Here is a 144,179-nt window from a genome sequence, read left to right on the forward strand (position 1 = left end):
ACATGCATGGGTAAACCTATACATTTTAAATAATACATTCATAGGTACACCATTTATCTAGGATCCTAGTGTGTGAGAAAATAGAAAAACAGGCCCTCACCGGACACTGAACCTGCTGGTACCATGATCTTGAACTTTTTAGTCTCCAGAACTGTGAGCAATAAATTTCTCTTAGTCTTAAAAGAAAAGAAAGAAAGAAAAACAAAGGAAAAGAAAATAGCATTATATTATAGTAATCCAAACCTCAGGCTGCCTCACAGTCTACCATTATCCTTAATTATGCCTACAATTAATAGGAAACATCTTTTATTTGCAATATGACATGTTTCTGGGAAACTCATAAAGCTAAAAGAGACATACATGGAGTAACAGCCCTACTCACAACTCACAGAATTATAAATGATGCTGAATTTTATTACATGCTTGATATTTAATAAAGAACAGAATTATTATCCATTTCCTTTGCATTAAAATCTTCCAAAGGAGAAAAAAGTTGATATTTTACTCCAGCTGGAGATCCGTTTTCCAAACAATTAGCTTTTTAAAAACAACTAATTAAAGCACAAAATGATGGTATTGAATTTTTACTTACATCTTGTTTTTCTTTTTGTGCAATAATTAATGATAACAAAATGTTTTGGTCTTACCCAAAAATAATTTTGTTTGAAAAGTAGAAGAATATTTTTTTAACATGGTCAAAATGAAGTCATACTTTTAATTCCTGATCTAGTAAGATAAAATTGGGATAGCAGATTATGACATTAAAACATTACTAAATATTACATTTTGACCTTGCGATGAGGATCATTGGTATATGCTGGTAGTTGCTAGTAACACTACATGAAATATTATTGTTATGCTTTTGCTCTCTCTTAGGACTCCACTGATGGGTAATTGGTATTCTTTATCATACCTACACTTCAGCACTGTTGGAACTTTGGTAACATTATTTGTGGGGACACTTATCAGTTTACCAACAGGTAACTATCTAAACATTAATATTGTTCTATTTACCTGTATACCAGTTTTTTACTATATCTGTTTTATAGCTATTTATATAATTTTACTGTGATACTGTTAACAACAAGTTTAATTATTTCTTTCATTTTACTAATGGGAAATTTGAGGGCCTGGACTTGAAGGCAGAAGATCCATCTCTATTTGAATCTTGGTTCTGCCATTTAGTAGCTGCATGAACTTGGGCCAGTCACATAGCTACTTGGAGCCTTAGCTTTCTGATGTGTAAAATGAGGACAATAATAATCAACCTCCCTACTTCACAGGTGGCTGTAAGATAAAAATAAGATGGTTTAGAAAACTGAGCTACTACATGCTCAGGATTTTACACAAGTTATCAACCAAGCACAAGAAATTCTTTTTCAGATGTGTGAAATTTCCAAAACCTCTTCCCTTGTCTACCCTTTCTCAAGAATGTGCTATAGGACATGCTCTATTCAATGAAGGAAGTAAACAAGAATGAGGGGAACCCAACACAAGAAGGACACAGAGTGAGGACAAAATGAAGTCTCAGGATAACAGTTCTGTAGCAATCTCAGAAAACAAGTTATACTATGTGTATCCAATTTGATTTTTTAAAACACACTTTTTAAAAAATTTATGAACATCAAAAAAGGCTTCACGCTATTTAGATATAAAAATTATTATTCCTTACGTGCATATACTTCTTTACAGTTTATGAAGAATCAGCACAGAACAACAGCATGATCAAGGCACAGAGATGTTTTAAAGATATGTGTAAATTCCTGAGCAAAAGAATGTTTATTTCAATTAAGTAATAACTGTATTAGAGCTAGGTTGGGTGAGGATTTTAATACATAACATTTTTTTCCAACACATGAGGGTATACACAACTAAGAAAATAGAAGTCAGAGATATTTTCAATGGTACATTGGGCTTGGTGCAGCTGTTGAAAGATAACAGATATCTAGAAATGGAATCTCTAATATTCATTGTGATATGGCCTGGGAGTATCTGCTGAGCATGGCATGGCCCACTGCCTTTAGATCTGGCTTTCACTATTAGCAGTGCAGAAAAGAAAGGAAAATACTGGTATAGAATTGAGCTAAGTGGGCAAAACTGACCTACTATGCTAGCCAAAGGCCAATGTCAAAATATTTGACAATATATAGAATTGTTCAGGCAAAGAGTTACCAAGTAGGTGAAGTTCCATGATAAAGTAAGAGAAGATTCCAACAGGTGGCAGGGAACAGTGAGGGCAACTATGGGTCAGGGGACACTTAGGCAACCATGTCAGCAGCAAAGTCCCTGGACCACTAGCCCACTCACTATTGAGTTCACTGCATACCTGTCTATGGTCATGGGTATGAGGAAAGTTACCAGAATGCAAACATGGGAAACGAAGCACAGATCAAGCATAGCTATGTGATCTGAGACACCAGATGTGACCTCTGCTATGGAACCAGGAAGAAATACAATTGATCTGACTATGCAAAGGTGATAGAACCTTCGAATATATTCTGTACTTCCCTATGACAAACCAAACAATGCTTTTTACAAGGTCGTGACTTCATCTTGAACTATCATCAATTCCCTTTTTCTCCTCCCTTCTAAACATCTCAACTCATTGCAATATGACTCTAATTTGTACTCTTCAGTATTACCAATGACCTGCTAATTCTCATATCTAATGGCTTATTTCAATCTTCACCCCAAAGCATTAATCATTGTAGAATACTTCCACTTTTTGCAATCAGATCCCACCTCTTCTCCTTTCTCTCCCTTCAATCTTCGTGGAGGGCAGGAAGGAAGAAAGGAATCATGAGATGGATGAATTTAAGAAATTCATCCCAATGTAGGGGAGAGGAGTAGCTCTGAACTTACACGGAAGCCAGAGTTTGAGAATTATCCAGACTAGTCATTGCATTCTGTGTACTGAAACTATTCTTAAAAATAAAAAACGAACAAACACCTTTTTCATTTTCAAAGAATGATATAGAGAGGGATCTGCTGGTGATTTTATCCAAGGGTTGGGAAAATAGCTCCTTGTGAAAGATTTAAGAGGGAGTGAGAAGAGAAATAAAGTTATTTTCTGCTTGTAAACCATGAAGTCTGCCATTTTGACATGAATAACCCACTAATGACTCCCAACACATTATCTTCAGCTCCCATCTCTCTTAAGACTCAAACTTCCAGCTTTCTATTGAATATCTTCACCTGTTTTTCAGGTACCAGGTTATTTTCAGGCACCTTAACCTAGCACATTCAAAATCAGACTTTTCTTTGTCAAGTATGTTTATATTCCTATGTGCTTTCTTAGCAACACTAACATCATAATTTATCCAGCCTAACATGTCCGCCATCTCAAATCAACTCAGACTCCTTTTTCTCCCATGTGCCTGACATTCAGTTCATCAAGTATTTTTTTCCTGCCTCCTGAACAAATTCTACTTCTAACCCTTGTCCTTCTCCATGTCCAACCCATTGACTAAATTCTAACCATCAACATCTTCTGTCTAGACTTTTGAAATACTCTCTTATCTGTCCCTTTGTCTTCAGTCTTGGCATATTTTAATTTATCTTCCTAACTACCTCCAGTTCCTCTTTTCTGAAACAAATATGATTCTTGCATTATCTTTTGCCTATGCATATTGCACACAATCTTCCCTCAACTAGAATTATTTCTTTTCCCAGAGAGCTCTTCTAATCATTCAAGAAGTCCTCCTCAGTTTCTGTGTCTTGAGCAGGATAAGTCCCCAACTCTTTCTCTTGATCACATCACTTTGTATGAACAGCTACTACAATATGAATCACTCTGAACTGTGATTCTGTGTTATCACCACCCCTCCTCTCTCCAAAGAGTGAGCACTTTAGGTGCAGGGGTCATTTTTCAGTCATTTTCATTGTCCCAATGACTGGTTGTTGGATGAATGACTCCAATGATAGGCTACTCTATGTGGTGCTAGACTTTCTTCCTCCACTTTTGGCTCTAAGTAGGGGTAAACCTAGAAATCAAAGGTAAAGCAGAGCCTTTATATTGGGGCAGTTAATCCCTGGTTAAGAATGGGCACATGAGGAAGATGAGGTAGGAAAGGGCTGAAAACCAGACTAATCTTGAGAGGTATTGGGATTGAGCAAAACTAAAAGCCATTCATTCATTTCAAGTTTGTTTTTCTTCTTCTAATATTTTATCTCTTGGGTACTTAACACTAGAGTTATTTGTTTAACACGTTGTTATAAAATCATTATAATTCACCATCATTCATTTGATTGTTCAAACATCCTTGCAGCTTGTTAATAGAAACCATTTGCATTATAACTTTGTTGCTTTGCTTTAATATTTATTCAGTTCTTTAGAATGCAGAGGAATGAAGTGTTACATAAAAGCTCAATAAGATTAAACAGCCAGCAAGAACTGGGAGGCTGGGCACAGCTATGTCTCAAAATTGAATGAGGACTGCCGCAAGAGAAGATTGACTACAAAATGCAATGTTTCTGCTTATGAACCAAACACAAATGTAATTGCTCTTTATAATAACTTTTATAGCTTTTATTTGCAATGTCTACATAAAAGCTAACTTGCTAGAGCTGGTATCTAGGAATGAAATATTGTATTTAGTGAGAGAGAGAGAGAGAAAAAAGCAAGAAAAAGAGTGTGATTATCTGTGTGTCTGTATCTATTTATGTATCTCACAGGTAAGGAGCTTTAGTGATAGATTTCTGATTAAGCAACTAGGCCCAAAACTAAGGAGTATATAGCAACATAATTTCTAAATGCATTATTTAGATTATCTCTATGAATTTTTGTCAGAATTAGAAATTCCTTATTTTTTGGTAAAAATTTAATATCTATTTGTGATTTTAAAACAATCTCTCAGTAAATTAAGAATTAAAGGGAAATTCCTTTTTTAAAGATTTTTAATTAATGTTTTAATTAAAAAATAAAACTGTATGTATTTACTGTGTACACCATATTGTTTTACAGTACATATCCATTGTGGAATGACTAAATCTAGCTAATAATAACATATGCATTACCTCACATAGTGATCTTTTTTTGTCATGCTCTTGATCAAATCCAAGAATGTTGATCAATATTCTCTGAGCAGAATTGAGTCTGCAGCACCAGATAAGAGGAATAAACGTATACTCATTAATGTTTCTCTGCACTGGAAATTATTTTAAGATGTGGAGTGATCTGTGTATGTGGATGTGTGTCTCTTGATATATGATGGTATAGTCAATATGTCCTACTGAAGACAAAATCCTAATGCTAAATGGTTTTAGCTGGACTATGAAGTTAAGCAAGTGACAGTACCATCATTCTGGGAAAAATATATGTGATCTGGTATAAATGACAATGATCTGCACTGTACTACCATTTCTAGATGAAACCTCAACAGATTAGTTTCATATAAAGCTTCATCTTTATTTATATACTTAGAAGAGGGTGAGGTGAGTACTGTGGTCCTCAAACCCCAGGCTGTGTACTGGTACCAGTCTGTGGCCTGTTAGGATCCAGGCCACACAGCAAGAGTTGAGCAGCAATGGGCTAGCAAGTGCAGAAGCTTCGTCTGGATTTATAGCCACTCCCCATGGCTGGCATCACTGCCTAAGCTCTGCCTCCTGTCAGATCAGCAGGGGCATTAGATTCTCATAGGAATGTGAACCCTACTGTAAACTATGCATGTGAGGGATCTAGGTTGTGTGCTCCTTATGAGAATCTAATGCCTGATGATCTGAGGTGGAGCTCAGGCAGTGATGCTAGTGCTGGGGAGAGGCTGCAAACACAGATAATCATCAGAAAGGTTTGACTGCACCTCATGCTCTTGAATCATCCCCAAACCACCCCGCCCCTCAACTAGTCCATGGAAAAATTGTCTTCCATGAAACCAGTCCCTGATGCCAAAAAGGTTGGGACCACTGGGGGAGCAGATCTGTGTGGCTTGCTAGAAAGGAACTACTCTGAGATTCTTTATTTTATGGATCTTTTTTTCTAGGATTGCCTCACTTGTTGAGTTCCATAGTTTATATTTAAGCATAAATGTCAGGAACAGGGAAAGCTAATCTAGATTCAAAGAAACTAGTAAGGAATAAGATTAAAAAAAAAAACAGAAATTGGAGATGAAATGTAAATGATGCCACATGAAATTAAGAGCATCACTGATTATTTTTTCAAAAACTTGAAAGGAATTTTCTCTTTGTTAAAATCCATAGATACAGCTCCTGGACTAGGACAGTGGGGAGGAATAGACATTTTCTTGGTATCCTCCATCTCAGCCAAGACAAACATCTTACTGTAGAAAATTAATGAAAGAATGGTTAGATTAAAAACTTTTTTTTCCTGAGAATTTTTAATATCACCAGAGTGAATTTTCCTTCTGTATAAAATTCAAATGAAATTAATGCAGGACTATCACTTCAACATACATAAGAGATAGAAAATAATGTAGTTTGATCTTAGTTTTTTCAAATGTGAGGTGTTCTTTCCTCATTTAGTTCCTGCACAAAACATTTGAATGAATACTAGATGTATTCAGATGGATGAAATCATTTTTCCACCAACCTATCCCTGAAGCAATCAAGGACTACTGGTTAAAAAAATCAAATCTGTACATTTCTATTCTTTTAGTTTCTTCATCCTAAAATTTATACTCCATTCCAACATTTATAGCTTTATAGCTGTGCATTTTCATTTGGACAATATTACTTATGGATGAGAGACTAGAAGTATAAGAACTTTGAATATTGATTGTTCAAATTTTAAAATGCAAGTTGCATTGTAAACAGACCTCAAACAGCTTTGTGATGTGGGTTGGAGTCATGAGTATTACTGTTAAAATTGTGAATACCCTGATGCTGCAGCTGCAGTAGAAACTTGGACAAGCAATTGTGAATGTGACATAAAATGAGACTGAATGCCCAACAGTCACAGAGTCATTGTTTTAAGTTCAAGGTCAAAGTCACTTTAGACATGTGGCACTTTCTTTTTTAATAGAATTGAGTGTGTAGCACATGATAAATGGAATCAATGTTAACCTATTAATTAATCTCTGCAATGAAACATATTTTAAGGTAAGGAATGATTCTTGAGAATTTTTGTGTTCTCTTGGAATATGATAGAATAACCTATTCATCCTGATGGAAATCAAGTGCTAAAGCTACATAATTTCAGGTAGGAATGAAAGAAAGAAAGAGGCCATTGCATCATTCTTAGGTGAATGAGTTGTACTGAGTAATAATGGTTTGTACTCTATCAACAATTTTAAATGAAACCTCTGTGACCCTGTGTCTCCACAAATAAGCAAGTGTCTTGAAAAAAGTGAGATGAAAAAACTGAATGATCTGCTAGGAAAGCTCTATTCCAAGGTCTTTTATTTTATTAATATTTACCTATTATCATAGGCACTTGTCATACTAATAGAACTGCAAGTATATATTTATACATAAGGTGTCAGACATAGGAGTTCATATCTTTGGTCTGAATCTTGGATTTGAATAGTATATCTAATACAATCAGCATTTTCTTAAAGTTAAGTTCTTTCAGTATATAAAAAACCTTTGAAGAAGAAAAAATGACATATGGAGAAATTATTCTTTCTTCCTCTCATTTCTAAGAATTGCCATTTCTTACTGCACTATTTATGAAAAAAAAATCTTTTCAGTTCTATAATCTATGTTACATAAATAGCATTTACTCACTTTATAATTCATAAATAGCATTTTATTACTTGATAAAATCCATAATGATGGATATTGTGGCCAAATAATTGGGACCAAGTTCTTAAAGTCTGCTGTTCCTTAAATTCTACAACCTTCTTTTATTTATTGACTCTGGGAGTATCTCTTCCTTACTCCAAGAGTTACCTCCTAATTCTAATATTCAAGATCTAGGTAAACAAATGAATGTTAATTATGTTATATCTTTGGTCATTTTATAAGCTTTGATTCCTCCAACCCCACCTCCACTTTTATCCCCAAGTTTCTGTCTCTTTAACGTATCTTATTGAAAAAACCCACACATCTTTGTCTTCTTACTGTTCTTCTCTGAATGTGTTTCCACTCTGTTATTTCTTTCTTAGGGTATGGAATACAGAACTTCATTCAATAAATTAATGTCAATGAATTATATTTTAGTCAAGAGTGAAAACAAATTTACTGGCTAATTTTCCCTTTGACTGACTTCCCACTGATTCTCATAGCTCTGTTGCTCATGTTCCTCAGACAATATTTTTAGGAATGATTCTACAAGAGGAATGCAGTATCTTCACAGTGTAGTATGTATTGTGTGTGTGTATATATAATTCTTATTTGTTAAATGTGTTATTATACTAGTTCACTCGGATGCTTAGCTTCCATTCTACTGCCATTTGGTATGTGAGATTCAGTTGTAGTTTATACTCCTTCACTGGACATTTCATTTCCTTTAAATATTTAATGCTGTTTGAAAGTTTTGAGGTTTCCCTAAGACTTTTTTTCAAGACATTGTAAAGATGTTCAGGTGGGTCCTGGCAAATCACCTCGTAGGTTATACTTTGTGTATTAGTCAGGGTTCTCTAGAGAAACAGAACAAAATGCATATATTGAGAGAAGTAGAAAGATTTATGATAAGGAATTGGCTCATGTGATTATAGAGGTTGGCAAGTCCAAAATCTGCAGAGCTGATGTGCCAGTTTCAGCCTGAAACACTGAAGCTGCTGTAAAGCCAGGAAGAGCTGATGTTCCAGTTTTAGGTCCATAAGGCAGGAGAATTCTCTCTTACTCATGGAATTTTCAGCCTTTTGTTCCATTTGGGCCTTCAAGTGATTGGATGAGGCCCACCCACATTATGGACGGGCAATCTACTTTACTCAGTCTAAGAACTTATAAATGTTAATCTCATTTCAAAATACTCTCACAGGAACACCCAGAACTTGTTTGAACAACTATCTGAGCACCCTGTAGCCACCCTATATCATCACCTTGGCATCTGTTCCTTATTGTGGGAAAGATCCTATCTTTCTTAAGCCTGCGTTTTTTGCTTACTAGTCATTCTGTCTTCCAAAAAATTTCATCTTCCCACTCCATATTGATCATTTATAATATATTTAATTACATATTTTGGTATAATTTAAATTCTGAATAAATTACAGTAACTGCTTCTTTCTTGTATAAATAAACTGTCAAATAACCATAATAATCAATAGAGGCAATTTCCCTTTAAAGAATACCAAATGATAATACCAAGATGGCTGACAAAGACATGAGTTGCCACTTGTCCCCAGAAAGAAGAAAAAAATTGCAGGTGAATAAGCACGAACCAAGTAGAAAACTGAGGGAAGGTGCCGAAACCTACTGTAGAACCCACAGAACAAGTGGGAACACTGAACAAGAAGGAAGAAGATTTTGGCAGAGGTTGATCCCTGAGTAATTTGGAGTCCCTTAGAAAAGGTAGATAGACAAAGGTGTTTCTTTTCGCTCTCCTTGTCCCTGCGGCAGACTGCCAGCTCCTGACTGTCAGAGAGCCACTCTACCCTCACAAGCTCAAGCACTGCTGCGATTGGCAATTTGAGAACTTCTTAAGAGCAGAGCACCAGTGGATGGTCATTTCAGGGCATATAGAAGCATCTACACCCCTACTGATGGTGTGCCCACCACCCCTGGGCTTGCATGAAGGGCGTAACCCACATCTTTGGCTTTAAGGATCTGCAGCTTCCCGTAGTGGAGCAGAGTTGAGCTGCAAAGCTGCTTGTTTTGGGGTGAAAGGAGTTTTGCTCACCCCAAGGCCATCTACGCAGAAAGCTATGGGACAGACATTTTCAGAGGCCCACTGCTACATAATGGTCTGGAGGAAAATGACAGTGACTATCTGAACTTAAAGTCATGAGCCCTGGGACAGCGGTGTGATGGTAAGGCAGTTCATATCTTTACCTCCCCAGGTAGGGAAGCTGGTTCGGTCCCCTCCCTCCCACAAAGACCCAGGACCAATTCAACACAAGCTCCCCACCACCATCCTCAGGAATGGTCCTCCCACTCATCACTGGGGTGTGTGAAGGTACGCTTGACCGCCTGGCTTTGTCCAGTTTTGTCCCCCCAGCCCCAGCCTAGGGCTGAGCAGAAAACGTAGGGCTTCCGCATTCCACAGGTCACCCCACCTCCTGAGCAAACTGAGTTCAAGCACACATCCATCAGCTCCCCCTGCAGCTGGCTCTTACACATAGGCGCCACCTACTGGCCTGGTGGTTGAACTTCAACCCAGTACTTCCCTAAGACAACCAGCATCTGACAAAGCCAGCACACAAAGGTTATCTATTATTATAACCAAGCAACACATACAAGACCTTAGTCCCCCTGAAAGCCCTAAATATTGGAGCTAAAGGAACAAACACAATGTCAGGGTGAGACAGCAACATACAATACAGGCACACCTTTACGTGTGAAAATAAAATAATCAAAAAAATTATAAAGTCCCACCCAAATGAAAGTAAATTCAAAAATAAGAAGTAACAGCTTATCCAAATGAGAAGGAACCAGTGTAAGAACTCTGGCAGGGTGAACAAACATACTGTATTGACAGCCCCCAAGGATCACACTAGCTCTCTAATGATGGATCCTAACCAAAAGAAAAATTCTGAAATGATATATTGCAAGGAAACTCAATGAGATCCAACAGAAAGGTCTCAACAAACACAAGCTGGAAACAAACACAAAGAAACTGAAAAAATAATTTAGGACATGAGTGAAAAATCTGCTAATGAGACAAATATTTAAAAATGAAAAAAACAAACAAACAGAACTTTTGAAAATGAAAGACACCTAAAAAGGACTACAAAATGTAGTTGAAAACTCAAACAATAGAATAGGCCAAACCAAAGAAAGAATTTCAGGGCTTGAAGACAGATCTTTTTTATTCAAAGCAATGATGTACTTGAGGCAAAAAGAAAAAAAGAATAATAAAAAAAAGAAGACAGATCTTTTGAATTAACTCAGCCAGACAAAAATAAATAAAAAAGAATTATAAAAAATGAACAGTCTTCAAGAAATATAGGATTACATGAAACATCCTACCTATAAATTAGAGGTATTCTCAAGAGAGAAGGAGAAAAGGTAAAAAGTGTGGAAAATCTATTTGAGGGAATAATTCAGTCTGGCAAGAGACTTAGAGATCCAGATAGAAGAGGCTCACTGAATACCAGTGAGATATATTGCAAGGTCTAAAACAAGGCATGTAGTGTTAGGGACAGGTTCACATTGACAGTTATTAACCACAACAGTAGTCATAACACAATCTAAAGTAAACATAAAAGAAAAAGTTTAAAAGCAGCAACATAAAAATGTCTAATTACCTATAAAGGGAAGACAACAGACTAACAGCAGAAAGACCTTACAAGCCAGGAGACATTGGGATCCTATTTGCAATATTCTCAAAAGAAAGAAATATAAACCATGAATTTTGTACTATGCTAAATTAAGCTTCATAAGTGAAGGATTAAAAAAATGTCTTTCCCAGACAAGCAAATATTAAGGGAATTCGTCACCACTAGATGAGCCCTACAAGAAATATTCAAGGCAATTCTAAATATGGAAATGAAAGGTAGATGTTCACCAGGATAAAAACACATGAAACCTTAAAACTCACAGGTACAATGAAAACAATTTCACAATTGAGAATACGAAGCAATTACACAATTAACATTATGACAGAAACAGAAACTCACATATTAATATTAATGTTGAATGTAAATAGGCTAAATGTCCCACTTAAAAGATATGGATTGGTGGAATGGATAAAAAAACAGAATCCAAATATCTGCTGCCATCAAGAGACTCACTTAACTGGTAAAGATCTTTATAGACTCAAGGTAAAGGTGTGGAAAAATATTCCATACAAATGGAAATCAAAAGTAAGCAAGAGTAGCTATACATATATGAGATGAAAAAGACTTTACATTACCAATAGAAAAAAAGACAAAGAAGGACATTATATGATGAAAAAGGGATCAATTCCACAGGAATATATAACAATCCTAAATATATATTCACCTAACACTAGATCACCCAGGTTCATTAAACAAATAATAGTAGACCCCCCCAAAAAAGAGAAACAAGAATACATTAATAGTGGGGTATTTCAACATGTCACTGACAGAACTAGACAGATTATTGGGGCAAAAAATCAATAAAGAAACACTGGACTTAAACTGAAATATAGAACAAATGAACACAACAGACATTTGCAGAATATTTTACTCAACAAATTGGTATACATTCTTCTTATCAACATACGTAACATTTTCAAAGACTATATGTTAGGCTCCAAAACAAGTCTCAGTAAATTTTAAAAAGTCAAAATCATATCAACTATCTCAGCCATAGTGAAATAAAACTAGAAATTAATTCCAAGAGAAATTATGAAAACTATACAAATGCATGGACATCAACATTTTCCTGAATGACCTTTGTGTCAATGGTAAAACCAGGATAAAAATTAATTTTTTTAATTAATGATGATAGTGACACAAACTGTATCAAAATCTCTGAGATACAGCAAAAGCAATGCTAGGAAGGAAATTTATCTAAATGCCTACATCAAAAAGACAGAAAGATCACAAATTAACAACATAACATCACACCTCACACGACTAGAAAAATAAAAAAAAAAAACCCAAAGCTAGCAGAAGAAAAGAAATAACAAAGATCAGAGCACACATAAACAAAATTGAAATAAAAACCCCACAAAGTATCAATGAACTAAAATGTTGGGTTTTTTGAAAATATAAACAAAATTAATAGACCACTAGCTAGATTAACCAATAAAAGAAGAGAGAGTATTAAGAAAAGCTCAATAAGAAATGAAAAAGGAGACTTTACAACTGATGCCATAGAAATAAAAAAGTTTATCCAACACTACTATGAGCGCCTCTATGCACACAAACTAGAAAATATAGGGAAAATGGATAAATTCCTGGAAATATACAACCTCTCAAGCTTGAATCAGGAAGAAATAGAAATGCTGAACAGACCAATAATTAGTAGTGAGACTGATTCAGTAACAAAAAAAATCTCTCAAAGAACAAAATACCCAGAACCAGACAGATTCACAGCTTAATTCTACTGTAATACAAAGAAAAACTGGTACCAATCCTACTGAAACAGTTCCAAAAGATTGAGAAGAAGGAATCCTCCCTAACTCATTCTATGAAGCCAGTATCACCCTGATACAAAAACCAGGAAAAAAAACACAATAACAAAAAAAGAAAACTACAATTCAATAACTCTAATGAATATAGATGCAAAAATGCTCAACAAAATGCTAACAAAACAAAGCAAAAGCACATCAAAAAGATAATTCACCATGATCATGGATAAATATTCACCATACCAGGGATGAAAGGATAGTTCAACAAACTCAAGTCAATAAATTTGATTCAACATATAAACAGAATTAAAAGCAAAAACCATATAATCATCTCAATAGATAAAGAAAAAGGATTCAATAAAAGCTGGCATTGCTTACTAATAAAAACACTCAACAAATTAGGTATAGAAGGACAAACCTCAAAATAATAAAAGCTATATATGATAAACACACAGTCCACATCATACTGAATGGAGAAAAGCTGAAAGAATTCCCCCTTAGAGCTGGAACAGGACTAGGATGCCCACTTTTGCCACTTCTATTCAACATAGTCCTAGAAGTCCTAGCCAGAGTAATCAGGCAAGAGAAAGAAATGAAGGGCATTGAAATTGGAAAAAAGAACATCAAATTATCTCTGTTTGCTGATAATATGATCCCATACCTAGAAAACCCTAAAGTGTCCTCCAAAATACTCCTACATTTGATAAATGAATTCAGTAAAGTTTCAGGTTACAAAATCAATGTACCAAATTAGTAACATTTCTATACACCAGTGACAACCAAGCTGAGAAACAAATCAAGAAGTGAATACCATTTACAATAACTATAAAAGAAAACGAAATACCTAGGAATGTACATAATCAAGGAGGTGAAAGATCTCTAAAAGGAGAATTATAAAACACTAATAAAAAAAATCCTAGATGACAGAAATAAATGGGAAAACATCCCGTGCTCATGGATTGGAAGAATCAATATTGTTATGATGACCATACTTCCCAAAGCAATCTACAGATTCAATGCAATTCCTACCAAAATACCAATGTGTTTTCTCACAGAATTAGAGAACACAATCCTAAAATTCATTTAGAATCAAAAAGACCCTGAATAGACAAAACGATCCTAAGGGGAAAAAAAAAGAAAACAAAAACAAAAACAATACTGTAGGCATCACATTATCTGACTTCCAATTATACTATAAGGCTATAGTAACCAAAATAGAATGATGCTGGTATAAAAATAGACACATAGGTCAATGGAACAAAATGGAGAACCCAGAAATAAAGTCATATACCTACAATCAACTGATCTTCAACAAAGCAGGCAATAACATGCACTGAGGAAAGGACACACTATTAAATGAATGGTGTCAAGAAAATTGGATAGCCATATGCAGAAGAATGAAGCTGGATCCCTAGCTCTCCCTATATACAAAAATTAACTCAATATGCATTAAAGACTTAAACGTTAAGACCTGAAACCATAAAAATTCTAAAAGAAAACAGAGAAAATACTTTGTGACGTTGGCCTCGGCAAAGCATTTATGACTAAGATCACAAAAGCAACTGAAACAAAACCAAAAATAAAGAAATAAGATCTAATTAAACTAAAAAGCTTCTTCACAGCAAAGGAAACAATCAACAGAGTAAACAGATGACCTACAGAATGGGAGAAAATATTTGTAAATTATATATCCAGCAAAGGACTAATATGTCTCTTGAGTGGAGAATAAATTGCCATATTTAAGTGTAGAATAATCTTGCCTTCTGTTATAGTTCCAGATGAATATGGAGGTGCAATTTATCAGTTTGTACTTTTCAGGGTCTTCTCTGGGTAATAAGCACTTTGACTTCTAGCTTGTACCAGCCATCTGGCAAAGTATGGATTTGGGCAATGTTTCTTGAAAAATGATCTGAATAATGAGTTACTTTAGCTATAATATTTATATTTAAATTCTAGATTCCTAATTAGATCTAGAACAGTGGTTTCTAAACAAGCCAATTATCAAAATTATGTGGGAAGTTGTTAGAAATACAATCAAAGGCCTTGAAATAAAAAAATTAAAAAAAACGAATAAATAAATAAACAAATCCATAATTTTAAATATCACTTCTCTAAATCTAAGTCATTGACATGGATTGTATTTGAATTTATAATATTTTTTAAAATTCCCTGGTCTTCTTTTATTTTTCACGATTATTTGAAGCTAGACATTCAGGTCACTTTTTCATAATAAAAACTGAAATAAAGAATCCATTGAATCCATTTGCTGGATCCTTTCTATTCCAAAGGTCAGCTTTTCCACCAATTGTATAGTTCTAGTGATCTTGAAGCTGGCATCCTATTGCTGACTTATTTTTTTAAAAGCTTTTATTATTTTCTTTGGTATATAAAGCATGAATTCCTTAAAGCCTTTTTTAAAGCTGATCTTATGTTTGTTTATACCTGATTTGTCTTACTTTGTGGATTTTCTTGTTTTGTTCCTTTGACAAATTATACCTTTTAAAAATGCCATCCTCCTCTTCTCACCCACAGTGACCTCTTTTGCTTTGCCAGTTAGCCATACAAGGTTTTTGTTTAAGCACCTGGGTTTCTTGATCCTTGGCACACATTTTGCCTGGGCTTCTAATAAAGTGTTTTAAACAGTCTCCAGGCTTCTGGTAGATTATTTGCTTTTTTTTTTCTTTGAACTCTTTTGCATTGTTTTCTAATATCCACATTTTGATGTAGGTCTCTTTTCTAAAAGTGAGTTACCATGTGTTCTGTTTCTTGGCTTTTTCACTCTCAGCAGAAAGTGAAACTTAATCATATACTGATCACTAATATATAATGGTTTGTATAATTTCTGATTTACTTCCTGTCTTTCATGCAGAACTTAGTGTATTTCCTTTCCATATGGTTTCTAAAATTACTTGATCTAAGAAGCAGTTATTTATTTCCCAAGAATGTATCCTTCATATCTTTTTTCAATGAGAAAAATCCATGAACCCAGATGTGAATAATTAAAATTCAATTTGATTACCATCTGTACTGATTTTGAATATTCACACTTAGGGTTAATATTTTTAGCACCATATATATTTGGACATCCATCAAAGAGGACTGAAGTAATAATAAATCTCTGTTCATATCACATTATCTTCTTTGGCCTCTCTCTTGATTGACTGATTAATTGATCATTTCTCTTCCTGTCATAGTTCTCGTTTTTTCTCCTTCTAGACAGGCAATAATGCTATAAGGCTTAACACTTATTTTTCAGTTTGCATTCTTGTAAAATGCACATTGTTGTTTTTTGTGTACTTTGTTGCTTATGGTACTTGCTATATTTTAAGGAGCATTTATGATACATATTTATCCCTCTGCTCTCTACTTTTTAATCCATGCTCTGTTTTTGAATAATGCCATGTGTATATCTAACATGTTGCTTCTAACTGCTGTGTAGTACTCCATGGTGAACATCCATCATGTTCCCCTATCCTCTCTCTTAGTGATAATCATTCAAAGTGCTTCTAATTCTACTGTATTATTTAGCCTTGGTTTACGGCATGGCACCATCCACTACTGATTTCTTGATTGCAATTGATTTAGAAAAGAATAATTCTCCTCCAAGTGGTTTCATAGTAAAATCTTCATTTAAAACAGTGGTGTGTTTCTCAGTTGAGCACTATTAACATTTTGGACTGGATAAATCTTTGTTGTGTGCTGTCATGTGTATTGTGGGACAGTTAGCAGCATCCCTGGCTGTACTCACCAGATGTCAATAGCACCCCCAGTAGTATGAATAAAAATAAGTCTCCAGACTTAGCCAAAAATATCCTGGGGGAAAAACATTGGTCACTGAAGAGAACAACTAATCTAGAGTTTCTAAATCTTTTTTTAGATGTTACTTTTAAAAAAAAACTCTGATATATTCTTAGTTGTCTAATACTGCCAGTGACACTATATCCTGACTGCTTTTTCCACTCATTTATTTATGCTCTTGTAAGAGTCGATTATGCTACATAAGGTTACTCATTTCTTGACGAGCACTCCTCCTATCTGTTTGATTGGATTTTTACATAATCCTCATGGAAGAAAATTTTGCCTTGTCTGCCAAGACACTTTTCAGTGGACTGGATTCTTGTATGTACTTTATATGTAACAATGTTTTTTTTTTTTTTAATACACATAAGTCAGGTCTGTGGTTAAACAGAAACTGTGGCACTTATCTTTATTTCATTTTAGGTTTGCAAATAGCAAGAAAACAAATCTATGATTTTAGTCATACTTTAATTTTAATTATAACCTGAGTTAGCCAATTATTTCACAGATTTGGCTGTAAGTGCTTCTGTCTACATTAAAAATGAAGCCTCACCAAGAGGTCCAAGATATCATCACTCAACTAAGTGGCAGATTCATTACCAAAAGAACCCAACTATTAACAGATACGTTCTCTTTAAATACTGTCAAACATGAATAAGATAAATGCATATTTAGAGTGTGAATAAATATTTTATTTCAGTGACTCCTAAAATATATACGAAATGTTATGTTAAACTTTGAATTCAAATGGTCTGAACTCATGCAAGCGGCATATTTTGAAAGTTTAAATCAGTGACAAAGTCGCTGGATTTGAGTTTAGTAACTGATTTTTCCCTTACGCATTTTGGCTTCAATTCTCTTTGGTTTCCTCAATTTAGAAATGGAATGATTATTTTAATATAAAATGAAATTAAAGTTGATGAAACTCAAAGATGCTATCAAATAGATGGTATTGTTTAATTATTTGCCAAAATTTTAACAAAAGTTTGACTCCCCTCATGTTCAAGGCTTTACTTGTAGTGGCAGGCAGTGATCTGGAGAAATTCATGTGGACCCCATGAAGCTACTGGCAATATCTGGTGTGGCTGGTAACATTTACCTTTGATCCCAGGTTTATGCCTTTCTGCCCGCCTCCACCCCTCTACTGCTACTATGGTATTCTAACTCCCCACTTCCAGTTTGCCGCTTGGCTTTCCTCCCTATCTTATCCATCTATTCTTGGTCAGCAGAAAAGACTTGCCTATTTCTGATTTTTGGTACAGCATCTCTCCAACCTGCCCTCTGCCCAAATCTGGCTCACAGATCTTTCTCATTAAATGTTCCATTAATGACCTAGTCAAAATCTTTAAATTCATGCTTTTTATACATGGAACTCAAGAATGTATATTGCCTATAAAGATCCAGCTCACAGGTAAAAGGCATTCGTCAAAATAGAAGAAGCAAGTGTAGATAGTATTAGATTCTGAGATCATATAATGCCTCTAGTGAATATTCTCCATCAGCTTTCCATTTCACTCAGAATAAAATCTCAGTGTCCTTACGATGGCATTTAACACATTAACTGCCATGTGAATTGTATTTAGCATGACGCTAGTTTTGAGCCAGGGCCTCATGAAGGATCTGTAACTCACACATCTCTTCACCTTGTGAGCTGTGAGAACTATTTTTCAAGTTGCATATAATTCATGCACAGAAAACAATAAAAAATAACACATTTTTTACTAAGTTAGAAAGGATCATTTTATTTTTAAAGTTTTTGTTCTATTTTTGTAATAAGACACGGTGGACCCAAGGAAATTTTTTTCCTAGTATGGCAGTCAGTGTGCTAAACATGATTTGATATGTCTATGCCACCTGTGTTTATCTCTTACAACTAGTCCCCAGCACATTCCATTTCAGCCACACTGATCTTGTTGCTCACCTGTGAATAATCCAAAATAGACTTCACTGAGTTGCTCTTCTTTCTGCTTGGGATACACTCCTTTTGTAGTAAATGTTTAATAAATATTTGTTAAAAAAATGAATATAGTCTCCTCCACTTGCACACCCCTTTCTTACCTCTATTGCCATTTGCGAGGGCTAAGGATGAAGGCCAGTCCTCTATTATGTGACTTACAAAGCCATCCCAACTCAATGCTGTGTCTGTTCCCAGTCGCTCATTGGTGGTTATCCATTGAATAAATGTATAACTATGTATCAAATGAATGTAATATTTAAGCCTAAGAGGAGGTCAGTATGCAATAATATATCTTACAATATTTTGAAATAGATCATGAGAACCTAAAATACTCATTTCATTTTATACCTAATCTATTTTATCATTATATGAATCACAAAAAGTAAAGGAACTACTGAGATAATAATATCAAGAATCTGTGACCAGCTTATTTTTCTATTAGTTTTGTGGAAGTTTATTAACCTCTGTGTTTATTAATTACTGAAATATAAATGAATTTTGAAAATATAATTATAGAAAATGGGTAAAGAGAAATGGGGACATGTATAATATTCAAAATTGAATTCTGTGACATAAACAAGGCTTTTTTCTCTTTAATAATTACAGGAAACTGGCAGACCCGTGTAAAGCAAGTTCAATTATTGCTTTGATTTATTCTCTTTATTCATGCTGAACTTTGCTAATACTATCTAAAATATGAGGAAGCTGTGAGCTTAATCTTTGCCAAGATCAGAAAGTATAATACTGCTAATGCGTTGCAGGCTCCCACAGTGCCGTGTAATGCTTCCAGCCAGCTGCAGTCTCTCTCTGGCAACCAGATATGCAGAGCCACATCTCCTGTGGGATGAAAGAGAGAGAATACATTTATATATTCCAAATATGTGTGCATCCAATATGAACATTCACATCAATGAGAAAGATCCATACTTCACGATCATTTTGCCTTGTGTTTCCATTACTGCATAAAGTGGCTCTCAAGCAATGGGGGTAGGAGGAGGTTGTTAGCCATAGGTTCAAACGTATCAGTTATATAAACCACCTTAAATGAAGAACACCAACATCTCCACGTTAACAGGCCATTGGCTTTGCGCCATAAAAACACCTAAATCTCAGTTCTGTCATTTATAAGTGACCTCGGGCAAGTTTCTCCACTGTTCGAAGTCTGGTTCATGTCAGTGAAATGGTGGTAAATGATATTTAATTTACAGTAGTAATTGAGAGGATTACAATTAGGAAACAAATTTAAAGTGCCTAGTAGAACTGTTGACATATATTTAGCACCCACAAAACTTAGGCCTTGAAAGATAATACCACCCATTATCCAACTAATGATAGACTCAAAACCAAAGAGACAGCACTACCTTGAGGAATTTTTGTGTGTGCTATAGTTCAGAAGTGTGTCTTTGTTTGTGTGATTAGAATCTTGCTCTGTGCTCCTCTCACAATTCATGCTCATTAAATGCTGATTGCTGTCGAATGATACTAAACTGTTAGAAGGAAATACGGAGGGAAGAGGGTAGAGGAGAAAGGAGAGAGTGTGTCATCTCCCTTTATTTACCTTTCCATCAGAGTTTGTTGAGTCTTTTCACCTTAATGACTGGAGAGTTCTCCCATTAACACTTCTCAGTTTCTCAGCAGCTTTGCATTTAGCAATCTGAACTTCCCCTGTCATCTGTCATCTTCTACTGGCCAAATTCAGGCTATTTCCCCAATTCTCTGGGTTATATCTTGGATGATTACCACAGCACCCCTTTCCTCCAGATTTTAGTGCTAGACAAAGCCCTACAGAGTCCTTTAGATATGGAAACATGGGGGAAATGGTTGCATAATAATTTATTTGTAACAGAATTCTGCTATCTGCTTCTCTGAGATCCCCTCACTAAGGAAACAGCATTCAAATTTCTTTGCAAATCTCTGCGTGAGACACAAGGTGAGAGGCTCAGAACATATTGAACAAATTCAAATGGAAAAATCCTCTCCTAGAGCTATGTGTCTCTCTCCTCCCCTAACTTCTATTCTTTCTCGTAAGAGAAGGAAAAGAAAGAGGAAAGGAGATCCGCCCTAAACACATTTTACCATATCAGATACCTTTAAAACAGAGTTTTCAGTACTTCTGTGGGGGACATATTGCACTGTAGGATTTAATCACAGGTGCCCATCCATTGCTGTCACCAGGGCAGCTGTTGTTCTGCCCTCAGTCAATACAGTGGTCATAAAGCTTCAGTTAAGCCAGATGAATAAGCTCTAGAGATCTACAATATTGTACCTACAGTCAACAATAATGTATTGTACACCTAAAAATGTGTAGGAGGATAGATTTCATGCTAAGCATTCTTACCACAATAACATACAATTTTTAAAAATAAATAAAATGCATAAGTTTTTAAAAATAATTTTAAAAAATAGTGCCTTCTTTCCTACCAGTATGTGAAGAAAGGAAGCTAGACCCTTAGCAGCAACAAAGGCAGACATGGAGTAAGATAAAATTACATTTTAATGGAGTGAAGTACAAGAGCAAATTTTTTTTGGCAGGAAGAGGCTGGTGCAAGAGGGAAGAAGATGATTTACTGTTCTCTGTCACTCTGGGGTTGAAATTGGTTTCAGCGATTCACTTGTTATTACTGTGCACTCTGAAGCCATTATTTAGCTTCCCATTTGGGGATTTAAGTCTTTTTTTCATTTAAAACTGACAAGGAGACAATATTAGTTCATGAAAGAATAATATCCTTCATATCATCTCTCAAGGACTTTTTTTTTCTCTCTTTTCCAGAAACCTCGGGTTTTGCATCGATTTGGTTTTCTATCCACAGGAAAGTAGAAAGCTTTAGGAGAGCAGTGCTTATGGTATCATAAATGACTTTCCCTCATTTTCCAGTGTTGACAATCAGAATGTCCAGTTCTAAACAGGTTGTCATGGCTGTGTATGTCTCTCTTCCAAGTTGGGTTTCAAAGTGAGTCTGCTTTATAATTTGTCTCTGAAAATGCCCATTGACTTGAATGCCAGTTGGATTAAAGGGGGAAAAAACCTTATTTTATGATTTGTACAGCTGTTTCTGAGCCCAGATTCTTATAAAAGGTACCCTGGTGGCATTTCCTTACCACAAGATTGACAGACAGGGGAAAGCTAAACATTTTCTTTTCTAACAAACTAGTGGAAAACAGACCTATTTTCAGGATTGGCTTGTCTTTGGTAAAAAGTTTGAAACCACTGAGTTGCATCATTGCCGTAAAGCAGAGAAGTTGTTCCAATATCTTAATTTCTAGCCAGTGTTTAAGCAGCTGCAACAGAAAAAAAAAAAAAAAATCTGTTCTGACCTTCCAAGTCACTCCCAGTGAACTGATTTTGCTGAGAAAGTTCACAACGGTCATTTCTTCTTCATTTGGAAACAGATGTTCGGTGTCTTTAAGACCCTTTCTCTAAACGTCATATGGTACTAACAGGATGATTTAGGTGTGTACATACAGTATGCCTTGGTGGTATTCTTTTCTTGGAGAGAATGTGAAAAAGTATCAGAGAGTAGGCGAATAGGAACTTTAGGTAGGATTTCTCAGGGGAAACCACATATGCGCATGTTTCTCAAGGATCTGACATCATTGAGATTTAGCAGTTGGAGTATCATTTAACCTGGCTCTTTCTTTTTTCATGATTTTTCTTGCATTCCTCAGTGGGTTTCATTACCATGTTAAGGCAAGTTCTGGGAGCGCTGAAGAGGCATCCTCTGCTCCCCAGAGAGGGAGAGAGGTGGGGTGTGAGCAAGAGTGCAGACACACAAGCCTCCTGTGGATTATGGGAAACCAGAGAGCTTTTCTTTTGATATTATTCAAACTCCAAATCTACGGGAAGAAACATCATAAAACTACATGTTACAATCCAAAAATAATCTTCCTTTCCAGTAGAAAAAAGCTGTGTTATGGTTCTAATTGATAACATACTTGTACTTTTTCCCACAAACAAATCTTCTTACTTCTAAACCTGCTGGCTGTAGATTATTTTATTCTTGATGGTTTGAGAACCCACAATTTCTTTGCATGTCTACTCAACTGAAGAATTTTTTAATAAAAATTAAGTAAAGAATCCTTAATTTCTTAAAATGTTTTAAATATATTTTGGTTTCTTCTTTCTGCTATTCCTATAGATGAAGTACATAGTGATCTAGAATAATCACCTTAGTTTTTTATGATTTAACTTTCCTGTCTGTGCAATAGAAATTGTAAAGAGCCGAATATAAATCTCTCAACAGAAATAATTTTTTTCTCTTGCTCTCACTCCTAATGAGTGGTAAATTCAGATGGATCAGAGATGAAAAACAGTGAGAAAAACTTGAAGTTAACTTTATTGGACATTTAGAACATTGTTGATCTAAGGCAGATTAGAAATTGAGGCGGGCATATAGAACATTAAAAGAAAGAGAATTTACAGCTGAGAACAGGGGAAAGGGCGGGAAGTGGTTGTAAAATAATGAGAGCTGCTTTCCATAAACCACATAAAAACCCCATCTCATTACCATATAGACATGGGTATACACACAGTAAAACCTTTGTAATCTGGCATTTGAGAGGAAATGAGGTGCCAGCTAATGTCAAGTTATGGTTAATGAAGACTTAGTAGTTATGTTGTCTCAGGTGGTATCCTTTTCATACCTCCCTATCCTCTCCTTAAAGTCTTAGACCTAAGGCATGAAAGGGCAGTGGTTTATAGATGTAAATCATCAATCATTATTTGCTTAAAAAGAAAAGACTTTAGTATAGCAGGGATCTACCTTCCCACTCTTCACTAGAATGATTACCTGGAAAGCCTTCAGCATCCTCATTGATGAATCCTTTGAAAATAGCTACATTCACCTATTCTTAATTTTAGGGGAAAGTGATCAATACATATATGATGTGTGTGTGTGTGTGTGTGTGTGTGTGTGTATTGTGTGTGTATGATTCCTTAGCCTCAAAACAGAAATGTGACAATCTGAAGGAAGACGAGGTATAAATACTAGACCCACTCACCGGTATGTTAAAGTAGAACAAAATACAGCTCCCCAAATTCTATGTCCTTGATCTTTAAATTTTAGTTCAAACCCCATGCAGTATGAAAGTAGATAATAAATATTTAATATAATATGCCTGTCCTAGTTCTTTTTACTTTCTTGTCTTCTCCTCTTAGTTGCATAGACATTATAAAATGTCTATAATCCACTGTCCCCAACTAGTATGCTATTCTCATTGAAACATTTTTTCAGAATCAAGCTTCGTGCTAGAAGCTGGGGATGAGAAAATGGACACAACTGCTGCCTTTGAGGAGTCTGACGTACTAGCTTGGGGAACTGACTCTCAATACCCCTTACCAGACGTTTGAGCTTGACACTGGTCCTGTGGAATGTCTACCTTCTCATAGGACTTCAGAGCTTTGGTTTGTCTGAACAGTTCTCATGTTCAAGCTTGAGAAGTTGGGCTTTATGTCTAGGATTTACATTAAAGGCAAGTGATGATTCTGTAAGTCAGAGGTTCTAAAAGTTAAATATATGACAAATCATGGCTTTCTATAGGTTTTTAAAAACATACATTCCTACCCCCAGTTGCATCCTATTGAATCAGAGTCTGCATATGTGAGGACTAGGGGATTCTGATGAGAATTAAATGAGAAACTTTACCTAAGTGAAATTTTCATCAGCCAGGTTGGAATCAGGCAAAGACCTGATCCAGTAGGTGAATCCTACTCAATCTATATTTGTATTTCAATCTATTTACGAATTGTACATAAAATATATCAAAAGCCTGGACTAGAGAATCACTGTCCAAGTATGGAACGTATTTTCACATCAGCTTTTCTTTTTCTGCTCTCAGGTGTAGTCACAAAGCTCCATCATGCATAATAAATAGCAAAAGCATTTCTTCTGTCAGTATATTGCCATAGGTATTGCTGGGAGATGCCTACAGATAGAAATGATTTTTTTTTACTGAATAAGCATATATAATATATACGTTTCTATAGAATCACCCTGATTGTATTTTATGCAAATGTATGCTGAATGTGTTTAGTCAGAGGGTCCTTGGAAGATATCCACAGGTAACTGAAAAATTTTAGTTCATAAACAAACATTTTTACCACCAGTTCCAGTGAAACGCTCCAAAAGGATCCTTACCACCATGTGGCCTCAGAAAGCTCATCAGTGCTTCGTGGAAGCCTGGGGATGCTGTTCAGGCATTGCAGGTAGAGGGCCAGAGCCACCTGTCCCCGCTGCGTGCCAATGCTCTGGCTCTCCCACCCTGCAGGGCAGAGAGTACCAAGGTTGTAGACTGGCATCACCAGCCTGAATCACTCTCTACCCTCTCTGTGCTGTGCTCTGTGAGCCTTGACTGTAGTGGCTTTGGCAAACCCCGTCACGTCTGATTCTGTGGTTTTGACCATCAGCATTTTTTTCCCCTTTTTCACCTTTTCCCTAGTTCTCCAGACATTTTCACACAGTGGCCTCTCACATTAGACTACATGAATCAGCATAAGCCCCTCAAATCAAAAATGGAATAAAACCAGTGATTCAGTCATCTGTTTGGTAACAGTAATCCCCCTGTGGGCTTGTATGTCTGTGTCCTTTGTTCAGATCTGTTTTAAAAGAATACAATCTCCCAGACTGCTGAGGTGTAATGTACTGGCAGCAACCTCCAGCGAGGCATCCTATGGAGAGAGGCTTCCCAGTGAAGTGGAATAACCACTAGATTCAGAGCTGGCTTCAACTCACATAGCCCAGTGACCTTGTTTAAAAAAAAACATTCTCTTTGGGGCTTTTTTCCATCATCATTGAACTAAGGAAGTGGAATCAGTTTGTCTTTAAAGTTCTTTTTATTTTATAATTCTATGACTCCTTCTAGGAAATCTGCTTTCCTTATTTTGACTTTGCATCCCATATGTTTTATTTAGTCATCATATTATTTTTCTCACATTTTTGTATATTTTTTTCTATATCTTTATTAGTCTGTGTGAGGATGAATGTCATCCTTTCCCAAGGCTGGGTAGTTTCTACTCAAATCTGTGTAGACTGTCTACAAAAGTATCCCGAAGTGAACATAAGCATTGACCTGCATTTAGATGCTTAAATAAATAAGATGCAGTATCTCATAGGCTTAGCTAATCTCAAAGCTCTGGACCATCTCTGGATATGAGGGCTTAATATGGAGGTAGATAAAGTAGACAAAAATAAAAACATATTTTGGTCTGGTTCCTCTTTTTTCAATAACTTGATATGCAAACCTACATTCTTTATGAATAACTACATATAACCTCTCTTTTCTAATACACTATAAATATTAATTACAATTTCTAAGGATTGAACATTTAATAATAACTTTTCTTTCCAAAATGATAAACCAAGCATATAATCCTATTCTTTTTTTATTGTAGTAAATTTAGAAAGTAGGTTACTGAAGAAATTAAATTGTTCTTCATTTTGAACACTGGATTAAGAAATTTTTCTCATGGTAGAAAAAAATCTTGGAAAAATAAGTGATAGTTATATCAAGAACTAGATAAATGTTAGTAGGAAAAATACTCACTAGTGCCTCTCTTTTTTTTAGCAGAACAGGTTGGGCTATATGATGTTGCAGGAGTGAGAGAAAGACATCCCCAGGGGTGAGTACTGGAACCTCTCGGAAGTTTGCAGATTCTCTGGTTACAGTGGCCTTTGCTAACATTCTCCTTTGAATTTGATTAGTCTGAGCCCATTCCTGATTCTGTAGCCATTTGAGTGGGAAAGGAAATGGGGATCTGTGCTGCCAAATCGCTCAGTTATCAAGTCTAGATTTACGAAGTCTCGGATATGCACTGGGCCCAGATCACTCACGGATGTTTTCCATATTCAATGATTAGCTTCTTGCGTGCAATTTAAAAGCATCTAGGATTGCAACACTTCTCAGGTTTTGTACTTACAATTTATATCTAACTATTTTATTTGTTATTTCTATGTGTCTAAATAGGAAAGACAATGCCACAATTCCAAATCTAGGCTAGAATACTATGGCAACCAGCTTCCAAATGGCCCTCAATGATCTCCACCTCCCAAAACTCATATATTTGGATAGTCTCCTCGCATATTGTTCCAGGAGACTACAGAGCTGTGTGACCAATAGAATATGACAGAAGTGACGGTATGTCACTTCCAAGATTAGGTTATAAAAGATTCCCTGCCGCATGCTTCTGTCGTCCCCTGCACTTTTCCTTCAGCACGCTTACCACATAAGTACCATTCTGTGTCTGTCTTCGAAGCTTGACATTAGGCTCATCGAGGACAGAAGCCCTGACTTTCTGAATTTGGTGCATATCATAGCATCTGGCAGACACTCAGTGCTTAATAAATATCAGGAGAGTAAAAGGGGAAAAAAATTAATGAATAAATTTAAATAGCTACCATTTTTAAGAAATGCAAAATAGTTTCCTCATTTTTCACTGATCACTTATAGATTACTCTGAAAGTGGGAAGAGGCAAAAATTAGAATGTTTTATAATAGTGTATGATAAAGTATTCCATTTTAATACTGAAACATGCAGCAATGGATACATTTAAAATTTCCAAATTTGAAAATTTTCTTTTATTCTTAAAAGTGATAAAATAGCTGAAATAAAAAAAAAGAAAAGTGATAAAATTGCATGCCTATATGTTTGTTGTTTTTGTTTAATTTGGTGACATATTTTTAAAGCATTTTCACATTAACTTTTTTTTAATTTTGTCATTACACATATTCTGAAAAGTAACTTTTTCTATAAATGAGGAAGCAGATTCCTAGAGGGTAAGCAAATTTGCTTTAGGTTCCAAAGCTTACTTTTGGTAAGACTAGGGCTAGAACATAGTAATACTGATTGCACATCCAGAGCTCTTCCAACCAGTGCATATTGCCTCAGGCATATAATAACCAAAACACTGGAGGATCCAATTCCAGGATGTAGGTTCCTGTCCTGTCTTTGAATCTTCTTAGCACCTTTCATTCTTTTTGTGACACATATTATTATTTTCTTTAGTGAGGCGACTTACTTATATCCTATTCTCCTCTCCTTCCTGAACTCTAAACATTTTGATGGGGCAGATCAGGGCTTATCTATGGTTATTTCTGCTGCAACCTATAGTATAATTTCTTATGCAAATTAGAAGATCAATAATTATTGAACTAAACTGGAATAAACTTTATAAAGAATTATCATCAAAATTATTGAATACTTAATTATTGTTGATAACATCAATATAATAAAAGTACATTTGAGGTTACATTTGGCTTTACATTGGCAACATTATATAGTTATTCTTTAGTTGAATTCCACAGTTAGTGCTTTCACAAAGAGTATATGTACCAGTTGAGGTTGCTTATTTTCTTGGGTTTCCCTTAACATTGTTACATTTTGGTACTATGTGATTTGGCTAATATAATAATAATAGTTAATTAATAAAACATAACATTATTCAGTGTTTACAACTTAATCTTCATAACACTAGAAAATAGGTACTATAATTATGCTTGTATTACAAGGAATTTCCCCAAATCACACAACTAATAAATGGCTGAAGCACAATTCCATTCCAAATTGTCAAAACACAATGGCCATGCACTTAATCTCAATAATCAAGAAAAATAATACCTGTAGGATAGTTTCTCCTTAAAAGTTTCATCTAATGATTTAATGTATGAAAAGGGAATTCTATATTCAATTGAATTCAATTCAAAATCTATAGGGAAAGGAAATAGATGATTATTATCTAAATCAGTATTTTGACAGAGACCTGTAATGAATTCACAAATTTTTACCAAAATTTTTAGAAGATACTGACTTTGAAGAGTCACATGTTTTCATGATTTAGAACACAGATTTCTTGCAGAAGACAAAGATTCTCAAACTGCTATTGCCTTAAAAAATTCACATATGTCGGTGATCATTTGTTATTAAACTAGACTATGGGCTCCTCCAAGATGAGGATTATGGGGTTTTTATCATTGCATCCATTTTGTGTTTAATGTTTTTTGACATGTAGGAGCTCAATAAATGTCTAATGAATTAATAACCTAATTAATGTATGAATAAATACATGAATGGATTTTTACAGCTTGTCTTGGGATTTTCCCCCATTATTTGGTGTCCATGAATCCCAGGCAAGTCATTAGAAGGTGCAGTTGATATAAGACCCACACTAAAGCTTTTCCTTTTTGATAGAAGTGTCTTCTACTCCCCCTGCATATTTGAGATAGCACAGCCATTCCAAACAAGACAGCTAGCTACCAGGAAAAAAAAAAAAAAAAGCATCACTGCATTTTTACTTTATTACTTTCCACTTATATATAATGTCAGTAGTTATTTTAGAAAGCTGCATTTTGTACCATTAGAGTTGTCATTCAGTGCACCTTAGGTTAGGGGAAAGCAGCATGGAAGTGGCATGACGCTTGAGTAAGTGGCTCTTCCACATAAATGAGCATCATTCCTATGCAGCTCAACTCTCTGATTTTTAATTTCTTCCTCTATAATGTAGTGTTTTAAGAAGCTCACTTCCTACAGTGAATTACTGTGCAGAATGTGTGTAAAGCCTTTTGTTCAGTGCTGCAACATGGAGATCTTAATAATTATGATGATGAACACCTGCCAGTGTCCACCTATTGGGCTCAGTCTTTATATGTGCTATGGTTTCAATGTTCCCTCCAAAACTCATGTTGGAAATTAACTGCCATTGTAACAGGACTGAGAAGTGGGGCCTTTAAAAAGTCATTAGGTCATGAAAGCTCCACTCTTATGAGTGGATGAATGCCATTATCATGGAAGTGGCTTAGTTATTGCATGAGTAGTTTTGTTATAAAAGCAATCTTTCTCTTGCCTTTCACACTTCCATCATGGGATTACCCTCTCAAGATGGTAGAACCAGGCTCTTGAACTTCCCAGCTTCCAGAGCTATAAGCCAAATAAACTTCTTTTCTTTATAAATTACCCAGTCTATAGTATTTTGTTAAAGCAGAGAAAATGGACTAAGACAACTTGCATCATCACACTTAATCCTTTTCATATAACTTGAATTAGATTGTACTCTGATTTCCCCTCAGTACACACAGACATTAAGTTACCAGACCAAAGTCACAAAAGTTCCTAAATGGCAGCACTGGACTCAGAACCAGGTCTGTTAAAGCCCCAACTCTGGGCTCTTACCGCCACACAGAACCAGCTTCATAGTAGTTCTCAAAAAAGGTAAAGTTACTTATTATAGTCTTGTGTTGCTTAATGATGGGGATACATTCTAAGAAATGCATCATTAGGTGAATTCGTCATTGTGCAGACATCACAGAGTACACCTAAATAAACCTAGAAACTGTAATCTGTGTAGCCTACTACACACCTAGGCTAGCCTATTGTTCCTAGGGTATAAAACTAGCATGTTACTGTACTGCATACTATAGGCAATTGTAACAAATGATAGTATTCGTGTCTCTAAACATATCTAAACATACAAGAAGTACAGTAAAAATATGATTAAAAAAGATAAAAAATGGTACACCTGTATTGGGCACTTATGAATAGAGCTTGCAGGACTGGAAGTTGCTCTGGGTGAGTTAGTAAGTGAGTGGTGAGAGAATGTAAAAGCCTAGGACATTACTGTACACTACTATAGGCTTTATACAAATCTTTCGCTTAGGCTATATGGATAAAAATCATTTTCTTTCTTTAATAGTCCATTAACCTGGGTTTACTATAACATTTTTACTTTATAAACTTTTCAAATTTTTTAAAATTTTGGACTCTTTTTTGATAAAATTTAGCACAAAACACAAACACATTATATATCTGTACAAAAATATTTTCTTTCTTTATATCCTTATTCTATAAACATTTTTCTATTTAGTGTTTTTTTTTTTTGCTTTTTAAACTTTTTTGTTAAAAATTAAGACACAGATACTCACATTAGTCTAGGCCTACACAGGGTCAGGATCATCAATATCACTGTCTTCTACCTCCACATCTTGTCTGACTAGAAGGTTTTTAAGGGGCAATAACATGAATAGAGCTGTCATCTCCTATGATAACAATGTCTTCTTCTGGAATACTTCCTGAAGGACCTACCTGAGGCTGATTACAGTAATATTATTTTTATAAGTAGAAGGAGTATAATCTAAAATAACAATAAAAAATAATTACAGTAAATAAACCAGTAACAGTGAATTATCCTAATCAAGTATTATGTACTATACATAATTGTATGTGCTAGATTTTTATACAACTGGCAGTGCAGTAGGTTTGTTTACACCAGCATCACCACAAGCATTTATGTGTGCATTGTGTTACATTACAATGGCTACAACATCACTAGGTGACAGGAAATTCTCATCTCAATTGTAATATTACAGGGCCACCATCGTATATGTGGTCCATTATTGCCCAATGCATCATTATGCTGTGCATGACTGTATTTACCATTGCCATGTTATAAAAATAATAATAGATTTAGTGAACACAGAGATTCAAGCAAGTAAAAGGGGGGAAATTAAACACATATCCAAATAACATGTTCCTCAGTCATCATTCATTTACCAAATGAGCTCTCAAATGGGAAGATTACGGGTTTTCCAAACTTAATGAAAGTGGGCAAACTGAAAACAGATCTCTTTCATGTGCATGTTAATGCATATTCTCTCATGTGGTTAGAATTGGAAGGAATTCAGAGCCTGGCTTAAGCACAATGTAAACTGGGCATAAGAATCCACATGGATGTAGCTATTTATTGCTGACAGGGTGTTGACCAAATTGTCATATATACTGACTGCCTTATTCAGAGGCCTGGGGAAAACCACTCCATATGGCCTGTATTACAAAGTGGTACTACTTCCCAGGGTGACTATAGTGAGTTTTTTTAGCAAATCCTAAAGTCTGCATGGTTTGGAAGAACTGTCTCAGAAAATCAAAGCAAACTTGAAGTGAGATACAATGATCACTAAAACACATAGGGTCTATAATTGGACCCTTTAAATAGATATAACCTCCAGATTTAAGAACTTGCACTTACAGTTTAGAATATTAATCATAAGGTCCATGCTGGGTTCATTTGCTTCTAGCCCACTTAACTTAAACTATTTCTGCTCTTATCCATTGTTTCTCTCTGATTATTGCTGCTGTCTCCATCTGTAGACAGCCCATGATCTAGTGCATCCTGCCTCTTAAATAGTCAGTAGTTATTGATAATATTTGTTAAAGGCATATAAGAGCTGAAGGTTTCTTCCTAATGTAAACAAGATTGAAAGAATATGAAAAACTGCAAACACATGGACACCTGATATGTATATACATATAAAATATATTATATATATTTTTTCTTACATATGAAAAGCTTTCTCAAAGAATAGCCAATTAAAAAGTGGTCCAAATAGATAAATATATAAAAAATTTAAAGATCATCATAGCACATTTTATTCTTTACGAGCACCTGAATCAAAGTTAATGCGTTATCTCATTGCTGTTACCTTGAGATTTGAATTCAGTCTTCCTGTTTCTAGCAAGACATGAGAATGGAATGATGAAATATGAACATATATCTGCCTCTGGCAAAGGATAGCATGCATGGAATTCTGCCAACGAGTGAGGAGATAGGATGGTTTCACTGAACTTAGAGTCCCAGAAACAAGGTAATTAAAGCAGGTATGGCCAGAAGCATGGCCTCTTCCTGCTCTCTGTGCATTTTCCCTCCCCTTGTGACTTTAGAGGGGTGGTAGCTTATCTGGAAGATATTGATGAGTAGTTTTAAAAGGTACAGATAGGTGACAAAAAAGTCATGGCAAATATTGTTCCACATATGGAAAATAAATACTTATATATCTGTATTCTATATTTTATTTTAGTTGAAAAATTTGTTTCCCTTTTTCTTTTGGGCATCCAGGTAGACTAGATTCTCCAAGCTCTCCTGCAGTTAGGTAGAGCCATAGAAATGAGTTTTGGCCATTGGAATGCAGGTGGAAGTGAAGCATGATACACAGTTCACTCCCATAAAACTTCCTATGTGAGATCCTCCATGCACTTTAGCCATCTGCCTCAGAGAGAACTCAGATGACTTAGAGGGGGGCAGAACCACAAGATCTTGTATACCTGAGTCACTGCTCCAAGGTTAGCTGCCAAGACCAGGAATACCACCTTATGACCATTGTGTGAGTTATACTGTATTAAACTAGTGATATTTTGGGGTTTCTTTAATAGCAGTTAATCTACCCCAATGTAATTATAAATAAATCAAACAAACCCCTTTGGAATTCAGTTAGTGATAAAGAGCTTATAGCTCTTGGGACTATGTGTTTGGAAAAGAAAATTACAGGTGCTTTCCTAAATTATATTTAATTGTATCCAATGACCTGAGCTCATACCACAGATATACAGCTCTTAAATAGGAAGCACAGGAACGCCTGGGGATGGGACGTGGCAGAAAGAGCAGGGCATTTGGGGTAAGAGAGGCCTATGTCTCACTTTCACATCTGTCTCTTTCCAGGTGCTTCACCTCAGACAACTTTTTCTAAATCTCACCTCAAAATAGTGAAATATTATCTCTCTCATAATGAAAGGAAATGGCCACCCAGGGTAACTTATAGGACATTCTTCCACTGCTGATTATATATTCACTTTTCTTCTTGGAACCCCTTTTCTATTTTTGTGAAAGCAACATATTCTCTTTTATTAGTCACTATTATTTATCTAGCATTTACTAGGTAGTAGACACTAAGTATGTATTTCCCAAATTGATAAGAACAGGCAGTAAGTTAGGAAGGTAAGGAGGGTGGGATTCTGATTTAATTGGCCTGGGATTCAGCCTGGCATTAAGATTTTTGAAAGCTCCCCAGATGACTTTAATATTCAGCCAAGGTTGAGAACCAGTTATCTAAAGCTTTGCTACTCAAAATGTGTCAATAGACTGGCAGCATCACCATCATCCAGAAATTTGTAAGAAATGTAGAATCTTGGGCTCTACCATAGACTACTGAATTAGAACTTGGCATTTAACAAGATGCCTAGGAGACGTGTATGAACATTAAAGGTTGAGAGGTGCTGGTCTAAAAGTTGTAGTCATCCTAGATGTGATTCAGTTACTCTTTAGATTCCATGAAGTCAAATTCAGTGGGGAGAGAATTGCAACATTATTTCACTTGGCAGTCCAATGCAAAAGTTATACAAAGCAGCAGGTGATACTGGAAGATTTGTTCATTAAAGCAATTGGATATTGTGCAACTATAAAATATAAAGATTCTCTTTAGGTATGGACTAATTTTAGCATATCAACAACCTTATGAAGGAAGTATTGTTGTCTTCATATTACAGATGTGAAAACTAACATTTACAGATATTATGCAATTTGACCACAATTCGGCAATTAGTAAATAGAGTATCCTGGATACTGGGCTGGTTCAGTATGGCAGTTGGGAATAGTGTTATTTGGGGTCTCCAAGGACACCAAAATTCACGCCTAATATTCCAGATTGCAGAGCTGTTATGTGAATTATACTGTATTAAACTCATGAAAAACATCTGGGAAGGCATATGGGAGCTCAGTGGTAAGAGACAGATCACTCAATCAGGAGACCATACATAATATTAATTCCAACTAAATTTAAGAAAAGGAAGACCTAGATTTCAATGGGGAATGACATGAACAGGCCTAGGAGGAGAAGTCACCCAAGACCCAGACCCAGAAGTAAGTGAGCTCCAAAGAGAAATTTAAACTATCCTATAATGGGAGAAATCTGGGAGTTCCCAAACTCTTATATTCTAGTTGGAGAAAAAAAAAACAAATCTCAATCTATTTTTTTTCAAGCACATGTGGAAGGAATATCTTTTTCAAGACTTTGGATACCCTGTCTTTTCTAACTTGGGATGTATGTAGACACTGTAAATTGCAATGATTTGACATTAATCTAGAGTTAAATGTCAGTTGGAGGCACACTATTTAAGTGGGCAACTTGCAAATTAATAAATGATGCTTTGGCACAGAATAGAGCTTGTCATCATTAAAAAGCAGTCAGAAACTGTATAAATTTACCCCCAAATAAAAATAATATGAAAACACTGCAAAACCTGAAGTGCTCAAGGGGATTTACACAGTAATTGGTACATTTTTCTCTTGGATTGTCTTGAAATTTTGCTCATGTTCCCAAAAGGAGAAACACAAAATATGCGGTGTGATTTTAGTAGTTTTGATTGGGTCTTTTTGGAGCAGCCCTGTCTGTAAAAGGAATGCAATCTCTCTTTACCATTTGCACTGCTCCAATTGTGACTTGATTTAGATAACTAATGAGAAAATACCCTACTTTGGAACATCAACATGTTTGCATTTGATTTTCTATATTATCTCTGAGCCATGGCTTAAAACATATGAATTAAGAACAAGAGCTAGAGGGACTCGTAGGGGAACTTGGTTATGTCTCTGTCACAGAAGAGCCATGAACACATAGTAACGGCAAAGTAATAAACATAGGACCTTGGCCTTAGTTCAAGAGAATTGGGGCTAGATTGGAAGGTTGGAAAAAATTAAGCTCACAGAACACATTAGCTTCTTCTCACAAACTTTATTAAGCACAAAAAAGATAATGAGAAAACAATACTTCCCAGTAAACTCAAACCCACAGCATCTCTCTTGTGTGTTTCCCAGGGACATGATCAGGGTGGTTTAGCAGTCCAAGTGGGGTGTGAAATCTACCAGAGTTGAAAAGTTCCCAGGTTTTCTTCCCCCTTCTCCTTCTCAGAGGGACCATATCATTGCCTAGAAACAACTTACACTGGTATGATGTCCCCCTTTGTGAAGGTTAAATAGGAGTCTTGCACATTTGTATCTTTGTGGTTTACAAGCCTCTATCTATGACAGATATTAAAGCAAGTATAATGCTCTGCCAGAAAAACGTCAGGCGCTTGCATGCTCAGAGTAAGAGAGCGCCTCCCCCACCGCGTATGGAACCATCAGCAGGAGTCACTTAGGAGCCCCTGAACTCCTAACAAGATTTCCAACCTTCCTCCTCACAACACTCAGACTTTCCACTTTCATGTGCTTTGGAACTATCAGGACTTATTTCATAATACACTTTATACATGTTTTTGTCAGTTGCATGAAGCCCAGGTATCTGAGGTCATCCTTCATTTCCTAGACACTAATTTCCATAATTTCTGTATATTCCCTTCCCAATTCCTGAAACCCACTACAGTGGAATTTTAATCTCTCTGGAATTTAAAGTCCATCATTAACAAAATTTCCTACACCCTCAAGTCCTTCTTCAACCACTGCATTCACTGCCTGGCTCTAAGTGAAAACTGGTTCTCCCTTGAAGACGGCACTTCCCCTGTAGTCCCCTCAAGTGAAGGTTTGTTCTCTTCCTCAAGCCCTTTACTGCTGGGCTTGGAGCCCTTTCCTGCAGTCCTCTTTTTTCTCTCATTCCTGCTTTCATTCCACTCAGACTCTCGATGCATACCTCGCTTCCCAGCTTTGCATCTCATTTCATCTTGCAAGAAACCCCACTACTCTCCTTGTTGCCTTCACTTATTAATCCTTCAATTCCTCTTATGTTTTAAAAACTCATTGTCATTCCCTCCATGACTATTCTGTTTTAATCCTTGGTGATTTCAATGTCCAAACAGCTATTTCTTATAACACTGTGGTCTCTCCATTCCTTGACTTCCTCTCTTTAGTGATCTTTTCCTCCATTTCGCTCAGCCACTTACTCCATGGTCATTTCTTACACTTGTTATAATTCTTTCTAGCTTGCTCACTCTCATGATGGAATTCCAAAAATTCCTTAACCACACAGGGATATACAATCCACTGATCCTCCCATCTTTTCACTCTCTCTCACCACTTTCATGTCCTTACTTCCCCGCTTATATGGTTGGTATTTCATGATCAGTTATAATCACTCTCTTCCACACACCCCCATCTCCTTTGTCCTTCTCTTGCTTTGTCACATGTAAAACGACCACATTCCTGGTTTAATACGACATTCCACATACTTTGCACTGTCACCTTCACAGCTGATCCCTGTTGTACATGTTGTTAAATCAGACGTCTGCTTATCAGACTGTAAGCGTTGTTTGGCACAGCTGAGCATTTCTTCTTTCTTAAAACCTATTTTTTACTTGGCTTCGGGACACCACATTCTCCTGGTTTTCCTTCTACTTTATTAACGTCTCACTTTCAGTTTCCTTATCAACTTCTACCTCATCTTCCCATCCTTACAATTTTGGAAAGGCCTAGGACTTGGTCCTTGGATATTTTCTGTTTTCAATCAATACTCCCTTGATGTTCTCATCTGGTCTCACAGTTTTAAATGCTACCTATATTCTGATAATTTGCAAATTTCTATTACCAGTCCAGACTTCTCCCCTGAGAGTCCAGAATCCTACCTTCAACTAACCAGCTAACTATTCGGCTGCTAACTACTCAGCACCTCCACTTAAATATTCAAGACAGATCGATCTTACTATACGTTTTTCTCTTTATCTCAACTCTCACCGTTGGAACTTTGCCATGCAAATTTAGGAACTAAATGGATTCAAACAGGGAAGGATAATTCTGCATCCGAACTCAACTCCTGGTCTTCTTTCTAAAACATGCTATTCTCATAGTCTTTCTTACATAAGAAAATGATAACGTAATACAAACTTTCCAGTTGCCACAGACCCAAACAGAAAAGACCTTGAAACTGTATCTGACTCCTCTCTACTCTGTCAGAAAATCTTGTTGGTTCTATCTTAAATTTTAATCCAGAAGTTGGCTCTGCTTACCTAGCGCCTCCATGATCACCCTGGTCAAAACTGCTGTGTTCTCCCTCCCAACCAGTCTGCTGCCTTCACCTCCTCTGCCTTCAGTCTGTTCTCAGCATGGCGGCCAGAGGGATCCTGTAAGTCACATTGTCACTATTTTGCTCAAAACATGCAGTGGCTTCCGAGTTGACACTGAGTAAAACTCAAAGCCACTAGTGTGCCCCACAAGACTTTTCCCTGTGACCTCCTGGCTGAGGACTCTTTCTCCTTCTCACTCGGATTCACTTTCACTGGCCTTTGATCTGTCCCTTAAACACGCCAGTCCTGCTCCTACGTCAGAGCCTCTACTCTTGATCTTGTTTCTGCCCGGAGTGCTTTCCCCTGGTATCTGCTTGTCTTCCTTCGTCACCTCTGTAGGGTCTGTCATGAAATGGCACCTTCTGTTTGTGGCTTTTTATGAGCACTGACTAAAATTCATTAACTCCACCCCCCCACCCCATATTCCCTATTCTTTTTCCTGCTTTGCTTTCTCCATGTGATATACTATACATTTTTCTTAGGTATTTATGTATTGTCTGATTCTCTCCCAGAAAGTAAACTCCTTCAGCAAAGGGATTTTTTTAAATATTTTTTTTATCGTGAAGTACCCAGCATCTGTAACAGTGCCTGACATATATTAGACACTCAATAAACATGCTGAATGAATAAACAGACCTGTTATTCATAAAATAATGCTACCTAGGCCTAACGCATGGGTTTTTAGGCATGACACTCTTCCTGCACCAACACTTGGTTGGAACCCCTGCCAGTTATATTTGTTTAGGGCTCACCCTAATGACTTCATTTTAATTTGATCACTTGCGTAAAGACATTATCTCCAAATAAGATCACATTCTGAAGTACTGAGGGTTAGCACTACATTATGTGAATTTTGAAGGGAGACAATTCAACCCATAACAAAGCTTATATCCTTATTATGGAGTAGCATGCTACCACATAGGGTGAGTGTTTAATGATCATGAGGGTCTCAGAAAGAGCAAGTAACTTAATGATAAAAATGAATTATCTGAGTTTAGCGTCCTTAATTGTCACACCAAAAATTCCCACCATATAACTATACCCTCTTGAAAAAATCATTAATAAAGATAATTAGGACACATGATAATTAGTAAGGAACTCAGGTCAAGATAGTACAATTTCATGGATTTCACTTCACAATTAATTTATCATAGTGGAAACAATTTACATATATGAAAATAATTGAAATATGTTAATCTGATTAACACAGTTCCAAGGGAACTCTTGAGAAACAAAGCAACAGATGTCACCAAGCTGACAGACGTGAAAGCACCCAGAGGGACCTCTGGAATGATGGGTAATAAATGGAATCCTCATCCCAAGGCACAGATTTTAGTTCCTTCCAACAAATCCAAATATAGAGCTTATTTTTTTTTTCGGGGCTGAAAACATATAACAGCTGCTGCTAACTCTGAAGTGGTAGAGGAGTGACTTCTTGGAACTGAAAGTATGTTTCAGCAAAAACCTAAATATAGTAGTGAAAATAAAATGATGCTCACATAAGGTGAACAGATTTCTATAGTAGAAAAGAATGAAGTCTCAGCTTTTATGATTAGATGATACCACACATATCTTTACTGAGCTAGCACTAATTATTAATACATACTTATTATATGCCTTCTGTGTATTAGATACATTTTTCAGATGAGTAAGGGCACAATTCCTGACCTCAAACAGCTCACAATCTAATGAGGTAGTCAAGAAAATTAATATTTTCAGTACAATGAAGTAACCTAAAGAGATATTAGGGGAGTACAGAAGAGAAGCACTTTCCCTGCCCTTAGTCTGCAAAGATCAGGAAATACATTCAAAATGCCTGATTTCAGCTGAGTAATTGAGAAATACTTACCTGGCAAACAAAGGGATATTTCAGGCATCAGGAAAAGCAAAAGCAGAGGCGCGAAGGCATGAGGTAGCATGGTGGGCACAAAATGTAGGAGGTAATTCAGTATGGCTGGAATGTATTTTTATGTTTGAACTTTATTCTAAAAGCTATAGGAGCCACTAAAGATTTTAAAAGGAGAAAAATACTATTTGCATTTGAGAAAAATTTTACCCTGGCATTGATACAGAGAATGAGTTGTGGAGGCAAATAAAAAAATATTCAGGAAAATAAAAAGCAGTGACCCATTTTACAACTATTTTGGTAGTGAGGATCTTAATTAACATGCTAAAAGTAGAAAGGGAGAGATTTATCAGACTTGCATGAGATAGAATCAACAGGATACAAGGAGGGTGAATTGAGTGATAATTGAGAAGATGGCTCTCACTGCTGTGGGTTAGGTCTGTATTGGGGATTTGCTGATTTTGGCCTTCCTGTGCTACAGCCAGGTAAAGATACGTAACTGCTGTTGGATAGGGGATCCTGGAACACAGAGCAGCTGAAGATACAGAATTGAGAGCTGTCTTCTTAAAGATTGTTTTTGACTTCACCAAGGAGAACAAAAACACATACACTTAGAATTAAAAAATGGAGAAAGGACATAGTTTTTTTTCTTTTAAAGACTGAAAATAAAAAGGCAAAGAAAAAAATAAGAAGAATGGTAACAGGAACAGACCACTACCTAAGGGGAGAAGAGTATTTCATGATATTCAATATCTCAGAAAAGCAAGTAACAATCATAAAAGAGAGTTCCCAGAGATCAACACCTGGAAGGTCATTGAAAACCCCGGTGAATTAAGTCTTTCTCAACAAATACCTGAAATAATTAAATGTATTTAGTCTTATGCACTGGGATTTAATTCATGTCTGTGATGGTGAATCTGTTAGCATTGCTAGTGCCGCAAAGACACAGAAAAAAGATGGCTTTGTTTTGTTTTGTTTCTTTTTCTCATTTCAGAATATTATGGGGGTACAAACATTTTGGTTACATATAATGCCTTTGCCTCACCCAAGCCAGGGCTACAGCATGCCCTTCCCCCATGCAGAGCACATCACATCCATTAGTTGTGAGTTTATCCACCCCCACATCCCCCTCCCACCTGATTGGTACCCAGTGACTATTACTACCATGTGAGCAGAAAGAAGATGTTTTTGAAACTCAGAAGCCAGGGCCATGCAGTGAGACATCAGAGTCTATTTGAAGGAGCTGGGACTACGGAGGAGACACAGCCATTGCTAAGGACTGCCTGAAGCCAAAAGTGTAGGGACAAATACTCTGGCTCCTCTTATCCTTCAAACTTCCAATGTCTCAGCAGTGTTTCCCCATTGATGAAGCTTATCCAGAAGCCAATGGCCAAAAAAGCTAAGAAATGTAATTTGGGGATTTGTAGGATCAGCTCTGTATAATTCAGAGCACAGCAGGGGAATGACAGAGAAAGGATCTGGAAAAAAAACAAAACAAAACAAAAAAATAAACCCAGAAGAATTACATACAAAAGCAGCTATTCCCTGAAGATCAGTCCATGGGTCTACCACTTGAATCAGTTATCAGGTCTATTGCTATTACAAACACTGTCTGCCCATTGTATATTCACTCACAGTTGTAAGCATTCTATCCCAGCTGATGAGGCTGCATCCAGGGCCTTGAGTTCAGGACTTCTCCTTGCTATGTTGTGACAATTTATATATAAATGCTGAAACTACACACAGTTATCTGAACTTAGGTTCATCACAAACAGTATCACCACTCCAACAAGGGCAGCTTCCAGAGAAATGTACATGCCTCTTCTTGGTTTCATGCTTTGCATAGAAGCCAGATAATTTGGCCATAATCTTCCTTTCTCCAGATAGTCTGCTTGTTGAAGATACCTCATCTCCAAGCAGTACTAAGCAACATCTTTCACAGGCTCATGCCTAGATGATGCCCACCAATGTAATGGGTGAATTCTGGCAGGGGCAGAATCGATGATCTGCTATTCTATGGAATCTTGGCTCTAATTCCAGGGCGCAAAGGGGAAATGATTCAATTGTGTAGGCCTGGATCCAGGAAGGCTTCAGGGAAGTTCTGCATGCACAGCTGGCTGGATAGCCTGAGCCTTCAAGAACTTCTGATTGGAAGACCTCCCAGGAGCATCAGAAGCACTCTAGTAATGACCATTCTTTTCTCCTTGTCGCTCTGCCATCAGACCTCCCACCATGAATATGGAAATGGATTAAAGCTCTGTTACTGCCTTCCCAGACTAACCACCTGCTGATGCCCATGAAGAGAATAATATGCTGGGTTGAGAGTTGTACTTCTAATTGCCAAAGAGACCAATTTCTCTGTATGTGCTGAATCCATGGTGGTGGCACACACTCAGCTGAGAACACTGTTGACTCTTACCCTATAGTAAATTTTAAACCTTAAAATGAAACCATCCTCTAAACCATAAGATGAAAACAGTGCAGAACGTCATTCAGTATCTTCTTTCAAATCCTAACAGGCTCTAGGTCACTACTCCTTTTAATATTATCTTTCTCACACATGCTTTTTACCTTTGAGAATTATCAAACAACTAATTTCTTCCCTGTAACAAGTTTTGGAGTTTTCAAGGTCCGTCAGAGATTGTAATGTTTATCCACTATCCACTAGCCTCCTACCACTTCCTACCATTAATAGACAAATTAGATAATTTAATTCAGGAACTTGAAGAGATATAAGTTTACATCATTTTTACTCATAAGATCACTAATCCATTTAAATCTCCACCACAGATTTGACATAAAGTCTTTTCCTAACTCTCCATTCCAGGCTTGATAACAATTCTCCAACTTCAACAACTGACCATCTGAGCAAACGGTAGTTACTACTTAAAGTGATCTACTAACTACCTAGAGGGATTATAGGGGAATTCCTTGGTGGACCACAAAATTGGCACAATGCTATGAACAGGGACCAAAGTAAGAGTTTCTGATAAAGAGACCCTTTCAAGGAGGCTGCCCATGGCAGATACACTAGTGCCTCTGCTGTGAATTAAGAGACTGCATCTGGTTTCCAGTTGGTTTATAAAGATCACCTATTTCCTCATCCCACAATATTCTACCACTTGGTGCACCAAGACCTGCTCATCGCCTTGCCCTGCCCCCAGTCTGTCTGAGTGATTTCAGTTTCTTCAATATACCCCTCACCCTCCCACCCAAAGAAGCAGGCAAGAAAAAGGTCTCGTTCCTACACTTCACTGTCCCAGGGATTTGACTGATATTCTGTCCCTACCTTCATACTGAGTGCACTCACACTATGTAGATGATTCTTATTTCTACCATCTTACTGTGTTCTTTGTTCTCCTTTCTATGTTCAGACATTTACCATGATGTGTGTTTGTATGGTCTAATTGGATCTCTGTTCTGGCTCTACTCATGGATTTTATTCTTGGGTCACACTCTGGCAATCATGAGTCAACCTTGACCCAACCCTGTGCCCAGACCAAACTCTAGGGGCCAGGGCTCAAGGCCCTGCTTGTATAGAAGCTATGTCAAGGCTTAAGTAAGTAAAGACTGTATTTGCTTATATGTACAAAATAGTTTGTTCTATATAGAATTCTAGCTATTTCTTTCATGTAAGATTTCAATGTAGATGAAGACATAAATTATTTTCTCATCTACAGTTTCTAAGTGTTCAAACACACACACACACACACACACACACACACTGTTTCTCCAGTGCATTCCTTCTTCTTCCTATCACCCTAGGATGTAAATTAAATACATATTGGACTTGAAGTTAATCCTCCTTAAGGAGTAGTAAGAAAGCCCTCAAATAAAATTCTAATTGTCTGTGGGCCTACATAGTAGCCTGAAAGAATCAATTCTTTTATATGCACAATTTTATTTTTCCTCACCTACAGGGTGAATATTTCTATAAATTCTACTCTTTAATATCATCTTAAAACCCAAAAGAAAACATTTTCTTGTGAATTAAACACTTTCTTAATATAATTAGAGTTGAACTACCATAAATATACTTCATCATTTATGATGTAATAAAATACAACTCCAAGAAGCAGTGAGAAATATGCCAAGTTTCATTTGAGGCCTGTTTTCCTTGTATCTTTTTCTTAAGCATGAGTACTTTAATAGTCTTTGTACCTCGCTTCTTCAATCCAAATGAGCTAATCCAGTGTTTCTAAAATTCTAATGTAGTGTTTTGTTAAAATACACGTTCTGAATCCTGAGGCCTGGGTGGTGGGGGGAGGGGTGAGATCCTGTATTTCTAATAAGCTCTTAAGTAATGTTGATGCTGCTGGGTGCAGACCATACTTTGAGACACAAGTATCTAATAAGCTGATTTATGTTACCTAATGAGACATAAGAAGTGTCTTTCTTCTGTCAGATTTTGGTATCTTTTTCAGGCAATAAAATGGAAGCCAAGTAAGCGGTCTTTGCTTGTGGAATTTCAGACAGCAGCGCTGGCCTCATGGGAGCCTATAGGCAATTGCAGTGGCTGCTATGGGGCAACATCCCTGATGCAAAGTAGAAAAGCAATAACTGTAGAGTTCTATGAGAAGCACGAAAATATACTATTTCACATTCACTTGTTTTCTCAAATCAGAATTGGGAACTTTAATAAAAGAAACACATTTCCCCACATGGCCTAGGGTAAACAGGCCCTCTCTTTTGACAATGTCTCCACTAAAACACCACCATCAAAGGGTCACTGCTCAGGGACATTTCAAAATCTATTCAGGGAATATGGAAATTATGGGATACCATCAAGAGACCCAATCTATTCGCAGTGGGAATTCAAGAGGAAAAAGAGAGAGAAAAAGGATCAGGAAAAATATTTAAAGCATTAATGAATATAAATTTTCCTATTGTAAGGAAAGAAGCCATCATCCAGGTATAGGAAGCACAGAGGTCTTCAATCAAATTCAACCCAAAGAAGAGTTCACCAAGACAAAGTAATCAAACTCTCAGAAATCAAAGATAAAGAAAAAATTCTGAGAACAGAAAGAGATAAGAAATACATCGCATACAAAGGAGTCCCAATACAACTATCGGAGGCTTCTCAGCAGAAACTCTACAGAACAGGAGACAGTGGGATATGTTCAAAGGGCTAAAGAAAAAAATAAACCTGCCAACCAAGAATGCTTTACTCAGAAAATCCACCTTCCTGAAATGAGGGAAAAATAAAAACTTTTCCAAACAAAAATTAAGAGTCCATCACCACTAGGCCTGACCTACAAGAGTTGCTAAAGGGAATTCTTTAAACTGAAACAATGGCTGCTAATTAACAACACACAACTTACAAAAGCACAAAATTGAATAGTATAAGTAATACATAGCCATATTCAGAATTCTCTAGGACTAAAATTAGTGGCCTGTAAAGTGATTTTATCCCTAGTATGAAAATTAAAGGACAAAATTATTCATAACAACTACCTAAAATAAACTTTCAAGGGATATATATTATAAAATGATACAAATTCAGACATCAAAAACATAAAATGTTGAGAGGGGTTAAAGTATAAATTTGTTGTATATAATCAAATTTAAGTTGTTATCAGCTTGAAATAGACTGTTATTAGATGTTCTCTGTAAGTTCATGGTAACCAAAAAGCAAAAATCTATACCAGAAACACAAACCAAAAAATAAAAAAAATTCAAAACATAGCACTACAGAAAACCCTCAAACCACAAAGTAAGACAACAAAATAGGAATAAAAAAACCAAAGCATCTATAATAACCAAAAAACAATCAACAAAATGGCAGTTGCCTATTTTGAGTAGAATTCGAGGGTGAAAAATTGGAACCCTTTTCTCTAAGATCCAGAACAAGCTGAGAGTTGCCCAATCTCCCAACTTCTATTCAGCATAATATTGGAACTTCTTGCTAGAGCAGTAGCCATAGGAAGAAATAAAAGGCACGCAAATAGTAAAAGACGAACTGAAGTTGACACTGTTTGCTGAGGACATGATCTTTTATAAAGAAAACCCTAAAGATTATACCAAAAAACTGTTAAACCTGATAAACATCTTTAGTTAAGTTGCAGGATACAAAATTAACATGCAAAAATCAATAGCATTTCTCTACACTAATAGTGGGTTTTCCAAAAAATAAATCAAGAAAATAGTTCTTATAATAGCTACAAATAAATAAGTTAAATACTTAGGAATCAATTTGACCAAGGAAGTGAAAGATCTATACACTGAACAATAAAAGATTAATGAAAGAAATTGAAGAAGACATAAATAAATGAAAAGATACCTTATGTTCATGGATTAGAAAAATTAATCTTCTTAAAATGTCCATTTTACCCAAAGTTGTCTACAGATTCAATTTAGTCCCTATCAAAATAAAACAGAACACTAGTGGAGCAGAGTAGAGAGCCCAGAAATGAACCCATGAATTTATGGTCAACTGATTTTTGACAAAGATGCCAAGAATAAACAATAAATAAAACAGTTTCTTCAATAAATTGTGTGGCAGAAAACTGGATATCCATAGGCAAAAAATGAAATTAGACCCTTACCTCACACCTCATACAAAAATCAATTCAAAATGCATTTAAGACTTTAACACAAGACCTGAAATTATGAAACTATTAGAAGATAACATAGGGGAAAAATTATATGACATTGGTCTGGGCAATGATATTTTAAGTTTGACCCCAAAAGCATGAGCAACAAAAGCAAAGTAAACATTTGAGATTACATCAAAATAAAATAACTTCTGAACAAAAAGAGAAAAAATTAGCAGAGTGAAGAAACAACCTAAAGATTAGGAGAAAATATTTGCAAGTCACACATCTGATAAGGGATTTATACGCAAAATATATAAAAAGCCCAACTCTATAGAAAGAAAGCAAATACTCTCGTTAAGTATAGACAAAAGACTGGAATAGACATTTCTAAAAAGGTGATAGACAAATGGCTATCAGACACATTAAAAAAATGCTCAACATCAATATAATTAGAGAGATGCAAATTAAAACCACAATGAGATATCACCTCACACCTGTTAAAATGGCTATTTTCAAAAGGCAAAAGATAACAGGTGTTGGCAAGGATGTGGGAAAAAAGGGGGCCCTTATACACTGTTTGTGAGAATGTAAATTAGTACAGCCATTATGAAAAACAGAATGGAGATTCCTCAAAAATCTAAAAATAGAATTACCTTATGATACAGCAGTCCCACTTCTAGGCATTTACCTAAAGATTTGAAATCAGTATGTCAAAGATATGTCTGCACTCCCTTGGTCATTGCAGCACTATTCATAATAGCCAAGATATGGAATCAACCTAAGTATCATCAAAGGATGAATGGATAAAGACAATGTGGTGTATATATACACAATGGAATACTATTCAACCTTAAAGAAGGAGATGACATTTTTTTCATTTGCCACAACATGGATAGAAGTGGAGAACATTATGCTATATGAAATAAGCTAAACACAGGAAAAAAAAATACCACACGTTCTCACTTATATGTGAAATTTAAAATAATTGAACTCATAAAAGCAGAGAGTAGAATTGTAGTTATGCGGGGTTGCAGATAAAGCTGGGAATGGGGAGATGATAGTTAAAGTATATAAGATAGAAGGAATAAGTTTGATTTGTTTTTTGAGGTCAATTCCACAGTATGGTAAATATAGCTAATAATTGACTACTGTATATTTTAATATTACCAAGAGAATAAATTTGAAATGTTTATCAAAAAGATGTTAACATTTGAGGAGATGAATATGTTAATCAGTTTGATTTAATCATTCTATATTACATTAAAAATCATGTCATCAGTTTGTATCCCATAAATACATACAATTTTAATTACCTATACAACTATAATTTGTCAATATAATAAAAATAAATTAAAAAAAAATTCAGATACCCCAGGTTAGACTAGTTCAAATTACATCTTAAAAAAAAACCCTCAAACCTAAATTCTACATTCTCCTTTTTTTCTAAAATAAAAACTATCCTTTTTGAATGTCTTGTTTTATCACAGTTTTACAGCAGCAATAGCATGATGCACACAGGCTTGAGTATCTTTCTTAACTTTCCCAGGAGAAGAATGGCAGAATTAAATTTCCATTCAATACACTAAAAAATAAAGGCACGACTTAGAAGCAGGATCAAAAGTGAAAATACTAGATTCTGGGACTAAATATCATCTAGAAAATGCAGCAAAACATTAATGTTTTCCATGCAGCGCCATTCCACATTGTGAAATTACCTGGGTCTTTTGGTGCGCTGGCTACTTCTTTGTAAGTGGTTGAGTAAATTTATCATCTCAGTGTCATATGAGCTCACTGCTGGCATGGTTTCAAGAAATCTCATTATTTTTTGATGTCTATGATGGATTAAAGATGAGAATATTGCTGGCCTAAGGGTTCGTTAGCCTTGCCTATCATATTTGTCAGCTACAAAGCAGCTCTGCCAAAGGGTTAGGAGGGCGTTTGGGATAGTGGGCCATTAAAACGCGGTTCCATTACTTACACTCAGTTAGACTGAGGAAATGAAGGGTAACAAGTGTGAGAGTTGCCCCATGGGATCCATTTTCTTTGCTATACTGAAAAGAAAAAAATCAAGATGACAACAGAAACAGCAAGAAGCTCTCTCGGTATGGAATGGCTACGTTTTGTAATTTCTCACCGAGTGAAAAGTGCTTGTTTGGGTAACCTCACAGGCAGCTGTGGGAGTTCTGCGGCCAGGTAACATCCTGCATGATCAGCCCCAGTACTTGCAGTGGACTGACCTTGGATTGCTCTCTGGCCTCTCACAGGCAGAACAAGGCTGGCTGAAGTCTTCTAAGTCCCAAGGACACAGGCAGCACATGTTAAGAATAACCAACAACATGCTGTGATTGGAAACATTAACAATATTCTCAAAGGTATTTTAAATGCCTAACAGACTGGTAGTAAAATTACCTTTACTGCTGTAATTTTTAAGTAGCCATTATGTTCACAAGTGTTCAGGAATGCCATGTAGTACTAGGCAAGGCAACTGACATGTGCAATGTAACTGAAAAATTGACTACCTAATTCATGGTAATGTTTTCCAAGTTTATTTCTCTCATGGTCAGTCAGGTAGGAGGTGCTACTTATGGGCCAGACTACCCAGGGATGTAGGTGTACCTTTGGGAATTTCTTCCCTGAAGTCCAATATAGCCATTTATTGCACCAAGTTCTCCACTAGCTGGTAAAAATATAGTGGTAAAAAAGAAAATAAATACAAGCCAATACCTGCTTTCATGAAACTTAAAATCTAGTATATGACAGACATTAAACAAATCTTATCCAGTAATTTTTTAGGATGTATATTTTTTATTTTGTTCAGTTCATTTAAAATTCTTTGTGTATCTATTACTTGAAAGATAATACGTTAGGAGTTCTGCATTATTTGGACATGAAAAAGACACACTTCTCTCTTGGCCTACATGATGCTTACAGTCTTGTGGGAGAAAAAAACATGTGAAGAGATTACTATAATACTTTGTAATATATTTAGGATTCTGTCTCATTCAGGAGAGTTACTTCCCCTTCTTCTTCACTTTTTTTCCCCCTTCCTTCCTTCCTCCCTTGCTTTTTTCATTTAATTATCCAACTAATTATGTTGCTAATAGTATCAGAGACTGTGTGCCAACCACAGTTCAGATAGGACCAATTGGTTGCTTATTATGTGCCAGGCATAGTGCAAATTATTTTACATGCATTATTAACTCAAAGAGTTCTCAAAATGGTATTATTATTATTTTTCCCATTTTATAGAAAGATTAAATAATTTGTCTAAATAGTCAATGGAAATGTTGACTTTTGAGCAAAGGTCTGTGTGATTTCACAGTGTGTGCTCTTATTCACTATATAATCATGAGTTAGAATGTGATATTATTCCAGGAAAGCATAATTTTTGGCCAAAACTGAACAAAGAGATTATTTCTATAAAATCAAAATATGTACCCAGATTCTTGTCACTCAATTTTAATCTTCTAACATTGTCCCAAAGTGAATTAAATAACATAAAAATGTATTTCTTAATAATACATTATAAAACCTTTTGTTAAATACTATAAAATAGTATATATGTGTACATGTACACATATATTACATGTGCATGTATACATCCGCATGCAACAACAAAGACTTTAGTAAAAATATTTTTGTCTTTAAAAGCTTAGCTCTAGGTTTAGTGGAAGAATTATTGAGACTCACTAATTGCACCAAAAGCAATGGCCATAGTAGTGTAACCCTGAGAAAGTGTGACTTTGAATGAATGGTGGCTAGTGTTGGAGGGACATCCACCGCCCCCTCTGTCAAAGTCACATGTACCTCTAGGAGCGTGGGGCGAGGCAAGTTGAAGGTTGTTGAAGGTAAGAAGTATCTGCCCCTTCCTTAACTGTCTTTGAGACAGCAAAGCAGGGAGAAAGGATTATGGTTTTCATTATCTTAGTTAACATGGAGGTCACATGATAGCACACATCAGCTCTCTTCAAGCCAAGTTTTTCAGCTTGAGGTAGTCACGCAGCTATAAAATACAATGACTTATAGCTCTTCCAGTGGTGTTAGAGGGAAACAAAGTCAAAAATTAACCAGCCATGAACCTCGAGTACTCCTTTGAGGGAGAAAGTCAGTGGAAAGATGGATCAGGCTCTGCCTTGGGGAACGCACAGGGTAGTAGGACTAAGCTGTCACTTGACATCTATGGGGACCACTGAGCCTTGCTGAGTGTGGTGTTGGTAGGGCCATAATGAGGCCAGGTCCCATTCCTATGTATTTAAGTGCTCGGAGCCATCGACACCAAGCCTGTGTTTTCAGATGCACCATGAGCTCTGGCTTAAGAAACAGGTCACTTGCCCACATTCATCCCACACACAGGCCATCACATCTCCTCACCTCCACAGGCCCTAGTAGGGAAACTCTCTTCACTTGAGGAAAGAATTGGCTGTCTAGAGTCCCCCAAGATAGGTAAACTAGTCATCTTTTCCTTAAGGCCTATTTGGTGCCTAGACAACAATTGTAAACAAGCTCAAATTTGTATACCTCACCCTTGTAATGTCATACAATAAACAATTTGATGCCCCCAAATCCAATTCATGCATTCTTTCTGAAATTTGAATCCCATTGTACCAGTCTTCAGATTAACCTCCCTACCTCTTTTTTTTTTTTTTTTTGTTCATACACCACTTATTCAAATCTACTCAATAATGTAGTCCATCCACATCTTTTACCCCCTACATACACAGATAATGGCTACAGGATAGTCTATAGCCCAGAAGATCAAGAAAAAAGTATTCAATCTAAATTCCCAGAATTGTTTCCCATAATATTCCCAAGAGTTCAAAGAGCCTTGAGTAAAGGACCATGTCTATTATTTCTTTTGCATTCCCCAGTGCAGTATCTAGTACAGTCCCTTAGATAAAATATATATAGCACTTGAAAATATTTTCTTTTTTAATATAATATTTATTATTTACATTTTTGTACATTAGTTTTAAAACATTAGTTAGGTTACTTATTTGGAAGTAAAAGGTATTAGGAAATGAAAATCATTCTTCCCATAATTAAAAAAAGGAAAATATATTTTTAACATTTATCTATGCTTACTCCATGTAATACCTTGTTCAATTAAATTTTCAAAATTCGCTTTTAGCTATCCATACTTTTCAAAGATTGGGAGAATGTCTGCTGCTTTTGGCACTAGTAGAGTTACTGAAGCTTGAAATTTTCACAACAGAAGCATTGTCTTTTGTCTCCCCTTAGTTCACCTGCTTCTTTTCCATACAATCTGGTCATTATGCTCTTCAAGAGCTACAGAACTATGCCTGCAGGGAGGGTTGTTTTCTCCTTGCTCTCTCCAACTCAGTACTTTCTGATCTCAGAGCAAACACGGTGTGTGTTTTCTTTGTACATTTTCCATCCTGTATAAATTCTGTATTTTCCTCCAATTGGCACAACCTGCCCTGTCCTTCTATTAATTCCCTATTGAAAAATGAAATTTTTTAAAAAAATTGACTATTAGGTTTCTGAATTTATTTATTTTTGTGAAGCAAAGTAAACATTTTCATTAGTTGGATAATATAGAAATTAAACAGAATAATGAAAGAATGTAGAGACTAACTATATGACAAAAAAAAAAAAAATCCTACCTAGATAAAATAGCTATATTTCTGAAAAAGGTTAAATTGGATAAAAATAGAGAATTTAAAAAGAAAGATGCAGATGATGTACGCTTGATAATAAGTAAAAAAAAGAAAAAATAAAATAAAAAAGAAAGAAAAAATAAGGTGTCGTTCTGCCTCTGGATTCCTACTTCAATGGAAGTAGCAAAATTTTACAGTGATACAGAGAAAATGAGACTCACTGAGCCTGAGATTATTTTAAATTTTATTTTTTTAAGTACAGGAAAAATAAAATGTTAAAGAATGGACAACGAAGCTAAATTCTTTAATCTTAAAAATTAATGTAATCAGAATAACCATTGTCATTTTATGTTAATTTGAAACATCATCTAAATATTCAGTATTTATACTTGTGGAATTATTATAAAAGTTACTTATTTAATAGAATATGAAAAGTTTTTGCTATAGTAATTTCATCTTATTTGTGAATATTATTCATACTGGATGCAGTGAGCATTTAACAAGCTTCCTGGAAATCTTGAGTATCATGACAAGATGCTGAGTCCTTAATTCAAAGACAAAGATAAATTTGCTACTTTCTAAACTTGGGATCATTAAACCTAATGGGGTTGTTATTTTTTAAATAACTGAACAGATGAATAAATAAATGAAATGTATAAAGAATTCAGAAATGTTCTTCCTCTCAAATTTTTCACATAAGTTCTATGCATAAATTCTATGTACAACATAGTATGTAAACTTTTGAAACTTTGATTCACTTTTTGTGTTATAGGCCCAAAAGCTGCTATTTTATTCATGACATTTCAAAAGCACAGTTAAAAGTGTAGGAATTAAGTCACACAGTTGTCTGCAGCTCTTCTCCAAACTCATTGATTAAAAGCCAAGTGATAATTTACCCCAATGTATCAGGAAACAATTACTCGGTTTGTTTTGTGGTTACAGTGGCTTTATAATTATTCATCACACACCAGAGTTTAAACATTTAATAAATTATCATTCTCTCATTCTAATATTTATACTTAAGTAACAAGAGGCAGATTATTTTTCTTCATTTTCAAAAGTTATTTTAATTATATACAGTAATAGGCTAAGATATTAAAATACAACATGAAATGTATAAACTACACAAATGGTAGTAGCCTAATTAATCTTGTAAAGAGGGAAACATTGCAGAAAACCTAAAAGAAAATTTTTAAATATTTAAAAATAGGACTTATAGATTTTTCCTTCAAGTCGTCTGAATGAATAATGAGAGTAATCAAATAACCCTTAATATACTCAGTGAGTTTTCATCAATCACTTCTTAAAGTGTCTATAACTACAAATCACTAGCTTATTTCTGATAGCAAATTGTTGTTTGAAAGATCAGGTCCACACTGATAGCATTTTAAAGCCAACGTAATTGTGAGTTACTCTATATATTAACAGAAGAGGTGGATCATGCAGTCACGAGCCTTGTGTACAGGCAACATTGATGGAGTTGGGGAACTGGGGTTAATGAAAGTGATTGATCCAGCAAAGGAAGCTTCTGTATCTGGATGAATTATATCCTGGGTTGCGAATTTAGAGAAGGATCTTACTAAAACTAAATCAATCTTCAAGAATGTCAAGAAAATGGGAACAGTGTCAGAAGACAGAAGAAAGACCAATAAAATAATGTCTCTAAGTGATGTAAAAAGTGGATACTTGACAGTGACCTTACCCTCAAAAGTATTATGATACATTCTCCAATAGATGTTCTAAAGACTCAGTTAAGAACCTACTCACTTGTCACTAGGAGCACATGTAAGTTTACTAAAAGCAAGTCATTTCCAATAACTTTACTTCCTCCTTTATTCAGTTTATCTCAAAAGCAGAGCCTGATTGGCAGGTTTCATTTGAACCTTTGGGCTCAGGAAATTAAGGGAAAGAAAACAAAATGACCTATAAAAGTTTGCTGAGCAGAATAAAGTCAGATAATTTTCTCAGTAAAGATCAGATATTAGTGCTGTCTGAGAAATAAGATGCAGGATTTCATGAAGTCATGTTTGAAATCGTAAGTCATTCTTCAAAGAACTGTGTAGTCTAGCAACATGAAATTGAAGAAGTAAAACATTTTTCTGTGGCATATAGATGAGGTAGCAAATTATAGATGCTATTTTAGTTCAATTAAGATCAACATTTTGAAAACTGGTCCATGTACTGAGATTCCTGATGAGATTTCAAAGCTAGTTTTTTGGTTGTTTTTTTTTTTTTTTTTTTTTTTACTATATATTTATACATTTTACTAAGTTTAAGCCAAATGTTAATTAGGGTTTAACATGAGTTAGTCTAATTTGAAGATAGTTTTAGAAGTCATCTTGCTTTCATAAACAGCATCATCTCTAAATATTTAAAAATTATTTTTGCTTATCAGTTCTAACCTCACTAGAAGCTGGACATGATCAAGAATCTCTCCATGAGATTTATATCCCAATTCCTCCTCAGTCTGTACTCTGAAACAAGTTACAGAATGTAGGGATCACCAGTGTTTTCCAAAAAGTTAAAAACCCTATAAAAATGGAAAGGGTTAACTAATAGAGATCATGAAGAGTACACAAAGGTTTGGTTACTGGTCAGAAAATGTGCAGAAATTTGTGCTTCAAAATAAAGCAAATAACGTAAAACATGTACACCAACCAGCCCTAATTTGATCTGTATCAGAAACACAGGGTCATCCTTTTGATTTTTATTTGCTTGGCTAAGTTTCACTAAACAAAATATATAAGCATCAATAATTTCCTTATAAGCATTGTCATTTGAGAAAAGCACAGCTATAAAAGGACTGAATAAATACATAATAAACAAATCCAATATGATCACCTTTAAATAAATTTGTTAAATCCTCTTACTTTTAAATTAAATAATGAACACAGCAAATAAATTCCTATACACAAATCAAGCTCTTTTAAAAAGGGGGTATTTATTCCACTGACTCAAATTTATCCCTTTACAAAAAAACAAAAATGTTAGACATTAACCAAATTTAATTTGAAGCTTATTTCTCTAGTCTTTGTCAAAGAATATTAATCCAATTATTATAGCATATGTGCATATCTACCTGTTGCCTAAGCCATGATTCAAATGCAGGGTAAGGAATAGGGTTGGGCTCACATGTTGATCTCCAAGAATGCTGAATATGTCAAATCTAAGCCTTTGAGTTTCCTTAGGCTTTTTTCTACTTGTGGTAGGCAGAGATAGGACACCTCTGTTTTCCCTCTGGTTAAGCTGAGCATGGAGAGAACACAGAGCAGTTTGAAGCAGCTATTAGAAGGAAAGCTAAAACTTTTCTCTGTAGTGTCACAAAAAAATTACAGCAATTAGAGCAAAGGATCATAGTTCCTTACATAATTCTTTTAAGGGCCAACTAGCTTAGTCCTGGTAAATAACCCATAAGGAGGTAGCATGTGCTGGCAAAAGTCATGTTTGCTGTCTTAAAAGACATGGATGTGAAGAGTCAAGTGGAGGGATGGAAAATGGCAGAAAATGAGACTGTATCATCAGTAAAAAAAGAGCAAACAAGTGAAGAATTTTGTACTTTCTCACCTTACTGGGAATGACACTATTTGATTACTTTCTGTCTTTCCAATCACTCCTATCATTGTCTCTTCTCTCGTGTTTATTCTTTCTTTTGGTGTTTTCCAGTTTCCGTCCTTGGAGGGCTTCTGGCTTCACTTGACTTTTCCTTCCTATGCAATCTCACTTACGATGCACATCTCCTATCTTTCCCTATCTGCCATCCCTCCCCAAATCCTGAAATCCTTCCTCATTGCTTCTGGAGATTCAGTGAATCATTTGCAAAACCCCTCAACCTGTTCTTTGAATGTTCAACTCAACTTCTTGCTCTACAGAGAATCTAGCTTTACTCTGAGGATACTGCTTCCTCTGCCAACCACCCCACAAATGTCTATTTTCTCTCATACCACCAGCCTAGGGACAGGTACTTCCTCATTTCCACTGTACAACATTCACTTTACCCTTTCAAGAGAAACCCTTAGGTCAGAAGAGTATGTCCTCATTGCCTCTGATGATTGCTATTCCCTACTGAATCCCAAATCATACCCTCATTTCTGGGGAATATCATTGTCATTACACTTTCTGAATTCAATATATTTACAAGTAGGTTAGCCTCCAGCACTCCAACCTCTTGATTACTTGAGTTTCTCTACCCTAATGATCTTACCTGCTATTAATTTATCCACTCACTCCTGTGGTCATAATTCAAACTTTGATATTCTCTCTGTCCATGCCTTTCAGAAACTCAATTCCATGCATCTGACTCTCTGACAGACCCATGTATCTATCCAGGTCACTCACTCTAGTACTCTTTTCACTTTCCTTCAGTAGCTGAAATGCCATTGTTAACCATTACATTTATTGTAATTGTATTGGGAGTTGTTATGTTTAAGAAGGACTGAAGATGGGGCTCCAATCCCTTCTGGCTTTGTCTTTATAGTCCACATTGTGAAACCAAACCTTCAAAATACTGGGTCAATACCACCTCTAGCTTGTCTACTTGTTAGTCTGTTCTCTCTTTTGGGATATATCATCTTGCCATTCTCTTAAGATAAGGAGAGCAGATACAGACATCAGAAACTTGCTCTTATAAATTTTTCCTCATAATAGAAATTAAGGACAGCAAGGGGCTTTAGAGGTCACCTAGTGCAGCCCTAAATTGACTGGCTATATTTGTCTACCAAGGAAAGCAATGCATATTTACTAATCATGTTCAGAATGTCTTCTTGCGTATTGAGGTATCTTCATTTACCTAATGCTCAGCAACACCCAGGCCCCACAGACAGCAGATCCAGTGAGACTGGTGAAGGGGTCCATTCAAAGTAAAAAAAAAAAAAAAAAAAAAAAACACAGATAAGGCAAGAGTATTTGAGATCCATTTATTCTCCACTTGCCTTTCTTGAACTTTAGTGATACATTATGAGCTTGGATAAGAATTATAATAGCTTTCAAAAAAAGTACACTCAGTAATTTACTTTAGAGGCAAAGTGCCAGAAAGGGGAAAACTACTGTCTTCAAAATCTTTGCATTAATACACAAATCATGTATTATTACCCCAAAACCTGAGTGTACTTACATTTTCCACATCCTATTCCTAATTCTTCCCACTGTCATTTATGACATCCTGCTAAGAGGACACAAGCTGATATCTGCAGTAAAATAGACTCACAGTTCTTCCTTAGAAGAACGTATAGAAAAAAAAAAAAGGAAGAACTTGCGTATAACAAAAATTTATAAGAGTATATGTTTTGAAATTCAGGTTTGTTTTACCTGTAATATATGACATCATTTCAGATTTGTATAGATAGGATTATACATGGAGTATATACAAAGATGACGTGACATCCCATCGGTAACATTTATTTCATTGTTTGAAAGAGATATTCCCATGTTACCACAACTGTAAAGCACCTTGAATCCTATGATTAAGTAATACTTTATATTTTAATACATTTGGAGCAAAAACTATCTCTTTACATGTGTATACTGAACCTAGAGTCCAGAAAATATTTCCTAAACACTGATGAACTGTATCCTTCCCCTGTTCTATGGTTACTAAATCTATTATAACATGCAAAGTGGATTCACATGATGAATACCTATTTCTATCTGGTGGAGCTGCTCATTTCATTATTTTCCTGGTTTCAAAGGTGACCAAATGCAAAATCCAGGCTAAAGGATTTATTAAAGCAAATCTGTATTGCTTCATTGATATTACAATTTGTGGGGCTCTATATTTTTGAATAGTGAACAAGTCATGGGGAATTGACTTAAATGGAAATGACTGAACAATAAGATAGGTCATTTTCCTAAATTGTAATATAAACTTTGGTGAAAGAATTGGCTGACTACTAGGCAGCTGGAAAAGGGAAATGTCATACTATATCGTTATCTTGAGAAATGTTGTGTTAATGGACTATTTACAGAAATGTTTGCAAGCAGGAAGCTAGAACATCTTGAGAGATTTCCTACCTGTGACCTTTCACTGTGCTCATTATGGACAGCAAGGAATGTCAGGATGCACTGAAGGCAATTTTCTAGAGAAAAGTCAGGAGGGATTGGTAAGAAAGGAGTTGACCTTTTATACAGCACCATTCCCCTGTCAGTGCCGTATATATATATATATATGCACACACACACACACACACACACACACACCAACCTGCTGCCTTTCCATTAGATACTCTGATTTAGAAAATAAATGAAGATAATTATTACTTTTAATTTCAGTTCTGAGTTCTCAATCTTTTGTAAGGGTTTATTTATGCCAAACTGTTCACTGAAGTAATTTGAACCCATTTAATATAACCATATTTATTTCAAAAGGGGAAAAAAGAAAAAAAAGTCACCTGTTTTCACCACTTGTATGTTTGCACACCCCCTACCTTGGAACTTATTCTCCACCACAGATGATTACAATGCCATCCTTAGTTGTTAATTTCTCTGTTCTCATTGCTCCAGCTGCTATTTTCTAGTAAGGCAGAAAGTATCTCAAAAACAAGTGCTATCGAAGCATGTTTCCCCATCTGTAATACGTAAAGGTATATTTATATCATGCGCTAAGTGGGCTCTTTTACTAAGCACCTCTCTTACAAATTTTACATTCCTCTGGGAAAAATAGTTTTCTTTTTCTTATTTCATTTGCTTTATAACAATCTCTAATTCACTGAAACAGATAATATTACAGTGAAAATTCTAACAGTGGTAGATGACTCAGGCAAACGTATGGAACTGAGACAATTTGAGTTGTTTGAATTCCACTGCGAGTTTAAATCTATTAGGTAAATTAAATCTTTTTATACATAAATCTGTATAAATATCATTTTGGTGTCAGAATTACAAATTTTGTTTTGCCAACATCAGTTTTCCAGTCCATTAGTGAGGCATACAACTACAGACTCTCAGCGCACGGTGAAGTCCAGGCAGTCCTCAACAAGGGCCAGGTGGAAAATTCATTTTCCTCTTTCAGAATTGGCAGAGTAGGAAACAAATCTGGAACATCACCTCAGACTTGTTTTAGCAAAGGGGCTATTGCACTCTCAAGCTGTTTCCTGTTCCAGTAACGTTTTCACACAAAAATCTATAATGTTCAACCCCATTCTATTTTATCCATTAGCAACTTCTGTAATGGCAGTTTCCAAAATGTATTTCAGGGAGGGAATGCTGGCATTCAGGCTGCAGCACAAGTGACATTTACCCCAGAAGAAACAGGTAACACCACATTAATAGGACTAGTAATTACAGATGAAGTGGTGATGAGCCAGTTACTGACTATATTAATTTGCTAGAGTGGCTACAACAAAGTATCACAAACTAGGTGACTTGGAACAATAGAAATTTATAGTCTCACAGATCTGGAGACGAGGAGTCTGAAATCAAGGTGTTAGCATGGCGAATTCCTCCTGAGGACAATGAGGAAAGGAGCTGTTCCGGGACTCTTTCCTTGGCTTGTAGATGGCCACTTTCTCCCTGGATTTCTTTATATGACATCTTCCTGTGTGCATCTTTTTGTCCAAATTTCTTCTTTTCTTGATTACTCCAGTCACACTGGATGAGGAGCTCACTCTACTCCTATATAACCTCATCTAATTTAAATAATCCTAACTGCAAGAACCCTATTTCCTAATAAGTTTACTCTCTGAAGTACTCAGGATTAAAATTTTAACATATGAATTAGGGAGAGCCACAATTCAACCTATAACACCTATACATTTTGGGGACATTATTCTGCTTGCAAAAGGATGAGAAGGGTATTTAATATCATATATCCTCAGGGAAATGAAAATTGAAGACACAGAGAAATACCATCACACTCCACTTTAATGGAAAAGGACCCACACATCTTTCAATAGTAGAATGGATTTATTAATTGTGGACTATTCATACTAGGACAGTACACAGCAAATAAAAAGAACTGCCACATGCAATGCAACGGTTGAACTGCACAAATTTTGGCAAGGATGCAGAGGAACCAGACTCTCATGCATTGCTAATGGGATTGTAAAATGGTTCAACCACTCTGAAAAACTGCTTGGCATGATCTACTAACGTCACTTATCATACAATCCAGCAATTTCACTCCTAGATATATATCAAAGAAAAATGAGGTCATATGTGCAACAAAAGACATGTACAAAGATGTTAATAACTGCTTTCTTAATAATATAAAAAACCTGGAAAAAGCCGATATATCCTGCAACAGTAGAATCGATAGTGAATTGTGATATCTTCGTAATGGAATAGCACACAGTGATTAGAAAGAACGAACTACTGCTGCATGCATCATCATAGCTGAATCTTACATTATCTGAGCAAAAAAAATCCAGAAAAAAATGAGCGTATACTATAAAATTCTATTATATGAAGTTTGGAAACAGGTAAAACTAATAATGATAAAAATCAGAATGAAGTTACCTTTGGTGGGGTAGTATTGATGGAAAGGGGCCTGAGGGCAGCTCCTATGGTATCTGTATCTTAATCCAGGCTGAAGTGAAGTGGATAAATAAATATGTCAAACTTCGACATTTTTTTGTATATGTGTTATATACCTTTAAAAAATCACAGAAATGCAATAACAATTAAAAAGGAGATCAGGTGACTTGTACAGTCTCCATAAAACCATAAACAGAGTTATGAAAGCAAATGTCAATTAGTAAAGGCAGCATCTGATCCTATCCCCCATTTTTAGGATTTTTATGCCACTAGCTCAGAGACTAAGCTGCAGCAGGGAGTTGTGAATTCCCACTTAACCTAAGAAAACTCCTTGCTTTCTACCTGCTTAAGTTAGAAAGTAGCAGTGGTGAGTCGGTTTCTGCCTCACCCTAGCCCTCTCTCAGACATCACACCTACACTATACTCTCCTAATTCAACATGCATCAGGAAATTCCCATTTTATAATGGGTATTTATGGAAAATATAAGGCTCAGGGGGATGATTAAGATGTTCCTATATGTTACATTTATTTTCAATCTTTTACATTTAAACCAAAACGCAAGGCCCAGGTCTGAGGCATATTCAGTTATGCCAAAATACTAGAAGGGGAGTATTTCCATTGGAATGACTCAGGGTACTCACCAAATATTTACACATCCTTTCACATCCTTAATGCTGCAATGAAGAATTTGTAAATTTGGAGATGTTCCAGAATCATATAAATCCTCCTGTTTTGAATTTAAAACCAAACCTCTTGAAAGAGAAGACTAAACCTTATTGAAAGTATCAGGAACATTGTTTATAAAGATAAGGAAATAAAGATTCTAAATAATTTATCTAGCATTTTCTATGATTCTGCATAAAAGGACAGCAGCATCAATACATCCAAGAAGTTAAGAAGTTGAATCTGGAGAAACCCCAGATACTTTTAACTTTGAGTTTTGCATAAAGAAGGAGGAAATTCTTCTGGGGTCCATCAGCCAGTGGACAAGTGTGTATTTTCTGAGAAATGTTGCAGGAAGTTTTTTTTTCTTTGTTCTCTTAATCAATTGCATAGTTAATTGCATTTTTAGCAGTAAGCCTTAAGTCAGCCACCTTCTGACTTCTAGTCGAGGGTAACTTGTAGCCTTCATTCCACCTGATCACTGAACTTTTCAGTCAACACTCTTTGGCATTTTTCTGGGACAAAGGCACTAAAGTATCAGGAAATTTAAAGATTAAAAAATAATAATAATGGGTCAAAAACAATGAAGTATGGAAAAAAGTGATTAAATATTCCAATTATCAGGTCATTCATAACTTTTAGGAAAGTAGTTTTGGTAGGGTGATATTGGAGTTGAATTGTTTTATTAAAATCTGTAGAAATGACTAGTATCATTGGGTGGGTAAATATGGACACTATAGTCGTTTCAAACATTGCTGCTTTATTTTTTGGATCTTTTTCTCCTACAATTCAGCAAAATAACTATTACTACTATTGAAAAAATTTTCTAGCAAGAACTGATCCTGATCAATGTTGAAACAATTGTGGGGTTTGGTCCAACCACCTTACTATTTAGTTCCTGCTCTAAAGACCAGGAACCAAGTGCTTAGGGACATCCCAGTGTGGGAGGAGCAGTTGTTTGTGCGTTCTCTCTGGTCTAGCAGAACACATGCCCTCCAAATCCACTGCTTCTTCTTGATCTCCATTCTATTATACAAGACACTGCATATCACTGCCATGAGTGGGGATAGACTAATGTGATGGCTTTCTGATAATTTACCAATCTCAGTTCAGATGATCCACTTTTTATGAAAGTACTTTAGAAAGAATTTAATATTGAAAATTCAAATAACTTTAAGAGACAATTGAAAGTAAGAATCCATCTCTTTCTCCCCTTCTAATCACATCTCATAACTGGTTTCTGGTTCTGCTTCTCTAATGCTAGCCTTGCCTAAAGTATTAAAAACAAAAATGGTGACAGTATAGGGCAGTGGAAATTATTCATCAATATGTGCTCTGCTTTCTATGTATCCAAGATACTGGGCTATGACATGCAGGTGCATCTGTGGTTTCAGCAGCTGTGGAAGTGCAGGTGTACGTCTTTCTGATACTGAGAGGTATTGTAGATATATTATTAAATTGACTTCTTCCTCTCAAGGGGCTTCTGCCCTTGAAGCTTCCTGTGACAGACGCAGGTGTTTTATGGCAGGAAACAGTACAGAATTGGGCCCAATGGGAATACTTTTACTGGAACCCGATGCACACTGAAATAAAGTCCAATGGCAGTTGGGACAATTTGCAAGCTCTCTTACTTATGAGTGCATCCCTAATTTCCAAAAGCCCATTTCAGCCCTGCACATAAAGCTGCCTGGGGAAAATTCAGTGTTTACATAAATAAACCACAATTGTATTTTACTGTGCATGGTCAGTCTATTAAGGGGCAGATTCATTATGTACTAGAGACAAAGGTATTTTTCATCTCTCTCAGTACTCTGGTACCTAAAACACTAACAAGGGTTTTAAAATAATGTATGAGCAAGTACTGGACGCTTTTCTCTCCCAGATCTCTCTCCTCTGATCCTCAAATAAGATCCCTGATATGAGAGCATGTGTATTCCCCATTGGCTAAGCCCCTGGACGGAAATACAGAGTCGAATACTGCTGGAATCACTTTCCTCTGCAGCTGCAATATAATGAGCCCAAAGCAGTTTATCAAACACAAATAAAACATAGATTTATAAGAGCATTTAAAGGGAGAAGTTATTCCCATCATGTTAAAACTTCTAATCAAAGAAAATTATTTAGAAAATATTTAGGAATGTATAGATTTCTTAACCTCAAATGATAATCTGTTCATTCCTTTGTTCATGCTGATGTTTTATCACGATCCCCTGTGGTATTGTGAATTAACATTGTAAAGTTTTGGTGGTTGTTGATGTTGCTGTTGTTGTTTTTTTTTTTCTTTTTTTACATGGATCTGAAAAATGCTGAATATGAGGCCAAAAAGTGTTATCTTTTAATTCATGTACTAATTGTGATAAATGTTGGGAATTTAGTTTGTGCATAAGTCTCTAGACATGGGGGTTCTAGGAAGGGGAGTAGAAAAGGCAGTACTTACAAAATTGTTTTTGTTGTGGGAGACATCTTTCTAAATATTTTTATTTCTTGCTAACAATTAATATATAGATAATTATCATATGGGAAAACTTGGTCTGTAGAAAAAAATGTAGGTGATGTGGGTAGCATCTGTATACTTCAATATGAATGCTTTTTTGTGAGCCTTAATCTAAAAATAATGGATGAAAACAACCATGTTCCTCATATACTTTTCTGAGCTATCAATTTAGAAATAATTTCTTTGGATTAAAACCAATGTTGCTTTCATTTCAAGCAGAGGAGAATATAATTAGAAGATATTTAATGCCAATGGAAGCACAACAATGAATTTGAAAACCTGTCCATTATCTTCCAAAATCCACATAAGACATGTGCCACTTGCACATAAAACAAAGCTGTTTAATCACTATGACTGAGAGGTCCACAGTCTTAGAGACAGAAAAGGTTTAGTACAATATTGTCCTAGTGATGAGAATAATAATGAGGTGCCATAAAGAATTATGTAAAACCGACAATGCTAGCTATAGAAGTTAATGTTTCCCCCAAAGTATTAGTCACACACTGATTATTGAAATGTTCTAGCCTAGGATTGTGGGAAAATAAAGCTTAAGAAAGCGTGAACAATCTTCTCAGAGCACATTCAGAGGAATTCTTCTATTCTGAACTTTGGAATAATAAGAAATATAACAAGAATAGGGGATCTATTGCTAAGATGCGATTATATAGAGATTCTATTTTTATTAGTAGTGTATTAAATTTAATTTTAATTTATTAATAAAAAGGGAAACTGAACAAAAACTAAAGGAATCATTGATTTTCAAGTAAGTGGTTCCTCACCATAAGATTTAAAATTCTCCAAGCTTGAAAGGGTGAGTTGGGGGGATATGAAAAACAATAATAGTTGGAGTCCTTACTGTTTTTATTATATATTTTGAAATTAAAACATATCAACAGACTCTTGCTTAGAAATATGAAACTATCTTCCTTCCCTACAATTTCCAATTATCTTCATACTACTAATTTTATATTGTTCTGATTAATAACATTCACATTTTGTTCTATAGCAATAATTCCCTCAGTTGTTTAGTCTTCTTTCTATATTTAAATGGATTCAAACATGCATTGTCAAGCATTTTTTTCTAAGGACTCATGAGTGCCATATTCCGTGAGTTCTTTCATATTTAAGAATGTCTGCCTGTTGTCTTTTTTCTACTGTCATCTTAGCTTTCTTTCTTTCCTGCAAAACTTTGTCGAAATAGCACCATTGTATCTGGCATTGAATGCTGCTGTGAAGGAATCTTAGATCTGGCTGCTTTTTAAGCCACTGTAGGTGATCTACTTTATTTACCTATATGTCTAAGAAATTTGTTTTTTAATCCTTGAAGTTCAAGACCTTAACTATGATATTTATCCAGGCTGAGTAATTCGCATCAAAATTCCTAGAATATAGTCCCTGCTTTTTATCTCAATGTTCATTTTTTTATTTACCAAAGAGAAATTACTATGTATTATATTAATTCATTCAATAAATATTTATTATGCATCTATGTGCCAGGCACTAGACTGTTGAATATATCACTGAACAGATAAAAACCAAAAAACAAAGAACAAAAAACCCTGTGTAGCTTTTTGGGTGAAACATGGGGGAAGGAGAAAGGGTAAACAGAAAATATAATAAAGAAGTAAATCACATGATAAAATAGTATGATAGAAGATGACAAGTGTCATGGGAAAAAAAGAAAATCAGAACAATGTGAGGAAAATCTGAGCCAGGGGTTAGGAGAGTAGAAAGGTCAAATTTTAGCTTTAAGCAAGGCAGTCATGGAAGACTTCATTTAAAAGGTGATATTTGAGCAATGAATGAGGAGTGAAGGAATTAGCCATAAAGAGCTCTAGGGGAAGAGTGTTAGAGTCAGACGGAATAGCCAATGCAAAAGCCCTAAGGTGAGAGCACACCAGTTTGATTGAGAAATGGTAAAAGTAGAGCCAGTGTGTCAGACTAGAGGATGGGGAGCAAAAAGTTGTGTGTGCTAAGATCAGATATTGTGGGGCATTGAAAGGCTTTACCTCTGAGTTTCATTGTTTTAGCCAAAGGCAAGATCTGACTAAAGTTTTAAAAGGATTACTTTGACCCTTTTGTTGAGAGTAGAGTGTAAGCAGACAACAGTAACAGCAGAGAGACCAATTAGGGGGCTGTTGTAATAGTGCAGGTAAGAGATTTTTATTTTGTATTTGTGCTTTTTCTTGGGTATTAGGGGGAAATGCTGTGAAAAAGTCATTCAAACCCAGAAGTATATGTGATTTTTTAACTAGGTACACATATTGGTTTGTTAAACATAATAATAAAAGACCCAAAATAGCCAACACAATATTTAAGGAGAAAAACAAAGTTGGAGGACTGACATTACCCAGCTTCAAGACTTATTATAAAGCTACAGCAACCAAGACAGTGTGGTATTGGCAAAAGAATAGACAAATAAATCAATAGAAGGGAATCAAGAGCCCAGAAATAGACCCATATAGATATAGTCGACTGATCTTTGACAAAGGAATAAGCAATGCAAGGTAGCAATTGATAGTCTTTCCAGCCAATGGCACTTTTTCTGCATATTGGACACTCATATGCAAAAAAAAAAAAAAAAAAAAAAAAGATGAATTGATAAGCTAGACTTCATTAAAATTAAAAATTTCTACTTTACAAAAGACACTGTCAAAAGAATAAAAAGACAAGCCTTGGACTGTGAGAAAATATTTGCAAAAGACACATTTGATAAAGGACTGTTATCCAAAATATACAAAGAACACTTAAAACTCAACAATAAGTAAATAAACAACTCAATTACAAAATGGGCCAAAAATCTTAACAGAAACCTCACCAAAGATGGCAAATAAGCATATGAAAAGATGTTTCTGGTTATATATAACAAGGGAAATGCAAATTAAAACATTGAGGTACCGATATATACCTATTTGAATGGCCAAAATATGGAACACTGACAGCACCAAATGCTAGTGAGGATTGGAACAACAGGAACTCTCATGCATTGCTAATAGGAGTGTAAAATGGTACAGCCATTTTGGAAGGCAGTTTGCAGTTTCTCATAAAACTTAAAATATTCTTACCATATGATCCAGCAATTACTCTGCTTAGTATTTGCTTACCCGAAGGAGTTGAAAACATATGATCACACAAAAACCTTCACACAGATGTTTATCAAAGCTTTATTCACAGTTGCCAAAGCTTGAGAACAAACAAAATACCCTTCAGTAGGTGAGTGAATCAACTGTGGTACATACAGACAATGGAATATTATTCAGCACTGAAAAGAAGTAAACCATCAAGCTATGAAAAAACATGAAGGAAACTTAGACGTATCTTACTAAGTGAAAGAAGTCAATCTGAAAAGGCCACATATTATATAATTCCAGCTATCTAACATCCTGGGAAAGGCAAAACTATGTAGATAGTAAAAAGAACATTGGTTGCTAAGGTTTAGGAGGAAAGGAAGGATTAATAGGCAAAGCACAGAGAATTTTTAGGGCAGTGAAAACACTCTATATGATACTATAATGACGGATATATGTCATTAACACTTGTCCCAACCCACAGAGTGTGCAATTCCAAGAGTGAACTCTAGTATGTCATCCTGTGAATTCTGGATGCTAATAATGTGTCAGTGAAGATTCATCAATTGTAACAAATGTGCCACTCTGGTGGGAGGTGTTCCTAATGGGGAATGCTATTCATGTGTGGGAACGGGGGTACATGGGACATCTCTGTACCGTCTGCTCAACCTCATTGTGACTTTAAAACCACTTAAAAATTTCATTAGAAAACAATAATAACAATAATTTTTAAAAACAAATTTAAAAAAGAGAAGGAAGCCCAGGGGAAAAAAATGATGACCTTGTTTTCTATAAAGCAAAAGATAGGCAGAAAAAAACCTCTGTTTTGGGGACATTGAGGGTTTACCTCTCAGAAAAATAGTTCTATGATGCACCATACAAGGATTAAAAAAATCCAAAACCATGCATATACATATACAATATTAATGTATTCATATTTTCATAATGTGTTCATATTTTATGTTCAAATTCCTGTATTTGGCAACATTACTTTAAATAATATCAAAGTAAAGCAGAGTTTAAATTGGGACTAAAAAGATAAAAGTAAGTATTGTATCATTTTAAAATTCATTCTGCGTAAATTTAATGGTATCACAATTCAAGGGGTAGCATCTATATATGTAAAAAAATCATTTGGGAAATACTTTTACTTTTATCCCTGTTGATATGATTTTTATTAATCAGGAAAAGATTTTTCTGAGACAAAGAGAATTTCCCGTTTCCAAAATCTATTTATAAATAGATTCTTATATTGGCCATAATTAGCCATAATTCTTATATTGGCATGTAACTGAAGAGATATTCAGATTGTTGAGGTGAGTATAGATTTATCAACTTTGAAGGAACGTCCTCATCCAGCCACTACTGAAATTTAGTAAACACTTAGACCTCCCCTCTGAATTATTAGCAAGCCATAATTCCTACAGTTATAGTAAGCAGATTCATGAAAGAAATAAAAACTGCTCTCATTTTATTGATGAGTGTATACTAGGGTAACTTCCTTAATTCTAGTGAGACTTTTTCGCCCCAAAGTCGGTAAACACAGACTCTTTACAAAAAAAGCAGTGCAAACATGCTTCTGCAAGTGAGTAAAAAATTGCATGGGGTAGTAATTTCTCTCAAACAAGTAATTTCCCTCAAACAAATGGCTCTGTGCCCACATAATTTGGAGTTAGGGAAGCTCCATATTATGATAAAAACTACTATAAATGTATGTGGAGACCATAGGAGTGTCAAGCAAGTTCATTGTTGGTAGCTACTATTTCCTTAGTGTTCTAAATTCTACTTAGTAAATATTAATACTTAACTCTAAAACAAACCGCAACAGAGGAACAGCACTTTCCATTTTTATTCTGAATCTGATTTGACATTATAGCTTTATTTGTTCTCTGTGCTATGATTTTGATTCAATTATGAATATTTTGCTTTATAATAAAGTAGAACCTGATTCTGCAGAATTCAGCGTCTTAACCACCTTCATTTACAGTCTTCTCTTCATTTTAAGCACAGATTTATGACATGAGTTAAATTTGAATAAGCACATACCCAAAGATTTTATTTTTTGATATTTAAATATGTTTACCTTAAGTATTTTGAAACAAACTTATTGTACTCCTTGAAATAAATGCTATCATTTTAAAAAGAATTTCTCTAAACAATATTTGGATGTCTTGATGGGGGAAAAAGTCAAATTTCAAATATAAATGTTAGAAAGATATTATCTTATTGCTATCTTTAACTCTGGAGTTTACATTAGTGTAAAGGCTCAAATTTAAGAAGAATGAGAGTTTCCATAACATACAACTCATTTTAAATTTGGATATATAGTTGATATGCCTAATTCTTTTCTTTTGAAGGAAGGCTTAACTTCCAATCTATTTTTCCCCTGAAAAACACTGAGCATTGTAATTTACTGATTCGTTAATGGAACAAACCAATCTTTCTGTGCTATTTTCTTCAGAGGTATGAGGACTTCATCCAGATACATAAACCCCAAATTGAGGAAGAGTTTTTGCTATTGTCCAGTAAATTCAGTTTCATATTTTTGCAACAAATAAATAAATTTGAGCATCTGCAATGGACCAGGCACATTTTAGGTACTGGGGTACAACAATAACCAAAATAGACAAAAATCCCTGCCTTTATGAAGCTTGCATTCTAATCACAGAGATAAACAGTAACGGACGAAAAACATTCAAATATTTAGTATATTAGACATAAAAATCTCTAAGTGGGAGTAAAAGCATAAAAGAAGAACGCGTTCGTGTGTGTGTGTGTGTGTGTGTGTGTGTATGATTTTACATATGTCAGCCAGAGAAAAACTGCTTCCAAATAATTCAAGACATGCATTGAACTAATTTAGCATATGCCTTGAGAAAAACAGACCACCTTACTGAAGAATCAAAATGGATGATTTTTCTTTCAATGAATTCTGATTCAAATGTTATAAGAAGCATGCTATTTGAGAAGTACATTTGAATCTAGTATAAAATGCAGAAAATAAATCTTTATTACATTGTGTATTAATATATATGGGGTTAGATTGTCTGTCTTCCCCATGATCTTTCACAAAACTGGAAGATTCTGAGAAACAACCACAAAGTTGTTTCACCTCAGTTGGAGGTCTAGAATTGCAAATGAATTAACAGTAAGGGATAAAAAAAAAAAATATTTTGGCTCCAAACTTCAGTCCCACATGTGTTAGAGTAGATTATAAAACATACAAGAACAAGTGATCTTTCAGACTACTTGGCAAAGTAAATCTAAGCATCTTAATATAGGAATCGTAAAATAATATTGCACATTTTTGTAGCTCCAACAAGTACCTTGAATTATGTTAAAATAAAATTTGAATAAGTAATTTTGACTGAAGGAAAACTATCAGGGTAATGATGCAAAATCTACTAAAAAATGGGGGAATATTCCTCACAGGGAGACACTGGAAATGCACGTGCCTGCCTCGAAGAGATGTCAACACATCATGGTGAAGTCACTTAGTTTTTAGGAAAATGATAAGGCATTTTATACTTCCTGTAAAGATATCTAATACCCCCTGTGCTCCTTAGAACACCTCCTTACTTCTAGTATCAAACATAGAGAACCATCCCTCATAAGCATAAATCGGTGCTATCATTATTTGGGATAACCTGAGGACATAGAGGAAAAAACTTTGACCTGGGTACTAAATCCAATTAATGATAAGCCAGACATTGGAGCAATCAGTCCCCCTTTTCATCTTTAGCCCGAGATCCACTGTGATGAAGGCCCTTTTGGGGTCAAAGACTTTTCTCTCTCACATCCAATACTTGGACCTGTTCTCAGCAAAAGCCAGTATTCCTGTGACATAACCTCTTTCATATTCTAATCTTAGCTAAACCACCTGTGACAAGGAGTGATCGATGTGTGAAATCTGATGAAGTACCCAACAACTGACTTCTGAAACGTGGGTACTGCTTGGTGCCAATGAGCTTTTTGGAAAGTCACCAAGTCACTGATTTTGCCATTTTAAAAGCTCCACTAATTCTGTTGCTTACAGAATTCTTTGCCATTTTTCAAAGAATCAAGGACCAAAAGTTGGGTATTTTTAAACCAGTATTTCATCTTCCAGACATGATCATTCTTGTTCAGCATACCCACCTTCCTCCCTAAAATTATATGGAATAATGCCCGTGGGAGTACTGCTGCCTCTGCCAATTTTATTTTCGCTAGAACCAATCAAGAAAAGATTATAACATCTTTTATGTCTTAGAGGAATTCTCTTCTCTTTCCTGAACACAGGTCTATGTAACCAGTTATTGTGAACATATGGATCTTTAATATCAATAATGGCAATCTATTCCAAGGAAACTGACTCATAAAAAAATCCTTTGAGATTTGGAATTTTTAGGAAGGTGGAAAAGGTATTCTTCTCCAAGGAAAAAATTTGCCTCAAGCTTCCTGTAGAGAAGATGTGTTATTTAATTACATGTGAGGCATGCTGGGCAGGGCCCAACACCTGTGTCAGTAGGGGAAGGACTCTGTGCTGTTGCAGTGACCAGGGCCAGGTGACTCAGGATGGAGACGCCAGGTGTACACGCCCCAGGCCAGTTTCACAGGCAGCCACTGTTCTCCAAAATCTAGGTGAGACCAGAATGTCAGTGATGAACAACCTTGGGGGAGCTAGTTCTAACAGAGTAGTGTATCCAACTGTGCTGGAAATTACCCAGGGAAGCTTGTTTCAACAGGTCTTCTAGCTGCAGTTGTAGGTCCAAAAGGTTCATGGAAGTCTTTGAACTTGAGGATGCCTATCATTCCAAGGTTTTGAAAGCTTCTAAGAACCGTTCAGCTGCCAGTCGGCAGAAAAAGAGAAAGGAAGTTAATAAGCTAACTCGCTTTAGCAATAATTTATTGCAGTTCATGTCTTTCCCTGTCTTTTTCACACATTTGGAATGCAGTGTTACCACAGAAAGAATTACTCCTTAAAATGCAGTTGGAATCTTATTTTGCTATCCTTGCTTCACAGAGTTCCATAATTGCTGAAAAAACATGTGCCTTTAGTTATTCCTGTTTGTAAAATTTGTATAGGATCTAGCCACAACTAAGCTCATAGACACACCTATAGATTAATAGACACACAGTCTAACAGGCTCACTTTAATTCCCACTGACTATTCTAGTGGCATGTGCAGATTGCTGTATTGCACGACATGGTGAAAGAACTCTAGCACAAGAATCCGAAACTGGAATGTGAGGCCTCAGTCCACAACTACTGCTTTATGAACTGCAGATATTTTTATTTATCTAAGTACGAATTTCACATCTATAAAGTGGACATAACAAAATATGCTCTATATCTCAATAGGTTGGCATATGAATCAAAGGAGATAATTTACTTGAAAGCTCTTTGTTAAGGACAATATACTACAGAAATGAGCACTTTTTACTTTTGAAGATACTGGTAATTCTGGTTGTTCACTATTAAAGATCTCCTTCTCAGGTCTCTTGCATCTATAGAATTATTTCATCCTCCACTCTGAGTGACTGCTACATGAAGAAAAGCCCTTGATAGAGGGAAATTGAAAAGGGAGGGTATCTGTCCCCTATTTTTTCTCCTGAGGGTGCACTGCCTAATGACAAGCCAGAAGAGAAATACACAGTACATGTGCATGGCAGAAATTACTTCATGCTTTTGAGCTTTTTTTCTGGAAAAAAGTCAAAGCACTCTGGGAAACATGTTATCTTGAAGAAGAAAGACCCATTACTTGAACCAAGAATGCAATAACTTTTAAGGGGGAAAACCAGTAGGAAGCAGTTAAAGACAGTGTTTTTAAAACCTCTGATGTGCCAACTTCCACGAAAGTTACGTAATTCACAAGAAATTTTATTCTTGTCTGCAAGTGGCGTGCAATTCAATGTGCCCAATTCCTCTGACCTCACTGACCAGACAACTGCCGATAAAATTATTGTTAGCAAAGCACCTGGATGCTGATCGTGTCTTCTATTGTTGGTATATGTCACTTATGAGTTAATGGGTGAAAGAGAAGAATGTGTGACCTGCTGAGTTGACAAAGTGGTTTTAAAATCACTACTGATTGGTGTCAATTTAGCGTCACTACACCTTATGGTCCCCTTCTTCATTTGAATAATCAACAATTTAATTTTATAATAGGCAAATATTTCTATAAATGTATTTCTTACTTCTTGTTTGATTTTTAAAATGTTTATTTTTTTCTTCCAGATTCCCTCAGAATAGTTTCTCTAACACAATTCTTTGAAGAATCTAGATGCTTCTTTTTTCCCAGTCACTCTGAATTAAGAGTCCTAGCTCCTATCTCGTGACTAATTTTTTTCTCTGTTCTCATGTTACTTTTCTTCTTGTTGGGCTATTTTATTATCTTTTGGTTTTTAAAGGTACTTAATTCTAACTACAATTTACTCTAAAGATCAAGTATTTATTCTTTCTCTTTTTCCATTTCAAATACTTGCAGATAAAAACAAAAAAAATGTGAATTCTCAATTTTTTTAGGAAAAAATGTACAACTATAGAAATAAGAAATATTATTTAAAATTTTCTGTAGAAATAACACTGTAAGTAAGACTTGAAAATAAATTGCCACTTTTTAAAAGTGAATATGAATCTAAACTTGATGCATTAAAAATAGAGGGAAGAAAATTAAAACACAATTTTTAAATTTGAACAGAGATAATATACCTGAAGAGATTCTACAAAATATAGAAGACAAATTTGCTTTGGGTAGATTTGAAAAAGCAGCCACTAAATATCTGCATAATGAAAAGGATCCAATACTCTGAGAAATGGAAAATATAATGCAGAGTTAAAATGAATGAACTGATGTAGTCATAAGCGATATGTTAGAATGTTTTTTAAGACTCCAGTTTAAATATCATAAAAAATATAGTTGTGGAGAGAAAGAGCTCAGAACAAAGCCTCCTAAAGGAATTAGAGTACATGGAAAACCTAGGATATGCAGGGGTTAGAAAAGGCATGACATATTTTCCTTCTGGTAAATACCCAGTAGTGTGATTGCTGGATTGAATGGTAGGTCTCTTTTTAGTTCTTTGAGAAATCTCCATACTGTTTTCCATAGGAGTTGTTTTAATTTGCAGTCCCACCAACAGTGTATAAGCATTCCTTTCTCTCTGAATCTGCACCAACATCTATTGTTTTGGGGCTTGTTAATAAAAGTCATTCTAACAGGAGAAAGGTGATATCTCATTGTGATTTTGATTTGCATTTCCCTGATAATTAGTGATGTTGAACATTTTTTCCGTGTTTTTTGGCCATTTATCTATATTCTTTTGAAAAACTTCTGTCATTTTATCAAAAGATACCAGCACTTCAATGTTTATTGCAGCACAATTCACAATTGCAAAGATGTGGAATCAACCCAGTGCCCATAAATTCATGAGGGATTAACAAAATGTGGTATATGTAGACCATGGAATACTGCTCAGCCATAAAAAATGATGAATTAATACCTTTTGCAGCAATTTGGAAGGAATTGGAGACATTATCTTAAGTAAAGCATTTCAAGAATGGGAAAACAAACATGACATGTACTCTCTAATAAATTGTAACTAACTGATGGGCACACAAGTGCACAGAGGGAAGTAAAGGTCATTGGAAATCAAGCAGTGGGGAAGTGGGAGAAGGGGAGGGGCAAAAACTCATCTAACAGGTACAATGAATGATGTTCAGATGATGGGCACATTTGTAGCCCTGACTTAAGCAATGTAACAAAAACATTTATAAACCCTTAATATTTTGAAATAAAAAAAAATGAAAAGGCAAAAAGGCATGACAGATGGCAAGGATTCTTTGGATATATTTTTTAAAGGAAAATAAAAATTGATTAAATACAAGAGTCATAGGCAACAAGTATTAAAAAAATACACGACTGCTAAAAGAGTTAAGACTAAATTTTCTGATTTGTCTGGTTTAACTAAAATTTGAACTCGCATTAAAGGGAGCAGAGACTGAACGAATGACAATCTTTTTAGAAGAAAGCAAAGCCTAGCAGCTGGAGACTGGGATGTCTCCCATGGATGAGGTAAAGAAAGGTTGACATGAATGTGTTCAAAGATTCAGATTAATAATGAATATATTCAGGTGGACTTAGCAAAAATAAGTACTTTAATGACACTGAAAAGTTCAGTGTGTTTCAGAATTAATTAGTAAATATAAAAAAGAGTCAAATTTGTTTAAAGCTGAATTAAATAAGAGGAAATTTTTAATCCACTCATGAAGCTAACATCTGTAAGTATTCATTACAATATCTGAACATAGTAAAGCAACATTAATGTGAATGAAATAATCATGTGAAAATGTAGCATTAACTACAGTGAAATTTTGGAAACAAATATCTTGAATAATCATTCCCAGAGTCTTGAAACAAAAAAGGAAATGTTAATCTTTCTAAAGACCTTTAGTTTTCTTCAATCAAGTCCACTTTGAAATGTATAAGAGCTTCAAATAAAAAAAGCAATTACGTTATGTAGAATAGTGGTTCTCAAACAACTCTACACATTGGAATCATGTGTGGGATTTTAAAAAACACTAATGCCTGAACCTCATGCCCAGAAATTCAGTTGTAATTTATATGGAGTGTAGCCTGGGAGAGGGAATGTTTTAAAAGGTCCCCAAGCGGTCACAATGTACAGCCATGTTTGAGAACCAATGATACAAAAGGAACAGGAAATAATCAACTGAGGCTTGTTTACAAAAGTACATCAAGCTACCTTAGCACAATCACCTGTTTAATGAGCTGTCTCTTCAATTTATAGTCCAGCCAGGAATGAAATTATTGACCACAGAGTGTTTATGTGACTAGTAACACTCATTTCAATTAAATGTTAGCAATGATTTTCTTTCTGTTGTTTCTTTCTAAAGGTTGCACAGTAATATCTGATATTCTAAATAGGTGCCTCCATAATGTGGATTTGCAAAAACAAATATCAACAGAGCTGCTAGTTAAATATGTCAATACTATCTATTTGTGATGGCTCCAAGTTCTGTTGTTTGAAACTCACTGTGAGCCAGCAAGAACAATTAATAATAGGCATCTACTATATAGAGTTTCAAAATGATTGTAATCTTTGTGGTAACAATACTCTTTTCATCAAACAGAAAACTTACTCAAGAAAATTAACTTTCAACCCATGAATAACAGTTGAGAATTTTATATAATTTTAGAGACAAAATATGCCTCAGCGATGACCAATAATACACTCTGCCTTTTTCATAGATGAGGAAGTTATCCCCAAGAGGTGATTAGCACCTGTAAATAAGGAGACAAAGCCCTAACTCAGAACAAACACCTGTTTCTCATTCCACTATTCCTTGTGCAATAGAATACCTTCTTTTGAAGATTTCAAAATACTACAGGTAAAAATTCATTGGTTGCTGGAATCCAACATTTCTATAAGCCTAAAGGCTATTTGAAAAGTTGATGAAAACATAAATTGATTTCTTAGAGCTCTTAGACCTTTTTTGTGTTTTTTAAAAATTTCAATAGATTTAAGAGTACAAGTGTTTTTTGGTTACATGGATGAATTGTATAGTGATGATACCTGGGCTTTTAATGTACCCATCACCTGAATAGTGTACATTGTACCCAATAGGTAATTTTTCTTCCCTCACTCCCCTCCAATCCTTTCCCCTTCTGAGTCTCCAGTGTTCATTGTCCCACTCTGTATGCCTCTGTGTACCTTTGAGTCTTAGACTCATTATAGATGAAACTTGGATAAATTGAATTTAAGTATTAAAAGAAAGTGACTAACATTTAAATTTCTCGACAACCTTCATCAAATTTCCCCAGAAATAGTTCCATTAATTGAATCCATTCCTTTAAAATTGTTGATTGGGTTTATTAAGTTCCATTTCCTAAGGAAGATATTTCTTAAGTACACCTCTAATTTGGATCAAGAGTTCCAACATTCCATCTATCTAACGGAAAGCAAGGGAGGCTGTCCAGAGCCCAATTTCCACTTATGGAACAGAGTTCATGAGCATGGATTTTATCCATGGAACAGTTTACATAGCCCTACAGTGGGACTGCTCTTTATTGTATTTTGAAGAATTCTCAAGTTCCCATCAGCATTGGGGCCAGTGTGGTTAGCCTCTAAGCTCCTATTTTAATTACTGGTGCCTTTCCTTTCCCCTTATTTGCTATTATTTTTGGCTTATGTTAAACCTTCTTGACAAACATTACCATATTCATACTGAAGAACAAAAGTTCTAGTCCACGCAGCTGCTTTTGCAAGGCTGATTTGCCCCTTGCTGTGACTGTCTTTGGAATAGTAACAGATCTTATCTTCATGTGAACCTCCACAATTTCAAACCCAGAGAGTTTTCTTCTACTCCAGTTATATTTTTCAAAGCAGGAATTTCTATGGCATCCCATAATCAGGCACACTATTTGCCATACTGTTTCTAAAAACATGACTCTGTTTTTGTCTAATATCCTTTCATTGTAGTTCATTCATTCTTTCATCTCTTATATAAAATAAGTGGACCCATTATAAAAATGAAATTTCTATCCCATGTTAAAGACTAAAGGTTTTATTTTGTATTTTGTTTTGTTTTCCAGGATAGATTGCCTCTAAGTCTCTTTCTTGTTTTCTATTTTAGTTATTAGTGGCTTCCTTTGACCCATTATGTCATTCTTGCCTCAATTTAATTTTCCTGGCACTCAAGACCTGTGTTTGAATTCCAGCTCGACCATTTCCTAGCTGTGTGATCCTCAAAAATTTATTTCAACTCCATAGTTTCTAGTTTCCTATTAATACAAATGAAATTAATAACAGTACTAATCTCAAAGAATTATTGTTAGGGTTAAATATAAGGCATGTAGCATGGTGTCTAGTGCAAAGTAATTTTTTCAAATGTTAGTTATTTTTATTGTTTGTACAATTGTACAAACAATAAAAATTGTATAATTCACAATTATAAGTGTGAAGAATAGGCAGCTAAAGAAGGAGAAAGGAGCCACCTCCAATTTTGACTTTGGTGTCAATGAAACCTTACTCTCTGTTCCAGTAGGGATTAGGATTCCAAGATTCCTAGTTAGTTGTCTCCCGTACTACAACAGGGAGAAAAAAAGAGATTTAGTCACTGGACTCAAACAGGTCAATGCTACTTTAGGTTGAATGCCCACTGACTCCACAGTATTCTACACAGGTTCTACTGTACTAGCTACACATTCCTGGAGTAACAAAAAGTTAGCTTGAAAAGATGGAGAAGAGTAATTTTGTTTCAGTAGCTCTTTAGTAAACTTGTGTATTTCACTTACCATCTTCAATTGTCTTTACCTCAGAACATTTCTGGCTCCCTAAATAATGCTTCAGGACCTATTATCCTCTCCCCAAAGTGTTCAATGAATATACACAGAAGCCTGCTGTGTCCTAACACTAAAAATGACAATAAATCTTGAGGTTATTATTTCTGGAAAAGAAAACTAAAATCAAATAGTAAATCAAGGGCTCTGTTTCCTCTATTCATATTACAGTTTCAAGTATTTTAAATTTTATAATATTAAAGTTATATGATGTTTTACTAAAATTTATATTTAAACAGTAAGACTTCAAGGAAAGACAGTACAAAATAAGCCCCAACTCCACTGTACTGTACTTTGTTTTTCCCATTTGTGAAACTCTACACAGCATGAAACCTTCTACTTTTGAGGGTATTGAATTAACAGATACCATCATCGTGATGTGAATTTGAACACAAACATGTCTAAATCTCTCCTTTGCTACAAGATCATTTAACAATTACAAAAATTTGACATGTCTACATATTTCTTAATGTCTTCATAAAAATTAAAATCCTCAAGTAATGAGATAAAGTAAAATTCAAGGGATTAGTAAGCCTAAAACATAAATTATTCAAGTAAATGAGATATGATACAGCCATGTTAAGTTTTTACCTAAAATAAGAATTAAAACATCTGAGAAATAGTGCAGAAAATCAAGTTGAAGAGGGGTTAGGCTTCAGGGCAAAAGGACTAACTAGTCCTCTTCTATAACTCAATTGAGGAAAAATCACATCAGTTCAAATAAGAGGTCAGAAATCCAAGAAAAGAGACAAAATAGGGATTTAGGTATAATTCAATTTAGCACGTGAACTGAAAGAGTGAAAACCAGAGTCTTTCCTGATGGACTTTCAAGCATTAAAAAAAAAAAAAAGAAAGAAAAGAAAAAGATTTGCACTGCAGTTCAGAAAAGCTCAGAGGTGAGATTCAAAGGTGACAATTTGACAGGTATTCCCAAGTGTGGGAACCTTTGACCAAGAGTTCAAAACTGCTACATTGATGAATTTGTAAGCAACAAAAGTGGGAAGAAATTCACGGTAATTGACAGCTTTACTGTCAGAGTTAGACTGAAATGGTTGCCAATATCAGGAGGAGGTCAAATAATGAAAACATCATCTATTTCTATAGTTTTTGAGGTTATGAGAACTTTCAGATACAATATCATACTTGAGCCTACCAATGATTCTGAAGCAGGTGTGACAGGTACCATTGTTCTAATGTTACAGAAAAGACACCCTCAGATGAGTTGCCTAAGGTGAGAGTCATAGTGAGAGCTCTCACTCAAATTTTCTGACTCAAAGTCTTATGCTTTTTCCAATATGCTATGCAAGGAAGAAAAGAGAGGAAGGAGATAGGTATATACTTAAAATTTACTATTTTCAGGTACAACACATTGTGATTCCATTTGATCCTCATAATATTCTGCTATTAACCAATAATAAAGAACTACCATTTATTCTAAGTCTATTATATAGCAAATATCATAAATATCTATTGCCCCTAAATGTTCATAACAGCACTTCAAGGTGGTATTAGTATTTCCATTATAGGGATCAGGAAAAATGATTCACAGAAAGTTTAGATGAATAGTCCAGTATCATAAATCCATTAAGTATCTTTTAAAAACACACATCTTATATCATCTAGACCCTTTTCTGCTAAACCCTCTAAGGCAGCAGCCCCCAACCTTTTTGGCAACAGGGACTGTTTTCACGGAAGACAATTTTTCCGTGGACCAGGGGTGGGGGTGGGGCATGGTTTCAGGATGATTCAAGCACATTATATTTATTGTGAACTTTATTTATATTATCATTGCATTGTAACATATAATGAAATAATTATACAATTCACCAAAGGTTGGGAACCCCTTCTCTCTAAGAACTCCCCACCAGTCTTAATAATGATTTGCTGTGTAAAGTTTTGATCTTCTTTCTTCTCCAATCTCACACTGTCCCATGGTCTTCCTTGCTATGACTCCTGTCTTATCGTCTTTGCATGAAACTCCAGACTCATTCACCCAGTTAATCTTTTTATTTTCTCAGAGAAGTGTTCCTGACTAAACCAACCCCTACCATCACCTTCTTTCATTGCTTACTCTCATACCACCTCTCTTTGATAGCTGTTATAACAATTATAAATTTATATTTATCTGTGAAATCAGTACAGCATTGTTTCTCTCTACTCCAAACTATAAATTAGATGAGAGTTAGGACCCTGTCTTTCTGTTATTATTTATTTTATCCTCAGTTTCAGGATATTGGTTGTCACAAGTCTTTTTTAAACAAAAATTATTTATTCTTTTATTCAACAAACATTTGTACAATGTACCATACCAAAATTGTCGAATGTGTACCAATGGAAAACAAATAATGTCTTAAATGGATCTGCTCTTTCATAAAGTTACTATCATTCTTGATTTATTTATTCCTATCTTTTTGACTTAGTGTTATATGAGTAAAGAATTTTTCACCTCATGTGGTGGTGATGAACTTTTATAAATTTCCTTAGACACCTTTAGTTGCCTTTAATCTTTCAAAGACCAATCCAATAAGCTTTCTTCACAGAGGCTGTTTATTAATATTATTCTTTTTATTATTAGTAACACTCATTGTCTTCATCCTTTTCTCCTGACTTTAAAAAACTGCTCACTTCTATGTATTAGGTTATTAAGTATGAAATATCCAATCTCCTTAGGTACCAAGTTTGACAGTTGATATCTTTGACATATCACTTTGACACTTCTTGTTTTATTTTTATTGTGAAGGTACATCCTCAATCTTTCAAATAAACTTTTTGGCTTGTGATTAGCTTTCAAAATTTTTTACAGAAATGTTTGTGAAACCATGGATAAGTCAAAAATTCATGTTATTTTCTAATATAGTTCCATCTAATAGAACTCTTGATATAATAAACCTCTAATATAAAAATGAGTTCCATCATGGAACAAATGCAGCACAGACAGTGAAAAATATCAACAAAGTGTTTGGGAAGGATTTGGTTAATGAAAGCACAGTATGTCGATGGTTTGAGAAGTTCCATTCTGGTGATTTTAATCTTGAAGATGAGCCACATGGCCGAGCTGAGACCAAGGTGGACAATGATGAGCTAAAAACAGTAGTGGGAGTGAATGCATCTTGACCTATGCATGAATTAGCAGCAAGGTTTGGCATTACTATTCCAACAATATTGGACCATTTGAAACAAGCTGGCAAGGTAAAGAAGCTGGATAGATGAGTTCTGCATGAATTAAACCAGCGTCAGAAGAGAAATCATCTTGAACCTTGCCTTTTCTTGCTGTCACAACATAAAGGTGAACCCTTTCTACACATATTGGTACATGTGATGAAAAATGGATTCTTTTTGACAATCACAAGCATCTGGCACAATGGTTGGATAAAGATAAAATGCTGAAACACAGTCCAAAAGCAATTATTCATCAAAAAAAGCTAATAGTGTCTATTTGGTGGTCGAGTGCTGATATTATCCACTACAGCATCATGAAATCTGGTCAGTTGATTACAGTAGATATCTACTGCAACCAATTAGACAAAATAATGAGGATGCTTGTGATTACACAGGAGATATTGGTCAATAGAGACAGGCCAATCCTCTTGCAAGACAATGCTTTACCACATGTTGTACAAACAATGCTGTCCAAACTACAGTAGCTGGACTTGGAAACTCTCTGTCATCCACATATTCACCAGACCTTGTACCAACTGACTACCACTTCTTCCAGGCTTTGGGACACTTCTTGCAGGGAAAAATATTCAATTCTCAACAAGCTGTGGAAAATGCCTTTTGTGATTTCATCACTCACTCTGTGGGCTTCCTTACTGCTGGCATAAGTAAGCTACCGGAAAGATGGCAAAACTGTGTTGATAGTTTAGGTGCATACTTTGATTAATTGTACTGCTTCTTGTTTGAGATGTAATAAACTATACTTTTGATTCAAAATCAGACATTTCATATTTAATTATCTAAATATTTCCATGATACCTTTGTTTTTCCACATAATATTTCTATCTTATAGTATACTTCTTAAATATGAATTTCCTCAGCTAGTAAATTCAGATTCTCTATTACAAAAGCTATGTTTAATCCATCTTTCTGGCCCCCACAATTCTAGAACAGTGACATGCACAATCAGGACTCAGGACATTCATAGAGAGCCCGTAACTGCAGAGACATCATGGTGGGAAGACTGGTGTTATTAGTAAGGTGTCTGCGACTGAAAGGCATAGCTCCCTCTGGCTTGCTTCTATTTCCAGACATTTCATGTGGTGTGGTGTGGTGTGTGTCATTCCAACACCAATTCTCTGACACCAACTGGATTCCTACAATGTACTTCAGCTCTGACACTACCTACCTAGATTTGGTAGCAGACACCACAGGTTTAAGGTCTTAGTCCCACAAAGCTGCCCTCACCTCAGATGCCAGGTGCATATCCAGGGACCACCCATACTTCTGATCAACTGGCTACAATTCAGGGTTCTCAAGACCATCCATCATATTCAATAATTCACTAGGATGACTGACAGAGCTCAGAAAAGTGCTGTATGTATGATTACAGTTTTATTATAAAAGATACAATTCAGAAACAGCCAAACAAAGGAGATGCATAGGGCAAGGTTGGGGGCATGGGGCCTTTGCAGACCTTCCCTGCCCTGTGCAGGCTCCCAACACATCTCTGTGTTCGCCAGCCCAGAGGTTTCTTGACTGTTATCATTTCAGGGTTTTTATATGGACTTTCCTATACATGATTGATTAAAAGTTTGGTCACATGATTGAATTAAATTTCCAGTCCCTCTCTCCTCTCCACAGATCTGGGGTTGGGGCTGAAAGTTTTATTCCTTTAATCACATGGTTCATTATGAATAACAAAATACACTCCTAGCACTCAGGAAATTCCAAGGGTTTTAAGAGCTCTCCCAGAAACCCAGGAAGAAGACCGAATATAGTTTTCATTATACCACACGGTAGAACTGGGAAGGAGAGTTGGTTGGAAGACATGGCCCTGCTCTCCACCTAGTTGCCAATGACAGTCAGCTACTCTGTCAACAAAAGTCAACCACACCGTGCCTCATGTTAAGGAACTTTGACAAAAATAAAACACCTCATCCTCCAAATTTGCCAAAAGCTCAAGAATGTGAGTTCAATAAAAGAAACATATCCTTGTTTTAAATCGTTTTTTTTTTTTATAAACTAGAAAATGTCTTGAAAATAACATAAAAATAATTAAGATTCTCATTTCAGGGTCAAAAACATGTCAACAATTTCAAAAATATTTCTAGTAATGTGTATATATCTATATAGAGATAGATAGATGTAGATATTTAGCAAAGTGATCACATTCACAAATGGGCTTCGATCCTGGAGAAATTCATTCCCTCTCCCTCTCCCTCTCCTACTTTCTCTTTCCCTCACTCTCTCTCTCTGCTCAAACAGAACAGCCATCACTCAGGAGCTACAAACACATGAAGATCGATTGTTCCACATCTCCAGGTGGTGGGAATGTTTTACTAATAAAGGCCAGTACAGAGGCCTGCCTGATTTTAGGGCTTCCATTCTGCCATTCTCCCCAAAGTAAGAACCAGAAAAAATTCTATCGTAGCAGCAAAAAAAGGATGAGTGAGAGGAAATGGGATCTTCAAAATGCATATGCGTGCTCACGTTGGAGAGGGGCAGGGAGGAGGAGGCACATATTAGATGGATGAGAAGATAAGCTCCAACCACATCAAAGTAGTAGGAGGCAAATGCGTAGGATGACCTCTTTATGTCGAAATTTATGAGAAGGAACCTACCTACCAACAGGCTGCACAAGCTTTCCTATCTTGCAAAGCATATACACCAAAGCCCTCATGCTCCATTTAAAATATTTTACAAACTAAAAATTACACTTGTATTGACTGAGCTATTTTACTTGCCTAACACACACACACACACACACACACACACACACACGAACCATACTATGAAAGCTCTGAGGTTATCACCTGCTCCTTCTGGATTAGCTGACATTTACTAAGATGAAAGTTTTAAATCTTTTTAAGTCTTACATAGCTTTTCCTCATCCCTACTTGACAAAATATAGTATTGGGTGATTACAAAGCTTAGTTACCATGCCATTAGATGCAGTAAGTCTTAGCTCTTCCCTTTTGAAGATTCTAATGAAAGCCATGAATCTCTTCTCCAAAAAAATATAATTCATAGGAATATAATTTGAGGAGTTTCATGGATGCTCTAAAAGCCTGGGAACATCCTCAGACGGAAGGGAAGAGTATGCAAACACAGTTTCCCAGCACTGCTCCTACTCAGGTCAGACCACATTCTGAAAGTCCGGTGATGGACAGCAGAGCTGCTCTCCTTTCTTCACTGGAGAAACTTGTGCAAAATGCATAGGTTGCCGTTCAGGCCACACAGAAATACCCAGTTTCTTAATAGAATATCTAATTTGTCACATTTTAAATTATATCATGGGGGTATGTTTCAAGCTTTTGATTTACTTAGTACTGACAGAAAAAAGAAATGTAAAGAGGTACGTACATCAAGTTGACACCTTTATCCCTAAAATTTCATCAGGCTATTAGTTTATGTTTCAAAGAAAAAATACAGGATTCTATATGTGTAAGTATTTGTTTTATTTGTGATAAGACTCATGTCCTCCATTTAACCAGTAAAAACTATATTAATAAAAAAGTTATTTTTGATGATACTCATATATTTATTTGTTTAGCAAGTGGTGAATTCCCAATTTTGGACAGATTCATACACACTCTAAATTTTGAGTCAATAAGACCTGGTAGTATTTATTTTTAACAAGCATCTCAAATAATGAATTAGTTATAAACTGTGATATTTCATAGAACTCTTAAAATCCTTGGTTCATCTGTATTAAATTTACCTCAGGGGCTTCCTGAATAATGCAAATTGTTAATAGCTTCACCCAAGACCCACCAATTAAGACTGTGAAGTATGGAGTTTGGGAATGAACCTTTTCAGGAAGCTCCTAGTGTTATTCTAATTCACAGCAAAGTTTGAAACTTACTTCACTGGAGGTTCCTTCCAGCCCTGTGATTTTATGATTCTGGTTTATGACTAATCAGCCTAAATTTTACTTGGTAGACCACATAACTCCCTGCCAAATTTCCTCCACCAAATATAGCAAGAGTTGACAGATGCCAAGTGGCAGTGGTCTTTGTCAGGATGCATCCTAAAAGCAGCTGGGCCCACACAGCCTTAGCCCCAGCTGTCTGGAGCCGGGCAGCAGGTGCCGGGATGACCAGCTGTTCTCACAGGCAAATCTGGCAAGTCTGCTTGCCCAGGTCTCGAATTTTCCCTTGGGTGGCCTTGCTTTTGTGGGTGGTCCAGCTCAACCTTAATCCTGGTGAGTGTGCATTCCAAAGCTGAAATACCCAGGCCAGAGCCAGCAGAGAGCACATGTGTGTTTTATATTTATAAATATATATTCACACATAGATTGAATGATCACTTAAAGTCCTCTCTAGCCTTAAATTCTATGTATGTATATATTCATGTATAAATATTATACAAAATACTCCCATACATGATCCTTAATTGCAGACAAAGATGGGCATGGTCCAGCTATTTCTACCCTCTCTCAACCCTCCTCGACTTTTCAAAATTAAACCTATTTTTAAGAATACTAAAAAAAGCAAAACCTAAATACTACAAGACTGAAATAATTGAACCTAACAAACCCCAGAGAAAATTTTATAACAATATACTGTCCAAGTGCAAAGGATATAAAAATTTATCGAGAAGAGGGATGGGTGAATAGGCAAAGCACAGAGGATTTTTAAGGCAATGAAAATACTCTGTACAATACTAGAATGGAGTTAGGGAGTGGGGAGGAGGGGATGGGTATATACACACCTAATGGGTGTAGTGAGCACTGTCTGGGGATGGACATACTTGTAGCTCTGACTCGGGTGGGGCAAAAGCAATATATGTAAGTTAAACATTTGTACCCCCGTAAGATTCTGAAATAATAAAAAAAAATACTAGAATGGTGGGTATCTGTCGTTATACTTTTGCCAAATCCTTAGAATGCACTTCAAGAGTGAACCATAATGGATTTTGGATGATTACAATATGTCATTGTAAGTACATCAATAGTCACATGTGGGCCGAGCACAGTGGCTGACGCCTGTAATCCTAGCACTCTGGGAGGCCAAGGCGGGTAGATCGTTTGAGCTCAGGAGTTCGAGACCAGCCTGAGCAAGAGCAAGACCCCGTCTCAACTAAAAACAGAAAGAAATTAACCGGACAACTAAAAATATATATATATAAAGTTAGCCAGGCATGGTGGCGCATGCCTGTAGTCCCAGCTACTCGGGAGGCTGAGGCAGAAGGATCGCTTGAGTCCAGGAGTTTGAGGTTGCTGTGAGCTAGGCTGACACCACAGCACTCTAGCCTGGGCAACAGAGTAAGACTCTGTCTCAAAAAAAAAAAAAAAATAGTCACACGTGTACCACTCTGGTGTGGGATATTGATAATGGGGTAGGCTGTGCATGTGTGTGTCAAGGGTGAATGTGGGATGTCTCTGTACCTTCCTCTCAATTTTGCTGTGAACCTAAAACTGCTCTAAAAAATTAAATGTTTAAAAATTTTATAAAAATGTAGAGGGATAAAGAAAATACATATTTTTGCAAGACCATAGGAAAATGTTGTGATTCTATTCTCATTTTTTTCTTTCTTAATACAAGTAGCAAATAATATAATAGCAATATTAAATTTAAAATGATACAAAATTAGGTTTAAACTTAAAGAGGATGTTTTTAGTACATCGAATTTAGATTTTCTTTACACTTGTATTATTTTCATAGAATTTTTTTTAGCAGTAGCAAAGATGAGAAACTTCCACAATTTGATATTATCAGATAGAAACTTTTTGTCAATATATTTCTCTTCATTTCAAAATGAACTAATAACTTTCTTGTGACTTTATAGAATGAATCAGGTGTGAAAGTTTCTACGAAAGGCACATAATCCTGTAATACAATTTTAATCTGCTTTACACACACAGTGAAATCATGATTAAATAAGGTTTAAAAACTCTAAAGTACTTGATTACTTTTCCTTTTAAACTTCTTATGCTAGATGTTATTGAAAGATAATACCACTACAAGAAACAATAACTTTGTAAATAACAATCTCTAGGACTACATAAAATATGATAAAAATACAGAATGATTCTTTTTGAAGAAACTACCTGATCTACAAACTACAGAAATAAATTTGGACAAAAGACCAAAAGTTTTAAGAGGATAGGCAATGCTGTCATCTGAAAAAGGTGAAGTTGTACTTTACATATTTACTGTCAAAAGCAGAGATTTTGTATTTACATTTCTATAGCTGTATAAATTATACAATTATAAGTTGCTAATAAATGTCATTCTTCTATCCAACTTAATAGCTTATTTCAAATGTCTTGAAAGCTATTTGAATAGCTGAAATAGGCAAACACAAATGTCATAAAATGAAGAAAAAAATTGGTGGTTGGTTATTTAATTTGATCAACAAGACAGCCCATGCACTTCACTTCATTTTGTGGGAATTGAGAGAGAACTCCTGCAAGGCAAATGTAGCCAAAGTGGCTTTTATCTCCAAGGCCTACTATTCAGATGTTCTAGGTCATTCCTTTCACTCTTTTCAGGGTACGCTTCCCAAGTCCCTAAGGCTCTCAATTCTCTCACGCTCCCCTTTTCTATTCCATAAATGGATTCCTGTTCTGAGGAAATCACGGAAATGCAGTCAGCACAAGTATAAGCATGAATGGATATTTAGAATCTTCTCCTTATTACTATGTGTTTAATCAACTGTTTTTTAATGCTTTGATGCCTGAGAAGCATCGAAGTCTTCTGATGAAGAAAAGAACTGATTTTAATATTTCATTCGTCATGTGAGGAAATGTGGACTCCTGAGGAATTTGCTGGAGAGAAAGACCCCCATGGATGGCCCCACATGTACGGTGAATGAATGGTCCATCTCTGTGTATGACCTGCCTCAACATACCCACAGCTTTTGTGATATATTCTATAAAATCCCACCAGCCTAAGAAGAGCTAGGAACTTAGACTTCTTCTGTGACAGATGATGTAACAGAGAAGCCAAGGACACAGGCTCTGGAGCCAATAGCATAGAATCATGTCCTAGTTTTGCTACTTTTTAGTCACATAGCTTTTTTAACTAAGGCATTAGCTGCACTGTGCCTCCTTTTCTCATTTTTTATAATGCAATGATAAAATAACAATAGGAGCTCATTGGTCTGTATTGGTTGCCTAATGTGTCATTAATAACGCATTCAGACTATGGCCTGGTACATGGTAAGTATTATGTAAATATAAGCTGTTATTATTATTTACAAAAAATTTGCTTAAAAAACAGAATACAATATAAAAATTAAATACATATCTACTAAAGATGCCATAAACAAGCTTAGAACACAGAAAATATACTGATAGGAAATATTTGCAATATAGATAACAGATAAAGAGCTTCTGCTAATCAGTAAGAAACAAAAAAATGAGAAAAAATTAAGCTACATGAACAGGCAGATTCACAAAAGAGAAAAAAATGCAAATTTTAATATACATATGAAAGATGTTAAAATCACTAATAAATCGCCATAGCCCTACAAATTAAACAAAAATAAAATTAAATTTTTTCTATGATGTTGGCAAGAATGGTAAGGATTAATGATATCCATCTAGCAAAGGATCAAATGCTATCAAATAGGGTATATAAATGGAATTATTAGGAACATTTTAGAGGAAATTTGAGAGCATTTCTCAAACTATAAAATATTCTTACCTAGTAGATAAGAAAACCCATATCTAATAATTCCTATAAAAATGCTTAAAATATAACTTTATTTGTAAAAATATATGTGCATTTATGTTCACTGCAGCATGCTTTTAATAGAGAACATTTAGAAATAAACTAATGGTTATCAATATGAAGTTAATAAGTCATGCTCCAATTATGCTATGAAATATTAAGTAGCTGTTTTACATATCATCCATCACGTACCCAAAGCACAAAAGAAAAGTTTCCAATGTTTATTAATCTGTTAAATCTGGTTACCTGTAGGGAATGGAAAATGTTTAAAAGACTGGTGTTTTATATCATAGTCTGTTTTGAATTTTACTCCAGATATATTTGAATTTTAAAAAGGAGTATATTTCAAAGCAAAAATAATAATTTTGTATTACCAATCAGCACAGTACATAAGACTATATGCAGTATCATTCCAAAGAGAGAAAAACATTAATAAAATGCACATCAAATGTTGATATTTATCACCCCTAGGTAATAGGATTACAAATGATTTTTAGTTCCTCCTACTTCATACTTTTGTTAATTTTCCTAATTGACTAAGACTGTATTATTGTAACTTGTATTATTTTCATATATGGGGAAAAAAGCCAATGTTCTTTAAAAAACTTTAACTCCCCCAAGTCCATGATTGAAGACTCATTGGAGTAGAGGGCACAGGGATCTGAGGTAAGGAAGTCTAGAGTGAAAATGAGACTTCCTCTCATGATTTTGTCCTGCATTTCTGCTAAACATATCCCTGCCCTCATTTATGTAATGAACAAAAAGCACAGAAGATTATAGGCAGCAACATAGCAGCCTATGTGATTTATTGAGCCTGAACATTTCTGACAAAATATTAAAATAACTCTATCGGTCATCAAGTGGAAACTAGAAGTTAGAAAATGCCAGACTCTATTACAGTAGAGTCTCCACAAACCTAGTAGAAAAAATCTGTTGAAAATACATCTTTAAAATTCATATTAAATAATCTGAAATGTAATGTTTCAACCAATGTATATGTGTATTTTTAAATAATTATAGGGCTTTTGTTCACAAATATATTAGTCTCCAAAATTATGTAGTTTAATTTAACTTTCAATTTTTTTCATAGATTTTCTTTTTCTCTATTGCACTTGGCCAAACACCCCTGAAATTATGTCAGAATTGCATCTTTTGGAGGTAAAGTCTCAAATGACCAAATGGATCAAATCAAATTTAATTTGATGTAATTTTAAAGAGGCCAAGATACTAAATTTTGGAAATTGGTATTTATTCTGAAAATACTAAATATTTTGAATGAATTACTAAGGAAGCAACCTTTTTTTCCTTGTGCAGCTTTGTTACCTTTGGCAGTAATTGTAAAAATTGTATCCTATAACCATATTCAATTTAATGAATACATATCCAAAAATTGTACCACAGTGGCATGGGTGGTAATAGTACTGCTTATTAAAATTAACAGTTCATAAATGGGTTACTCACAGTTATTCATATGGCATGAAATTTTAAATTTAGAGAGAAATAGAGGCCTTATTTTAAACGATAGTTTGAAGCCTATAAAATTTGTTCTAAGCTTAAAACAAGCAGCAAAATTTATTGATTAAAGTTTTATACCAATTTTCCTGGCACCCACACAAGAGGAGGAAAAACAGAAAGGGGGAGAGAGACAGAGAGAGAGACCAAATGAATTATCCATAGATTTAAAAAGGGAGAACTATCAGTTTTACAGTCGTAATCTCAAATACTCCCCATATAGTCAACAAAAAAGAAAAATCATTATGAAAATAATTTATGCACAGTGGGACTCTAAGACCCTGTGTTCTCTCTGTATATTCTTCACATTAAGGCTATTAATTATTGTGAGTCCAAAGCCAATAAAGAAAAATTAACCTGGAAGACAGGGAATGATCTAGCTCTTATGACTCAAAGATACCTTGGAAAAAGCAAACTTTTTCTTTTCTAAAAAAGATTGGCCCTCTTCTTTCTCACACCAATCTATGACTTTGAAAGAAAATGAATAACATAATATAACATAACAAAATAAGATAAGACTCACCTATTTTTTGAGACCAGAGTGATAAATGTGTGTGCGAAAGAGAAAGAGAAGATATAAACCTAATGTGTGGATTACTTTCTAAAACTCTTCTAATATTCTACTTTTCATGTTACTAGTTAGTCCAGGGGTCCATCTGTGATGACTCAATTCTCTCATAGTGTTTGGTATAAAAATTGTCAACAGTCTTGAAAAATGGCAAATAGTTGTTCAGACTGAAACATTCTTGGACATTAATTGCATAAAAAAGTAGTGTTGCAATTAAGGTACTCGAATGGCTTCTTTATTTGAAGACAAGTGTTCAAGGAGAGACTCAGTAGAAACTGGATCTTCTTTCTGGCATTTCTAAGATCATTTATGTTCACAGAAAATGTGTATTTGTTTGCTGGATAATATGCAGTTTCCTGATAAAGTGTAATGGTAGCATTTTTAATTTTTTTCATTTTTAATTATTATGGGTACACAATGGTTGCATAAATTTATAGGTTACATGTGATATTTAGATACAGGCATACAATGTGTTTCAATCAAATCAGTATAATTGGGATATCAATCACTTCAAGCATTTATCATTTCTTTGTGTTAGGAACATTCCAATTCCGTTCTTTTAGTTATTTTAAAGTATCCTTTTTACTTATTGTTGCTTATAGTCACTTTATTACACTATCAAATGCATGTTGCTTAATTTCCATGTGTTTGTATAGTTTCCAATGTTCCTCTTTTTATTCATTTCTACTTTTATTTCTCTGTGGTCAGAGAAAATAGTTGCTATGATTTCAATTTGTTTTTGAAGTATTTTAAGACTCGTTTTGTGGCTTAACATATAGTCCCTCCTGGAGAATAATCCATGAGCTGAGGAGAAGAATATGTACTCTATAGCTGTTCTGGAAATATCTATTAGGTTCATTTGGTCTATAGTGCAGATTAAGTCCAATGTTTCTTTGTTGATTTTCTGTCTGGATGATCTGTCCAATCCTGAAAGTGGAGTATTGAGGTCTAAAATGATTATTGTATTGGGGTCTATTTCTCTCTTTAGCTCTACTAATATTTTCTCTGTATATCTGGGTGCTCCAGTGCTGGGTGCATATATATTTAGAATTGTTATATCCTCTTTCTGAATTGATGCCTTTATCATTAAATAATGAAATTTTTTTTCTCCTGTTAAAGCTTTTATCTTGATATCTACTTTATCTGATAGAAGTATTGTTACTTATCCTCTGTTTTGGTTTCCATTTGCATGAAATATCTTTTTCCATACCTTTATTTTCAGTCTATGTGTGTCTTTATATGTGAAGTGGGTCAGCTCCAGAATTTCTGCTTAATTTTTATTATTATTTCAATCTCTTTGTTATATTTCTCTGGTAGGCTTCTGAACTCTTTCTCTTTGTTGTCTTAAAGTTCATTGAGCTTCGTCAGGAGTGCTGTTTTGAATTCTTTGTCTGAAAAGTCACATACCTACATCACTCTGGGATTGGTCACTGGTAACTTATTTTGTTTGGTGAAGTCATGTTTCCCTGGATGTTCTTAATGCTTATGGATGTTTGTTAATATCTGGGCATTGAAGAGTTAGGTATTTATTCTAATTCTCACTGTCTTGGCTTGTTTGAACCCATTCTTCTTGAGAAGTTTTTTCAAATATTCAAAGGGAATTGAGCATTGTGATCTAAGTCTTTGGTCCCTGCAGCTGTTATCCAATGTTTGCCAGATACTCAAATGCAATTAATTATTATGGTCTAAGTGTCTGGTCACTGCAGCTATATCAGCATTGGTGGTGGCCCAAGCCCAGTAATGCTGTGACTCTTGGAGGTGCCTGCTGGTACCACCCTAATGACCTTAGATAAGATATAAGAATTCCCTGGATTACCAGGCAGTTTCTCACTCTCTTCCTTCACTCTCTGAGCTGGACTGCTGGAGTTGGGGGAGGACTGATGTGGGCACTCCCTCACGGGCACCAGTGGCAAGTCACACCCAAAACCAGCCCAATCTCACCATAGCTAGTGGTGACTATTGCCTAGCTACCTATGACTTTTATTCAAAGCCCAAGGGCTCTTTAGTCAGCATGAGTTGAATCCTGCCAGGACTGTGTCCTTCTCTTTAAGGAAGTAGGTTTCCTTCTGGCCCATGGTGGATCTATAAATGTCATCCAGGAACTAAAGCCTGAAATCAGGGGCTTGAGGAATCTGCTTGGTACTTTATTTTCCTATGGATGATCTGGTATCCAAGTTGCAAAACAGAGTCCTCTTAACTCTTCCCTTTCTTTTCCTAACGTGGAAGAAGATGTTCCCTGAGCCCCACTGACAGTAGTTGGTGGAGGGGTGACACAGGCACTGGCTTGGCCACCACCGCTGTTGTCTTACTGAATCATGTACACCCCAAGTCCACTGGCTCCAAGCCAATATACCCACAGAAATTGCCAAGTACTGCAGCCATTGTTGCCTGACTGCCTTAACAATTTTCCCTGAGCTGCTTTTTGTTAGCCAGTAGTGGGGCTAGTAGAACTCAAGTTTGGAGTGGAGGATTTCCCTCTGGTCAGGCTGGTATAAATGCTTCCTCGATGTGTGGGGGCAGAATTCTACCCTGTGCTGTGTTCCCCTATGAGAGGCTGCCCTGAGTTTCAATGCAAATTCCCACAATCACTTAACTCTCCTTCCCCTAAGCCCACAGATTCTCTCTCCACTGGGTGTGCTGGTGTGGCACTGTCAGGGATAGGGGAGGGGTGGTGTAGGCAATGCCAGGATGTCTTTTCTGCCCTATTCAGTGCCTCTTTCCTTGATATAATGTTAAAACCAGGTACTATGATCACTCACCTTATTTTTGGTTCCTCCGAAGGTGCTTCCTTTCATGGATAGCGGTTAAATTTGATGTTCATGCAATCGCTGGAGTTTCTATTCTGCTATGATGCTAACCCCCCATCCTGCCCAAATATATGGTAGCATTTTAAAGGCCATCATTCTTGGAGTGAGACGACCTTACTAAAATTCAACCAATTCTTGGCCCTACAATAAGTGCTCTCATCTCTGAAATAAGAATAATAATATACTCACCTCAATATCTGTAAAAGCAATTTGTAGAATATACCCTTAAACTTGTTAAAGACAGTACCTAATGTGTTAAAAAAAAAAAATTAAGAGTGTATTATCCCATTTAAATCTAAGACACTAATTTATATTTTGACCAAAACATCTTTTTCAAAGCACAGCAACAAAGAGTCAATGAACTCTCTTGTAAAACTTTAGAACCATGTCAAGTTTATCTATTTGCTAATCATAGAAAAAATATTTAAAAATTAATAAAATATTATAATTTCAAGAAATGAAATTTATTGATCAAATATTAAAACAGCATTCTAAATAATACATGGTTATCTAAGTGTTAGAGAATATTTGCTTCATCTAAACTTAAATTCCTTAGATTTTTATGAATTAATATTTAAATCATTTTAAATTCCAACAGGGTGGAAAATGTTTACATTGTAAAGTATAAAACTGTAATATTATATTTTTATCTTTAAAAAATTTGCCACACCCTGTTATAAAAGCCTTTTATAATATACTTTTATCGTAGGTGACTGATATGATTGGGATGAGATTATCTTCTGAATCAGGGAGAATGAAGTAATTCTGGATTATGGTATAGATGACAGAAATAGGAATTTCTATTTGTAAAGGTCTGGACGCTTAGTATCATGGCCTTTAAAATCATGTTATAACCTTCCAAATTAGTCAAATAGCAACAAAAATATGAAAATAAAAAAGAAATTAAGCAATTATTAAATAATAAAAGACATTCTTACAAAGAAATTAATTCTGACTATAATTCTTTTTGATTCTATTAAAATGCATTTTGTTAACCCCTCCTCTACAGAGTTTCTACAAAATAAGTAAAAGTAGCAAGCATTCAAACCTTTATTTTTTCATTTATACATTTATACTACATGTACCCTAAAATTTCCCAACATGTTTTTTTAATTTCAGAATATTAGAGGGGTACAAATGTTTAGGCTACATATATTGCCCTTGCCCCACCCGAGTCAGAGCTACAAGCGTGCGTATTCCCCAGACAGTGCACACCACACTCCATAGGTGTGAAGATACCCATCCTCTCCTCCCTCTCCCACCTGCCCAATACCTGATGAATGTTACTACTATATGTGCATGTAAGTGTTGGTCAATTAGTACCAATATGATGGTGAGTACCTGTGGTGCTTGTTTTTCCATTCTTGTGATACTTCACTTAGTAGAATGGGCTCCAACTGTATCCAGGATAATACAAGAGGTGCTAGATCACCATTGTTTTATGTGGCTGAGTAGTATTCCATGGTATACATATACCACATTTTATTAATCCACTCATATACTGATGAGCACTTGGGTTGTTTCCACATCTTTGAAATTGTGAATTGTGTTGCCATAAACATTCGAGTGCAGGTGTCTCTTTTAGAGAATGTCTTTTTTTCCTTTGGGTAGATGCCCAGTAATGGGATAGCTGGATCAAATGATAGTTCTACTTTTAACTCCTTGAGGTGTCTCCATATTACTTTCCATAGAGGTTGTACTAGTTTGCAGTCCCACCAGCAGTGTAGGAGTGTTCCTGTCTCTCCGCATCCACGCCAACATTTGTTGTTTTGGGACTTTTTGATAAAAGCCATTCTCACTGGAGTAAAGTGATATCTCATTGTGGTTTTGATGTGCATTTCCCTGATGATTAGAGATGTTGAGCATTTTTTCATATGTTTGTTGGCCATTCTTTTGTCTTCTTTTGAAAAGTTTCTGTTCATGTCCTTTGCCCACTTTTTAATGGGATTGTTTGTTTTATTGCTGATTTTCCTGAATTTTGTATAGATTCTAGTTGTCAGCCCTTTATCAGATGTGCAGCATGCAAATATTTTCTCCCATTCTGTAGGTTGTCTGGTGCTCTCGTGATAGTTTCCTTGGCTGTGCAGAAGCTTTTTAATTTGATCAGGTCACATTTATTTATTTTTGTTGTTGCTATAATTGCCTTTGACATTTTCTTCATAAGTTCTTACCTAGGCTAATGTCTGTAAGAGTTTTTCCAACATTTCCTTCTAGAATTCTTATAGTTTCATGTATTAGGTTTAAGTCTGTTATCCATTGTGAGTTGATATTTGTGAGAAGTGAGAGGTGTGGATGTTGATTCAGTCTTTTACATGTGGCTATCCAATTTTTCCTCCCCAAAATGTTTTGATGAAGCGCTACACACACACACACACACACCCCTACAGTATAAATGCAGAAAAAAATTAAGAGAAGGGGATTATAGATACATCAATAACCTGGACTAGTGACACATCTTACACCAAAAAATAAGTACAATCTGTTTGAATAAATTTACCCTATAAGAATTTAACATTTGGACATTGAATAGTATAACCTAATTAATAAATGTTAATAAAATCTTCAGTAGCATTTTTGCATAACATTTAGAGACATATGACAACCAAGACATGAAGCAGGAAGTTCAGCGCACAAGTTCTCTAGAAATTTGTTGAACAGAGTTCAGAACGTCAGACGTACTACATCTCTCTTAGTCATTCCTTCCCAGGTATCAATCGTTCTATATGGTCTTTTGACAGTAACTATGTATATTGGTTCAAGCTTAATATTGATGGTGGAAGCTTGAAATTCAGATATTATGTTTTGCTCACTAAAGAACAAACCATATATTCTGGATCTCTAAATTTTGAAAATTAGGCCACTTGGTCAATTTTCTCAGAATACATTTCTATGGCAGCTAATGATACAACCCCAGTAGGAGTTTTTATGAGCTAACTTAAATATGACTTCATTTAGAGGATAAAATTTTGTGTACTGACAATAATGTATAGCACAGGGGCAGAACTAAGATAGTTAAGTGGCACAAGACCAAATGTTCTTCAAGAAACATCTTTGCATCTAAGTATCTAAACCAGTTCTCGGTTGAGTTACGTCCCCCTCTTTCCTTCAGTGTCGGGCACATGAAGGAGATTATTTTATCCTGGAAAATATGAAGACCAAATTGCTCTTATCAGCTTCCTTGATCATAAAATTATTGTAAAAGAGCAAAAAATGGTCTAGGATAGCATAGCTCTACCTCAAGGCAATCTCATTAAGAAGAGTTAACTTAAAAGTGTACTCAGATAATTGAATGAATTGGCTTTCCAAATTGGTTTATTTAGTGTCATCCATTTGGTTATTTGAGAACATCTGCCAAAAGCTGGTATAGGTATTAACCTAATTAATATTAAACTGTTCCTTCTGGAGATATTTAAACAACAGTATCATTTGCTTTTAGAAGCTCTTTCTGGCTGCCAGCAGTACAATTATGTCATAAAAAGGTATACTTATTTCCTATTCATTCTGGCAGGAAAGCATGGTTTAAGTTTGCCAAAATGTGGCATTAAGTTACTTAAATACAAGTTGAAAAATTAAATAAAAATCTTAGACATGTCAACTGGGCTTGAAATTGTTTTATACCACTTCAGTATAAAATTTGATCATGTTGTCATGAAAATATTTTTGCATAATCTGACTTTCATATTGATGATTTAATCCAGAAGCACTGGCATCGTGAGTTAAGAGCTAGAAGGGAAAACAGGAATAAAAGAAGAAGGAAGGAAGGAAGACTGAAAGGAAGGAAGGAAGGATTGAGGGGTGAGTGGGAAGGAAAAAGGAAACAAGGAAGGAAGGAAAAGAAATGAAAGAAGGAAGGGAGAATATGTAGGAAACAGTAATAATTAAAAATTCCCTAAGGGCAGGATTTTTTGGTTCATTCCTTTGGCCCCGTTAAAATACAACATGCAACTTGATGGTTAATAATCAGTTTTAATTATCACTTTCTTTCCACATGCAATGTAATAATAGACACAAGATACCTCTATTAACTGTCCTAGGAGGGTCTTGTTTTATAAAATTGTTCTTATGCCCTGAGTATGTGCACAGGAATTCACTTCAGTGTATGTAGGATTTTATGAATCTGTAATGGGAGAAGGAATCCGTTCCAATGCTATGAGAAAATCACTTTTGTTTCCATTTAAATAGCCTGAACAACAATTCACTTACTTGATATGTCCACATAATATATTCACTTGTAACTCAAATTACCAGCTATACCAGCCTATAACATCATAATTCTGTGGCATGAAGGAATACAGACTGTCTTGGATTTGAGGAAAAAAAATTTATTTTTTATTTCCTTGTATCAAGGGGGAATAAAGAGATAAAAAAGGTAATGAAGGAGTAGCATTCAAATAAATGGTGTCCAAGAAGAAGAAAAATAATATAAAAAGAACTAATATTTAAAAGTGTAATCCAAAAAGCTTCATAGAAATTAAATAAAAAAAAAGAAAAGAAAATGAACTCAAATACTGTAAGGGTCCATGAGATACCCAGGAAAATTAACCCAAGAATATCAATTCTGAGACATATTTTGGTAAAACTATAAGGTTGAAAAGACAAAGAAAAACCACCAAAACCTCCAGGTACAAAGATCAAATAATTTAGAAAGACAAAATAATTAGACTAGAATCAGGTTTTTCTAAATTAACATCCAAAGCAAAGTAACAGTGAAGAGGCATATTTTAAATAGTCAATGAAAGAGAATTAACAAAAGATTTTATATCCAGCCAAGCATACTCCAAGTACAAAGTCAGTAGAAATACAGTTAAATGATTCCATTTATATAAAACTCTACAAAATGCAAACTATTCTCTAGTGGTAGAAAGCAAATAAGGTGTTACCTTAGGATGGTGGGAAGGTGGGGGAGGGATTATAAAATGTCCCAAGGAAACTTTTGAGAGTGATAAGTATGGTTTCTATCTTGATTATGTTAACGGTTTCACAGGTGTATGCATGTGTGAAAACTTATCAAAGTGAATAATTTAAATATGTCCCATATATTTATGTAAGTTTTGCCTCAATAAAATTGTTAAAAACAAGAAGAAAGAAAGAAAGAGAGAGAGAGAGAGAAAGAAATAGTTGTAACCATTACAGAATGTAGGGAACTCTGTACCCATGATTCCTTCTTCAAGAATCTTATAAGCAACGTTGGTCAAACTGAAGCCCACAGGTGATAGCTGGCCTGTTTTTGTATGGCCAAAAAATTAAGAACGATTTATACATTTTTAAAAGATTGTTCAGAGGGGAGTCATAAAAATGACTGATTAGAGGTGCCCAGGACTTGCCTTCTCCACAAAGAAGGACCAAAACAGAGAGTAAATAACCACACATTGAATAGAGCATCTAAGGAAGAACACTGGAATTCACCAGGTGTTGAGAAATGGTTGGATTCTGGATACATTTTTAAGGTAGAGCCAACAAAATTTGCTGATGGATCAGATGTGGGCCCTCTTTTCTAAGTTCTACCACTATACATCCAAGACACTAATGCATTTCTCTTCTATTCAATCACTGATTTATTCATTCAATATTTTTGGTACTTACCAAGTGTCTAACACTATGGCTATGTTATGGGGAAAATGAATAATGCACTGTTTGTCCTTCTGAGGAGCATACTGCCTATTGGAGCATATAAACACATAAAAACACATATTCAAAACATAGTAACTATGACAACACAAAGAAAGACGTGACTGACTAAATCTGGAAAGATTAGTGAAATCATCACAGGACCAATGACCTGTGAACTGACATTTGAAAAATGAGTAAAAGCTGGAAAGTAGGAAAAAGGCTGCAGAAAGGATGATGATGGGGGCTTATACTAAACCAATGGCAGAAGGTAAGGAAAAGAGCAGATGGGTTTAAGAAAGATATAGTAGGTAAAACTAGTATAATTTGGAATAAATTAGGCATTGAGGAAGAGGATCAGGGCAAAATTTTTTTAAAAACTCTAAATTTTCTAGTTTTGTTAACCAAATGGATGACCCCTTTATCAAGATGGAAAACAAGTTTCAGACAAAGATAACTGTATTGCTTTTAGAAATGCCATAAGTTCCAGCCAGAGCAACATAGTGAGACCCTGTCTCTACAAAAAAAAAAAAAAATGTTTAAAAAAATTAGCAGGGCATGGTGGCATGTGCCTATAATCCTAGCTACTTGGGAGGCCGAGGCAGGAGAATTACTTGAGCCCAGGAGTTTGAAGTTGCAGTTAGCTGTGATAATGGCACCGTGCACTAGCCCAGGGAACAGAGATCCTGTCTCAAAAAAAAGAAGAAAAAAAAAAAGAAAGAAAAGGAAAGGGAAGAAATGCCACGGGTCAGCTGCTTGCACTAATTCAAATGGGAATATTCAGAAGGCAAATGTAAAAGCAGGCTAGAGCTCAGGAAAAAGAGAGGGAACAAAGAAACAAAAGAATAAGATATAGGTGGTAAAGTCCTGGTGATGCACACTATTTACTAGAATGTATGCCTATAGGTTACTAAAAAGAGTTCTTCTGAAACACATGAATTCACAAATTGTACAACTCTCCTCCTACAGATAGGCCTCAAACTGCAAATTGGTATTGGTATTCCACACAACCTCTCTATATATTCTGTCATGCTTAACTCATTTGGTTTCTTCTTCTTGGGTAGTTCTAATGTATCTCTTTCCTCCATGTCTCCCAAGTACATCTGTCATATCTTGCCCAAATCCTGCTTGACAATTTTTCATATGCCCCTTCTTGAGGAAGCCATTCCACAACTCTGTAGCAAGGCACACCCAAATCACCATGTTCTCCCTGTGCACTTAATTTTCTTCTGTAAAATGTAAGCAATACCAAATTCCTAGGATCATGTTTAGGATTAAATGAGTTAATATATTAAACTGTTTAGAATAGTGTCTGCTGCACAGTAAATGCTCAACACAGTCTAGCAATTGTTTGAAGAAAGCATTGGTTAGAACGTGAGCTCTGCAGACACAATGAATTTGAATCCAAAGTTAGCGGCCACTCAGTAGTTGGATAATTTGGGGAAAGTTATTCTCATCTCCCGAACTTGCTTTTTTCATCTGTCACAATTGAAGCTCAGACTCGGGGGGATGGGGAGGCATGGGCAATATATATAGCCTGAACTTTTGAACCCCCATAATGAGCTGAAAAACAAAAACAAACAAACAAAAAAAAAGGATAAAGCCATGGAGATGCATGGTATCTACCAAAATATTATGCCTGTATGTTGTGGCAATACTTCTAAGAACAGCTTTTCCTATGAGATACGTATTTGGATTAGTGACTCCAAAATAATACACGTAGAGGATTTAGAACAATGTCTCATAGGATAAAAACTCAATAAGTGTTATTGATTTGATTATTATTGCTAGTTTATTATTTATTTATTGTTTTTAGTAATAATTCTCCCTTGATTTTTAGTTATTTGCCTAATTTAATTTTTAATCTGAAAAATCTTAAAAGCTATTAGGGATAGAAATGTCTTATTCCTTTTTTATGTTTCATTATAATCTTTGATCATTCCTTGTGTAAGTATCTAGCCAATAAATGTTTATCAACTTGGATACTGGAAAAGATTTTGGAAAGATTCCATAATCAAATGTTTAAGAGGAAAAGCAATCAGCTTGGTTTACAACAGTGGAGGAAATTAGTCTTGACCATGAATTTTATAGGATAAAGAAAAGTGAAGTTATTTAGTTTAAGTTTCACTTTTTAAAGCTTGTTTTCAGTTTTAAGTTAATTAGATTAAAAGGAGAAACCTAAACTAGATTTATTACATAAAATGAAAGATTCTGGCACATCTGCCAAATTTCAGGCAATTTGGGAGAAATAAAGAGATAATTGAATAATTAAATTGGTAAAGTAAGAAAACCTCAAATCCAAATTGTTTCTACAAAAGTTAGTTTCACTTATCATATCCTCTATTTTCACAAAGTTTTAAATGATAATACATTTTTAATATGGTTGAAAAGCAAATTATATAACAAAGAGATATTTAAAGGCAAATATAGAGAATGAAAAAAAGAAACTTCTGGAGAGAAATCATCTGCTAGGAACTCTTAAGAAACAGCAAATTAGCAAGTGGCAGAATGGGAAGAATCATGCTAAGAATTTCAAACTGGTCAATTATCAAGAAAGTTTTATAAGAGCTTATGCCAACATTCAAAAAATGCTTACTTTCTTTCTCTAATGCATAAAAATTCTTTAGGAAAAATACCACTTTATTTATTACATTTGCATTTTTATTTAAAAAAATAACACATGAACATGATAAAAAATTAAGTAACACAAATGTGAAAGTAAGTTTCCTTCTCACATGACCTGCCCCTATTCCTTTTTTAACAAGAAAAAGGAAAATGTGGCTGACAACCATCTCAAAACTCATACAATCATGTATAACCTTTAAAAATTGAGAGTGGCCTATATAACATTCTGTCCACTGCTTTTTAAACTTAACTCTGTATCATTCTATATCAATGTATCTAGATCCACTTCATTCTTTTTAATGTTTGTATAACATTCAACACACTTCCATATATACTGTGGAGGTATCACAATTTATATTTTGTCTACAGAGGCCCTACAGATGGGCAACTGACCTGGTTCCTCTTTTTAGCTTCAATAAGCAATATGAGTGAACATTCTCGCACATATATTTCCAAACTTTTGCAAATATAAATTGCTAGAGTATAATCCTATACAGAATTTCTATTTTAAAAACTAAGTTTAAATTTGGCAGCTATTAGTAAGCATTAACTAAAGAGGTTGTATCAATTTAAAATCCCACTGTGAATTTACGAAAGGGCCTGTTTCCCCATACACTTGCCAACATGTTCTCTATATTATCAGACATTCCAACTGGCATTTAATTAACTGTTTTTTTTATTATGTGAAAGTTTTTATCAGATTTTCTGTTATAAATCTTATTATATATTCTTTGAACATATTTGTTATTATACAAATTTTTCTTAATCTCCTAGTTTTCTTCTCATATTTTTATAATTTTATTTTTAACTTTAATCCATTGACTGAGCTACCTTTTATTTTCAATAAGTAGTGGGCTCATTTTTTTCTGTTTTCTCCCCAAAGAACTAATCGATCATTCTAAAACCAATACAATAAATTAAATAATCTTTCTTGTTTTCACTGAATAATCTATTTTGTTTTCACGGACTTCATAGTAATATTACAAATATGTGTATTTGTGATATTATATATTACTATATATATTACTGAATATTTATCAATATATTGAGCTTCTAAATGTGTCAGGAACCATGATAAATCACTGGTGAACACAGACACTATCCTTTCCCTCATGGAGTTTACATTTTAATGGTGTATATTTTATTAAAGAATAAAAATATAATAAATGAAGTGTATACTATGCAATTTATAAGCATAACTAGCATTTTTTGAGCACTTATTATGTACCCAGTGCTGTTCCAGGGGTCATCAATCTACTGCCTATGACCAAATCTAGACAGCATTTTGTTTTTACACAAACAGTAAGCTCATACTAAATTTAGATTTTTAAAAATTTTAGGGAAAAAAGAAAAAAAGGAAAACAAATAATATAAGAGACAGAGCATATATGACTTGCAAAGCCTACCTAGTTCTTTACAGAAAATGTTTTCTGACCCCTGTTTTAAAGCTTTTAAATGTATTACTCATTTAATTTTCATAATAAACATTAAAGTAGTTAATATTATTAAATAATATTTAAGCTCTGCTATTATTCCAGATCAGAATACAAAAGCACAAAGAGTTTCTTAGAATTACTATAGAAGAAGTGAACAGGGTACTCAAACATCCATGAGGGTAGGGAATGAGGAGGCTCTCTATATGAAAAGGCAGGCATATAATGGAAGACAAAGAAGCATGCTAAGTAGATAGAGGATAGAGGATGCTTATTTAAAGACTTTGCAGCCACTAAAAGTTTGATCTATTTAAGGAACCTGAAGGTAATCAGTACAAGTGGGGTGTAAACAAGTGAGCTTAAAAAAAGCCAAAAGTTTGGAGAGACAGTAAGGCCAGATCATGTAAGAATTTTTAGACCCTGGTAAGAAATTTCAGTTTTATTAAATAAACATATGGGAAGCTATTGAAATACAGGAAGAAGAGGTATGAGATGATCTAATTTATGTTAAGATAGATTTTGTGGATGTCTGCAGAATGCAATACAGAAAGATTACTTATGATGGTGTTGCAGTAATCCTAAAAAAAAAAAAAATACTATTTAATACGATAGGCTGAACTAAAAGGATAGCAGTAAGTTAGAGTAAAGGAGTATAAAACTGAAAGGATCTGTTATAGGGTTGTATTTGGGAGGAGAAGGAAAGGGAATAATGCCAGATTTCTGGCCTAAGTAACTAACTGGGTGGATAGTGATGTGCTTTGCTCATATGGGTTAAGATAAAAAAAAGGAAGAGTTTCCTGAAGAAAAATTGAGATTTACTTATTTTGAGATGTTAAAATTGAGATTACCTGTGAATCTAAGTGAAAGGAAAACAGAATCCTAGTCCCTATTTCTGAGAATCTCAAGCATGTAGTATTTGGATAGACACATAAGAGCCAGGAAAGGAGATGAGAAACAGTAAACATAAGAATAGAAGGAAAACTAGGCACAAGCAGATGCCACCAGAGGAGAGTGTTTCCAGGAGGGCAGAGGATAGTGTTGTTGGGCTAAACAGAGAGGACATAAGAGCCAGCATGCACCTTAGAGTTCTAGCCTAAAGGACAGGGGATAACTGATCAAGGCCAGCAACTGTGTGTCGTCTTCTATTTTGTCTACTGCTAATATGAAGAGGGCTACCAGGATAACCAAGACCTGACAAGGAGCCACTCACACTACCTGCCATGTCTATCTCTAAAAATAAGGTATATAAATAATACAACTTTCTGAATTCAGAAACAAGAAGAAATAATTTATAAAACAAAACAAACAAAAACTGAAACCCTTATTTAAGATTTTCCCCAACATTAACAGGTTTCTGTGAAAGATTTTGGAACATGGCTCCTTATTACCCTCCTCTTCCCCTTCAACATTGACTTCAGTATACCTGCCTTTTCCAAGTTGAGTAGCTTCTTTGATATATAGGTAGCTGGGTGCCAATGAGATTAGGGGCTTGGTTAGGGTTCTGGTAGAGAGAATTGATATGAGGATTTCTCTGACATAAGCAGGGAAACTGCCAAAGAAAGGTTCAGATTAATGTCAAATTCTGAGTAGAGTATGGACTTCTGAGAACTCTGGATTCCTGGGAGAAGATCAGCACCATCTTCCCATAAGTGTGGTTCCCAGCAGAACAAAAAGAAGCCAAATAGATTGAGTCATCCTAGCCTCTACAGCTGGAGGATTACTGGCTGCTTCTCCCAATGGGACTGGGAATCTACCTACTTTAACATCACTCACACATAGGGATAGATAGGAGATGCTTCATCTTTCACCTCTTGTTAAGGCAAGAATCATTTAACATCCCCCAACATGAAACCTGATTTCCAATGAACTGGAAAAAAGTATATAACCTTACCTAGGGTCCCAAAAGCTAGAGAAAAGAAGATCAATGATAGTAAACAGAATATAATAGCAAAACAGATCTCCTGGAGGAGACAGATGACAAACTTGAGTTAAAATAATAACATTAGCAGAAGTTCAAGCTTAACATATACACACTCAAAGACTTTCTGTGAGAAAACAAACAAACATGCTCACCTAAATCATGTTCACTAAAAAATTTAATAGACCAAATGAAAGAAAACATGGTCACTGTTGAGAACCATGTTAGTCTGGAAGTTAAAGTGCATATTGTTATCTAAAGCAACAATATGAAGAGAAATAATTCATGCAGCAAAAGTTTAAAAATTGGGGAATAGATCCAAGACACTTCACATGCAAAAAATGCAAATTACAGGAGAAAAGGGAACCAGTGATAGAGGACAAGTAATTTACCAAATATAAATGGATATTGAATTGAACCTTCTCAGATGTATTGGAATGTTAATTTAAACCATAGTGTTGAAAAAATAAGTATCAAATGTCCCCATTATCTGTTTATTTTATATTTCTAGTTTTCCATGCAATTAACTCTGTAGCATTAAATACTAAATTTAAACTTATATTTCATGAGTCATTATCTTTAGACAATAATTTATTAACTCCATAAAATGAGAAAATAAGGATACCTTTACCAATACCTATCTTTTCTCTCCCATTGCTGCTTCCTAATTTTGATCATTTATATTATTGTTTTTATGTTGCCAAGGCTTTTAATTCTCTTCAGAGATGTTTTCATTGTTTATAGATTCATCCTAAAAATTTTAAGATAATAAATAATATATAGAGAAGAAGGTAGTTTAATTTAAACTATATAGAAATAAGTGAAATCTCACATGATTATATCAATATTAAACAGATTTATTTTTATTCCATCACCATCTCCAAATCATGCTACACATTAATTTGCATCATATGTGGACAGTGTCTTTCTTATAATAGCTTCTATTTTTTCTAGGATTTCTTACTGTCTTTTTATATGTCAAGAAAAGAATATTTGTCATCATCATAAAAACATTTATATTTTGAAATTGATTTTGTATCCTTTCGAACATATTCTTCATGGGACTCTTGAATTTTCTCTTCTAATCTGAAGGAAAGGTTTTCTATGCCATTTCCACCACAGATGAAATTTTCTGCACTGCCATTATTTCTTGGATTCTCGGTCTTCCCTTTTCTTGATATTCTTCTTTGTTTTACTGGAGGTATGTATGTTCAGAGTTTACAATTAATATATCTGAGAATATTTGTACTTTACTCCCTTGTGTGATGAAATATTTTGGTTTTGACTATCTTATATGTATCTATGATAAGTGTCTATTGCTGTGTAGAAAACCACCTCAAACTCAGTAGCTTAAAACACACATGCAATATAAAAATATAAATATAAAAATACACTTTTATCTCTGAAAACTTACAGAATTTTCTGTTGTATTGATGGTTCTGTTAATACATTATATATTCCTCTCCCATTTAAAAACTTCAGTGTTTTATTCCAGGCAATATTTCCCTGTTAGTTCTTAAATTATCTTCACCACTTATTGTATCTATTCTCATAGGCTTAATTTTAGATAAAATTTGGTGTTTCTGTATTCACTTCCCATGTAGCTTTACTTTTTACTTCTTATTTTCTATCTTGTTATCTATCTTATACGTTGCTAGCTATTGCTATGTGACTACTCCCAAAGTCAGTGGCTTAAAACAATAATTATTTATCATGGCTCCTAAATCTATGCATCAGCTGGGCAGTGTGTCTGATCTTGGCTGGATTTGTACATATTTATGTGCTCAGCAGGCAGCTTCCAGGATTGGGGTATAAAATGTGCAAGATGAGTCTGGAACAACTTATCAGATGCCAGGTGGCAAGGAAGCTAACTAGGGTTAAGTTAAAAGGACCGAAGAGCTAAATTGATGAGGCTCCCAATGTCCAGAATGAGATAATGTAGATATCAGTAAGAGTAATAACTGCAATGCATCAAAACACATTAAATGTGTTTAAATCTCTGAGTACATAATGATACCAAAACCAAACCAAGACAAAAAACTAATCAGTCACCTTTGAATGATGTTAGGAGACAGTTCTTTGATAACTAGAAAATAAGAGAATCAGGTATTTATCCTGTCTGTCCTATGCAAACTATACCTCTGGCTAACACTATAACATATAAAATGAAATTTTTCTTGAGATAAGTATTTCAACAAATAGATCAAGAACAAATGCTCAAATTAAAATATTACCATTTTTCAACTTCCAATTAATTAAGGAGCTAAGTAATGAGCATCAGTGGCTGCTAACATTAAAAATGACAGATAACCACACTATGCATGCAATACTCTTGCCAAATATAAACCTCTAAAGCCCAACTCAATTTACAGAAAATACAGAGGAATATTAAACTACATCATGTGAATACAATCAACAAATTCCAAAGTATGGGAAACAAGCAAAAGAAATAATACTGTTTCTTCAACAAATAAATTACAAGGAAAAAAAGAAAATGAGAGAAGGAGTAAACTAAACTATGATATTTAGGGCTATATTATACATTTGATAATAGCATTATTATTACTTTCAAAGAAGCATTTACTATTAAAGTAGCATAGTGGCTACTCTTAGAGGGATAGAGGAGAATGTGTGTGGAAGGGAGCACATGCACGGCCTCTGTGGTGGCCACAGTAATCCACCCAACATGAGTGGGATAAATCATTACAAGGATGTTCAAATTGTGGTAATTGATTAAGCTGCATATGTGTTTAGTTGCTTTATTTTTCTGAATTTTTATTAAATTAAACAATGAAAGAGTTTTTAAACATATATTCCATTTTCTTTGTTGCTACTATAAATGGTATTGAGTTCTTGTTTTGACTCTCGCTTAACTCTTATTAGTATATAGAAATGCTATTGATTTATGTACATTAATTATTTTTAACCTGAAACTTTACTGAATTTATTTATCAATTCTAGGAGACTTTTGGTGGAATTTTTAGTGTTTTCTAGGTATACGATCATATCGTCAGCAAATAGGAATAGTTTGAGCTCCTCTTTCCCGATTTGAATGTCCTTTCTTTCTCCCACTTATAATGGAATAACTTGTGGCAAAACAACATTTTCTATTAAGAGAAACTAGAAAAGTCAGATTAAAAAATAAAACAAAACAAAAAATTGTTTAAAGGCATCACAGAGGCTGAATCAGTCAGAATTTGAGGGCCTAGACAGACCATGGAGAAAGATCATTAAATCCAGCCCAAACTTCTGGGCACTGATTTTCCTTTGGGGTACTTGCCAATTAAGCTAGAAATCAAATAACATATAGATAAGTAGAAAAACCACAAATATTGGAACTGAAGTAAAGAACTTTTACAGTGTGTTAAAAAGCTACAGAATAAATCACATTGCAAACTGAACAATATTTTTAGCTGTATGAAATTTCAAAGCTTGTAGGTTGCAGTTATAGCAGTACCAGGGAGTTCACTAGCCTTAAATGTTTATCTTAGAAATGAAAAAAAAAAAATCCCTACAGATCAATGCAATTCAGAGTTAAGCCCTGACAATCTGTACAAATTAGACCTATCTGCCAGGGACCACTGCTTCTGAAGTTGATGGTCTGGCATATGTCCTTACAGTCTTGTTACAGGGAAAGGTCTACTCGAGCCTGATCTTTTCCAGGATACAAAGCAAAAGTGTAATGACACATTTGAATTTAATATGGATTAATTTTTCTGGTTATATGAGATACTTAAGAAAGAGCTGCTCTAGTAAACAAATGGGCAAGAAACATTTCCCATAATTTCCAAACACAAAATATGTGCCAATTGAGATCTGAACTATTTCACATTCCCCCGTTTATGTTCCTGTGAATCCAAGAACAATGAGATGATGACTTTGATTTTGCATGCAAAAAATGTTTTTAATTATTATTACACGCAACTATATTTCTTAAAAATCTTTCTCTATAGCAGGCTCAAAAACTTTGCTTAGATCATAAACAGTTCTATTTCTTAATATGAGTATCCTGTATTGAAGTCAGAAGTGATTGTATGGAAACTTATAAAGGATGACATTACAGTCATGCATCCCTTAACAGTGGAGATATGTTTTGAGAAATTCATCATTAGAGATTTCATCGTTGTGTGAACATCATAGAATGTACTTACAAAACCTAGAGGGGCACACAATGGCACAAAGAGATATAAAGGCCATGGGAAACCAAGAAGTGGAGAGAGTGGGAAAGGGTGAGGGGTAAAAACTTATCTATCAGGTACAATGAATACTGTTCTGGTGATGGGCACATTAAAAGCCCCAACCTAATCATTATACAAGGCATCCACGTAACAAAAACATTTTATTTATTTTAAAATAAAATTTTTTAATTAAAATAATCCTAGATGGTGTAGCCTACTACACATGTAGGCTCCATGGTGTAGTCTGCTGCTCCTGGGCTATACACCTGTATAACATGTTCTTGTACTGAATTTTGGAGGCAATTGAACACAATGGCAAGGAGTTGTATATCTAAACATCTCTAAACATAGAAAAGGTACAGTACAAAAATGGGATAAAAGACTTTAAAAATAATGCACGTATATAGGATTCTTATAAATGGAGCTTACTGGACTGGAAGTTGCTCTGGGTGAGTCAGCGAGTGAATGGTGAGTGAATATAAAGGCCTAGGACATCACTGTATACCTTTATACAAATAACAGCTCAGTATGTTTACACCAGCATCACCATAAATACCTGAGTAATGTATTGTCCTATGATGTATTAGGCAATAGAAATTTTTCAGCTCAATTATAATCTTATGGGCCACCATGGTATATGCAGCCCATCATTGACAGAAGTATTGTTATGCAGTGCATGACTATAAATTTTTTCTTAAATATGTGCTTAATCTGAACTGGCAATCCTAGAATGAACATTTCTTTTCCTGAATGAGGCTTATTGTCAACTAAAGCTGATTGTCAGAGCATTAATCTCACAATATCATTTGTCATTATGTCATTATTAAGTCTATTTGACACCCTTTATCAGAAATAAATAAGTCTTTATTATTCTTTAACAAGCTCTGAATTTTAGCTCAATTTTGAGTGTGGAATGTGGAGTACAAAAGACTATAAGAAAGGAAAAACAATAAGAGATGATGTGGGGATTCTCAGAAAAAAATATTTTGATGTTTACAAACATAAAAGATACAAGTGGAAAGGGTTTGACATCTAAGAGCCCAAAAAGTGGACAAATGATTCCACTGACAGACAAACATCAGTTGCCTCCTCATGGCACTCCCATGGAACTTTTTGAAGCGTACTCTGATTTCTAATTTCAACACTAACAGGAAGACAATAAATATTAATCTTAGTTATAATAATAATTTAATTTTTCTACCATCTAGATGGAAAATTTGGAATTCTTGGGATGGTTTTAATTAAAACCAAAGGTATCATTTAGCAGGCCTAATGGCAATTCCCTTATGATAGGTTGGATTATAAAACAAAATCCAACTACCAGATAAGTGCAAGAAATACATTTAAATGAAGTTAAGAAAAAAGTGGAAAATAAATTGCTATGCAAATTTGTTAACAGGAAGAGAAAATAGGTGAGTCATATTAATATCAGGTAAAATAATATTCAAAGCCAAAGAATAAAAATGAAGGCTAAACAATATCTTTAAGGTGTAATCTTTCCTAAAAATAATACATAAATCTAATTAAATTCTAATTGGAAATCCAATATTGGTATAGTTGTCATACCACTAATAATATTTTTAAATTAATATAGAAAATTGATTAAATAAAAATTGTAAAAGACAATTGAGAGTAAACGAGCATGATAAAAGATGACTTGTCATAAAAGATAGTTGAAATTTTTTATAAGGTTGCCATAACAAAAATGCAAACATATGGAAAACATAACATTTGACAAAAGTGTCATCTTAATTTAGAGGATAATAGATTCTTTATTTAATGAATAATACTGGCATAATTAGCTATTTCTCAAAATAAACCAAAATGTAGACACTGCTTCATATCATATAAAATTAATTCCTAGGTAGATTAAAATCTAAATATAAAAGAATAATTTAAAATGTTAAAATAATGTATAAGAGAATATTTGTAAACATTTAGATGTAAAGAGTCCTTTAGCAAGATACTAAATAAGAGGAAAGACTGATAGACTTGACAACTGAAATATTTTTAATTATATTATACAACAAATAAAGTCCAGAGAAACATATTGAAAAATTATTTATGAAACATATATGATTAATTTTCTAAGTGCTTACAAAATATAAAAGTAACAATTGTCAGAAAAATAGATGAGGAAAATACAATTCACCAAAATTTAAGAACACATACTCAATCTCATTAGTTGCCAATAAAATGCCAATAAAACAATAGCATTATCACTTTATATTCATATGTGGAAAGATAATTTTTTAATGCTCACATCCAATATTGCTCAGCTTGTACAGAAATGTTGGCTGGCTCTTGGAATTGAAATTTTTATAAATATCAAGAAATGACTTAGGAACTTGCTCAAAAATACAGAAGGGTAAAAAAGCATAATAATTCAACTCAGATTGTGATTTTGAACTGGATCTTTTTGCTCTGAAGAACATTACTGTGACATTTGGCAAAACTTAAATTAGGATTAGGTAGCAGTATGAATCAATGTTAACTTTGTGATACTGAGAGTTATATTTTGGTTATGCAAGGAGAATGACCTTGTTTGTAGGAAACACAGGCTAAAGTATTTGGTAATATCTGGACATCATTTCAGCAACTTACTCTAAGCTCTTTGTACTTGCAACTTTTCTCTAAATTTCAAAATGTTCTCTCTCTCTCTCTCTCTCTTTAGCATGGCAAACAAACTTTCAGAAATCTATCCTACAAAAATATAAAAGTGGAATGGACAAACTAATTCCAGTGGATATTTTTATAAATCTATGTATACATCAATAAGGTAAGAATTAAAGTATCATACAGCTATGATATATAATGTTTTGTAGCTATGAGAATGAATTAAAACTATGTGTGTTTAATTTCCACCTTTGACCACACATGACTTACAGAGGACCAGTGCAGGGAAAAGGGTCTGCTGAGCATAGCTAGAGTACTGGTGAGCACCTTGTCAGACTTTTTGGGTAATTAGGCTGGCAAAGAGAAAGATAATAAAAACCTATACTCCTGGAAACAAAAACTTTTCAAGAGAAAAGTCATGTTTTTTATTCCAACAAATTATTTTAAAGCTCTTTTCTTTTTTTTTTATAGTAACAGATTAAATCCATCCAACATAATGTAGTCAAAAATTTCGGACTGCCATGACATATACTATGTGCTTTTATTCTTCAGAGTTATTGATTCCAATAAAATCAATAACCAATGTCCTAACAGTGCTGGTTCTAGACATTTACTTATTTTATTAAAGTTACAGCCTCCACACAACAGATGGAAATGATGAACTGAAGTTAATTCTGAGCAGAAAGTGCAATGTGGTAACACATAAAATAAGCAAGCTTATTATCCTCGAAAGAATTATGAGCTCTCTTTTTAAAAAATAAGGCGCTATTCTCTAAGGAACCTCCGGGTTAAAAACTGTCAATTTCAAGACTTAGATTGTTAACTTTGGTGTCATTGAAATTCAAACAATAATGAAGAGAAATCACTGTTTTACAAGGAGCAGCCTGATGGCCTGCTTATGTGGGTATTATTTTTATTAGGATCATTCCAACAATAGGACAACATTTTACATTCAGACAATATCAAATGGAGGAAAAGAGGAGCCAGCACTCTAGCATCAGAAAATAATACATAGGCATTTAATCTAAGCAATTTAAATTGAAAAATCAATTTCCTAAATATTTAAGTTAATGAGACTATTCCATCTTCTACTTTTTATCCTTCTCTACCAAACATCAGTTTGGAGCTTTCACCCGCTTGAGTGCAGGTGGGAATTTGAACCCGAGCATAACAAATGTTGGTCTGCACAGCACATGCCAAAGCCCTAAGAGCCACTTCAGCTTTATTTACATCTAATCTAGATTGATCGTCATCCTCACAGCTCAAGTTTTTGCTATAGTATACACTCTTGACATTGACTTATTTGACCACTTTGAAAAATAGTGTTGCCATTTCACTAAAGATAACAAGTCTTATCTGTGACTCAGAAGCCTCAGAAAATGCTCTTCTAGTATGAGAAGGAACAAGACAGACAGTAAAATTATCAGAGTATGCGTTGAATTTCTTCACTTTAATTTGGTATAATTCATTTAAACGAGGATGTGCTGAGCATTTATCACTAGCTGTGTGTGTTAGGCAAAAAAGAAATATATGACCAGGTTCTGACTCTCAAAGGACATACAGGGAAGGCTTTCTGAATCTCTCCCCAACTCTAAGCTTTCTGCTGTACAGTGTGAACAACTGGGTTTTGTGCTATGTTCTATAACGAGGCAAATAATATTGGGGGCTTTCTGTTCAAATCACTTAATATAAATCATGTTTTACTTTTTATTGCTTTTCTCTTCAAATCACATGGTAAACTCCTCAGAGATAATAATAATTCAGTGTAATATAATTCTTTATATCCCACTGCCCTGCCTCATCTATAACACAAGACATACACACACACACACACACACACGCACACACTCCTCAATAGTTTCTATTCCAATGAATTGTTCACCGCAAATGTAAAATGATTTCTCATTATCTGGGCCTTAAAGTTTTCACACATTTTGATGCCTAATTTTCTTTACTTGGAAAGTCAAATTTGGATATCAGTTTTTTTCCCTCTAAGTTGTTTAATATACTTTTAGTAAATATCAATTTAATAAATACAAAAATTCTTAAGTAGTAATTATTGAGAGAGATAAAACGGCTACTCTTCTATGCAGAGAGGCTCTAATTCCCAACAACAACACCTTTAGTTTTATAAAAGGCAGAAATCTCCTAATATGCTGACCCCTGCTTCATACACCTTCCTCTCCCCTCTGCCAGCAATGTTAAATGGGCAATAAATATATATGATTAGGACAGGTTTGGGACAGGGTTGCCATCATTTTACACCATAGAATATTTTTTCCCAATTAAATATAGAAATATTTATTGGATACCTTATGCATTAATTTGCTACAGCTATCATAACAAAATACCACAAACCGAGTGACTTAAAATACAAAAATCTGTCTTCTCATAGTCTGGAGGCTAGAAGTCTGAGAGCCAGATGCCAGTGGGGTTGGTTTCCTCTGGGGCTTCTCTCCCTGGCTTGCAGATGGCCACTCTCGTGCTGCCTCTTCACATGGTCCATGCCTATGTGCACAGCCACCCTTGGTGTCTTTCTCTGTGTGCTAATCTCTTCTTATGTGGACGATAGTCATAGTGGCTTAGGGCCCAATTTAACAGTCACATTTTAACTTAATTACCTCTTTTAGGGCCCTATCTCCATTATATGGTTTGTATGTTTTGCCCCTCCAAATCTCATGTTGAAATTTGATTCCCAAATTCAGAGGTGTGACCTAGTGGGAGGTGTTTGGATCATGGGGACTGATCCCTCATGAATTGCTTGAGGTCCTCCCCACAGTCATGAGTGAATTCTCACTCTATTAGCTCTCATAAGATTTGATTATTAAAAAGAACCTAGCACCTTCCTCCCCTTCTCTCTTCATCCATCTCTCACCATGTGACAAGCCTGCGCCCCCTTCACCTTCCACCTTGATTGGAAGCTCCCTAAAGCCCTCACCAGAAGCAGATGCTGGCGCCATGTTTCTCATATGGCCTGCAAAACCATGAGCCAAATAAGCCTCCTTTCTTCATAAATTAGCAAGCCTCAGAAATCCTTTTATTGCAGTGCAAAATTGACTAGCACACTCCAAATACAGGCACATTCTGAGGTACCAGGGGTGAGGGGGAACCAAGTCAGCCCATAATGTCTTATTATAATAGAATCTATTCAAAGGGTATGAAAATGAGAGAGTCCCTCATTTCAATGAGTAGAGCATTCAGTTTATCAAGAAGATAAGTCAGTAAAAAAATGTGACCAACAGGTATATGAAAAAATGCTCAACATCATTAGGCACGAGAGAAATACAAACCAAAACTACAATGAGATATCATGTCACCCCAGTTAAAATGGTTTTTATCAAATAGGCAGGCAATAACAAGTGCTGGCGAGGATGTGGAGAAAGGGAAAACCTTGTATGCTCTTGGTAGGAATGTAAATTATTGCAACCACTACGAAGAACAGTGTGGAGGTTCCCCCAAAAACTGAAAATAGAACTACCATATGACCCAGTAATCCCACTGTTGGGTATATGTCCAAAGGAGGGGAAATCGGTATATCAGAAAGATATCTGCACTCCCATATTCATTGCAGCACTATTTACAATACCCAGATTTAGGAATCAACCTAAGTGTCCATTAACAGATGAACAGATAAAGAAATTGTGGTACATATACACAATGGAATGTTATACAGCCACAAAAAGAATTAAATCCTGCCATTTGCAACAACATGGATCTTTTTTTAATTTTAATTTTTTATTTCAGAATATTATAGGGGTACAAACATTTAGATTACATATATTGCCTTTGTACTGCCCAAGTCACAGCTACAAGTGTGCCCATACCCAGACAGTGAGCACCGCTCCCATTACGTATGAATATAACCATCCCATTCTCCCCCCTCCCACCTGCCCGACACCCGATAAATGTTACTTCCATATGTGCATGTAAGTGTTGATCAATTAGTACCTATTAGGTGGTGAGTATATGTGGCAAACTGAAGAACATTATATTAAGTGAAATAGGCCAAGCATAGAAAGACAAATCTCACTCATATGTGGGAGCTAAATAGTAAAAACAGTTGATCACATGAAGATAGATGTAGAATGATAGTTACCAGAGGCTGTGAAGGATAGCAGGGAGTGAGGAATAAAGAGGGGATGGTTAGTGTGTATAAAAATATGGTTAGATAATTAGATAGAATTCACAATATTTGATAGCACAACAATAAGAGTATAATTTAAAATAACTAACAGAGTAGAATTGGAATGTTCCTATCACAAATAAATGATAAATGTCTGAGGTGATTGATACCCCAATTCTATTGATTTGATTAATTCACATTGTATGGCTGTATCAAAACATCACATGTACTCTATAAAGATATACAGCTATTATGTACCCATAATAATTTTAAAAGAATTTAAAAAATTTTTAAAAATCATACAGCTGCTAAGCAAATATAAACTACTGAAATAACCTTAAGTATAAACAGTATTTCACATGTAATATTATAGAATGCCTGTACTCTTGTACAGTTTTTCTCTCTTAATCACATTGGCTTGCTTAACCTGTTTTTTCCCCCCTTTTCTTCTTGATCTTTATATAATTTCTGAACTTGATATGTGTTTCCAGGGCTTGGAAGGGGAAAATTAGAAATAAAGCATCATAACTGGTAAGTGTTTTCTCTGGTTCTTCTGCCCAAATAAGTATGTTCTGTGTGCCTGAGTGGTATAGAAACTATGGGAAACTAAGCCTTCCTTTGGTATTTAGGAGTACACAGACACCAAGTCAGCTAAGGAACTAAAAGGGCCCAAGTACCAGCCCATGATTTTGTTTTTCTTAAGGAACACATAATTTGTAGATGTTGCTTTTTGCAGCTTGTATTTATTAAGAACTCTTTATGTACCAGGCTCTGATCTGATCTACATTATTGAATAGTGCATAGTGTCTAGTAGAATAGGCAAACAAACCAACAGTAAATATTATAGTAGGTAAGTGCTAGGAAAGAAATGCGAAGGGAGCACAGAGAAGAGAGGCATATCTTTTAAAATGAGAGAGTTAAAGGAAAATTTTAAAAAAAAAGATGCAACAGTGAAAAAAAAAAAAAGGAAAAGTACTTAGGCTATTAATGGGATATTAGCTGTAGGGAGTTTGTGTTTGCATATGATCAGCAGAATAATGTCCCCCAAATGTGTGTGTATCCTAATCCCCAAATTCTATGAATATCTTGTTATAAGCAAGGAGGAATTACGGTTTCCAGTGAAATTAGCATTGCTTAATCAAGTGACCTTAATAATAATAAAAATACTATCCTGAATTACCCACGTGGGCCCATGTGGAAGAAGGAAGCAAAAGAGTCAGTGCCAGAGTTGTACAGCGTGAGACAGACTTAAATGGCCACTGATGGCTTTGAAAATGGAAAAGGGGCTACTGGCCAAGACTGTAAGCAATCTATAGAGGCCAGAAAAAAACAAAAAAAAGATGAATTCTACTATAAAGCCTCCAAAAAGAAATACACTCTTGACAATACCCTTATTTTAGGCTAGTGACACCCATTTTGGACTTCTGATTTGCTAGAACTGTAAGATACTAAAATCTGCATTACTTTAAGCCACTAACTGTGGTAATTTTTCACAGCATCCACAGGAGATTAATACAATATCCTTTATCAAGTTAAAGAAAATTAGGTTGATTTCTAGCTTTCTGAGCATTTTTATCATTAAGGATGTTTGTTTATTTAAAATTCATTTTTATCTATTGATATGACCAAATGACTTTTCTTTTTTTGCCTTTAAATAGTGAATTACTGATTTTCAAATACTAAACTAGCCTGTCATTCCCAAAATAAAATGCACTTGGTCATGATTTTTTTAATATACTGCTAGATTTGATTTACTTATATTTTGTTGAAGACATTTATATCTATGTTTATGGGAGATATTCATCTGTACATTTTTTTTTCCTTGTAAGATATTTTGTTTTGGTATCAGGACAATGAGGTAGAATGAGAAATGTAAGAGATTTTATAGAATTAGTAGAATTCTCCTCAGAAAATATCTGTGTAGTTTTCCAAGTCCTCAGAGAGTTGCTTTTTGTATTTTACCTATAGATTTTAGTTGTAATTAGTGTAACTAATGTAGATATGTTGCAGTGGGAGTATTTGATATTTGCTGGCCTGAGAAGGCCATGGGTAGTGTTTGTTTTGCTTGGCTTAGGTTCTGCTTTCTACAACGTACTTCTAGTATCTGGGGATTTGTGTCTTTCATTATTTATAAAAATTTTTCAGTTATTATTTTTTCAAACATTGCCCTTTCTCCATTCTTCTTATTGTCCTTTTCTGTGTCTTCAATTATACATATGTTAGCATTTTTTATTTTCTCCTTCTTATCTATTAACTACTCTCATATTTTCTATTTTCTTGTACATCTGGGTAATTTCTTCACATATATCTTCCATGGCAATAATTCTCAAGTTGACTCTATCTACTCTGCTGCTAAATCCTTTACTATTTTTTTTAAAATTTTAATAATTATATTTTTAAAAGTTTATTCTATTTATTATGATGATAGCTAATGTTATGTGTCAATGTGACGAGACTGTGGTTCCCAGTTATTTGGTCAAGCACTAATATAGGTGTGCTATGAAAGTATTTTGTTGACATAATTAACATTTACAACCAATTGAACATAAAAGAGATTACTCTCAATAATGTTGGGCCTCATCCAATTAGTTGAATGCCTATTGAGCAAAAACTAGTTACCTGAAGAAGTAATTCTTCCTCCACTGTAACATAAAAGTTCTGCCTTGAGTTTCCAGCCTGTTAAGGTGCCCTCTGGGTTTTAGAAGAGACTCGGCAACATCAACTTTTGCTTAAGTTTCCCATCTGCTGGCTTGCCCTACAATTTTCAAACTTTTGCAAGCCTTCATAATCATATAAACTAATTTCTTAAAATAAAGCTAGATAGATGATAGATACATAACTGAATAGACAAATAAATGGTTAGATAGATCCAATTGATCTTGTTTCTTTGGAAAATCCTACCTGATCAAATTATCAAAGTAGTCTGGAGGTTTTTATAATTTCTTAGTATTATAATTACTATTGTTGTTACTATTTTTTGTAAACGTTTCCAACAAAAAAATTTTTAAAGTTTGGATCTGATGCTTGTGATTTTTGAATCCTTAGGAAATCTATATCTGTTGTATAATGTTTTGATGACTCTCTTCCATGGTGATTCAGTGCCTTATTCATCTGGTGATCTTTAATTGTGAACGCATTATTTGACTAATTTGATTATATGGATAATGTGCTGACAAAAATTGAGGTTATATTCTTCCTGAAAGGAATTTGCATTTTCCTCTGCTGGGAGTCAGAATTCACCTTCAAACTTTATATCAGCTGATATTATAAAACATCTTAGGCCTCAAACTCCAAGTCAGTAGTGTTACCAAACTGGAGCTACTTCCACCCCCTTTCTTGCTCTCAGGGTGTCTTAAAGTCTCATATTCCTATTCCTACTTTTCATTATTGGCCCAAGACCCAATTTGGGGACCACTGAGCTTATATCAGCACCTGACTTCAGGTAATCCTACACTTTGGGTTTTCTGGTCATATATTTTTGGCTTCCTGAAGACTCCCTTACTCCCTATTAGTATTCACCCACACATACATACACATACATACTTTATGTAGGATCTAATTATTTTGTGGCAGGAAATCCCCCTCATGCTATCTGGTCTGACATGCTGACAAGCAGCACATTGCTGTTACTGAAAATTTTATTAACAAGATGATATTTAGATAATCAATAGATAATTAGATAGATATAGAAATAAAATATAGTTTTATGATAATTGAAAACCTATAGAATTTGCTTAAAAGGGATATTTTAATCCATTTAATTATTTTTCTTCAATGATTTGAACTTTGTTTCTAATAAAATGTCAGAGAATTCTGGGCTTGTGTATAAATTAGGAAAAGTCTGGACAAAATGTATCTCTAGAATTCTATAAATTCAACTCTGGGTGATTTACCATCTCAAACAGCAATGTTGAGGGTTGTATTTATCACTGGAGTTTTACAGAGCCAGAAAGTCTGCTTGAAACATTTTTATGTTTAGGGGAATCTTATTTTTGGTGGCAGGGAAAAACAGTGATTAAAATGATCATCAGTCAGAAGATCAAGCAATTTTTCTTGTGTATGAATCACAGACCCGTGGAAACTAAAGTTCAAAAATGACCAGTAAGTCATCTAATCCATTGCTTTCTCAAAGAAAAGAATTAGTTTCTCAAGAATGTAAGGGAAAGGTTTTTGTTCTATATATTTTTTAAAATTCCTTCAGTTCTATCTTTCCTCTTGTAAACTATTCTAGTTATATTTTGATTTGCTTGACATGGCAGTCTTTTAAAACACCAGGAGTTAGAACAGTAGGGAACACTCATACACTGCTGGTGGGACTGCAAACTAGTGCAACCCCTGTGGAAAGCATTATGGAGATACCTTAAACAGATTCAAATAGACCTACTATTCGATCCAGCAATCCCATTATTGGGCATCTACCCAAAAGAACATAAGTCACTCTATGACAAAGACACCTGTACCCGAATGTTTATAGCAGCACAATTCACAATCGCAAAGATGTGGAAACAACCCAAATGCCCATCAATTCATGATTGGATTAGTAAATTACGGTATATGTATACCATGGAGTATTACTCAGCTATAAGAAATAACAGTGATACGACATCTCTTTGGTTCTCCTGGAGAGAGTTGGAACCCATTATATTAAGTGAAGTATCCCAAGAATGGAAAAACAAAGCATCACATGTACTCACCAGAAAATTGGTTTCCCTGATCATCATCTAAATTCACATCTGGGAATGATACCAATCGGATAGCAGACTGAGGTGGGGGTGGGGGGAGGTGATGGGTGTATGCCTACATGATGAGTGCGTTGCGCACCGTCTGGGGAATGGTCATTCTTGAAGTGCTGACTCGGGGAGGGGGTGGTGCGAGGAGGGGATGGGTATATACCTACATGATGAGTGCAATGCGCACTGTCTGGGGAATGGACACGCCTGGAGCTCTGACTTGGGGGGATAGGCAGTACATGGGCAATGTATGTAACTTGAACTTTTGTACCCCCCTTTATAAGCTGAAATAAAAAAAAATTGTTCTGTTATATGAAATTCAAAAATTTTGTATCAGCCAATATTGTAAAATATCCTAGATCTCAAATAAAAGAATAAGTAACAAGTGTCCTAAATAGAGGCTGTTTTAGATAATAAATCAATCATTCAAATTCTGCCTATGAATAAGTAAGACATATTTGAAACTTACACATTTTAGCTTAACTTCAGAAGAATCACAAGTGAATGTAAACACTATTTTTTCCAGGCCACACCAACACAAATAGTTTAGTAGCTCATTTCCTCTTTTACTTTAACTGGACTCCCTTCATCTGTTTAAACCACTATTCATGTTTAGTGATTACATGGCCTTCTAAAACATAGATGTGATCTTGTCACATGACAATTCAAAAATTTTGAATTCCCTACTGAATAAAGTTTAAACAGTTCTGCTTGGAATTCATCTCCAACCTAATGTTCCAGTTGCATCTCCCATGTGTCAGTGTCCCCTTCTCCCTTATGTGCTTCCTATGGTTTGGTTATTCGATCCCCCTTGCTATTCTCTAAATGTGTCTTCCATTCTCTGGACTCTGTCTTTGAATGCTTGCCATTTGCCACTTCCCCTCCCTCATCCACAATTCTACAACCACCTGCTGAGGCTTTAAATAGTCCCTAAATCTCTTTCAGCTTATATCTTCTTTGAAAATCATCTCAGAGTTCTCTAGTTAAAATCAATCTCTCCTCTGTATCCTTCACTAACATTACTTCCCTCTTGTAACATTTAGCATAGCATTGTATTTGAGTTAGAGATGTAAAAGTGTTAATCTACTAACTTACACGTTCTTGGTTGTAGAGAATCACATAATAGTCATCTCTGTTTCTTCTGTAGAACTTGTATTGCATAAGTTCTTTGGGTATCAGCTTGTTGATACACAGAGTTAAATAATTGTTCTCATAGCATAGGGATTTGGAATTACATATAAAATGATAGTGTATAAGTTATATACATAGTTTCTGGAGCCAGAAAAATAGAGATTGTAATCCTTGTTTAACTGCATAATATCTAGTCTCTGAAAATTTATTTAACCTCCCTTAGACTTGGTTTCATCAATAAAATGAATTTACAATTATACCCAACTCAAAAGATTTTTGTGAGGATCAAATGTTATAATGCTACGTAAAATATTTAGCATAGTGGTTAACATAGTAAGTACCAAATAAATATTACCTGTTATTATTATGTTTATTTTTATGATTTCACATGATTACTATTTAAAATAAATCATTATAAAAAAAAAGAATCGAAAAGAGTACAAATATCCAAATAGTTAATAGAACTTAGAGACACTGTATAGATGTCATAGATCCCAAATCTATGTCATGTGACTTATAATTTTAGGCACCTAAATGTTTGCTGATGGAAACTGTGTATGAAATCCAACAGAATATCCTGCAATGAAGCGAGAATCTATCATTGACATATAGACCACTTCACCCCACTCCAGCCCTGCATTAATTGGAAAATAGTCCATTCTACCCATTTTCAACAAAATAATATTTAAACAAATGTAACTCAGGCAATCAAGAAGTAGGAGTCAGTTCCAAATCTCAAGAATCTACGTATTTGGGAGGAACAATAAATATATGTGTACACATCTCTACCTTAAATATACTTTCTCTGGGGAAACATTATTTTGGTATATTAAATACGCAAATTTTACAATAGATAGAAGTTCATGTTTATTATCCTGACTTTACAAGCAAATAAACTCTGTTGGATTTGCCTCACAGGGCCTTCCAAAATAAAGTTCATGACATCTTGTCTTACCTACCTTTATCTAATACAAAATCCTAGCTTAGTTTTTAGGGCCCTGCCAAATGTTTTTCCACAGTTAATCTTTCTAGAATCTTCCCACTGCTCCTTCTTATGAGATTTCTCTGGCACAAAGTAACAAGAATTAAAAGGGGACTATAATAGAGATATAAATTACTTGATGCATAGAAATTTATCTCATCTTATAATTGTGAACACCTCACGGTATAAACAGTATATTTTTCAGCATTCTCCTTTTTGATACCTAGCCAGTCATTGACTCACAGGAGGTTTTCAACATGCATTTGCTAAATTAAAAATGACAGGAACTATAGACTCAAAGAAGACCTTATGATAGAAAATTTTAATTAGGAATAAATCAGGAAAAAATTTATATTTGTGGCTAGTTCTCTTTCTCTCTTTCATACGCACACACACTCATCTACATCTTCCTAGGTAGGCTTTTCCGGCTGTCTTTATTTAGTAACTTTACTATATCTTTAGTAGAGTTATCATCGCAAAGAGCAATCCACCAAGCCTTAACTATAAACTGAACAAACACAAGCTTCTTACATATAGGTACTACTGTTCCTTAAACATGTATAAATCTTATTGAAAGGAGATCATGTGCCCAGAAAAGGCTCCCCACTTAGCACTGCTGATGTAGGCATAAATCAGACCTTTTTCTTTTGGTTCACCTGGGACCAGATTGGAATTTTTCAAAAGGAACATTTCTAAGCAGCTAAAGGTACCACAAGCACAGTGACAGAAAAAAAAAAAAAGTTATACCATATACAGAAGTTCAAGTGTTTTAACCAATTAATCAGCAATTAATTCCTATTGGACTTGCCTCTCAAGGCTTCCCAAAATAAAAGTCTGTGACACCTTGTCTTACTCTTAACCAATTTAAAAACCTATCCCTAGAGATCTATCATTTCAGTACAGAGGCATTTGGGATATGAAGTATGTTTCTGTCTCAATGGCTGTCCACAAACAATAAAGGATATGAAAGAGCTCCCCACCAATCCAAATTTTAAAATGGAGGTGGTTGCGTGCTAACATCAGTAACAAAAAAGAAGGATGAAACATGCGTTGTATAAGAAAAACCATGTCATCCAGCTTCAAAGATGTAAATTAGTTCTTTTGAAGAAGCACAGATATTTGAGGCTGTAAATTACAATGTCAAATTAGATAGAAATCTTCAATATAGCTCAGTCAAAAATCGTGCTGGGTTCTTTTGGACTTACTACTGAGAGAGATTGTATCGCTTGTGTCATAGAACAGAGAGATGTGAGGTGATAGCATTTCCCACATGAATGATGGGCCTGCACCTGGAATACAGCATTCGATTTTGTGTTTATTGGTGCTCAAAAGATCTAGATAGATTGAAAGAGTTCAGAAGAGGTGAAGAAAAAAATGATTAGTGGAAAGAGAAATTTGATGGATGGACTGAAGACAAAAAGTGCTACATTTGAGACTTCTGTCTAAGCGAAGCCCTTGAGGGAGAATTAGTTGGGGAAACTCTGCCGACACCAGAAAGTTCTAAGCTTTGGATTGAACAAAGAATAAGGGCTTGGGGATAAATTAATGTGTAGTATTTTAGACATACATACCACAATAATGAGGTATAATTATGAGTAAATACACATTAAGTGTGAAAATTTTCAACTCCAAATTAATGACCATCAAATTCTACTTAAAGTGTTGCCCAAAGAACTGCAGTGTCAGCATCCCTTAGAAATGCAGAATCTCAGGTCCCCATCCAGAGCTTCTGAGTTCAGATTTACATTTTAACAAGACCCCCAGATAATTAGTCAATGCACATTAAATCTTAAAAAACATTGATAATATACCAAATAATAAGTTTTAGGCAGGGCTGAGTTTAATTTTGCCTTTGCCACTTATTAGCTATATGATCATGAATAAATCATTTAACCTCTGCGTAGTTGAGATTCCTCATCCATTACACTGTCAAAGGAGTATAATAATATCAACTTCTGAGCATTACATTGAAGATTATTAAAATAATATATTTACAATGTTTACCAGAATAGAGAGGGACCTACAAATTTTAGCATATATAAATGGTATAGTGGCTGACTGTCTCTAAAGGAGGGAAAATGAAAAGCAGGAGAAAAGAGGAAAGAGAGGGAGGAAGAAGGAAAGGGGAAGAGTGTATAATTAGTAAAATATTATGTTCTGGATAGCAGTAAGAACACTTTTCCATATTTCATTAATGCAGTTCAGTCACCATACCCTGGGTGTATTGTTTGCTTTGCCACTCAGCTCTTTTCTGCTCTCTATTTAGAATAGTTAAATATTCTCTTGTTCTGATTGTGTGATTCAAACATTCTCCCAATGTGTTGCAACTATGACGCTCCCTAAAAAGGAGTGACAGGAGATGTGCTTGAACTTTTAGAGTGGGGAAGTTGGGAGATCACTGTGTCCATTCCCCTCTTTGCATCCATGTTAACTCTAGCTCTGGGTAAGCTGGGTATGCACGCAGTATCAGCGCCGTGACCTTTTTTGCAAGCTGCAAAGAAAAGTTGCCCAGTAGCTGTCAAAAAAACACTGATCACTGAAAATTCTGCAAGATGAAATTTCTAGTTTTGTTTGACACCTTGTTGTGGGGTTCAGAACTTGACTGAAGTGTTAATAATGGTAGTATTAAATAAAAATTTATTCTGACACTTGTTAAAACAGAAGACTTCCCCAGGACTATTGGGATAAATGTCAAGGCTATCACAAAAGAGGAGAGAGATTGGGCTCAACTCCAAATACAGAAAAGGCAGCTGAGAATTTATAGCCAATGAGCAAAATAAGGAGGTCTGTGAATAAATTTACTAGGAAGAGTTATCAAGATTGGGGAGATCTTGAGCTAAACCAATTTCAGATTCTTGCTGAACCCAACGTCATCCTAGATGTCATCCCAAGGGTGAGGGATGAAGAATTCGATCAGATATTAAAGGTAGGGGATCCTGTCCAAACTGACACAGCAGGATTATTGCTAAAACTGAGTTATGCAGGCTGAAGACAGGACCCAAGGATGAGACCTAGTTGAAAAGAAAGCTCAGGGAAGAGAGTCATTGTCACGGGTAAGGGTCCAAAGTACACAAACATACAGCCACACACACACACACACACATAGATTGTATGGAAATTAACCTTCCTAAGCTGTCATCAAACAAACTCTATTTTCTAGGGACATCTTAGCCACAAATGTAAGTGAACAGAAGAAAGAACTTTTAAACTTTCTTTTTGTTGGAAAAAATGAAAGAGTCAGGCAAACAGTGTACAGCATAATTTCAAGACGAAAGGAATGACTTGCTACTACTGGCATTAACCAAAAGAACACACAGTGAAATAAAGAAACAAACAAAATATCGTCATGGCTTAGAGAAGCTGGGGAAAGAGTGAATGTGGGGAGAAACAATATTGGGGTGGGAGGTGAGAGAGAAAAAGAGAGAGAGAATTGAAAAGTTCTTATAACATTTAAAATGAAAGAATCCATTTTTCTTAGTCAAGTCTTTTTTCAGGGTTATCAACTTCAAAAATGGTAAAGAAGACAATATGACTCCCAGATTTGTTCTCATTTTGTAATACATTTCTACTAACAACAAATAAATGACATAAGAATTAATATGATATTAAGGTAATTGTTGTTAATACTTTTATGGGTACTTGTACCTCTAGCGCTAGTGTCTCTAGGGCAATGACTATTATCATGTGTCGGAGTACTGTAAATTTTCATCAAAAAATTATAAATATTTTTAACAGCTATTAAACAGCATTTTATAGATAAAAATATTTCTTTGCCACTAAAACAGTAAAATGTTCTGCAAAGCACATTTTCACTCCATTTTCCTAATGATCATTTAGCTTGTATATAAAAATGGATGTTCTTTTTTTATTATTTCAAAGTATTAGGAGAGTAGAAATATTTTTGGTTACATGGATCACTTTTGTATTGCTCGAGTCAGAGTTAAAAGTGTGCCCGTCACCCAGATAGTGTTCATTGTACTTGTTAGGAAGGTTTTCACTCATCCCCTCTTCTCCCTTCCCACTACTTGATTTTCATTGAGTTTTACTTCCTTCTATTCACATGTGTGCTCATCAGTTAATTCCAATTTAATAATGAGTACATGTGGTGTTGTTTTTCCATTCTTTAGATACTTCACTTAGGATAATGATCTCCAGTTCCATCCAAATTGTTGCAAAAGACATTAAGTCATCCTTCTTCATGGTTTACATATACCACATTTTGTTAATTCACTCATGAATTGATGGGCACTTGGTTTGATTCCACATCTTTGCAATTGTGAATCGTGCTGCAATAAACATTTGAGTGCAGGTGTCTTTTTGACAAAATGACTTCTTTTCCTTTGGGTAAATACCCAGTTGTGGGATTGATGATATATTTTTTCTATGCCTAGTTTGCTGAGTGTTTTTTATCACAAAAGGGTGCTAAATTTTGTCACATGCATTTTCTGCATCTATTGAGATGATCATATAATCTTTAGTTTTGCTTCTGCTTATGTGATGGATCACATTTATTGATTTATGTATGTGGAACCAAACTTACATCCCTGGGATGAAACCTACTTTGTTGTGGTGGATTATTTCTTTGATATGGTATTGAATTTGGTTTGCTAGTGTTTTATTGAGGATTTTTGCATCTATATTCGTGAGGTATATTGGTCTGTACTTTTCTTTTTTTATTGTGTCCATTCCTGGCTTTGGTATCTTGGTGATACTGGCTTCATAGAGTGAGTTGGGAAGGATTCTCTCTTTCTCAATTTTATGGATTAATTTCTGCAGTGTAGGTACTAATTCTTCTTTGTAGGTCTGGTAATATTTGGCTGTGAATTCATCTTGTCTGTGGCTTTTTCTTGTTGGAAGATTTTTATCACAGCTTCAATCTCATTGCTCATTATTGGTCTGTTCAGGAGTTCTATTTCTTCGTGATTGAATCTTGGGAGGTTGTGTGATTCCAGAAATTTCTCCATTTCCTCTATGTTTTTGAGTTTATGTGCTCACAGATTTTCATAGTATTCACAGTTGATATTTTGTATTTCTGTGGTATCAGTTATAATATCTCCTTTGTCATTTTTGATTGAGTTTATTTGAGTTCTTTCTCTTCTAATCCTGGTTAATCCAGCAAGAGGTCTATCAGTTGTGTTTATATTTTCAAAGAGCCAAATTTTTGTTTCATTGATCTACTGTAAATTAATTATTTTCTTGTTTTTGATTTCATTAAGTTCTTCTCTGGCCTTAGTTATGTCTTCTGTTGGCTTTGAGTTTGGTTTGCTCTTTCTTTTCTATTTCCTTGAGATGTGTCATTGGACTGTTAATTTGTGATCTTTCTGCATTTTTAATGTAGGCATTTAAGGCTATGAATTTTCCCTTAGGACTGCTTTTGCTGTATTCTATAGATTTTCGTAGCTTGTGTCCCCTTTGTCATTCAGTTTGAGGAATCTTCGATTTACATCTTAATTTCATCATTGATCCAATAATTTTCAGCAGCAGGTCATTTAATTTCCATGACTTTGTGTAGAATTGAGTGTTTCTCTTGGTGTTGATTTCTCATTTTATTCCACTGTGGTCTGAGAAGATACATGGTATGAGTTTTATTTTTTTTAATTGGTCAAGCCATGTTTTGTAACCTAAGATATAATCAATCTTTGAGAATGTTCCACTTGCTGATGAGAAGAATGTATATGCAGTAGTTTTAATGTAAAATGTTCTGTAAATAAAAGTCTGTTAGGCCTATTTGTTTTAAAGTCCCTTTTAAGTCCAGTGTTTCTTTATTTGTTTTTTGCTTGGATGGTCTGTCCAGTTCTGTCAGTGGGGTGTTGAAGTTCCAATAATTATGATGTAGCTGTTTATCTCTTTGCTTAGATCTACTAAGGTTTGCTTTATGAATCTGGGCACTCCTGTGTTAGGTGAATAAATATTTAGGATTGTTGTATATTCTTATTGAATTGATCCCTTTACCATTATATAATGACCATCTTTGTCTTTTTTTACTATTGTTGATTTAAAGTCAATTTTATCTGATATGAGGATAGCTACATGTGCTAAGTAATGCTTTTTTTGGTTCTATTTGCATGGAGTATTTTTTTCAACCCTTCACCTTGAGTCTGTATGTGTCCTTGTGGGTTAGATGTGTTTTCTGGAGACAGCAGATAATTGGCTTGTTTTTCTTATCCATTCAGCCAACCTATGTCACTTGAGTGGGGCATTCAGACCATTCACATTGATTGAGAGAATTGATATGTGGCATGTTCTTCTGTTCATCCTGTTGAGTAGTACCTTATTGCTTTGTTTTACCTCTTGTATTATTGTTTTATATGAGCTCTGCACTCGAGCTTTTGTGTGGCTTTACTCTGGTGGATGACTTTTGTGCTGATCCATGTATAATGCAGTTCTGAGTATTTCCTGCAGGGCAAGTCTGGTCTTGACAAATATCTTCGGATATTTCTTCTGTGGAAAAGTCTTTATTTCTCCTTCATATGTGAAACTTAGTTTTGCAGGATACAAAATTCTAGGCTAGCAGTTGTTCTGATTAAGAAGACTGAAGTTGGGGCCCCAACCCCTTCTGGCTTATAAGGTGTCAGTCGAGAAATCTGTAGTTGACCTGATGGATTGTTTTTCATAAGTTACTTGATGTTTTTGCCTTACAGCTTGCAGGAGTTCCTCCTTCATTTTGACTTTGGCTGGTCTGATGACTATGTGTCTTCTGATTGCCTCTTTGCAATGAATTCCCAGGTGTTCATTGAGCTTCTTATACTTGGCTGTCTAAATCTCTAGCAAGACCAGGGAAGTTTTCCCCAATTATTTGCTCAAATACATTTTATAGAACTTGTGCGTTTTCTTCTTTACCCTGAAGGATGCCTATGATTCTTACATTTGGCCATTTTACATAATCCTATATTTCTTGTAGGCTTTGTTCATCCATCTTAATTCTCTGTTCTTCATTTTTGACTGAGTTAATTTGAAAGAGTTTTCTTCAAGCTGTGAGATTCTTTCTTCTGCATGGTCTAGTCTATTCTTAAAGCTTTCCACTGAGTTTTGTATTTTCTTAAATGAATTTATCACTTCTAGAAGTTCTATTTGGTTTTTTTTAAAAAAAAATATGTCTCTCTCATTAGTAAAATTTTGTTTATTTCCTGGATTGTCTTTCTGGTTTCTTTGAGTTGGTGTTCCATTTTCTCTTGGGTTTCATTGAGCTTTCTTATAATCCGTATTTGGAATTCTTTATCTGTCATTTCAATATTTTTATTTTGGTTGGTATCCACTGCTATAGAGCTGGTGTTCCCTTTTAGGGGTATCTTTTCACTCTGATTCTTCATACTTCCAGAGTTCTTTCATTTATTGCTTCTCATCTGGAGCAACTGTTGCTTCTTATTTTTGGATTTTCTTTTGTTTAGATAGGGCTTTTCCCCCTTCCCTCACTCATATAGTGTGTTTGTAGCATATGTTGTGTAAGAAGTTTTGGTTTTTTTTGTGGGTGCTTTGATGGCAATCTAGGTTCTGGATGGATGCCTTGGTTATAGATTTCCTTAGTGCAGGGGTTTTCTCAGTTCCTAGTTGTTTGTAGGCTATAAAAGTGGTGAGCTATGGGAGTGGGAAGATTTTCTGTCTTTCTTTGATGAAAGAAGATGGAGGTCTTTGAAATCCTTCCTCTTTCCCCATTCCTGTTGTCCTCTTAACATTGTAAATTATAATGGCATGCCCAGTTTAATCTCTGAGATAGTAGGTGGTGCTTGTGGGTGAGAATCAACGATATCCTTTATGATGAGTTAGTAAATGCTGTAAAGGGTGTGAAAATTGACCCCTGTCAGTAGGTGGCACTTGCTAAAAGGAACAAGCTGCAATGTTGTTTTGGGGTCCTCTGACTGGCTCTAGTCCCTCAGGAGAAGCACTTGAATGCCCAAGGTGGTGGGTTGGGCCCTGGAACTTCCAGGTAAGTCCTTATTCTCTGCCACAGCAGAGGTGGGTGGAGGAGTAGAGTTGGGCTGGGTTGAATGAGCTTGCCCTCAGGCTCCACAAAAGCTGGCAGTATAGCTTTTTCGGCAGGGGTTATGGGTCTGTTCCCAGCTTCTGGGTAAAGCTGCCAGGGAGGGGCTGAAGTGACTCCACCCAACCAGAAAGTCTCCTTTTGGAGGCAGGTCCATTTGAGATTCATAATGGGGCAGTCTGGAGTGAGTCTGACTCCTCTCCCTGATCCTCCATGCCAGGTTTTCCTCCTAGCATCTGCTGGCAGGTAAGAGCTCAAGCCAGCTGAGCTCCTCCAGGACTGTGCTGTGGGTCAGGGGTTTTCCTGCCCAGGATCCTGGCCTGAACTGAGAGTGCAGACCTCTGGTGGGGGGAGGGTTGCCCCATGAGCATGCTGCAGCTAGGACCCACACTGCACTCTCTCCCCAGATTTGCTCACTTGGGATCCCTTGCCTACCAAGGCTAATTCACAAATATCCCCTCTATGCCCCTGAGCAATGGGATTGAGACCTGAGGTTATGGGGTCTGGCCTCGGGCTCATCCCTGGGTCCCCAAAGATCAATCCCTCACCATGTCAGAGAGAAGCATGGTGTTCCTGAGTAGCCCACGGGGTGCTACGGGGTGCCATGGGGTGCCCAAGCAGGTTCAATATCCCTCTGCCTCGGGGCATTCCCTGCTCTGATGGAGCTGCTGGGCAAGCAGTACCAGGGAAGGCCAGCAAGCAGGGAGCTCACAGACCAAGCACCCCTCATTCCAATGCAGGACTCCAAAAGGAAAGTTTTGAGCCCCACACTGTGTGGAAGCCTCAATGTGGTGGCACAATTGTCTGTCTCAGCAGTCGTAGATAGGGCAAGAGAAGAGGAGAAAAAGAGTCTGGATGAAGGAATGTTAGCACTTTGCTCATCTCTGACCCTCTCCCCAGGAGGCAGTCCACCCAGACTGTCCAGGCTCTAGAGTCATGAACAGCTCTTTTATCCACTGGACCCCTGTGGCTCCAGCAGTCTGGGATGGGGTTGAGAAATGTTGTGGGGGAATGAGCAAGACAAAACCTGCAGAGGTGACGCCCCCTGGGGAGGACAACAGCACATGGTAGGTAGAGAAGCAATATGGCACCTGCCATCCCAGCTGGGGTCTTTGGGACAGGAAGCACCCAGGGGACTGGGAGCCTTGTGCCCTGTCCACAAGAAGCTCCCAGCTCACTGGTGGTGGCAGCCTCTCAGCTCATATGGGCTGAAAGTCTCTCTGGCAGCTCTAGAAGCTATGACTGTCTGAGATTCAGGGGAGGGAGAAACAAACTGCTCCACTTGCCCTTTCTTGCTGAACTCCAAGCCTGTGGCAGGGGGCGGGGGAGGGGTGATCTCTGCTGATACTTTGCTCCTTTTTGTTCTGCTCTGCAGCTTCTCCCTGTGGAATCTCCTGAAGGTTCTGGCACCCCTCCCTCAGACTCACACCCAATCTATGTTTGTCTGTTTATTCATTTTTTGTCTTGCATTTAAAACTTCTGCTTCTTACTGAGACACTCTGGCAGCTGGTGTTTCTGGTCAGCCATCTTGTTACTTCCCCGAAAATGGATTTTCTTAAAGTGATTCACATTTTTATTTAAAATGTCTCTCTAATGCTAAAAAAAAGAACTCATGATTAGAATTCTCTAAGAATGGGTAGACTTTCAAAATTATTTCTTATTGGAATAAGAAATAAGCAGGAGAGTACTATGAAGGTAGCCATAATTTACATTAAAATAAAATTTAGAAACATAAATTTCATTGTCATAAGACCTTATACCCTACAGAGATGTCTTCGGTTTTATACTTCTTTTTAGAAGTTGATAAATGCAAGCTCCATATTTTAGATAGAGTAAAACTTAGGAGAAGAAATAAGATATGTCTAATAGTTGTAGCATAATTAAAACCTCACTTGAGATATAATAGTGAGAAGGGTAAGTAATGACAGAAAAAGAATTATATGATAGTCTCTTGTTTGAATGATAGCAGCTCAGTATTTGGTTTCCTATTGATAGTTATGTAACACAAACTTGAGAGTTGTTTAAATATTTGCTATTTATAATGTAGATATGTGCAATAAACAAGTTTATTTAAAATTTAAAACATCACAGATTAGCACTTAAACTATTGGGCATAAATAATTCTTGCTTTGGTGATCATTTTTCCCACCCACACCATGATTTGGTGAAAACTTCAATAAATACAGCTATAACATATCTAAACATTTGTTTAATTCTTAGTGGGAGAAGAAAAAATGATTTTTCTCAGATGTAAACTTTTTTAGTGTAACTTTTTAAGCTGATCACTGAATTCTGAGAAGAAATTAAAGGCAAAACACATACCCCTGAAAAAAACGTTTCTTTTAGGCCTTAGCAATCTCCAAAACTAAAACTTCACATGGAAAAATGATTGAAAACATACATGGAAAAGAAGGAAAAATAAAGTCATGTTATTGCAACACAGTAAACTAGCAGCTGGATGGATTCAATTCTCACTGTCCTAAGAGTATTAAGAGGCTGACAGTCTAGCTGTTAAGGATAAGAGGACAGAATCTTTGATTTTTGAGAATCTATATGTTCTTATCTTTATAAGCTTCCAGAAGTGAAGCATAGGACTCACCACTGTTCATGGCATTTGACAAGGAGTAGAATGTATGATGCTTTTTTGATGCTGGTCATGAGTGTTGGGAGAGATAGAATTCAAAATAAGCTACCAGAAATTAACCATCAATAGTGCCTTCTATTTTGACACACTGCAACCCTCAGTTCACTATTTGTAAAAGATTGGGATTGTAGAACATATTTTTAAAGTCTTATGTTAACTGATAGAGGTGACATTTATTACTAATACTAAAGGTCTAATCTGACTTTGGCACATAAGAACCACCAGTGTCTTTAAACAATTAAAGAACAATTTCTTGACTAAATGATAATCTGCACGATCAGGGGCTTCCTAAAGGAGAAAATCAAAACAAAAAAGGAAATTGCAAGACACATTTTTGACACTATTGTGTTTCTTTTCATTGATGAACAAATACTTATTTTGTATAAGAAAACAGGCATAAACACTGCCATACAAAAATCTTTGTGTATATCTTATAACATATACAGATACATCCAAATTGATAACTACAAGGAAGTAGCACCTTACTGTGGAAAAGAGACAAAAGATCTGTGAGTCTGTATCCTGGGTGTGGAATCTTGGGCAAGGCTTTTCATAGTGCTAGCCTCCGTTTACTTTCCTTTAAATAGGAAAAATTATAATCAAAACATATTTTACAAATTATTGTGATGACAAAATAAAATACTTGAAAGATATTTTAAAGGTTAGTTTAGTAAAAATATAGGAGGTTACTATTAAAGTTAATTCTGTATAATTATTATTCAACTAGCAGAAAGGTAAGGATTCTGTTTCTTTGCCAAAACAATTTGACTCCAAGAAGAAAGTCTAAGATGATCACAACCACATCTACTTGAGCAAAATAATGAATAATTAACTAAAATTTAAATAATTTCATACATCAAAATAATAATGATAAATAGAAATTAATTCAATATGTAATAAAAGAGTAATTAACATTCACTAAATCAAATAAATGCATCATCTCTCTTATTGATAAACAAACTGAATAAAGCTAGTATATCATTTAATTTTCATAGTTATACTTTCTTAGTATAATTTTAAAGATGGCAGAGATTCAGAAAGGAGAAAGTCAATGCTACTGGGAGGAAGGGCAGCCTAAGCTTCTAAATTTCCTTCCATCCCCATGGGGTCTACCTTTGTCTCCTTTCCTCATTCTGTTTACTCATAAGATTTCTCTGAACTTCAGCTTGCATAAATAGGTTTCATTTTGCTTCTGCCAAAAACCTTAGGTTTTTACCAATTTGAAGAACTGATGATGTCACGTCTGAAAGGGAAACCAGCACAAAATGGATAAGTCTGTGAGCTCAAGATACCTCATCCATGGAGATCACGAAGAAACTTGTGTATGATAAAGAGTTGGCAACACAAATATTGAATCAAGAAAATTATTTGTAGCTGGAAGCAAAAAACATTTGTGTGGCAATTTTCTGAGGGAGCTGTTGAATAGCCATAATGGCTTGATGGCAAAAAGGCAGGAGTTGAGGAAAATGGGAAAGAATAGGAAATTTTCAATGTTTATCCAGAATGTGCAGAGAAGGGAGTGCTCTGATTCTACACAAGGCTTTGGGATTGTTCTCCCCATTTTAGCTTTAAGAATATGTAACAATACAGAAATGCAGAAATTGTACTAAGTGCTTGATTAGTCCTTTACACTTGTCAAATGGGCTTCAAGAACATTGCCTCATGAGGTACTCATCGCTCCAACGCATAGTTGAGACTGTAATATTATTTCCATTTTCAGATTTAAAAAAATGAGATTCATAAAGGTTAAATACCTTATCCAGAGTCTGACAAAAACAAAATGAGAACTCTAATCTATTGCCTGACAAAATAAATTTACAGGGAAACTTATAGTGAAGAAATTAGTATGCCTACTTTAAAATATTAGCTACAGATGAAGAATACTTATTAAATAATGGTCAACCTCACTTCATGCAGTTTTGGCCTTTAGGATAACTCTTCTCTTCTGTGTTCCTTACTATACTCCCAAGAGTAAGGTTAATTTGGAGGATCAAGACCCAGCGCAATTTGGGGCCTTGTGCTCGAAGTAGTTTTCTATTAGATGAAAGAAGTGGATGCAAGACTTGGAGGCTATATTGTTTATCTTCTCTTAGGATCTATTCTTTTTGCTTATCTCCTTTGACTCTCCCTTTCTTGACAAGCATATCTTACATAGTAAGAGAAGCCTAGATCCATTTCTTGTTTTGGGGAAGCTCTGTCTTGCTCTCTCCTCTTAGAAAATTAAACAGAAAACTAAGTGAGGACTTCCAGGATATGGTGAGGTGAAAAAAGTGTCACTCTCATTCTTACAATGAAAAAGAGAAAGATTAATTTAAACTTTATGATCTTTTTGATTCATCAGAGAACTTGAGTTCACAGAGCAAACAATGGCCCCAAATCTGAGAAGAGATTGGTGCCTGCAACGATAAAAAGTCAGAGCACATGCTTTCATGGGTCAGACATGATCAACAACCAGATGCCTGTAAGATGAATTGGTGAAGGCCAAGTATAGGCTGGTGGGACAGTGTGAAGCCCAGCTAAGAGAAATTGGGGGAGATGGTGCTCTCTTGCAGTCTTTCTTCCGTGAACTCCAACAGATATAGAAAAGTTATGAAAGAGCCTTAAAAACATGTTCATTCTGTTGAGGAAGAACAGTCATGAGAGAGGAAGAAACTTGCACCATTAGGGCACTGGAGAACACTCAGATCATCTTGAAGAAGGAAACAGAGGGATTAAAATATGTACCCCTCAGCAAGGAGCAGGATATGCCCCAGGGTCACAACTGTGAGAAGGGAGGTGGAGAGAAGGGAGAAGACTGCACGTCTGAGATCCAGGTTTCAGTGTCTGCTTAAGACTGAGGCTTAATGAGAACAGCAGAGAATTCTGCCACATGCCTTCCACTAGCAACTAAACCACTTTTACAATTATCAACAGCATATTGCAGAGAGAGAACAGAAGTGGAACATGAGCATACTGAGAGAACTTTCCAAAGGAAAAGCTTCAAGAGGGGACCTAAAGCATAGCACACAGATGAGACTTTAGCATATAAATTCCCATGCCAAACACAAGGTATGACTGCAGGAATTCGAAGCTCATGGTACACTGAGTGTAACCATAGTAGCAGCATGCCTCAAACACACTCCCACAGCTAACTAGATCAACTCAAATAGAAACCATACAAAGTATGTTTTCACATCATAATGGAATTAATATAGAAATCAATAACACAAAGGTTTTGGAAAATCTCCAAATATTTGAAAACTGAACAACACAATTTTAAATAATCCGTGAGTCAAAGAAGAAACCTCAAGGAAAATTAAAAAATAATTTGAAATGAATGAATATGAAAAATCAATATATCAAAATTTGTGGTTTGCAGCAAAAATGGTGTTTAGAGGGAAATTTATAGCATTAAATATTTATATTGGAAAGCAGAGGGGTCTGAAAGCAGTAATCTAAGTTTCTACCTTAAAAAACTAGAGGGAGAAGAGAAAACTAAACCTAAGGCAAGCAGAAAAAAAAAATAATAAAGATAAGAGCAGAAATCAATGAATTTGAGAAGAGAAAAATAATAAATGAGTTAGTAAAACTCAAAATTTATTTTTTGAAAAGATAAAATTGGTAAACTTCTGGACAGATTAATTAGGGTGGGGGGGAGATCAGGAACAAAGAAAATGCAACCTACCAATGTCAGGAATGATAAGGGGAGATCACTACTGACTCCATAGATATTATCAGATAATATGGGAATACATTTTATGCCCACAATTCTAAAATTTAGATAAAATGGACTAATTCCTCAAAAGACACAGACCATCAAAACTTAAGAAGAAATATATAGCTGAAATAGTTCTCTATCTATTAAAGAAATTGAATTCATTGTTTAAATCCTGTCAAAAAAAAAACAAAACTCCAAGGCCAAGTTATTTTATTAGTGAATTCCACTAAATGTATAAGGAAGAAATATTACCTTGTTACAAAATCCTCCCAGGAAATTGAAGAAAATACACTTCCTTGCTCACTTTTATATGGCCAACATTATTCTAATGCCAAAACCAGATAAAATTTTTTTTTTAATTTTTACTCCCAATTTTTTACTTTGAAAAAATTTAAACTTACAAAGAATTTTAAAGACTAGTACCATGAGCACACATATACATTCTTTACCTAGGTTCACCAATTGTTAACATTTTGTCACTGTTTAATTCTTTTTCTATTTTTCTACTAATACAAACATACACACTTATTTTTACTGAACCGTTCGAGAGTTACCTGCCAACATCCTGAGACTTAAACCCTTAATACTTAAGCATCACTTAAGCACAGGGATATTTCTCTACATAACCCCATTACAATGATCACACTGAGGAAATTTAAGATTAAGATAATGCTATTATCGCACATAGTCTTTACTCAAATTTCCCCCAGTGTCTCAATAGTGTGCTTCATAGTTTATTTTTTAACCAAGAATCACACATTGAATTTCATTGTCACATTTCCATATTCTTTTTTAATCTAGAATGGTTTTCCAGGCTTTTCCTTTTTTAATCATTTATGATATTAATATTTTTTAATAATCCAGGCCAGTTGTTTTGCAGAATATGGATTTGTCTGATAATTTCTTCATGCTTAGATTCAATTTAAATAATTATGGCCATGGTACTACAGAGATGTGTCATTCTCAGATGCATTGCATCTGAAGGTACATGATTTCAGAATGTTCCATTATGAGTGATCTTCAGTTAAATCATTTGGCTAAGGTAGTATTTGCTAGATTTGTCAATTATCTTTCCCCTTCATAATTATCAAGTAATCTGTGGAGTGACATATGTGAACATATCTTTTTCACCAACATTCTTTCACCTAATGGTTTTTCACAACCACTGAATTTTTTTCTTTTTTTTAATTTCAGAATATTACAGGGGTACAAAAGTTTTGGTTACATAAATTGCCTTTGCACTGCCCAAGTCAGAGCTACAAGTGTGCCCATTCCCCAGACAGTGCACACTGTACCCCTTAAGTGTGAATTTACTCATCCCCTCCTTTCCCCTCCCACCTGCCTGACACCTAGTAAATGTTACTTCCATATGTGCATAGGTGTTGATCGATTAGTACTAATTTAATGGTGAGTATATATAGTATTTATTTTTCCATTCTTGTGATAATTCACTTAGAAGAATGGGCTCCAGCACCCTCCAGGATGATACAAGAGGTAGCTTACCATTTTTTATGGCTGAGTAGTACTCCATGATATACATGTACCACATTTTGTTAATCCACTCATGTATTGATTGGCACTTGGGTTTTTCCCACATCTTTGCAATTGTGAATTGTGCTGCTATAAACATTCTAGTGCAGATGTCTTTTTTTATAAAATGTCTTTTTTTTCTTTGGGTAAATACCCAGTAGTGGAATTGCTGAATCAAATGATAGTTCTACTTTTTTTTTTTTTTTTTTTTGTTGAGACAGAGTCTCACTTTGTTGCCCAGGCTAGAGTGAGTGCCGTGGCGTCAGCTTAGCTCACAGCAACCTCAGACTCCTCGGCTTAAGCGATCCTACTGCCTCAGCCTCCCGAGTAGCTGGGACTACAGGCATGCACCACCATGCCCGGCTAATTTTTTCTATATAGATTTTTAGTTGTCCATATAATGTCTTTCTATTTTTAGTAGAGACGGGGTCTCGCTCAGGCTGGTCTCGAACTCCTGACCTTGAGCAATCCACCCGCCTCGGCCTCCCAGAGTGCTAGGATTACAGGCGTGAGCCACCGCGCCCGGCGTAGTTCTACTTTTAGTTCTCTGAGGTATCTCCATACAACTTTCCATAGATTTTGTACTAGTGTGCAGTCCCACCAGCAGTGTATGAGTGTTCCTATCTCTCTACATCCATGTCAACATTTGTCATTTTAGGATTTTTTTATAAAATATGTTCTCACTCGAGTTAAGAGGTATCTCACTGTGGTTTTGTTTTGCATTTCCCTGATGTTTAGACATGTTGAGCATTTTTTCATGCTTTTTGGCCATTTGTCTATCTTCTTTTGAAAATTTTCTGTTCATTTCCTTTGCCCACTTTTTCATGGGATTGTTTGATTTTTTCTTGCTGATTTTCCTGAGCCCTATATAGATTCTAGTTATCAGCCATTTATCAGATGTATAGCATGTAAATATTTTCTCCCATTCTCTAGGTTGTCTATTCACTCTAATGATAGTTTTCTTGGCTGTACAGAAGCTTTTTAATATGATAAAAATTTTATAAGAAAAGTACTAAAAAAGCTGTCATCAACATAGACACAAGAATCCTCAACCAAATGTTAACTATTATAACTGAATATAACACTATATAAAAAAGATAATCTATCTTGATCAAGTGGGGTTCACCGCAGGAATGCAAAGCTGTTTCAACATTTGAAAATTAATCAATGGAATTCAACAAATTAACAAAAAAGAAAAACCTATGATCATTTTAATAGATGAATAAAAAGTGTTTGGCAAAACTTAATATTGATTCACAATTAAAAAAAATACTCTCAGCAAACATGGAATAGAAAAGAATATCTATAAATGAAATAAAGAGCTTCAAAAAAATTAAAAACCATACAGCTAACATAATAATGTAGCAAGATTGAATACTTTAAAATCAAGAGCAAGGTAAAAATTTCATCTCTCACCACTATCATACAAAGCATACTAGAAGTATTAGCCAGTGAAATAAGATAAGAAAAAGAAAGGGAAGGAAAAAATGTCTTTATTCACAGATGACCAGATTTTCTATGTAGAGAATTTTAAAGAATGTACAAAAGCCTTCTGAGAACTAATAAATAAATTTATCAGTCACGGAATGCAAGGATGATATATAATAATCAATCATAGTTCTATATACTAGTAATGAACAATTAGATTTTGAAATTTTAAACAATTATAGCACCAAAATTATAAAACATATATATACATATAAATCTCAAAATATTTAAAATATATAAAATATATTTTTTTATATTTTATAAAATATATAAAAGATCTGTATGCTCAGAAGTACAAAACATTGATAAAAGAAATGAAAGAAAGATAAATAATTGGAAAGATATGATGTGTTCATGATTGGAAAACTCAATATTTTTAAGGTTTCAATTTTTCCCAATTTGATCTGTAGAGTTAATACAATCCCAGTCAAAATCTCAGCAATATTTTTTGTATGTATTCAAAAACTTACCTAAAATTTGTATGAAAAGACAAAGGAAACAAAATAACATATAATTTTGAAGCACAAGTACAAAGTTGAAAGATTCACACTACTTGTTTTCCAGACTTATTATAATATAATACTAAATATTCATGATACTGTAGTACCAATGAAAGGATAGACACTGAAGCCTTAGGATAATCATCACAAAAAGCTTTATTAGTGAGGAGAGGAAGAACAAAATTTTCTTCCATAAAGTGTGATTTATAGACCCTGAGCTATGCCTTAATCATTTTCGTATTCTAGACTCCATTCTCCAAAATTTTTAGTAGCTTCTTTCTAATTCTATGTATTTATGTCTGTCATCTTCCCTGGACACTCAGTTCTCTGAATCAGTAACTGCATCTTATTCACTCTGGTTCCACTATAGCCTTAGGACAGAGACTTGCAAATAACAGACATGTAGTAAGTAATTATTATTTGGTTTGATTAGGATTTTGCTAAAGGTTCAGATTTTCCTTGTATGCCTGAGCTCTTTTCTATTCAGGAAATTCCTAACCTTTCTAACAATTTGTTTCTTTTCTTCTTTAGCTTCTTCCAAGCATCTTTTCTCAATCAACATTTTTATGTTTTGGCCGGGCGCGGTGGCTCACGCCTGTAATCCTAGCACTCTGGGAGGCCGAGGTGGGCGGATCCTTTGAGCTCAGGAGTTCGAGGCCAGCCTGAGCAAGAGCGAGACCCCATCTCTACTAAAAATAGAAAGAAATTATACAGACAGCTAAATATATATATAGAAAAAATTAGCCGGGCATGGTGGCACATGCCTGTAGTCCCAGCTACTCGGGAGGCTGAGACAGGAGGATCCCTTGAGCTCAGGAGTTTGAGGTTGCTGTGAGCTAGGCTGATGCCACGGCACTCACTCTAGCCTGGGCAAAAGAGTGAGACTCTGTCTTAAAAAAAAAAAAAAAAAAAACATTTTTATGTTTTAGTGATCATTTCATGTTTAATAATTTGGGATATGGAAGATGCAAAATCCCTCCAAGATAAGATCTAATGGATAAAATAGTACTTTGGTACAGAATAAATCAGAAACTTAATTTCATTTTGAGTTGGTAGAAGCTTAGAGTTTATAACCTCTGGCTCACCCTCTCCTCAGCTTTCTGCAGAGAAAGCCTGAGCCTGTCCTTTATCTCTTCTGAAGAGGTCTTCTTCTGTGGATACAGGTAGAATTTTGCCCACAAGTGAGATATTTTTGTACTCGTCTCTCTCTACTTTCTACTGTGAAATTCTACAGGGAATTCTTAGCAAACTATAATGCCTGATCTCAGAAGCTAAGCAAGATTGGGCCTGGTTAGTACTTGGATGGGCGATGATCAATGAATTCTTTTGATTTGAATAGTCCATGAGAGTATTTCTCTCTTTATACTTATTTATTTATTCATCCTCTGTGAGGAATGTAGGCGATCAGATTTCAGTTCTATAGCTAAACCAGCTGTCATTCAGGCAGACTTTCAAAGATGCACGGCACAACTCCAGCTGCTTCAAGGCTGTGGAGAACCAGAGGTTCCAGTTAACTAAACATCTGAGAGTATCAGAGAGAGAGATCATCAAAGGCAGCAGCAGTCACTGTGCAGATGGTAATTTTTGTCTTCCTGCTTGTTTATACCTTATAGAGTTGACCCTTATAGTTCTCCTTTTACGCTAAGTTTACTCATTGACACTGAAGACATAGAAGATGAATCAGGAAGAAATAAATAGAAGAGACTAAATTCGAGGAGAAAAAGTTTAGGTGCAGTGCTAGCGAATCTCCCAACATGAGTCACGTTTCTTCAAATCCTATTTTAGGTTGAAGATGAGTAGTGTAGACTAGATAAAGATGTAAAAATGGTCTTAAATCAAAGAAAATAAAAGTTGTTTTTCCCAGAGGTTACCATCCTGGGGTCACTTTTTACTATATATGCAAGGGGAGAATATATAAGTGGCTAAATACAAGTGGAGAACCCCAGCGTAGGGAAAGTAGAATAAAAGCAGACAGGACTTAATTCTGTGTAGATACATGGATTCTTGGTTTACTCTTCCATCTCAGCATAAGGCAAAACAATACTTCTTTGAAGAATTCTTTTTATTTACTCCCTTCAGGTAGAACTGTCCGTATCAGAATATGATGGCTCCTCTCAGGGTTAATGCCTCTATTTTACAAATTTCTAGAGAATCTGCAACTAAACCCAACACATTATTTTCTGAGAAGCAAAAGCTTTACAAACCAGACAAGCGAAAAGGACTCTCTGAGAGGCCTGGTGTGCTCACTCTAGCAGTTTCCAGCTGATTGCTTAGACCACAGAGGAACCTGCTGGAAATAGGTTTCTGACTTTGCCCGAATTGTCACCAAATATGAATACATCCCAGGAAGGCAACATTTAATCAAGAAAGATATTCTATCAATAACTCATCATTGTGTGCATGTTACTGACCCTTACCAATTTAGCAAATAAGCATAGACAATATTCATAAATTAAAAGATAATTTTATTATCTGTGTTGGTAGCAGAGGGCAATGTTAACCAATGAAACAATCAAAATCACCTGATCCACCCATCCTGAACAATATTCTGGAGCTGTGAAACTTCTGATTTTACCACATTCCACATAGGAATGATGAAACTAAAATCTACTTGTTTAAAAAATAGTTATAAGGACAGCATAGAACAAACCAAGAAAGGAAATTTATCAGATTATTTTCTCACCTTCAAGTGATTGCTGCGGATGTTTCACAAGTCTCAGGACATCTGCTGTTCATCAATTCTGAGAAATACATGGTGTCACTATAAAGCCAAAGCATAAGTCTTATATTTACAACTTCTCTTTTTCTTGCTCTGCCTCTACAACTTAGAATCTACAAGAAATTAATTATTCTAGGAAGGTTTTATTCTGCAGTAGTAGAGATGGACTCCCTTAATTCAAGGCATCAAACATGAAGAAATTCATGATCTATAGTAAACAATTTAAGGAAACAATTTAAGGGACCAAGAATTATTTGTCAAATCAATCTTTAATGTATTAGTTGTCTTAGACTTTTAGCAAAACTGTTTAGGATGGCTCTTTAAAATGATTCCATCTTTGGAATTTCTTAATACTCAGAGATGAAAAGATTTTTGAATAGAAGATATTTTAGTTAGAAACAATTAAATTCACGGACCCTGAAAAATTATACATGTAGATTTTCATAAGCAATGGCTTATGTACCTAACTCCAAAACTTAAAGTATTTTAAAGGGACATTAAAAAAATCTGAGTCTAAGAAAGGAAAGTTTAACTTACAAATCAACACAGGATTGACACAAGGGATATAAAAATAAAAAGAGAAATCTTTACCTTTTCTTTTCATGACTTAAGTAAAATAATAAGAAGAAAAGAAACAATACTATGTGTTGATAATGTAACTATAATTGCAAATGTGTTTCTCCAGTTGTTTAAATCACCAATTATGAATAAGTTCTTTTGTTTTCCTTGTTCCTATGGGATATGTCAGGTCAAATGTCAGATCTGGCCTGAAAATGGCCTCTTAAAATCCTGTCTCTCCTTCCTCCAAGAGCAGGTGCATGAAATAAACCAGCAGGCAGTCAAAGTTGAAATTACATTTGTGTGTCCTAAATCAT

The sequence above is a fragment of the Eulemur rufifrons genome, chromosome 17 (assembly GCF_041146395.1).
Source record: "Eulemur rufifrons isolate Redbay chromosome 17, OSU_ERuf_1, whole genome shotgun sequence".
Taxonomy (NCBI): Eukaryota; Metazoa; Chordata; class Mammalia; order Primates; family Lemuridae; genus Eulemur; species Eulemur rufifrons.